Here is a 144179-nt window from a genome sequence, read left to right as displayed (position 1 = left end):
TCCCCACACACAGTATGATGTCCTCACAGTACATTCCCCCACACACAGTATGATGCCCGAACAATACATTCCCCCACACACAGTATGATGCCCTCACAGTACATTACCCCCACAGACAGTATGATGTCCTCACAGTACATTACCCCCACAGACAGCATGATGTCCTCACAGTACATTACTCCCATAGACAGTATGATGTCCTCACAGTACATTACCCCCACAGACAGTATGATGTCCTCACAGTACATTACCCCCACAGACAGTATGATGTCCTCACAGTACATTACCCCCACAGACAGTATGATGTCCTCACAGTACATTACTCCTATAGAAAGTATGATGTCCTCACAGTACATTACCCCCACACACAGTATGATGCCCCCACAGTACATTCCTCCACACACAGTATGATGCCCCCACAGTACATTCCCCACACACAGTATGATGCCCCCACAGCACATTCCCCACACACATTATGATGTCCCCACAGTACATGCCCCTACACACAATATGATGTCCCCACAGTACATTCCCCACACACAGTATGATGCCCCCACAGTACATTCCCACACACAGTATGATGTCCCCACAGTACATTCCCCACACACATTATGATATCCCCACAGTACATGCCCCTACACACAATATGATGTCCCCACAGTACATTCCCCACACAGTATGATGCCCCCACAGTACATTCCCCACACACACAGTATGATGTCCTCACAGTACATTCCCCACACACAGTATGATGCCCCCACAGTACATTCCCCACAGACAGTATGATGTCCTCACAGTACATTCCCCCACACACAGTATGATGCCCCCACAGTACATTCCCCACATACAGTTTGATGTCCTCACAGTACATTCCCCCACACACAGTATGATGCCCCCACAGTACATTCCCCCACACACAGTATGATGTCCTCACAGTACATTCCCCCACACACAGTATGATGTCCTCACAGTACATTCCCCACACACAGTATGATGTCCTTACAGTACATTACCCCCACAGACAGTATGATGTCCTCACAGTATATTCCCCACACACAGTATGATGTTCTCACAGTACATTCCCCCACACACAGTATGATGCCCCCACAGTACATTCCCCCACACACAGTATGATGCCCTCACAGTACATTACCCCCACAGACAGTATGATGTCCTCACAGTACATTACCCCCACAGACAGTATGATGTCCTCACAGTACATTACCCCCACAGACAGTATGATGTACTCACAGTACATTACCCCCACAGACAGTATGATGTCCTCACAGTACATTACCCCCACAGACAGTATGATGTCCTCACAGTACATTACTCCCACAGACAGTATGATGTCCTCACAGTACATTACCCCCACAGACAGTATGATGTCTTCACAGTACATTACTCCCATAGAAAGTATGATGTCCTCACAGTACATTACTCCCACAGACAGTGTGATGTCCTCACAGTACATTACCCCCACAGACAGTATGATGTCCCCACAGTACATTACCCCATGCAGTATGATGTCCCCACAGTACATTACCCCACAGACAGTATGATGTCCTCACAGTACATTACCCCCACAGACAGTATGATGCCCCCACAGTACATTACCCCATGCAGTATGATGTCCCCACAGTACATTACCCCCACACACAGTATGATGCCCTCACAGTACATTACCCCCACAGACAGTATGATGTCCTCACAGTACATTACCCCCACAGACAGTGTGATGTCCTCACAGTACATTACCCCCACAGACAGTATGATGTCCTCACAGTACATTACCCCCACAGACAGTATGATGTCCTCACAGTACATTACCCCCACAGACAGTATGATGTCCTCACAGTACATTACTCCCACAGACAGTATGATGTCCACACAGTACATTACCCCCACAGACAGTATGATGTCCTCACAGTACATTACCCCCACAGACAGTATGATGTCCTCACAGTACATTACCCCCACAGACAGTATGATGTCCTCACAGTACATTACTCCCATAGAAAGTATGATGTCCTCACAGTACATTACCCCCACACACAGTATGATGCCCCCACAGTACATTCCTCCACACACAGTATGATGCCCCCACAGTACATTCCCCACACACAGTATGATGCCCCCACAGCACATTCCCCACACACATTATGATGTCCCCACAGTACATGCCCCTACACACAATATGATGTCCCCACAGTACATTCCCCACACACAGTATGATGTCCCCACAGTACATTCCCCACACACATTATGATGTCCCCACAGTACATGCCCCTACACACAATATGATGTCCCCACAGTACATTCCCCACACACAGTATGATGCCCCCACAGTACATTCCCCACACACACTGTATGATGTCCTCACAGTACATTCCCCACAGACAGTATGATGTCCTCACAGTACATTCCCCCACACACAGTATGATGCCCCCACAGTACATTCCCCCACACACAGTATGATGTCCTCACAGTACATTCCCCCACACACAGTATGATGCCCCCACAGTACATTCCCCACAGACAGTATGATGTCCTCACAGTACATTCCCCCACAAACAGTATGATGCCCCCACAGTACATTCCCCCACACACAGTATGATGTCCTCACAGTACATTCCCCCACACACAGTATGATGTCCTCACAGTACATTCCCCCACACACAGTATGATGTCCTCACAGTACATTCCCCACACACAGTATGATGTCCTTACAGTACATTACCCCCACAGACAGTATGATGTCCTCACAGTATATTCCCCACACACAGTATGATGTTCTCACAGTACATTCCCCCACACACAGTATGATGCCCCCACAGTACATTCCCCCACACACAGTATGATGCCCTCACAGTACATTACCCCCACAGACAGTATGATGTCCTCACAGTACATTACCCCCACAGACAGTATGATGTCCTCACAGTACATTACCCCCACAGACAGTATGATGTCCTCACAGTACATTACCCCCACAGACAGTATGATGTCCTCACAGTACATTACTCCCACAGACAGTATGATGTCCTCACAGTACATTACCCCCACAGACAGTATGATGTCCTCACAGTACATTACTCCCATAGAAAGTATGATGTCCTCACAGTACATTACTCCCACAGACAGTGTGATGTCCTCACAGTACATTACCCCCACAGACAGTATGATGTCCCCACAGTACATTACCCCATGCAGTATGATGTCCCCACAGTACATTACCCCACAGACAGTATGATGTCCTCACAGTACATTACCCCCACAGACAGTATGATGCCCCCACAGTACATTACCCCATGCAGTATGATGTCCCCACAGTACATTACCCCCACACACAGTATGATGCCCTCACAGTACATTACCCCCACAGACAGTATGATGTCCTCACAGTACATTACCCCCACAGACAGTGTGATGTCCTCACAGTACATTACCCCCACAGACAGTATGATGTCCTCACAGTACATTACCCCCACAGACAGTATGATGTCCTCACAGTACATTACCCCCACAGACAGTATGATGTCCTCACAGTACATTACTCCCACAGACAGTATGATGTCCACACAGTACATTACCCCCACAGACAGTATGATGTCCTCACAGTACATTACCCCCACAGACAGTATGATGTCCTCACAGTACATTACCCCCACAGACAGTATGATGTCCTCACAGTACATTACTCCCATAGAAAGTATGATGCCCTCACAGTACATTACCCCCACACACAGTATGATGCCCCCACAGTACATTCCTCCACACACAGTATGATGCCCCCACAGCACATTAATCACACACAGTATGATGCCCCCACAGCACATTCCCCACACACATTATGATGTCCCCACAGTACATGCCCCTACACACAATATGATGTCCCCACAGTACATTCCCCACACACAGTATGATGTCCCCACAGTACATTCCCCACACACATTATGATGTCCCCACAGTACATGCCCCTACACACATTATGATGTCCCCACAGTACATGCCCCTACACACAATATGATGTCCCCACAGTACATTCCCCACACACAGTATGATGCCCCCACAGTACATTCCCCACACACACTGTATGATGTCCTCACAGTACATTCCCCACAGACAGTATGATGTCCTCACAGTACATTCCCCCACACACAGTATGATGCCCCCACAGTACATTCCCCCACACACAGTATGATGTCCTCACAGTACATTCCCCCACACACAGTATGATGCCCCCACAGTACATTCATAGAATCATAGAATCATAGAATCATAGAATGGTAGAGTTGGAAGGGACCTCCTGGGTCATCTGGTCCAACCCCCTGCTCAAAGCAGGATTCACTAGATCATCTCAGACAGATGTCTGTCCAGCCTCTGTTTGAAGACGTCCATTGAAGGGGAACTCACCACCTCTCGTGGCAGCCTGTTCCACTCATTAATCACCCTAACTGTCAAAAAGTTTTTTCTAATATCTAATCTGTGTCTCCTCCCATTTAGTTTCATCCCATTGCTTCTAGTCTTTCCTTGTGCAAATGAGAATAAAGATGATCCTTCTACAATGTGACAGCCCTTGACATATTTGTAGACAGCTATTAAGTCTCCTCTCAGTCTTCTTTTTTGCAAGCTAAACATTCCCAAATCCTGCAACCGTTCCTCATAGGACATGGTTTGCAGACCAGTCACCATTCTGGTCGCTCTTCTCTGAACTTGCTCCAGTTTGTCTATGTCTTTTTTAAAATGTGGTGCCCAAAACTGTACACAGTATTCCAGATGAGGTCTGACCAAAGAGGAGTAAAGACCGATAATGACTTCACGTGATCTAGACTGTATGCTTCTGTTAATACATCCCAGAATTGTATTTGCCTTTTTTGCTGCTGCATCACACTGTTGACTCATGTTCAGTCTATGATCTATTAGTATACCTAAGTCTTTTTCACATGTACTGTTGCTTAGCTCTATTCCTCCCATTCTGTATATGCTTTTTTCATTTTTATTGCCCAGATGTAGTACTTTGCATTTTTCCCTGTTAAAAACCATTCTGTTGGTTGCTGCCCACTGCTCCAGTTTATTTAGGTCTTTTTGAATCCTCTCTCTCTCTTCTCTAGTATTAGCTATCCCTCCTAGCTTTGTGTCATCAGCAAATTTAATCAGTTTACCCTCAATTCCTTCATCTAAATCATTGATAAAGATGTTGAACAATACAGGTCCCAGGACGGAGCCCTGTGGTACCCCACTTGAGACATTCATCCAGCTGGATGTGAAGCCATTTACAACCACCCTTTGAGTCCGATCACTAAGCCAGTTATGAATCCACCTAACAGTTGCCTGGTCCATTGCATACTTGGTCATTTTTTCAATAAGGATGATGTGAGATACTTTGTCAAATGCTTTGCTGAAGTCAAGATATACTATATCTACAGCATTTCCCTGATCCACCCAGTCAGTGATTCTGTCATAGAAGGAAATTAAGTTAGTCTGACATGACTTGTTAGTTACAAACCCATGCTGACTCTGGTTAATCACTTCATTCTTATCCATGTACTTACATACATGTTGTTTAATAATTTGTTCAAAGATCTTTCCTGGTATAGAAGTCAGACTCACCGGCCTATAGTTCCCTGGGTCCACCTTCTTCCCCTTTTTGAAGATAGGAACAACATTTGCTCTTCTCCAGTCTTCTGGGACTTCTCCTGTTCTCCAAGAATTTTCAAAGATTATGGAGAGTGGTTCTAAAATTTCTTCTACAATCTCCTTCAGTACTCTGGGGTGTAATTCATCTGGACCTGGAGACTTGAACTCATTTATGTTAGCTAAATATTCCCTCACAATCTTTCTGTTTACTGATAACTTGGATTCCTCTATTCCTTTAAAAGGACAGTGAAGATCAGTTGATGTTACATTTTCTTTCTGAGAGAAAACAGATGCAAAATAGGAATTAAAAAGTTCGGCCTTCTCAACATCCTCTCTTACCATTTCTCCATTTCCATCCTGTAAAAATCCTATAGCATCTTTGACTTTTCTTTTACTTTTGACATACCCCCAAAATCCTTTTTTATTGCTTTTGACATCTCTTGCAAGCCTTAATTCATTGTCAGCTTTAGCTAACCTGATACGTGCCCTGCAGGATCTGCAGACTGCATTATAATCTTCTTTAGATATGCCTCCCTCTTTCCATTTAATAAACATTTCTTTCTTTCTTTTTAGCATGTGTTTAAGTTCTGTGTTCATCCATCCTGGTTTCCTTAAATGCTTCCCATTCTTCCTACTTTTCGGGATTGTTAACGATTGTGCTTTGAGAATCTCATTTTTAAAAATTTCCCATCCTTCCTGGACATTTTTGTCCTTAAGGACATCCAGCCATTGGATCCCTCCTATTCTCTTTCTGAGTCTCTTAAAATCTGCCTTTCTAAAATCTAACCTTGAAGTTTGAGTCTTCACATGTCTTCCTCCTCTAGTTATCCAAAATTCTATAATAGCATGATCGCTGCCTCCTAGGGTCCCAGCCACCTTTACCTCCTCAACCATTTCCTCCCTGTTTATAAGAATTAGATCCAAAGTAGCAGATCCCCTTGTTTTCTCCCCTACCTTTTGGAAGATAAAGTTGTCAGCAAGAGAGGATAAGAATTTGCTTGACCTGTTAGTTTTACTTGAGAGAGATTCCCAACAAATGTCTGGATAGTTGAAATCTCCCATGACCACTACGTCATATTTTTTGGAGAACTTGGTCATTTGATACATAAAGAGTTCATCCATATCTTCAGCTTGCCCAGGTGGCCTGTAGTAAATGCCTACAATGGTGTCCTTTCCGTTGTTCTCTCCTTGTATTCTTACCCAAACAGTTTCCACAGAACTCCCAGTCTCTGAAGCTTCAATCTCTGTGCAGATATATGCTTTTCTAACATACAATGCAACACCTCCTCCTCGTTTATCAAGTCTGTTTCTTGCAAATAAGTTGTATCCTTTTAGCCTTTTATTCCAATCATGTGTATCGTCCCACCAAGTTTCAGTGATTCCAATGACATCATATTCCTTTTCCTGCATTAGTAGTTCCAATTCTCCTTGTTTGTTGCCCATGCTTTGTGCATTTGTATAAAAACATTTTAGTTTGTGATTGGTTTCTCTTCCTCCCATATTTTTATTATTTAGATTTTTTTGTCTTTGTTCTTCTTTTCCACTTCCAGTAGCAGAGATCTCAATAGTATTTGTCAGCTGTATGGCTTTTTCTGGCCTTTTGCTTCCCTTCCCACATTGTTCTAGTTTAAAGCTCTTCTGATGAGTGTAGCAAGGCGACTTCCAAATACATGTTTTCCAGTCTTCGTAAGGTGCACCCCATCTCTAGCAAGTAGTCCATCGTATAGGTAATTCATTCCGTGATCCAGAAATCCAAATCCTTGTTGACGGCACCATCGACGTAGCCAGTTGTTCACCTGTAGAATCTTATTCCACCTCATTGTTCCATGGCCATCCACTGGGAGGATGGATGAGAAGACCACCTGCGCTCCCAATTCTTTCACTTTCTTGCCTAAGTCTTCAAAGTCACTGCAGATGGTTTCCAGGTCCTTTCTTGCAGTGTCATTTGTCCCCACATGTATTAGCAGGAATGGGTAGTGATCTGTAGGTCTGAAGAGTCTTGATATCCTGTCAGACACATCTTTAATTTTTGCTCCTGGAAGACAGCACATTTCTCTTGAGGTTATGTCTGGTCTGCAGATAGCGGCCTCTGTTCCTCTTAACAGGGAATCCCCCATGACCACCACTCTCCGTTTTTTCTTCACAACATTCTTCTTTCTCCATCCAGGAGGATTCTGAGGGCTTACAAGGTTATTCATTGCTGGCAAAGTCTTATCTTGCTGTATTTCTTCATGGTTCTCCTGTGTGAGAGCCTGGTACTGGTTCCTGAGCAGTATGGGTGCTGACTGCCTCTCGATCCTCCTGCTTCTGTGGGTCACATGCTTCCATTCCTCTGTTTCGTCAGGTGCAGTTCGAATTTCTTCTCTTTCTGAATCATGAAGAGATAATTCTGCTCTGTCTAAGAACTCTTCACCTTCCTTAATGATTTTCAAGGTAGTTAACCTCTCTTCTAGATTTCGCAACTTTTCCTCCAACAGGGACACAAGCTTGCATTTCTGGCATGTGAAGTCTGGCTTTTCCACTGGCAAGTCTGTGAACATGTAGCAGGATATGCAGCTCACCAAATGGCTCCTGGACTCTTCCATGTTCTTATTGTTAATGTTCTGAAAACAGTGAAAAAAGCTTAAAAAAAAAAAGCTACAAAATGCGCGCGCCGGCAGGCGCGCGGTTTACCGATGTCCTCTTTTCAGCTCCAACAGCCAAAATCCAGTGTTCTTTGAGCACGCGGAGACTCTTCACTTACCCCAAAATGCAGTGGGAATATGCAAATTATCTCCTCAGGACTCCTCCCCTGGTTTACCGATGTCCTCTTTTCAGCTCCAACAGCCAAAATCCAGTGTTCTTTGAGCTCGCGGAGACTCTTCACTTACCCCAAAATGCAGTGGGAATATGCAAATTATCTCCTCAGGACTCCTCCCCTGGTTTACCGATGTCCTCTTTTCAGCTCCAACAGCCAAAATCCAGTGTTCTTTGAGCTCGCGGAGACTCTTCACTTACCCCAAAATGCAGAGGGAATATGCAAATTATCTCCTCAGGACTCCTCCCCATTCCCCACAGACAGTATGATGTCCTCACAGTACATTCCCCCACAAACAGTATGATGCCCCCACAGTACCTTCCCCCACACACAGTATGATGTCCTCACAGTACATTCCCCCACACACAGTATGATGTCCTCACAGTACATTCCCCCACACACAGTATGATGTCCTCACAGTACATTCCCCACACACAGTATGATGTCCTTACAGTACATTACCCCCACAGACAGTATGATGTCCTCACAGTATATTCCCCACACACAGTATGATGTTCTCACAGTACATTCCCCCACACACAGTATGATGCCCCCACAGTACATTCCCCCACACACAGTATGATGCCCTCACAGTACATTACCCCCACAGACAGTATGATGTCCTCACAGTACATTACCCCCACAGACAGTATGATGTCCTCACAGTACATTACCCCCACAGACAGTATGATGTCCTCACAGTACATTACCCCCACAGACAGTATGATGTCCTCACAGTACATTACCCCCACAGACAGTATGATGTCCTCACAGTACATTACTCCCACAGACAGTATGATGTCCTCACAGTACATTACCCCCACAGATAGTATGATGTCCTCACAGTACATTACTCCCATAGAAAGTATGATGTCCTCACAGTACATTACTCCCACAGACAGTGTGATGTCCTCACAGTACATTACCCCCACAGACAGTATGATGTCCCCACAGTACATTACCCCATGCAGTATGATGTCCCCACAGTACATTACCCCCACAGACAGTATGATGTCCTCACAGTACATTACCCCCACAGACAGTATGATGCCCCCACAGTACATTACCCCATGCAGTATGATGTCCCCACAGTACATTACCCCCACACACAGTATGATGCCCTCACAGTACATTACCCCCACAGACAGTATGATGTCCTCACAGTACATTACCCCCACAGACAGTGTGATGTCCTCACAGTACATTACCCCCACAGACAGTATGATGTCCTCACAGTACATTACCCCCACAGACAGTATGATGTCCTCACAGTACATTACCCCCACAGACAGTATGATGTCCTCACAGTACATTACTCCCACAGACAGTATGATGTCCACACAGTACATTACCCCCACAGACAGTATGATGTCCTCACAGTACATTACCCCCACAGACAGTATGATGTCCTCACAGTACATTACCCCCACAGACAGTATGATGTCCTCACAGTACATTACTCCCATAGAAAGTATGATGTCCTCACAGTACATTACCCCCACACACAGTATGATGCCCCCACAGTACATTTCTCCACACACAGTATGATGCCCCCACAGTACATTAACCACACACAGTATGATGCCCCCACAGCACATTCCCCACACACATTATGATGTCCCCACAGTACATGCCCCTACACACAATATGATGTCCCCACAGTACATTCCCCACACACAGTATGATGTCCCCACAGTACATTCCCCACACACATTATGATGTCCCCACAGTACATGCCCCTACACACAATATGATGTCCCCACAGTACATTCCCCACACACAGTATGATGCCCCCACAGTACATTCCCCACACACACTGTATGATGTCCTCACAGTACATTCCCCACAGACAGTATGATGTCCTCACAGTACATTCCCCCACACACAGTATGATGCCCCCACAGTACATTCCCCCACACACAGTATGATGTCCTCACAGTACATTCCCCCACACACAGTATGATGCCCCCACAGTACATTCCCCACAGACAGTATGATGTCCTCACAGTACATTCCCCCACAAACAGTATGATGCCCCCACAGTACCTTCCCCCACACACAGTATGATGTCCTCACAGTACATTCCCCACACACAGTATGATGTCCTCACAGTACATTACCCCCACAGACAGTATGATGTCCTCACAGTACATTCCCCACACACAGTATGATGTCCTCACAGCACATTCCCCACACACAGTATGATGTCCTCACAGTACATTACACCCACAGACAGTATGATGCCCCCACAGTACATTCCCCCACACACAGTATGATGTCCTCACAGTACATTCCCCCACACACAGTATGATGCCCCCACAGTACATTCCCCCACACACAGTATGATGCCCTCACAGTACATTACCCCCACAGACAGTATGATGTCCTCACAGTACATTACCCCCACAGACAGTATGATGTCCTCACAGTACATTACCCCCACAGACAGTATGATGTCCTCACAGTACATTACCCCCACCGACAGTATGATGTCCTCACAGTACATTACCCCCACAGACAGTATGATGTCCTCACAGTACATTACTCCCACAGACAGTATGATGTCCTCACAGTACATTACTCCCATAGAAAGTATGATGTCCTCACAGTACATTACTCCCACAGACAGTGTGATGTCCTCACAGTACATTACCCCCACAGACAGTATGATGTCCCCACAGTACATTACCCCCACAGACAGTATGATGTCCTCACAGTACATTACCCCCACAGACAGTATGATGCCCCCACAGTAAATTACCCCCACACACAGTATGATGCCCTCACAGTACATTACCCCCACAGACAGTATGATGTCCTCACAGTACATTACCCCCACAGACAGTATGATGTCCTCACAGTACATTACCCCCACAGACAGTATGATGTCCTCACAGTACATTACCCCCACAGACAGTATGATGTCCTCACAGTACATTACTCCCACACACAGTATGATGCCCTCACAGTACATTACTCCCACACACAGTATGATGCCCTCACAGTACATTACCCCCACAGACAGTATGATGTCCTCACAGTACATTACCCCCACAGACAGTATGATGTCGTCACAGTACATTACCCCCACAGACAGTATGATGTCCTCACAGTACATTACCCCCACAGACAGTATGATGTCCTCACAGTACATTACCCCCACAGACAGTATGATGTCCTCACAGTACATTACTCCCCCACACAGTATGATGCCCTCACAGTACATTCCCCCACACACAGTATGATGTCCTCCCAGTACATTCCCCACACACAGTATGATGTCCTCACAGTACATTACCCCCACAGACATTATGATGTCCTCACAGTACATTATCCACACACAGTATGATGCCCCCACAGTACATTCCCCACACACAGTATGATGTCCTCACAGTACATTATCCCCACAGACAGTATGATGTCCTCACAGTACATTCCCCACACACAGTATGATGTCCTCACAGCACATTCCCCACACACAGTATGATGTCCTCACAGTACATTACCCCCACAGACAGTATGATGCCCCCACAGTACATTCCCCCACACACAGTATGATGTCCTCACAGTACATTCCCCCACACACAGTATGATGCCCCCACAGTACATTCCCCACACACAGTATGATGTCCTCACAGTACATTACCCCCACAGACAGTATGATGTCCTCCCAGTACATTACCCCCACAGACAGTATGATGTCCTCACAGTACATTTCCCCCACAGACAGTATGATGTCCTCACAGTACATTACTCCCACAGACAGTATGATGTCCTCACAGTACATTACCCCCACAGACAGTATGATGTCCTCACAGTACATTACTCCCCCACACAGTATGATGCCCTCACAGTACATTCCCCCACACACAGTATGATGTCCTCACAGTACATTCCCCCACACACAGTATGATGTCCTCCCAGTACATTCCCCACACACAGTATGATGTCCTCACAGTACATTACCCCCACAGACATTATGATGTCCTCACAGTACATTCTCCACACACAGTATGATGCCCCCACAGTACATTCCCCACACACAGTATGATTTCCTCACAGTACATTACCCCCACAGACAGTATGATGTCCTCACAGTACATTCCCCACACACAGTATGATGTCCTCACAGCACATTCCCCACACACAGTATGATGTCCTCACAGTACATTACCCCCACAGACAGTATGATGCCCCCACAGTACATTCCCCCACACACAGTATGATGTCCTCACAGTACATTCCCCCACACACAGTATGATGCCCCCACAGTACATTCCCCACACACAGTATGATGTCCTCACAGTACATTACCCCCACAGACAGTATGATGTCCTCACAGTACATTACCCCCACAGACAGTATGATGTCCTCACAGTACATTTCCCCCACAGACAGTATGATGTCCTCACAGTACATTACTCCCACAGACAGTATGATGTCCTCACAGTACATTACCCCCACAGACAGTATGATGTCCTCACAGTACATTACTCCCATAGAAAGTATGATGTCCTCACAGTACATTACTCCCACCGACAGTGTGATGTCCTCACAGTACATTACCCCCACAGACAGTATGATGTCCCCACAGTACATTACCCCCACAGACAGTATGATGTGTTCACAGTACATTACCCCCACAGACAGTATGATGTCCTCACAGTACATTACCCCCACAGACATTATGATTTCCCCACAGTACATTACCCCCACAGACAGTATGATGTCCTCACAGTACATTACCCCCACAGACAGTATGATGTCCTCTCAGTACATTACTCCCACAGACAGTATGATGTCCTCACAGTACATTACCCCCACAGACAGTATGATGTCCTCACAGTACATTACTCCCACAGAAAGTATGATGTCCTCACAGTACATTACTCCCACAGACAGTGTGATGTCCTCACAGTACATTACCCCCACAGACAGTATGATGTCCTCACAGTACATTACTCCCACAGACAGTGTGATGTCCTCACAGTACATTACCCCCACAGACAGTATGATGTCCCCACAGTACATTACCCCCACAGACAGTATGATGTCCTCACAGTACATTACCCCCACAGACAGTATGATGTCCTCACAGTACATTACCCCCACAGACAGTATGATGTCCTCACAGTACATTACCCCCACAGACAGTATGATGTCCTCACAGTACATTACCCCCATAGACAGTATGATGTCCTCACAGTACATTACCCCCACAGACAGTATGATGTCCTCACAGTACATTACCCCCATAGACAGTATGATGCCCCCACAGTACATTACCCCCACACACAGTATGATGCCCTCACAGTACATTACCCCCACAGACAGTATGATGTCCTCACAGTACATTACCCCCACAGACAGTATGATGTCCTCACAGTACATTACCCCCACAGACAGTATGATGTCCTCACAGTACATTACTCCCACAGACAGTATGATGTCCCCACAGTACATTACCCCCACAGACAGTATGATGTCCTCACAGTACATTACCCCCACAGACAGTATGATGTCCTCACAGTACATTACCCCCACAGACAGTATGATGCCCTCACAGTACATTACTCCCACACACAGTATGATGCCCTCACAGTACATTACCCCCACAGACAGTATGATGTCCTCACAGTACATTACCCCCACAGACAGTATGATGTCCTCACAGTACATTACCCCCACAGACAGTATGATGTCCTCACAGTACATTACCCCCACAGACAGTATGATGTCCTCACAGTACATTACCCCCACAGACAGTATGATGTCCTCACAGTACATTACCCCCACAGACAGTATGATGTCCTCACAGTACATTACTCCCACAGACAGTATGATGTCCTCACAGTACATTACCCCCACAGACAGTATGATGTCCTCACAGTATATTACCCCCACAGACAGTATGATGTCCTCACAGTACATTACCCCCACAGACAGTATGATGTCCTCAGAGTACATTACCCCCACAGACAGTATGATGTCCTCACAGTACATTACCCCCATAGACAGTATGATGTCCTCACAGTACATTACCCCCACAGACAGTATGATGTCCTCACAGTACATTACCCCCACAGACAGTATGATGTCCTCACAGTACATTACCCCCATAGACAGTATGATGCCCCCACAGTACATTACCCCCACACACAGTATGATGCCCTCACAGTACATTACCCCCACAGACAGTATGATGTCCTCACAGTACATTACCCCCACAGACAGTATGATGTCCTCACAGTACATTACCCCCACAGACAGTATGATGTCCTCACAGTACATTACCCCCACAGACAGTATGATGCCCTCACAGCACATTACTCCCACACACAGTATGATGTCCTCACAGTACATTACCCCCACAGACAGTATGATGTCATCACAGTACATTACCCCCACAGACAGTATGATGTCCTCACAGTACATTACCCCCATAGACAGTATGATGCCCCCACAGTACATTACCCCCACACACAGTATGATGCCCTCACAGTACATTACCCCCAGAGACAGTATGATGTCCTCACAGTACATTACCCCCACAGACAGTATGATGTCCTCACAGCACATTACCCCCACAGACAGTATGATGTCCTCACAGTACATTACCCCCATAGACAGTATGATGCCCCCACAGTACATTAATCCCACACACAGTATGATGCCCTCACAGTACATTACCCCCACAGACAGTATGATGTCCTCACAGTACATTACCCCCACAGACAGTATGATGTCCTCACAGTACATTACCCCCACAGACAGTATGATGTCCTCACAGTACATTACCCCCACAGACAGTATGATGCCCTCACAGTACATTACTCCCACACACAGTATGATGTCCTCACAGTACATTACCCCCACAGACAGTATGATGTCATCACAGTACATTACCCCCACAGACAGTATGATGTCCTCACAGTACATTACCCCCATAGACAGTATGATGCCCCCACAGTACATTACCCCCACACACAGTATGATGCCCTCACAGTACATTACCCCCACAGACAGTATGATGTCCTCACAGTACATTACCCCCACAGACAGTATGATGTCCTAACAGTACATTACCCCCACAGACAGTATGATGTCCTCACAGTACATTACCCCCACAGACAGTATGATGCCCTCACAGTACATTACTCCCACACACAGTATGATGCCCTCACAGTACATTACCCCCACAGACAGTATGATGTCCTCACAGTACATTACCCCCACAGACAGTATGATGTCCTCACAGTACATTACCCCCACAGACAGTATGATGTCCTCACAGTACATTACCCCCATAGACAGTATGATGTCCTCACAGTACATTACCCCCACAGACAGTATGATGTCCTCACAGTACATTACCCCCATAGACAGTATGATGCCCCCACAGTACATTACCCCCACACACAGTATGATGCCCTCACAGTACATTACCCCCACAGACAGTATGATGTCCTCACAGTACATTACCCCCACAGACAGTATGATGTCCTCACAGTACATTACCCCCACAGACAGTATGATGTCCTCACAGTACATTACTCCCACAGACAGTATGATGTCCCCACAGTACATTACCCCCACAGACAGTATGATGTCCTCACAGTACATTACCCCCACAGACAGTATGATGTCCTCACAGTACATTACCCCCACAGACAGTATGATGCCCTCACAGTACATTACTCCCACACACAGTATGATGCCCTCACAGTACATTACCCCCACAGACAGTATGATGTCCTCACAGTACATTACCCCCACAGACAGTATGATGTCCTCACAGTACATTACCCCCACAGACAGTATGATGTCCTCACAGTACATTACCCCCACAGACAGTATGATGTCCTCACAGTACATTACCCCCACAGACAGTATGATGTCCTCACAGTACATTACCCCCACAGACAGTATGATGTCCTCACAGTACATTACTCCCACAGACAGTATGATGTCCTCACAGTACATTACCCCCACAGACAGTATGATGTCCTCACAGTATATTACCCCCACAGACAGTATGATGTCCTCACAGTACATTACCCCCACAGACAGTATGATGTCCTCAGAGTACATTACCCCCACAGACAGTATGATGTCCTCACAGTACATTACCCCCATAGACAGTATGATGTCCTCACAGTACATTACCCCCACAGACAGTATGATGTCCTCACAGTACATTACCCCCACAGACAGTATGATGTCCTCACAGTACATTACCCCCATAGACAGTATGATGCCCCCACAGTACATTACCCCCACACACAGTATGATGCCCTCACAGTACATTACCCCCACAGACAGTATGATGTCCTCACAGTACATTACCCCCACAGACAGTATGATGTCCTCACAGTACATTACCCCCACAGACAGTATGATGTCCTCACAGTACATTACCCCCACAGACAGTATGATGCCCTCACAGCACATTACTCCCACACACAGTATGATGTCCTCACAGTACATTACCCCCACAGACAGTATGATGTCCTCACAGTACATTTCCCCCACAGACAGTATGATGTCCTCACAGTACATTACCCCCACAGACAGTATGATGTCCTCACAGTACATTACCCCCACAGACAGTATGATGTCCTCACAGTACATTTCCCCCACATACAGTATGATGTCCTCACAGTACATTACTCCCACAGACAGTATGATGTCCTCACAGTACATTACCCCCACAGACAGTATGATGTCCTCACAGTACATTACTCCCATAGAAAGTATGATGTCCTCACAGTACATTACTCCCACCGACAGTGTGATGTCCTCACAGTACATTACCCCCACAGACAGTATGATGTCCCCACAGTACATTACCCCCACAGACAGTATGATGTGTTCACAGTACATTACCCCCACAGACAGTATGATGTCCTCACAGTACATTACCCCCACAGACATTATGATTTCCCCACAGTACATTACCCCCACAGACAGTATGATGTCCTCACAGTACATTACCCCCACAGACAGTATGATGTCCTCTCAGTACATTACTCCCACAGACAGTATGATGTCCTCACAGTACATTACCCCCACAGACAGTATGATGTCCTCACAGTACATTACTCCCACAGAAAGTATGATGTCCTCACAGTACATTACTCCCACAGACAGTGTGATGTCCTCACAGTACATTACCCCCACAGACAGTATGATGTCCTCACAGTACATTACTCCCACAGACAGTGTGATGTCCTCACAGTACATTACCCCCACAGACAGTATGATGTCCCCACAGTACATTACCCCCACAGACAGTATGATGTCCTCACAGTACATTACCCCCACAGACAGTATGATGTCCTCACAGTACATTACCCCCACAGACAGTATGATGTCCTCACAGTACATTACCCCCACAGACAGTATGATGTCCTCACAGTACATTACCCCCATAGACAGTATGATGTCCTCACAGTACATTACCCCCACAGACAGTATGATGTCCTCACAGTACATTACCCCCATAGACAGTATGATGCCCCCACAGTACATTACCCCCACACACAGTATGATGCCCTCACAGTACATTACCCCCACAGACAGTATGATGTCCTCACAGTACATTACCCCCACAGACAGTATGATGTCCTCACAGTACATTACCCCCACAGACAGTATGATGTCCTCACAGTACATTACTCCCACAGACAGTATGATGTCCCCACAGTACATTACCCCCACAGACAGTATGATGTCCTCACAGTACATTACCCCCACAGACAGTATGATGTCCTCACAGTACATTACCCCCACAGACAGTATGATGCCCTCACAGTACATTACTCCCACACACAGTATGATGCCCTCACAGTACATTACCCCCACAGACAGTATGATGTCCTCACAGTACATTACCCCCACAGACAGTATGATGTCCTCACAGTACATTACCCCCACAGACAGTATGATGTCCTCACAGTACATTACCCCCACAGACAGTATGATGTCCTCACAGTACATTACCCCCACAGACAGTATGATGTCCTCACAGTACATTACCCCCACAGACAGTATGATGTCCTCACAGTACATTACTCCCACAGACAGTATGATGTCCTCACAGTACATTACCCCCACAGACAGTATGATGTCCTCACAGTATATTACCCCCACAGACAGTATGATGTCCTCACAGTACATTACCCCCACAGACAGTATGATGTCCTCAGAGTACATTACCCCCACAGACAGTATGATGTCCTCACAGTACATTACCCCCATAGACAGTATGATGTCCTCACAGTACATTACCCCCACAGACAGTATGATGTCCTCACAGTACATTACCCCCACAGACAGTATGATGTCCTCACAGTACATTACCCCCATAGACAGTATGATGCCCCCACAGTACATTACCCCCACACACAGTATGATGCCCTCACAGTACATTACCCCCACAGACAGTATGATGTCCTCACAGTACATTACCCCCACAGACAGTATGATGTCCTCACAGTACATTACCCCCACAGACAGTATGATGTCCTCACAGTACATTACCCCCACAGACAGTATGATGCCCTCACAGCACATTACTCCCACACACAGTATGATGTCCTCACAGTACATTACCCCCACAGACAGTATGATGTCATCACAGTACATTACCCCCACAGACAGTATGATGTCCTCACAGTACATTACCCCCATAGACAGTATGATGCCCCCACAGTACATTACCCCCACACACAGTATGATGCCCTCACAGTACATTACCCCCAGAGACAGTATGATGTCCTCACAGTACATTACCCCCACAGACAGTATGATGTCCTCACAGCACATTACCCCCACAGACAGTATGATGTCCTCACAGTACATTACCCCCATAGACAGTATGATGCCCCCACAGTACATTACCCCCACACACAGTATGATGCCCTCACAGTACATTACCCCCACAGACAGTATGATGTCCTCACAGTACATTACCCCCACAGACAGTATGATGTCCTCACAGTACATTACCCCCACAGACAGTATGATGTCCTCACAGTACATTACTCCCACAGACAGTATGATGTCCCCACAGTACATTACCCCCACAGACAGTATGATGTCCTCACAGTACATTACCCCCACAGACAGTATGATGTCCTCACAGTACATTACCCCCACAGACAGTATGATGCCCTCACAGTACATTACTCCCACACACAGTATGATGCCCTCACAGTACATTACCCCCACAGACAGTATGATGTCCTCACAGTACATTACCCCCACAGACAGTATGATGTCCTCACAGTACATTACCCCCACAGACAGTATGATGTCCTCACAGTACATTACCCCCACAGACAGTATGATGTCCTCACAGTACATTACCCCCACAGACAGTATGATGTCCTCACAGTACATTACCCCCACAGACAGTATGATGTCCTCACAGTACATTACTCCCACAGACAGTATGATGTCCTCACAGTACATTACCCCCACAGACAGTATGATGTCCTCACAGTATATTACCCCCACAGACAGTATGATGTCCTCACAGTACATTACCCCCACAGACAGTATGATGTCCTCAGAGTACATTACCCCCACAGACAGTATGATGTCCTCACAGTACATTACCCCCATAGACAGTATGATGTCCTCACAGTACATTACCCCCACAGACAGTATGATGTCCTCACAGTACATTACCCCCACAGACAGTATGATGTCCTCACAGTACATTACCCCCATAGACAGTATGATGCCCCCACAGTACATTACCCCCACACACAGTATGATGCCCTCACAGTACATTACCCCCACAGACAGTATGATGTCCTCACAGTACATTACCCCCACAGACAGTATGATGTCCTCACAGTACATTACCCCCACAGACAGTATGATGTCCTCACAGTACATTACCCCCACAGACAGTATGATGCCCTCACAGCACATTACTCCCACACACAGTATGATGTCCTCACAGTACATTACCCCCACAGACAGTATGATGTCATCACAGTACATTACCCCCACAGACAGTATGATGTCCTCACAGTACATTACCCCCATAGACAGTATGATGCCCCCACAGTACATTACCCCCACACACAGTATGATGCCCTCACAGTACATTACCCCCACAGACAGTATGATGTCCTCACAGTACATTACCCCCACAGACAGTATGATGTCCTCACAGTACATTACCCCCACAGACAGTATGATGTCCTCACAGTACATTACCCCCACAGACAGTATGATGCCCTCACAGTACATTACTCCCACACACAGTATGATGCCCTCACAGTACATTACCCCCACAGACAGTATGATGTCCTCACAGTACATTACCCCCACAGACAGTATGATGTCCTCACAGTACATTACCCCCACAGACAGTATGATGTCCTCACAGTACATTACCCCCACAGACAGTATGATGTCCTCACAGTACATTACCCCCACAGACAGTATGATGTCCTCACAGTACATTACCCCCACAGACAGTATGATGTCCTCACAGTACATTACTCCCACAGACAGTATGATGTCCTCACAGTACATTACCCCCACAGACAGTATGATGTCCTCACAGTATATTACCCCCACAGACAGTATGATGTCCTCACAGTACATTACCCCCACAGACAGTATGATGTCCTCACAGTACATTACCCCCACAGACAGTATGATGTCCTCACAGTACATTACCCCCATAGACAGTATGATGTCCTCACAGTACATTACCCCCACAGACAGTATGATGTCCTCACAGTACATTACCCCCACAGACATTATGATGTCCTCACAGTACATTACCCCCATAGACAGTATGATGCCCCCACAGTACATTACCCCCACACACAGTATGATGCCCTCACAGTACATTACCCCCACAGACAGTATGATGTCCTCACAGTACATTACCCCCACAGACAGTATGATGTCCTCACAGTACATTACCCCCACAGACAGTATGATGTCCTCACAGTACATTACCCCCACAGACAGTATGATGCCCTCACAGTACATTACTCCCACACACAGTATGATGTCCTCACAGTACATTACCCCCACAGACAGTATGATGTCATCACAGTACATTACCCCCACAGACAGTATGATGTCCTCACAGTACATTACCCCCATAGACAGTATGATGCCCCCACAGTACATTACCCCCACACACAGTATGATGCCCTCACAGTACATTACCCCCACAGACAGTATGATGTCCTCACAGTACATTACCCCCACAGACAGTATGATGTCCTCACAGTACATTACCCCCACAGACAGTATGATGTCCTCACAGTACATTACCCCCACAGACAGTATGATGCCCTCACAGTACATTACTCCCACACACAGTATTATGCCCTCACAGTACATTACCCCCACAGACAGTATGATGTCCTCACAGTACATTACCCCCACAGACAGTATGATGTCCTCACAGTACATTACCCCCACAGACAGTATGATGTCCTCACAGTACATTACCCCCACAGACAGTATGATGTCCTCACAGTACATTACCCCCACAGACAGTATGATGTCCTCACAGTACATTACTCCCACAGACAGTATGATGTCCTCACAGTACATTACCCCCACAGACAGTATGATGTCCTCACAGTACATTACCCCCACAGACAGTATGATGTCCTCACAGTACATTACCCCCATAGACAGTATGATGTCCTCACAGTACATTACCCCCACAGACAGTATGATGTCCTCACAGTACATTACCCCCACAGACAGTATGATTTCCTCACAGTACATTACCCCCACAGACAGTATGATGTCCTCACAGTACATTACTCCCATAGAAAGTATGATGTCCTCACAGTACATTACCCCCACACACAGTATGATGTCCTCACAGTACATTACTCCCATAGAAAGTATGATGTCCTCACAGTACATTACCCCCACAGACAGTATGATGTCCTCACAGTACATTCCCCCACAGACAGTATGATGTCCTCACAGTACATTACCCCCACAGACAGTATGATGTCCTCACAGTACATTACCCCCACACACAGTATGATGTCCTCACAGTACATTCCCCCACACACAGTATGATGTCCTCACAGTACATTCCCCACACACACACAGTATGATGCCCTCACAGTACATTACCCCCACAGACAGTATGATGTCCTCACAGTACATTACCCCCACAGACAGTATGATGTCCTCACAGTACATTACTCCCACAGACAGTATGATGTCCCCACAGTACATTCCCCCACACACAGTATGATGTCCTCACAGTACATTACCCCCACAGACAGTATGATGTCCTCACAGTACATTACCCCCACAGACAGTATGATGTCCTCACAGTACATTACCCCCACAGACAGTATGATGTCCCCACAGTACATTCCCCCACACACAGTATGATGTCCTCACAGTACATTACCCCCACAGACAGTATGATGTCCTCACAGTACATTACCCCCACAGACAATATGATGTCCCCACAGTACATTACCCCATGCAGTATGATGCCCCCACAGTACATTCCCCACAGACAGTATGATGTCCTCACAGTACATTACCCCCACAGACAGTATGATGTCCCCACAGTACATTCCCCTCACACACAGTATGATGTCCCCACAGTACATTACCCCACACATAGTATGATGTCCTCACTATACATTCCCCCACACAATATGATGTCCCCACAGTACATTACCCCACACATAGTATGATGTCCTCACTATACATTCCCTCACACAGTATGATGTCCTCACAGTACATTACCCCCACAGACAGTATGATGTCATCACAGTACATTACCCCCACAGACAGTATGATGTCCTCACAGTACATTACCCCCATAGACAGTATGATGCCCCCACAGTACATTACACCCACACACAGTATGATGCCCTCACAGTACATTACCCCCACAGACAGTATGATGTCCTCATAGTACATTACCCCCACAGACAGTATGATGTCCTCACAGTACATTACCCCCACAGACAGTATGATGTCCTCACAGTACATTACCCCCACAGACAGTATGATGCCCTCACAGTACATTACTCCCACACACAGTATGATGCCCTCACAGTACATTACCCCCACAGACAGTATGATGTCCTCACAGTACATTACCCCCACAGACAGTATGATGTCCTCACAGTACATTACCCCCACAGACAGTATGATGTCCTCACAGTACATTACCCCCACAGACAGTATGATGTCCTCACAGTACATTACCCCCACAGACAGTATGATGTCCTCACAGTACATTACCCCCACAGACAGTATGATGTCCTCACAGTACATTACTCCCACAGACAGTATGATGTCCTCACAGTACATTACCCCCACAGACAGTATGATGTCCTCACAGTATATTACCCCCACAGACAGTATGATGTCCTCACAGTACATTACCCCCACAGACAGTATGATGTCCTCACAGTACATTACCCCCACAGACAGTATGATGTCCTCACAGTACATTACCCCCATAGACAGTATGATGTCCTCACAGTACATTACCCCCACAGACAGTATGATGTCCTCACAGTACATTACCCCCACAGACAGTATGATGTCCTCACAGTACATTACCCCCATAGACAGTATGATGCCCCCACAGTACATTACCCCCACACACAGTATGATGCCCTCACAGTACATTACCCCCACAGACAGTATGATGTCCTCACAGTACATTACCCCCACAGACAGTATGATGTCCTCACAGTACATTACCCCCACAGACAGTATGATGTCCTCACAGTACATTACCCCCACAGACAGTATGATGCCCTCACAGTACATTACTCCCACACACAGTATGATGTCCTCACAGTACATTACCCCCACAGACAGTATGATGTCATCACAGTACATTACCCCCACAGACAGTATGATGTCCTCACAGTACATTACCCCCATAGACAGTATGATGCCCCCACAGTACATTACCCCCACACACAGTATGATGCCCTCACAGTACATTACCCCCACAGACAGTATGATGTCCTCACAGTACATTACCCCCACAGACAGTATGATGTCCTCACAGTACATTACCCCCACAGACAGTATGATGTCCTCACAGTACATTACCCCCACAGACAGTATGATGCCCTCACAGTACATTACTCCCACACACAGTATGATGCCCTCACAGTACATTACCCCCACAGACAGTATGATGTCCTCACAGTACATTACCCCCACAGACAGTATGATGTCCTCACAGTACATTACCCCCACAGACAGTATGATGTCCTCCCAGTACATTACCCCCACAGACAGTATGATGTCCTCACAGTACATTACCCCCACAGACAGTATGATGTCCTCACAGTACATTACTCCCACAGACAGTATGATGTCCTCACAGTACATTACCCCCACAGACAGTATGATGTCCTCACAGTACATTACCCCCACAGACAGTATGATGTCCTCACAGTACATTACCCCCATAGACAGTATGATGTCCTCACAGTACATTACCCCCACAGACAGTATGATGTCCTCACAGTACATTACCCCCACAGACAGTATGATTTCCTCACAGTACATTACCCCCACAGACAGTATGATGTCCTCACAGTACATTACTCCCATAGAAAGTATGATGTCCTCACAGTACATTACCCCCACACACAGTATGATGTCCTCACAGTACATTACTCCCATAGAAAGTATGATGTCCTCACAGTACATTACCCCCACAGACAGTATGATGTCCTCACAGTACATTCCCCCACAGACAGTATGATGTCCTCACAGTACATTACCCGCACAGACAGTATGATGTCCTCACAGTACATTACCCCCACACACAGTATGATGTCCTCACAGTACATTCCCCCACACACAGTATGATGTCCTCACAGTACATTCCCCACACACACACAGTATGATGCCCTCACAGTACATTACCCCCACAGACAGTATGATGTCCTCACAGTACATTACCCCCACAGACAGTATGATGTCCTCACAGTACATTACTCCCACAGACAGTATGATGTCCCCACAGTACATTCCCCCACACACAGTATGATGTCCTCACAGTACCTTACCCCCACAGACAGTATGATGTCCTCACAGTACATTACCCCCACAGACAGTATGATGTCCTCACAGTACATTACCCCCACAGACAGTATGATGTCCCCACAGTACATTCCCCCACACACAGTATGATGTCCTCACAGTACATTACCCCCACAGACAGTATGATGTCCTCACAGTACATTACCCCCACAGACAGTATGATGTCCCCACAGTACATTACCGCATGCAGTATGATGCCCCCACAGTACATTCCCCACAGACAGTATGATGTCCTCACAGTACATTACCCCCACAGACAGTATGATGTCCCCACAGTACATTCCCCTCACACACAGTATGATGTCCCCACAGTACATTACCCCACACATAGTATGATGTCCTCACTATACATTCCCCCACACAATATGATGTCCCCACAGTACATTACCCCACACATAGTATGATGTCCTCACTATACATTCCCTCACACAGTATGATGTCCTCACAGTACATTACCCCCACAGACAGTATGATGTCCTCACAGTACATTACCCCCACAGACAGTATGATGCCCTCACAGTACATTACTCCCACACACAGTATGATGCCCTCACAGTACATTACCCCCACAGACAGTATGATGTCCTCACAGTACATTACCCCCACAGACAGTATGATGTCCTCACAGTACATTACCCCCACAGACAGTATGATGTCCTCACAGTACATTACCCCCACAGACAGTATGATGTCCTCACAGTACATTACCCCCACAGACAGTATGATGTCCTCACAGTACATTACCCCCACAGACAGTATGATGTCCTCACAGTACATTACTCCCACAGACAGTATGATGTCCTCACAGTACATTACCCCCACAGACAGTATGATGTCCTCACAGTACATTACCCCCACAGACAGTATGATGTCCTCACAGTACATTACCCCCACAGACAGTATGATGTCCTCACAGTACATGACCCCCACAGACAGTATGATGTCCTCACAGTACATTACCCCCACAGACAGTATGATGTCCTCACAGTACATTACCCCCACAGACAGTATGATGTCATCACAGTACATTACCCCCATAGACAGTATGATGCCCCCACAGTACATTACCCCCACACACAGTATGATGCCCTCACAGTACATTACCCCCACAGACAGTATGATGTCCTCACAGTACATTACCCCCACAGACAGTATGATGTCCTCACAGTACATTACCCCCACAGACAGTATGATGTCCTCACAGTACATTACCCCCACAGACAGTATGATGCCCTCACAGTACATTACCCCCACAGACAGTATGATGCCCTCACAGTACATTACTCCCACACACAGTATGATGTCCTCACAGTACATTACCCCCACAGACAGTATGATGTCCTCACAGTACATTACCCCCACAGACAGTATGATGTCCTCACAGTACATTACCCCCATAGACAGTATGATGCCCCCACAGTACATTACCCCCACAGACAGTATGATGTCCTCACAGTACATTACCCCCACAGACAGTATGATGTCCTCACAGTACATTACCCCCACAGACAGTATGATGTCCTCACAGTACATTACCCCCACAGACAGTATGATGTCCTCACAGTACATTACCCCCACAGACAGTATGATGTCCTCACAGTACATTACCCCCACAGACAGTATGATGTCCTCACAGTACATTACTCCCACACACAGTATGATGCCCTCACAGTACATTACCCCCACAGACAGTATGATGTCCTCACAGTACATTACCCCCACAGACAGTATGATGTCCTCACAGTACATTACCCCCACAGACAGTATGATGTCCTCACAGTACATTACCCCCACACACAGTATGATGTCCTCACAGTACATTCCCCCACACACAGTATGATGTCCTCACAGTACATTCCCCACACACACACAGTATGATGCCCTCACAGTACATTACCCCCACAGACAGTATGATGTCCTCACAGTACATTACCCCCACAGACAGTATGATGTCCTCACAGTACATTACTCCCACAGACAGTATGATGTCCTCACAGTACATTACCCCCACAGACAGTATGATGTCCTCACAGTACATTACTCCCACAGACAGTATGATGTCCTCACAGTACATTACCCCCACAGACAGTATGATGTCCTCACAGTACATTACCCCCACAGACAGTATGATGTCCTCACAGTACATTACCCCCATAGACAGTATGATGTCCTCACAGTACATTACCCCCACAGACAGTATGATGTCCTCACAGTACATTACCCCCACAGACAGTATGATGTCCTCACAGTACATTACCCCCACAGACAGTATGATGTCCTCACAGTACATTACTCCCATAGAAAGTATGATGTCCTCACAGTACATTACCCCCACACACAGTATGATGTCCTCACAGTACATTACTCCCATAGAAAGTATGATGTCCTCACAGTACATTACCCCCACAGACAGTATGATGTCCTCACAGTACATTCCCCCACAGACCGTATGATGTCCTCACAGTACATTACCCCCACAGACAGTATGATGTCCTCACAGTACATTACCCCCACACACAGTATGATGTCCTCACAGTACATTCCCCCACACACAGTATGATGTCCTCACAGTACATTCCCCACACACACACAGTATGATGCCCTCACAGTACATTACCCCCACAGACAGTATGATGTCCTCACAGTACATTACCCCCACAGACAGTATGATGTCCTCACAGTACATTACTCCCACAGACAGTATGATGTCCTCACAGTACATTACCCCCACAGACAGTATGATGTCCTCACAGTACATTACCCCCACAGACAGTATGATGTCCCCACAGTACATTACCCCATGCAGTATGATGCCCCCACAGTACATTCCCCACAGACAGTATGATGTCCTCACAGTACATTACCCCCACAGACAGTATGATGTCCCCACAGTACATTCCCCCACACAATATGATGTCCCCACAGTACAGTACCCCACACATAGTATGATGTCCTCTCTATACATTCCCTCACACAGTATGATGCACTCACAGTACATCCACACCTCCCTATGTAGAGTATGATGTCTTCACAGTACATCCCCCTACACACAGTATGTCCTCACAGTTCGGCCATAGGGTACAAGTCTACAGTCATGTTATGTGTCTGCAGACTTGTAAATCCACACAGCACTTCCACTCCACTCTGTGAGGATGCAATTTGCATACTTCCGGACACATTACGACAAGACGTATAGACTTGTATTGAACGAGAGTGCGCACGTCTAGTCGGTACGTGATCGCATGTATGCAAATCACATACTTGCTGTCACGGGCCCGCCACTCGCGGCGCCGGCATCCTCAGAGTGTAGTGTACATGCAGTGAGGATTCATATGTCTGCAGTCACATAGAGAGACTGCAGACTTTTACCCTCAGGCCGGACAACCCCTTTAAATTGTGTTAATTATGAAAAATAAAATTGGCATGGTCTTTAGTCAAGTATGAGGTCTGGTATCACCATGTTCTGATTGGTATATAGGTATATCTGTGAGGCACTGTTGTATGCATATCTTTTTGATATCTAAAGGTGCCCCCCTTCATTAGAGGAGAAGATATTGGTTTGCATGACGTGCGCAATCTGTTCTCTCCCCGGTACCTGGGCACGAGAGACTGTTCTTCATCATTGGTCTTTAGGAAAATATTACCTGTTGCTAGGCAACTTCTGGGATCCCTGGGTAGTGTCACAAGAAGAAGGTCTGTTCTGGTGGTTATATTCATAGAAAACTGCAGAAAAGCCACTGTTGATAGTTGAACACCTTTTAACCCCTTTATGGGATTTCGGCACTCCTTGAGTTCTGCCCGTTGCGAATAAATGTAAGTTGTGGGAAAAAAAGTCTCAATAAAAATAGATTTATTCCAGGAGACCTGGAGACAATGCCATAATCTTTCCAGGAATAAGATGGAGGGATTATCTGGGCAAAAAATGATTCCACTAGAAGTGACCCAGCCGAGAGCAGGATGGAAGATCATGAGCACAAAAATAAGCTATGTGGTGAAGGGTGAAAACATAAAACCCTAGGTCGCCATATTCATAGTCTGCGGGTGTTAATGAGGAGAACACTACTGCAGTCTATATAAAGAGTTAATGATGGCGCTAATACTCATAGTGAACTAAGTGTCTTAAAAAGAGACTAGCTATAATATTTTTTCAATGGTCCCATTTTGGATCAGTATCCCATGCCATGGTCTTTTACCGTCTTCTTTCCCATTTTTGCCTTTTTTTAGGACAAGTATAAGGACAACCTCAATACAAGCTCAACGTAGTGACTGACAACTGGATGTCACTTTTCATTGACAATAAACCATTTCATTGAGCAGAAAAAAACAAAACATATAGGAATAATATATAGTTATAAACCCAATATATGAACACCACACCAATGAAAAACCCCAAACTAATTGTCCGGTACAGACCAAGGGTCGACGGCTAAAGGTTTATACCAACTCTTGGGCGAAGAGTGGGTCTCTCATGGCTTCTGATTTTTCCTCCTATGCCTATAACTTTATTTTTTGCCAATACTGTGGTTTTTATTGATACCATTTTGGTTTCCATATAACTTTTTCATTTCTTTTTATTCCATTTTTTTGGTGAAGTGACAAAACAATCAGTAATTCCACAATTTTTAATTTTTTTTTTGGTTTTGGCATTCACTGTATGGGAATAATATTCACACATTTTTTTTAATATGGACAGCTATGCCCGCGACAATATCAACTATGGTAATTTGTTTATTTCTTAGATTTTCTTGATATTCTGAGAAGAAGGGGATAATTTAACATTTTATGTTTGGTTTTTTAAAATATATTTTTTATTGAACCTGCGATCACTTGTGCAATACACTTAGGTATGTTCACACGTTCAGTATTTGGTCAGTATTTTACATCAGTATTTGTAAGCCAAAATCAGGAGTGGAAAAATCAGAAGAAAAGTATAATAGAAACACATCACCACTTCTGTATTTATCACCCACTCCTGGTTTTGGCTTACAAATACTGATGTAAAATACTGACCAAATACTGAACATGGCCTAATACTGGATATTTCAGTGTGTTGTACAAATGCCATTCTGTTATGAAGCCCAGGCCATGGACTGGGCTTCATAGGTGTACAGAAGTGGCAGAGACATGGCACTTCCGTAGGCCACTTGTTTGCCCAGTGGATGCCATCGGCACATAGTTTCCAACTTCTTAAATGTTGCTGTCACAATGGACAGTGGCATCTAAGGGGTTTTAACTGCTGCAATCTGATTTGGCTCCGATCACAGTGTACAACACAGTCAACACCTGCGGCTTACAAATACTAACGTAAAGTACTGACCGTGTGAACGTGGTCTAAGAGATGGTTCAACAAAGGAGAGTTACAAAGAAACTAGAACAGTCTTCTTTGCATAGTATTATCCACACTACTGCTAGTACAGGGGTCCACTACTTTTCTTACCACGAGAGCCACATTCAGTTTCGAGAGATAGTTGGGAGGAACATTCTTTGCAAAGAAATCACAGTAGACCACTGTGTGTCCATTTCAAGGTTATATCTCTCCATGTGCCTCCTTATAAAGTAACAATAGTCCCAGTGTCCCCAAAATGGCCCATAAAGAAAAAATAATACCCAAAGTGCCCCTAAAAAGTAATGTTCCCAGTGTCCTTTGTGAAAAAATATTGTTCTGAATGCCCCTATTAAAGTAATAATGCTCACTGATTGACCCCTCTGGGCACCAATACAGAGAGTTGCGCTTGTTGAGGATACAGCCATGAGCCATATGTAAGGGGCCCACGAGCTACATGTGGCTTTCGAGCCATTGGTTGGGGACCCCTGTGCTAGTATATGATATGATAGCTCAATATATCAATCTGTACTAATGTACTAGATTGTATTAGAATTACAATCTAAGTGTATCTAATTCTATCAGATGCTTGGAATAATTTATTTGTGCCACTAGTGTATTATATGGCACATATATTGTTATTAGCAAGTAAATAGTAATAGTACATGTAAATAACATAGGATACTTAGTCAACACTATTTTGATTAAAAAAAATGTAAAAGCCATCCCACAGCAACAAAGTGTACCCAATCAAAACAGTCTATGAAATGGCCACAATGTGAACGGGCCTTTACACATTGCCGGTATACCAACTTATGCTCTGACTCATTTCTTTGGTTTTGCTGTAGCTTCTTGTTCTTTGTTCAAAGGTGACTGAACAGTCAGGACTGTGTCCTGTTCTGCCCTTATTCACATTGAGGATGGCTGACACAAGGTGAGTTGTTAATACTAGAGTGTCACGCAAGGTGAGGGAAAGACTAAGTGCAACACGAAAGGAAGAGGGGAAGGAAGCCCAAACACTAGGGAAAGGGGAAGTGGAGACCCCTGGGCAGATCTAATATCACCCTGCCTACCTTACCGTCCCTATATAGGTTCTGCACCTATCGTCAAGCAGGAACCTAAGCCCTGAATGTCCCTAGAGCTTGGCCCTAGATAGGGAGAGGACGGGGTGAGCACTAGTCAGGCCCCACTACACACTAAAGACAACAAGGTAGACAAACAAAGGGGATACACTTAGCTTGGGCAAACACCAGAGAGATAACGCCAACTGTCCTCCAAGGGCACCAGAGAAGAAACTAGCCAACTGCTAGTGCTCCAAGCCAACCCAGAGGTACATAGAACTATCACCGGCGCCTTTCTGTAGAAGCTGAGAGTTTTTAACTACAAAGCAAGGCTGTGTCAATCAGCAGCAGAAGATGGAGGTAGATGCTGGGTCATAAAGGAAGAAGGATACAACAATTCCAAAGAGATGAAAGGATCAAGGCGGCGTCTGCAATGCCAAGCGCAGTGACCTTCCGCAGCCGACTCCAGAGTGGCAGTCTGACACACCTGACACACCCGTGACAGAGACAGGATAGGACTGTCCCGATTGGGTACACCTTGTCGCGGTGGGATGGTACAAAATCAGTGGCAATGGAAACTGTGAACCATTTGTAAAGTGTAATAGAAAATAAGGAAGTCAAGTCCTGATGGTGGAGTCTATCAATAGTGAGCATGATGGCTTGCATTTCTATTGCCAGACTCCTGATGGTGGACAGTAGCTGAAAGGCACAGTATACACAACACAACCGAGCACTAGACACCAGATACTAAAGACATGAGAGAATCAAGACGGCGTCTGCAATGCCAAGCGCAGTGACCTTCTGCAGCCGTCTCCAGAGCGACAGTCTGTCACACCTGACACACCCATGACAGGGACAGGATAGGACTGTCCCGATTGGGTACACCTTGTCGCGGTGGGATGATACAAAATCAGGGGCAATGGAAGCTGTGCATCATTTGTAAAGTGTAATAGAAAATAAGGAAGTCAGATCCCTGATGGTGGACTATGATAATAGTGAGCATGGTTGCTTGCTTGCATTTCTATTGCCAGAGTCCACCATCAGGGCTCTGGCTTACTTTACATTGGTATTGTGATCTGGTGTTGGTGAGTTAGGCTGTCTTTTTTTCTGTGATATTTTTTGAATGTGACTCACCCCCTGGGCCGTGGGGCACTCGGATCCGGGCAATAGGGGAACGATGGGGGTAGTAGTGGCTACCCGGTTCCGTGGCTCAGGGTGGTCAGGCCAGTGGTAGTCCGTTATGTGCTGTTGATCATGTCCGACTACGCCACCCGTGGATTTGCGGTCATTAGGTACCGCCGCTGCAAGGCAGACCGCTGGGGCTGATGATGTGTGCAGCTGGGATGGTGTGACTCCCCACGGGAAGAGCGCGGCCCCAGGGCAGTGTAGTGGATGGTGGGAGTGATGGTGGTGAGAGTCCCAGTACCGGTAGCGCTGGAGGCGTGAAGGAGCACACAGACAATAGGTTGCAGTCCAGGGTCTTTACTGAAACAGGTAAACTGACCCAAAAACAGTCCCAGCTAGGAGGGGACCTGGATGTCTGAGAGCAACGGGGAAATTGGCCCTGGTCAGGGTGAGGGTGTAGGCCTACCGTGCTTTCTGCGCTCCTTCTGTCTATCTCCTCGTTATAGGGTAACAGCCCACGTTTCCGAGCTTTCCGTGTATTCTCGCCTGTATGGCCTGCGACGTGGGTTCCTTTCTGCTCCCAGCCTGGTACGGCTTTGCTGGTCCCTTCTGTTGTGGCAGGGCCTCCAGGCTTCTTAGGCCAAGGAATATACAGTCCCTTGCGGACTGGTTATCTGCTGGAGGATGTGGAATCCTCCCAGCCTCAGACACCAAAGTCTGGTAAAGTAAGTCTTTTATCTGCCAAGACAGGCTCTCTTCGCCTCTTGTCTCTGGCTTGTGGCTCTCCTCCTGCCACACTTCCTCTTAGGTGCAATACAACTTTCTGTCCCTGCTCCGGGACACCTCTCAGTGCTGAGACAGGTCGTCCAGTTCTCCCTAACCCTGCCCCCAGCACCAGCTTTTATAGGGGCAGCCTGCTCCCCCTACTGGCCTGAAACAGGAGGTACTGCATGCTAATGTTCCCCTGACTAGAGAACCTCCCCCTTGCTCTCAGACACAGCTTTATTATATTTTGTGGCATCCAGGCCAGGGTGACACAAATGTATGTCCTTTCTCTCAGAGAGTTGCTTTTGATTTTAGTGTAAGGACTCACAAGACAATGAGGATCCTTGACGTGAGATGCGAGCTTGCATATTTTGGACAAAATATTGACCAGTACCTCATGTACTTTATACATCTTTTTCATCCTTTTATTTCCTATTTTTAAATTTTTATGCATGATGCAGCTAGGTCCTTTAGTGTTGGTCGGGTGAATTGGAATGTCTGTCCTTGTGGGGTGCACTTATAAAGTGCTGGGCCTGATCTAATAGTATTGGCGTCACTAATAGGCTGTAAGCTGTGCACTACGCGTACCTGTGTGACTAGTGCTCTATACAAGCCTCATCTGTGTGCATTTATGAGGCAACCACCCCCTCCATGGATGGTGTGTGAGTTTGATAAGTGATACTGGATTCAGGCTTAGAATAACTTATAAAAGAGCTGTGGACAGGTGATTGTTGTCATCTGTATGGACCACAGCTTAGGGTTCCTCAATGGGATTTTTATCTAGTTTGGGGTTCTTTGAGTTGAAAAAGTTTGGAAACTTCTGCTCTATCTTATAAGTGAGTTGGTTAATTCACGATATTTCCCAAAATCTTACAAAACTACCTTCGTGGTCAGATAATTTTCCATTTCCCTACTTTTTTTTCTGCTTCGTTTATAACGTCTTTAGTGGCTTTTATTGTACTTTACTATGGACTTTATATGCCAAATGTAATTTTCCTGAAAGTACCGGACGTTTCTATAATGGAGAAATCACTTGGAGCTTTCTCACACTGAAGATTTCAGAAGACAAGGAAAATCTACAGAATAAATTGAAAAAGAAAAATAAACCTGCTGAAAATAAAAAAAATGAGTTTCTGGGTAGATGTTAACAGACAGGAAATTGCAGTATTTAATTGCGTTTCTTCTTAGGCCAAAAAAAATATATTGAGGTTTTGTAAAAATGAAATCTTCCGTAAAACGCCCATGTATGAGGCGTAATTTGAAATCTTGGCACTGCCGTATAGTCTGTAGCGATCGGAGAAGAAGTTGGGGGTCTCTAATCACTCCCTACATCTATGTAAATAATGTCTCTTCATCTCTAACCCAAATTATTGTTTGTATTAAAGGGATTTTCCGACCTCTTCTTGTACTTTTAAATTGTTTTCCCTTTTCCGTAGCAATCACTCTTATAAATGGGAAACGTGTTTAGTTTTCTTTGGGGGCGAGGCTAGAAACAGTAATCGGACTGACGGTGTTTTTCTTAGATTTTGTTTTTATTTATTTTTTTTCCATTCATTTTACAGATTGAGCCCTTATAAGTTTATACATGGGGGAATTTTCAACATTTAAATACATTTTTATTATGAATGATTTCTCCTACAACTGGGGTTAATATATTAGTGCAAATTCAGCCTCATGCTTGCACTGCTAAGCAGCTCTTGCTCCCTCCCCGCACCTGGCAATAACATGATCGCTAGGATGGAAGAAGGACGCAAAGTTTATGCTTGTCCAGCACAGTGTATACAGCGATCAGGTAGGCAGAGATGATAATAAACCATCTCTGCCTTCTTTAAAGGGACTTTTGCCGTCTCTGACACTCCCCACTCCTGCACTGAGCAATGTTATGCAGCTGCTGACTCTATAATGACGTTTCAGAACGTCATTGTAGAGTCGCATGTGGACTGGCCCCATGATTAAAGTGATTGTGGGCCTCAAGTAGTTAAAAAACACAACTCTGTACACAAGAAAACAAAACCTTATATGACCTTATATGACTTTGTGGATGGAAAAATAAAAATGTATGGCTCTTGCAAGGCAGGCATAAAAAAATGGAAAATGGCTCTTTTGGGATGAGTTAGTAAAGGAAAAGCACACTGCTGGGTGGCTCCTGCTTTCCAATCGTGGTTCTCTGATATGTTTGACAATGCATCCTTTTGAATACTACTGTGTTAATGAGTATCGACCATAAAAGTGTTATTGCACCTTTCTGAGCTGAGTATCCACATAATTAATAATTAAAACAAATCCAAAGCTATGAGAAATAGCAATTAGCTTGCAGTAGGCAGCAGATTTTTCTACACAGGACTTTGTATAAATTGTAGATGATCAAATCTGATGAAATTTGAATTCCCTGACTTTGTTGAATTGTTCTCAAAAATTTGAACATCAGATAATCAGTTTGTTGCCAAAGGCAAGTACTACAAAGCCTGTAATTGACCGGAAAAGATATATAACAGTTTGAGGTTTCCTATGGTTGTTTTGAACCTCTTTAGAGCAAACACAGCCTTAGAAATGCTCAACGTGAAAATGAATGGTAACCACAGGTGACCAACAGCCTGTTTACCAACACACAACATTAAAAGATTTTTAAGGCCTTCTAAATTGCAAAATGTTCCAAAAATTATCCTTGTTTGTGGTGTAGATATCTGCCTTGCTTGTGTTTATATACAGGCGGTGTAGACGGAAGAATCCATATCTTTTTGACAAGTGCTGGTCCAAAAATTATTCCTATTTGGAAAGTAGCAAAAGTATGTTTGACAGTGCACTCTCTTGCCAGCTTGTCATTTTTCATTAGAGCCAGTGAGGGAGCGCACTGTCACTGTGTATGTAAAAGGATATCGCACAGTAACAAGGGAGCTCGTACTGAGCATATGTCAGAATTTACAACCAACGTATGCTCAGTAGAGCAGGGACTAGTTCAGCCCCGGAAACGGATGTCACTGGCTCTTGGGGTGGGGACAGAGGCTCCAGCAGTGTCCCCTGATGACATCTCGTTTGAGTATCCCATAATTTACTGCAGATTCTCAAGTGAAGCATCATCAAAATGTAGTTAGGTAAAAAAAATAAATCATTTAGAGTAGAGAGGGAATGATAGGCACTTTTTTAATCAAGGTATATTAGAAAAGAGATTAGATTATTGCTGGTTAAGATGCAGGAATCAGGTGACCTGTTCCAGTTACCAAAAAAACAGGTGAAAAATGGACAGCATGCAAGACATCCTTGCTCTCTTTTAGTGTCAAATCACTCCCACAGGCTCGTATTAGAAATCCTTGAGACTTTTCACGAGGGTGTAGAATCTACATGTAGTGCAGGCTTTTCCTTGCACTACATGTGGTTTCAACCACACACTTACCCTACTTCCTTCTCTATCCTCCTTATATATCCTTTGGTTTTATCTGATGGTGACAATACTGGTCAATACTACAATGTCATTCAGTTCAACATTTCACATGCACACACATGTGCAGCCTGTGTCTGTGCAAAGCAAAAGTATTGCAAAATATAAATACATTTGTGTCAAAGTACAACATTTACTTGTAATCAAACTTGTAATAAACTTGTAATCAAATTAACTTGATAATCAAAATGATCCCAATGGTGCCAAATTTAAGTAATATATGTACAGTGCCTTGAAAAAGTATTCATACCCAGTGAGCTTTTCCACATTTTTCCTCCACTGCTGCAAGTCTTTTGGGGTCCGTCTCAGCTTTGGACATCTAGAGGCTGAAATTTTTGTCGATTTTTCTTTGCAAACTCCCTCTAGCTCAGTGAGATTGGATGGAGATGACTGTGAACAGCAATTTTCAAGTCTTGCCACAGATTCTAAAGGGAATTTCGGTCTGGACTGTGACTTGGCCATTGACACACATGAATATGCTTTTATCTAAACCATCCATTGTAGCTCTGGCAGGATGTTTAGGGACTTTGTCCTGCTGGATGGTGAAATAATGCCCCTGTCTCAAGTCTTTTGCAGCCTCTTTCAAGTTTTCCTCCAGAATTGTTCTGAATTTAGCTCCATCCATCTTCCCATCAACTCTAACCAGCTTCCCAGTCCCTGCTGAAGAAAAGCCTCCCCACAGCATGATGCTGCCACCACCATGTGTGACGGTGGGGATGGTGTTTTGAGGGTGATGTGCAGTGCTAGTTTTCCACCACACATAGCATTTGCATGTTGCCCAAAAAGTTCTACTTTGGTCTCAGGTGACCACAGCACCTTCTTCCACATGCTTGCAGTGTACCTTACATGGCTTTTTGTAAACTGCAAATGGGACTTCTTATGGTTTGCTTTCAAAAATGGCTTTCTTCTTCCTGATCATCCATAATGGCCAGATTAGTGCAGTATATGACTAATAGTTGTCCTGTGGACAAATTCTCCTACCTGACCTGTGGATCTCTACAGCTCTTCCAGAGTGACCATAGGTCTCTTGGGCTGCTTCTCTAATTAGTGTTCCCCTTGCTTGGGATGTCAGTTAAGGTGGATGGTGTAACGGGTCTGGGAGACGGAACCTCTGAGCTACTATACAAGGGGGCGGTCCTTGTAAGGGAGCGGGTGGCGACCAGGGTAGACGGGCAGGCAGTCACAGCAGGTGACCGGGACAGTCTCTGAATGAACGGACAGGAGGTCACGGCTAGTGACCGGGGCAGTCTCTGGATGAACGGGCAGGAGGTCACGGCAAGTGACCGGGGCAGTCTCTGGATGAACGGGCAGGAGGTCACGGCAAGTGACCGGGGCAGTCTCTGGGTAAAGGATTGGTACGACCTGTGGCGGCTGATGATAGACGTGAGCTCCCAGGTGAGCAGGCGAGAGTCTCTGGATAAACGGGTGGTCACAGCATGTGACGGCGGAGCCTCCAGGAAGACCAACAGACAGGTAGCAGATGAGCGCTCCCAGGTGAGCGGGCAGGAGTCTCTGGACAGGCGGGTGGTCACAGCACGTGACGGCAGAGCCTCCAGGTAGGCTAGCAGACAGGCAGCAGATGAGCGCTCCCAGGTGAGTGGGCAAGCTGGTCCTTAGACAGACTGACAGGAGTTGGAAGGCAGACCGTCGGACCTCAGGCAAGCAGGCAGGTAGAAGATGTGCGCTCCCAGGTGAGCGGGCAAGCTGGTCCTTAGACAGACTGACAGGAGTTGGAAGGCAGACCGTCGGACCTCAGGCTAGCAGGCAGGTAGCAGGATATCAGGCAGGAATAAGACAGCAGACTGGCAGGAATCTGGCAGGTATCTGGCAGGTAACTGGCAACGGGACCTGAGGGCTGAAGCAGAGCAGTGAACAGTGCTACAACATTGCTCGGGCACCTCCATTTTGGAGGAGGTGCCTTTTATATGGGAGGTCCTCCGGCAATTGGCCGGGGACTCCTTAGGACGGCGCGCGGTCCCTTTAAGAGCGGGGGAGCGCGCGCGCGCGCGCCCTAAGCACACTGCCGGGGAAGGAGCGCGTGCCGGAAGCAGCGGGGAGAGAAGCGCTGGAGGACGCCGCGCCAGGAGCGGGGAGGTGAGAGGGACGGCGTCTCTGCCTAGAACGGGGCAGAGACGCCGATGCTACAGTACCCCCCCCTTTAGGCCCCCTCTTTTTTTGGCCAGAAAGAAATTTCTCAAGGAGAAGTGGGGCGTTGATGTTCTCCCTGGGTTCCCAAGTTCTCTCCTCAGGACCAAACCCCTTCCAATCTACCAGAAAAAAGGTTTTTCCTCTTACCCTCTTGGAGGCCAGAATACTCTCTACCTCAAAGATGTCATCAGCGGAAACCGGAGCAGGAGGGGCACCTGGATTTTTGGAAAAAAAGTTAAAGACAACGGGTTTGAGGAGAGATACGTGGAAGGAGTTGGGGATCCGTAGGGTGGCCGGGAGTTTTAATTTGTAGGCCACAGGGTTAATTTGCCTGAGGACTTCGAAGGGACCGATGAATCGAGGGCCCAACTTGTAGGAGGGTACTTTGAGCCGCACATGTTTGGATGAGCGCCAAACCTTGTCTCCCGGACGGAATTGGGGCGGATCCAAACGTCTCTTATCAGCATATCTCTTCATCCGCTCAGAGGAGAGAAGAAGAGCGGACCTGGTGCTCTCCCAAATAGTAGAAAATTCGCTGACAAGAGACTCCGCAGCAGGGTTGTCCACAGAAACGGAGACAGGAAGTGGAATCCGGGGATGTTGGCCACCGACTATAAAGAACGGGGATTTGGAAGAGGATTCGCTCTCATGGTTGTTGTAAGAGAACTCGGCCCATGGTAGGAGATCCACCCAGTCCGAGTGGTGAGCATCAACGAAGTGCCGGAGGTAGCTGGTCAAGATCTGATTGATCCGCTCCACTTGACCATTGGACTGAGGGTGGTAAGCGGAGGAGAAATCCAGGGTAATGTCCAGCAGCTTACATGTGACTCTCCAGAAGCGTGAGGTGAACTGAACCCCACGATCCGACACGATGTGGAGGGGCAGACCATGGAGACGGAAGATGTGGCAGATAAAGTCTTTAGCCAGCTCGGGTGCAGACGGAAGACCAGGCAGGGGAATGAAGTGGGCCATCTTAGAAAAACGGTCAGCGACAACCCAAATGACAGTACAACCGGCAGAAACTGGAAGGTCGGTGATAAAGTCCATAGCGATGTGTTGCCAAGGAGCAGCAGGTACGGGAAGGGGCAGGAGATGGCCGGCAGGTAGATGTCGGGGAACTTTGTTACGGGCACAGGATGAACAGGCCGCGACGAAGTCTACCACGTCCTTACGCAGGGTAGGCCACCAGTAATGTCGGGTAATAAGTTGGAAGGTCTTCTTTTGGCCAGCATGGCCAGCTAGTTTAGAAGAATGTCCCCAGCGAAGAACCCTCTCCCGATCTGGCACAGCTACGAACGTCTTACCGGGTGGAAGACGAGTCAGATCCAAGGGGGCCACATTCATCACCTTGGAGGAGTCGATGATGTGCGTAGGTTCCTCCTCTTGATCGGAGGACAGGAAGGACCGGGACAAGGCATCAGCTTTGACGTTCTTGTCCGCCGGGCGGAAATGAAGAATGAAGTCGAAGCGGGCAAAAAACAACGACCACCGGGCCTGGCGAGGATTGAGTCTCTGGGCATTTTGGAGATATGCCAGGTTTTTGTGATCCGTGTAGATAATTACCGGGTAGAGAGCCCCTTCAAGCAGATAGCGCCACTCCCCCAGTGCCAATTTGATGGCTAGCAATTCACGGTCTCCTATGGAGTAGTTGCGCTCCGACGAGGAGAAGATTTTGGAGAAGAAGCCGCACGTTACCATTCTCCCGGTAGAAGACTTCTGGGTGAGCACCGCTCCGGCTCCGGAGGAGGAGGCATCAACCTCCAGGTAGAATTGTTTATTACAGTCCGGACGGTGCAGGACGGGAGCAGAGGCGAAGGCTTTCTTTAGGGAAAGGAAGGCCTCCTCGGCTTCAGGCGACCATGTCCTGGGGTTAGCCCCCTTACGGGTAAGTGCAGATATGGGAGCAGTCCGAGACGAGAAGTGTGGGATGAAAAGACGATAGTAATTAGCGAAGCCCAGGAATCGCTGTATCGCCTTCAAACCTTCAGGACGAGGCCATTTTAGAACGGAAGAGAGCTTCTCGGGATCCATTTGCAGACCTGTTTGGGAGATGACATAGCCCAAGAACGGAAGGAAGGTCTGATCGAAGAGGCACTTCTCGTATTTGGCATAAAGGTGGTTCTGCCGAAGCCTAAGCAGGACCTGACGAACATCCCTCCGGTGTGTGGGGAGATCCGGAGAGAAGACCAAGATATCGTCCAGGTATACCATTACGCAGGAGTACAGGAGGTCACGGAAGATGTCGTTGACTAGTTCCTGAAAGACCGCGGGAGCATTACAGAGACCGAAGGGCATCACAAGGTACTCGTAGTGACCGTCCCGGGTATTGAATGCCGTCTTCCACTCGTCTCCTTGACGGATACGGACCAGATTATACACTCCCCGTAGATCCAGCTTGGAGAAGATCCTGGCGCCCTTGAGACGGTCAAACAATTTGGAGATGAGTGGCAGGGGATATTTGTTTTTTACCGTGATGAGATTGAGTCCTCTGTAGTCAATACAGGGACGTAGCGAGCCGTCTTTCTTTTTGACAAAGAAGAATCCGGCTCCAGCCGGGGAGGTAGATTTTCGGATAAATCCCCTAGCCAGATTCTCTTCAATGTACTCAGACATGGCCCGGGTCTCGGCTGCAGACAACGGGTAGATACGCCCACGGGGAGGAGTGGTGCCAGGTACCAGGTCGATCGGGCAATCGTATGGCCTATGGGGTGGCAACGTCTCAGCTTCCTTCTTACCGAAGACGTCCGCATAGGGCCAGTAGGGAGCCGGGAGACCAGGTAAGTTAGCTGGAGTAGGCTGAGGGCGAAGTGGACGGACCGGGACCAGGCAGGTCCTATGGCAGTCAGGACCCCATCGGAGTACTTCACCGGACCGCCAGTTCAATACGGGTTCATGTGTCTGGAGCCATGGTAGACCTAGCAACAGGGAGTGAGAAAGTCCGGACAGCACATGGAATGAGATCTCCTCAGAGTGCAGCATTCCCACCTGCAGGGTTATGGGTTCAGTGACGAGCAGGATGGTTTCCGAGAGAAGTCTTCCATCCACGGAGGCGACTGACAATGGTTCAGCCAGGGACTTGGTGGGAATATGGTATCTCTCTACCAGAGACTGGGAGATGAGGTTTCCAGCAGCTCCAGAATCCAGATGGGCGAGTTCAAAGAGACGGTTCTCTCCCCAAGCAATAGAGACCGGTAAGGTCAGAGACGGAGAGGGCTTACTTTTGTCTAGGACGACCTCTCTGAGTGGTCCTAGACACTGGCGTTTCCCGGCTTTTCCGGGCAGGAACGGATGAAGTGCTTCATACTGCCACAATAGAAACAGCTTCCCTCGGCTTGGCGAGATTCTTGGCGAGAACCGACCATCTTGGTCTGGTCGACCTGCATAGGCTCAGGAGAGTGTACCTGAGGAGAGACGGAGGGAGTGACGGGTTTCTGAAAAGTAGGAGCTAGACGTGGAAACCTCCTCTCACGGGTGACCTCTTTGGCACGCTCCTGGAACCACAGGTCAATCCGGGTGGCAAGAGTAATTAGGTCATTGAGAGTGGTAGGAATGTCCCGACCGGCAAGTTCATCTTTAATACGGCCGGACAGACCCTCCCAGAAGACGGATACCAGAGCGTCATTATCCCAGGCCAGCTCCGAGGCAAGGGTACGGAACCGTATGGCATATTGGCCCACGGTGAGACTTCCCTGACGGAGGCGTAGCAGTGATGATGCGGATGAGGTCTTCCGTCCGGGTTCGTCGAAGACTTTCCGGAAAGCCGTGAGAAAGGCAGGCAAATCGGACACCAGGGGGTCTCCTCTCTCCCATAGAGGATTTAGCCAGGCCAGGGCCTCTCCGGTGAGATGGGACATGATGAAGGCAATTTTGGCCCGGTCGGAGTTAAACTGGTGAGACAGGAGTTCAAAGTGCAGGGTGCACTGATTTATGAAGCCCCGAGCCTGGGCGGAGTCGCCTCCGAAGCGAGGAGGTGCAGAAAGCCGGGGTAGGATACCATGTTATTAGTGGGCAGTGGAGCTGCCGGATTGCGAGTCATGGCACTGGGGTGGTTGCAGGCGAGAATTGACATTCCGCAGGTGACCCAGGATGGACTCCTGTTGAGACCTCTGACAGTTCATGACACAGGTCCGAGAGCGAGGGAGCTTGGGTGCCACCGGGTTCCATGGCCCGAGCAAACTGTAACGGGTCTGGGAGACGGAACCTCTGAGCTACTATACAAGGGGGCGGTCCTTGTAAGGGAGCGGGTGGCGACCAGGGTAGACGGGCAGGCAGTCACAGCAGGTGACCGGGACAGTCTCTGAATGAACGGACAGGAGGTCACGGCAAGTGACCGGGGCAGTCTCTGGATGAACGGGCAGGAGGTCACGGCAAGTGACCGGGGCAGTCTCTGGATGAACGGGCAGGAGGTCACGGCAAGTGACCGGGGCAGTCTCTGGGTAAAGGATTGGTACCACCTGTGGCGGCTGATGATAGACGTGAGCTCCCAGGTGAGCAGGCGAGAGTCTCTGGATAAACGGGTGGTCACAGCATGTGACGGCGGAGGCTCCAGGAAGACCATCAGACAGGTAGCAGATGAGCGCTCCCAGGTGAGCGGGCAGGAGTCTCTGGACAGGCGGGTGGTCACAGCACGTGACGGCAGAGCCTCCAGGTAGGCTAGCAGACAGGCAGCAGATGAGCGCTCCCAGGTGAGCGGGCAAGCTGGTCCTTAGACAGACTGACAGGAGTTGGAAGGCAGACCGTCGGACCTCAGGCAAGCAGGCAGGTAGAAGATGTGCGCTCCCAGGTGAGCGGGCAAGCTGGTCCTTAGACAGACTGACAGGAGTTGGAAGGCAGACCGTCGGACCTCAGGCTAGCAGGCAGGTAGCAGGATATCAGGCAGGAATAAGACAGCAGACTGGCAGGAATCTGGCAGGTATCTGGCAGGTAACTGGCAACGGGACCTGAGGGCTGAAGCAGAGCAGTGAACAGTGCTACAACATTGCTCGGGCACCTCCATTTTGGAGGAGGTGCCTTTTATATGGGAGGTCCTCCGGCAATTGGCCGGGGACTCCTTAGGACGGCGCGCGCGGTCCCTTTAAGAGCGGGGGAGCGCGCGCGCGCGCGCCCTAAGCACACTGCCGGGGAAGGAGCGCGTGCCGGAAGCAGCGGGGAGAGAAGCGCTGGAGGACGCCGCGCCAGGAGCGGGGAGGTGAGAGGGACGGCGTCTCTGCCTAGAACGGGGCAGAGACGCCGATGCTACAGATGGCCATGTCTTGGTAGGATTGCAGTTGTGCCATATGCCTTCTATTTTTCAGTGATGGATTGAACAGTGCTCAGTGAGATATAAAGAGCTTGGGCTATTTTTTTTATAACCTAACCCTGCTTTACTCTTCTCCACAACTTTATCCCTGACCTGTCTGGTGTGTTCCTTGGTTTTCATGATGCTGTTTGTTTGATCTCTAATGTTCTCAAACACAAAACATCTGTAGTTATACTGAGAATAAATTACACACAGGTGGACTCAATTTACTAATTATTGGACTTCTGGAGGTAATAGGTCACTCAGGATTTTATTTAGGTGTATCAGACTACAGGGGGCTGAGTAGAAATGCACATCATAATTTTCATATTTATATTTTTTAAATAATTAGAAAACCATATACTATTTCCTTTACACTTCACACATATTTGCTACTTTGTGTTAGTATAGCATATAAAATCTCAATAAAATACATTTTAAGTTTGTGGGTGTAGCGTGAAAAAATCTGGAAAAGTTTATGGGGTATGAATACTTTTCAAAGGCATTGTATACTGTATGTGTCTTGCAGGTCTGCACTTAGATCAAGCTCCATCCTGACCCCCAATAAAAGTTCTAAAACTTTTTAGAACATACGTAAATTAAATTATAATATTTCTGGTGCTAATATTTATTCTGCTGATTTTTATGGAATCATTAATTCCATGAGTGTGGGATTGAGAGTTGGCAGTTACTTTTTTTTCTCTGACATCGCCTCCATGCACGTGGGAAAGAGTTTTTCAAAGCTGGAATGAAGTGTAAAAAAATATAAACAAGTTGAGTTGTTTTGCGTTCATCATTTACATATCTTGTCTCTTCTTATAATTCACGCACTTCAACTTCCTGGTGTGTTACCATTTAAGACAAGTCATAACAGATGCAGCAAAAATGTTTTTAGAGGTAAAAGAGAATAAAATCATTAAAAGAAGAAAAATTAATTACTATGATTGGCCACCAAATGCTTAGTTCATCATTTTAGTTTTGGTAAATTTGTCATTAAAGGCTTTAAGTGTAAAAGTTGGAAAAAAAAACATTTAAAACAAAGAATTTAAAGTGAGGAAAGTTATGTTTGACTCGTTTTTGGAAAAAATGGACGGTGTAAGCTGGATCTGATTTTCATCCATTTTCGGACAGTGCCTCAATTTTTACCATCAGTGTGACAACAGTTTTTCTTTTATGTAATTAAAAATAATGAAACCTTCTTCTACCTATTAAACAGTAAAAATTAACAACATTGAGATGACACACGGAGTCACATAAATGGGCAGGTTTGATATGCACTTTGGATAGGTCTCCATTTTTTGGGAGACAAATAGTCTACAAAGAAAAACGGACATGTGAACATGGTTACCGACTATTATGATGGGAACATCTTCTATCCAGATAGAACACGTATATGAAGAACAAACGTGTAAAATCAGGCTTTACACAAATATTTACAAAAATATCAGAAAACAGCGGAAGTTCAGAAATGGCATGATTTTGAGGGTCCTCGCTCCATCTATAAAGGACATATGAGAACTTCACTCTTAACCCCTTCACGACCGATGACGTATAGCCATCAGCCATGTCCCTGCCATCGATCATGTTCCGGTTCCCCGCTGGAGCCCTCATCTTTCCTGCACAAGAGAGCTGATCTGATCAGCTGTTATGTGCCTCTACCAGCAGCGGGTGGATCCGTGATCCATCCGTGGCTGTTGACAAGGTAAATGCTATGGTCAATCTCTGACAGCGGCATTTAACAAGTGCTGGTTGGAAGCTCATCACAAGACCCACCCATCAGCGCCCCTGTCACATGATCGTGGGACACCGACAGGTTGTCATGATAACCAGTGGTGTGCAGAAGACCCCCTTGCCTGTCATTGTAAATCTTTATGAATGCCGGCCTATGGCCAGCATTCAAAGGAGATCATGATTTCTGCTACACATAGCAGGGCTGAAGCCAGGAAGTAAATGCAGGTTGTAGAAACCACAGGAGTTGGCAGAGATGATTGCAGTTGGATGGTGGCAAACACTAAAGCAGACAGTAACTGGACTGAAAATATACACACTACTGAGACACACATGAGTGTCTATGTCAGCCTTAAATGGTCTTAAGTGATGATGTTACTGAAGCTCCCAGAGCAACTTGTGAAACCCAACGTAGAACATAGCAAACAAGACAGGTGCGAAATACTGACATCAGGGATATATTTTTTTTATGATTTGTTTCAGTATTTTTATGAAAAAGGTGTTTTGACTACTAACAGAACAGGTGCATTCTTTATTGCCTAGGCATTTATATAGCCCATATGATACATTCTCCAATCACCCCCTGACGAAGATTAATGCGAAACGCAAGAAAATCATAGAAAACTATATATAGCCAAGCTTAGCAACCCCACCTTTCCGTCTGTCCCATCCATTGCTGCTTTCGAATAGGAATTTTGGAAGATCCACTTTAATTGCTGTGTGATCTTTGGTTTGATCATATCACATACAGATCACATTCAATGTCATACTACCTATTATCAACACCTTTTAGGTTGTAGGGAGGCTGACTATACAATTTGTACACCATGGTTAGTGCTCCTTTACAAGGTCCATCTGTTCCATTTAAAGGGCAAACTAAAGAATTCTTCACGATTCCAGGTAATGTGGTTCGAGTTGTTCCTTTATCTATGAAGGTTCATCTTCTGAGCAAAAAATCATCTACACAAAATGTTCTTTCCTACTAGTACGACCATAAAGGGTCCTTCCCTGCAAGCAGATCTCCGCGGAGTGGGTGTATTATTCCCCCCGTGTGCCGCATTAAGTGATTGAAGGCATGACATGTTTCATCATACTACAGTTATATTGTATAACGGGCTGAGATACACGTGTTGTGATAATTTCTTAGTGCCATGGAAACAACAAGAACGGAACAACGTAGAACAATATATATCTGCTCTGATTTCATTAGTTAGCGAGGTCACACGGAGAGATCTCTGACGGCGGCTATCACACGGTAACAGATGCCAATAATGACGGCCATGCCTGTTTGATCTCTTGTCTGGAAATCAATATACTTCATTACATAACGTCAAGGAGGGACAGTAAATGCTATAAAATTGGACATAAATGGAGGAATATTGGATAATGCGGTGCAGATAATGGTCACTGATAATATTTACAGATAACGATGACAGTGTATCCCGGGATTGTCTGAACTAAAGATGAATGAAAAGTCCATCTATATCAGAAAAACAACCCTTTATATCGAAGAACCCGAACCTCTTTGAAGTTGGAAGACATTAAAAGGAATTTTGGAATGCCCAAATAGCAACTATTAGTTTTCTCTATCATAAATCAATAGTACAGATAAAAATCAAATACTTCTTTATATACTTAAAAGACACTTCCCCTTTATAATCGCTCACTATGGATTTACTGATAAAATCTGTCCATGTACAGATTGTTGGAATATGCAAAAGCAACAGGCTTATGCTGGGAGGAATTCTATTGAGCAGGCAGCAGATGGCACTGTGTTAACTGTGAATGGGAATCTGTCAGCAAGATTTTGTGTCAGTTACTGGACTGTGTTTTGCTGTTTCAATAAAATCAGTGTTTTATCAGCAGGAGATTATCACAAGAGGACTAGGTGTCTCATTGTCACGCAAGGTGTAGGAAATACTAAGTGCAACATGAAGGGAAGAGGTGAAGGGAGCCCAGACACTAGGAAAAGGGGGAGTTGAGACCTCCTAGGCTGATCTGATATCACCCTGTCTCCCTTAACGTCCCTATATTGGTTCCTCACCAATTGCTGCACAGGAACCTAAACCCTGTATTTCCCTAGAGCTTGGCCCTGGATAGAGAAGGGAGGATGAGCACTAGTCAGTCCCCACTAACAACTAAAGACAACAAGGGAGACAACCATGGGGGAAAGTAACTTAGCTTGAGCCAACTTCAGGGAGATTACACCAAACGTCCTCCTAGCACCAGAGAGAAAGAAAGCAGACTGAAATAGCTCCAAGCATTCACAAGGGAACAAGTGAATGAAACCGGCACCTCCCTGTAGCAAACAGAAAGTATTTAAACACTCAGGCCTGGGTGTCAATTAGCAGGAGGGAGGTGGCCACTGGGTCCTAGAGTGAGACACATCTAAGAAAGTGTCTATAATGCCAAACGAAGAGATCTTCTGCAACCAACTGCAGGGTGACTGTCTATCACGTCTGACACACCCTGTACACTCGTGACTCCTGGTCCAACCACACCTCCAGAACTGATTAGTAGCTTTTTGTCACTATACAGTGTACCCAGAAAGCGGCCAATCAATGGTGTGGTAGGGGTTATACAGAGCTCAGTATTCAGAGCTCTGCTAGATCTGCAGCAGAGAAAACTGTGATTCCATCAAAACTGATGCACCCAGTAAACTAAGTGATACATCACTGGAATCAGGGTTACTGTCACTACACCATGTTGCTGTCAGATTACCTGGTGACAGATTCTCTTTAAAGTTTGTTAATCTGTACTTTGTGACTTCTTTGGTTTGTATAGGATGAAGATAATGATTGCTGTATGTCCAGAGAAAACAGTTCATTCTCTTATAAAGTCTGATTGCTGATGATTTTGTTGAAATCTGCAATACAGATTACATCTGCTTACAATAGAAGTTTATGGAGACGCAGAGAGACAGTGCTGCTGCAGCTTATAGTTATAAAGGGATAGGGGAACATGATCTCCCCTTCTGTCTGTGCAGTATATAGCAGGGGGAAAACATATCATTGGTGCAACCTGTGCAGGTACACAGTGCCCCAAAAGATAAGGGGGCCCATCAGTGTCAGACTGGGGTGCCAAGGGCCCACCAGTAACCAACTCCAGGACCCCACTTTTCAGCTACATGCAAATGTGACATTTTCCTCAATCACAAATTTTTATAAGAATGAACTGGGTAGATTGTTAAATGAATAAGATCTTTGTCTGTACATAGTGATTCAAGTATATTGTGCCAAGTCTTGCTCATATAAGAGGGTGGTGGCCCACCGGAGGATTCTCCTGTTCTCCTGTCAGGTAGTCCAAGCCTGGAGGTCACCTCCAAAGGCGGAATTGTGCATAATAATGAGCTATCAGATGGCAAAGGGTCCGTATATTCTTCTTGTAAAGGGTCCTCTTCTGTCTGTGTCCGCCACTAATATATAGGATACATCCTAAAAGCTATCTCTCAACCCACTAGCTCAGAGACAAGTCCTATAATGGAATGTCTTAACGCGGCATCAGAGGAATTGATGGTCCAATAACTTTTATTGAAAACGTAGATCTGGGTTAACAGTTAAACGGGGCTAACAAAGACCAATATGAAACAAAATCCAGTGTCTGTGTAACACTAAGGCAACTCTAAAAAGTAGAGTTTTCGAGACATATGTATTAAAGTACCTCATAGTGCAAAAATGAAGCAGGAATCAGTTCATGGGAAAAGCTCAGTTTATGTGAACAAAGAGATAGAGGAAAGAAGAAAGAAGAGGAAAGGGGAAAAGTCAAGAAAGATGCAGGTGGATTATGAACGGGGTCACCAATCTTGTCCTCCAGGATGAGGTGGTCAGTAAAGATCTAAACCCCGACCAGGGATAACATGTGTCCAATAAGTCTTTTGTTCTATTATCGTCATCTACTTTCATCTCTTCCATGCACATTATTACATTTAATGCCTCAACCCCCGAGGGAATTATGCTTGTACTGCCTTTTTAAAGAAATTACAGTAATTTTTTTTTATGTTTTAATCATCTGATGCTGGATGTGGCTTTTTCTAATAAAATATTACCGTGTTGCTTGGAATCCTGGAAGTGTGATCCGCACACCGGAGTTGTGAATGCCTACAAGAAGAGTTTGTAACAGGTAGTGCCGCATTGGATTGGGGTGTGTTGCATTGCAAAAATCTTTTTTTCCCTTTACTTTTACAAGAAATGGTGTTAGTCCTCATGAGAGAAGGGAAGTGACCCAGAAGGCACAAAATGCAACCTGAGCTGTTCTCATGTAGAGAATTATTTTGACGTATAGGAGAATGCAGTGAAAATATTTTTCTAATATGCCAGTGATACATATGGGAAAATCTGTGATCTTGGACCAATACTGACTTCCCTATAAGAGTGTGTCCGGGACAAACATGCTCTTCTTCCCTCACTACTAAAGCAGGTGCACTTTTTGTGTATTTCGAGTGCATAGAGTATCACGAGCACTAATGTGTGCTGTTTATGTGTTATAATGTGTCAGAATTCCAGTTGTTCTCATACAGTTTGACCACAAGTGGCTGCTATTGTTCACCTTAATTGTGCTGAAATCCCACTCCTTACCACTGGAGGCTGCTGTTGTGTTCTGCAATTGCCCTTTAGTAAGATGGCAGATTCTGAACCTGTGGGATGCCTCTTGTTTCCTGTTTGGGCCTACTTAAAGCTGCATGGATCTCTCACACATTGATTGAGTATTGTGTCTAGTTGTTAGCCTAGTTTCCAGTCTCCAAGCTCCTGAACATTCTTACCTAGATTGTTCTCAGCTATCTACAGATTGTTTCCTACAACTCCTTTTGCTAACTATAGAACTTCTACTACAGCTTGCTGTTCCTGCTCCTGCTCCTTCGGCCACTGGTTTCTAGCAGTACTACACACCAGTATCGTAACATAATGTGAATGACATAGTATGTATACTTTTATAGGTATTTAATATGTAAATGACTCAAATGTATTTTGATAACGATATAATGTGTTATTGTATAGAGTATAGGGACAGTATAGGTATATGATATAGTGATAGATATACAGTTGTGCTCAAAAGTTTACATACCCCAGCAGAATTTTTGCTTTCTTGGCCTTGTTTCAGAGAATATGAATGATAACAAAAAACTTTTTCTCCACTCAGGGTTATTGGTTGGGCCAAGAAAGCAAAAATTCTGGGGTATGTAAACTTTTGAGCACAACTGTAGATAGGAATGGGAAGTGCAGTGGAGGGCACTCTACAACTAGGAAATAGATAGGTATGGCACAGGAACAGTTCAAGTATTTAGAAATAGCCCCAGTATGGGAGAAGAAGGGGTAGTTAAAATAGTGGGGACTTCCTGATTGCAGTGAGGTAGAGAAAGGGTAAGAGATTAGATGGAAAGGAAGATTAAGACAGTGGGCTGAGAAGGACGGAAAAAGTACAATCTGTTGGGGGGCAGCATGTGGACGGCTGCCACTAACTTCAGCGGTTCTTCTCGGGAAGTTTGGGGCCTACGGCCCAAATTAGGTACAGAAGAGAGTGCCTTATTCACGTAACAGAAGGGAAATCCGGACAGGAAATCGTGTCAGAAAAGTTTGTTGGAAACCATGGGAGCTGCAGAGCCGGAGAGCGCTTCCCAGGGGCCGGGGGTGCCATTAAGTGAAGAGATAGCTTAAGCTAAAATGGAAGCGAATGTAACAATATAATGTGCTGTGAATAAGAAGGAGTTTGGACTGTTAAGTAAAGTTTATTTGTTGGAAAAGAAATAATCATGTCCTGTGCAATGTGTGGCTGATCCTAGAACCGTAATGGAGGCGAAGGCTACCAGCCAAACTGTGTTATCACATACACACACATCTCTAGGGAGACGGGATATTTTCTATTTGTAGGGTGCCTGGGTATGGGAACACAGCCACCCTTCGCCCATGACTACCGCCCTGTGTACCTTACATCCCTATAAAGTCAGTTAAAGGGGTTGTCCAGACTTGGGGTTCCAGTCTGCAGTCACTCTGTGTGACTACAGACTTGTGAACCCTCACATCGTGCACACTATAGGCTGTAAGGATTCTCCGGCGCTGGGCGCATTACCTCAGATATGTTATTTGCATATATGTGGTCACGTGCTGACTAGACGTTTCAGAGAAAAATATACCTGGCTGCAATAGATGCTGCCCGCAGTTTGGGTAGCATAAATCGCCTGACAGGTGCCCTTTAATGAGCGGCACTTTAGATCACCTCAGTGCTTCTAATGTCATCATGCCTCTGCATTTTCTCCCATAAAGGATGCACAATTTGATGCACATCTATTGCAATTCTGACACTGCACCCACACATAAGTAGCAACAATAAAGGTTAACCCCTTAGTGGCCAGGTCAAATTTTAAACTGACGTGACTGAGAGTGCCTGATAATATGCACAACAAGTCTCATAGGTGGTGAATAGATATAGCAGTGACTGTCAGTAGAAAAAAATCAGATGCTATTGTACCGGGAACAGGACCTCCTGATCAGTAGTGGCGTCCACCCCGACGCCCAGGCTTCGACCTTCGTCAGGTTAAATACCACTACCTTCGTCAGGCACTACGAAGGTAATAGCTGTAACGTGCGTCGGGGTGGGCATCACTACTGATCAGGAGGTCCTGTTCCCGCTACGATACCATCTGATTTTTTCTAACGACGGTCACTGCTATATCTATTCACCACCTATGAGACATGTTGTGCATATTATCGGGCACTCTAAGCCATGATCCTTTATATCTGATATGATATTTGTTTGCTTATACCCTAGCATGCTGCTATATGATTATTCTTCATATATCTACCCAACAGGTTTCCTCCACAAACAGGTGCTTCTCACTAAATTAGAATATCATCAAAAAGTTAATTTATTTCAGTTCTTCAATACAAAAAGTGAAACTCATATATTCTATAGAGTCAATACAGAGTGATCTATTTCAAGTGTTTATTTCTGTTAATGTTGATGATTATGGCTTACAGCCATTGAAAATACAAAAGTCATTATCTCAGTAGAAGTGAAGCCGAGGGGACAGTAAGGGACCGGACGGTACAACTCCCTTAACTGAAACTATCTTAAAGCTAAGGTTACGTGCAGATGGTGTCTTTTTCAAGCTGCAAAAAAACTGCTACAAAACCGCAGCCGGAAATGAACATTAGCGCACAGCAGTGTTAAAATTACCTTGCTGTGCACACGTTCCATCTCATGTCAATTCCATTAAATACTTTGGAAACCGTTAAAAAAAAAAATAACATGTTTATTTTTCAGGTGACTTGGGTTCGCTAGTTAGACTTTTAAACGCAAAAAAAAAATCTGCCACAAAAATTACGGCAAAACCATATCAGGAAAATGATTTCCGGGTTTTTCTTGTGGGGTTTTCGCCTTGAAAAAACTGTAAAAGACGTTGTGTGCACATGCCCTAAAGAAGGTTTTAGGGTTAGTGATAGAAAATGTAGCCCTAGCCATAGACACAGAATGTTGCATTTTCTCAACATGTTCAAAAAATCCAATCAATTTAAAAGCGACATCAATTAAAAAAAATATAGCAAAGCGGCACATGTGGAAGCACTCTACCCAAAGGAAATAATCAGAAGAGATATTATACGCGTGCTCTCTACTGAATGGAGTAATCCTGTACAAGATCAAGAGGTGTCCGGCTCAGACAAATCCCCTGTTATAGCATCGACCTGCACAGATTGATTTTACCTGCTGTTTAATTCATCAAGGGAAATATCTTCCAGGTGCTCCTCCATGTCAGGGTCAAGGGGCTCAACGTCTCCAAACCTTCTTGTCGACAGGATCTTGTTGCTTTTACAAACATGAGGCTAATTCTGGAGGAAAGGCATAAAAGAGAAAGGACAAGTTGTAATTTTTAGGTAAGTTCACTTTAATTAAAGGGGTTTTAAACTGCTTAAAATTATGGGTGGGGAATTTAAAAAACAGCCAGTGCAGAGGAGCCGCGCCAGGGTGGGCAGCGAGGACAGGTTGTTTTTTTTTTTTAAATCCCGTACCCTGGGCCCGTACACATAGGACCTGATTTATTATTGCATTTTCATTTATTATTTTTAGTTTTTGAGTTTTGCGATTTTTACTTGTTTTTCATCGATGCCTTTTTAAAGTTTATATTCTAGGTGTGTTTTTTATAATAATAATAATTATTATTATATTTGCCATTGTGTGTGGGGTTTTGGGCTTCCATCAATTGCGACTTTTAAAGTTTTATGTATTTTTTTAAGCAATTTTTGCAACATATCTGTGCTAAAAAGTTGCAAAACTGCTTGAAAAAAAAAAATAAAGGGCGTTTTTGATTTTGCAAAAAGTTCATGAATTGCGTGTGCCATTTTGGATGGATTTGGCTAAAAAAAACAAAAAACAAAAGGTCAGTCGATCACACAAGACAAAAAAAAATCACAAAAAATTAACTGCATAAGTTTTACAGTAATGTCATCTAATTCATGTAGTGGAGCTCTCTCTTCATTCATATCAAAGCATGGCTTGAGCAACGCACTCCATACTACCAGAGAGCTGTAACCTTAAAGGGAACCTGTTGGCACGTTTTTACATATGGAAGTGGAGAGATGGCTTTATAGGCGCTTGTATGTCAATAAAAATTATACTGTTTTTGTAGAGATCCAATGTGCCAGTCATGAGAAATCTAGCTTAACAGCCGTATGCAAATTAGGCTAGAAGTGCGTTGTGGGCGTGTAATGTACAGTACTTGGACTGCCTCTTCCCTATTTATTACTCTGGCCTTCCTTACATCATCTCTATTTGCCATTATTGCCTGGGCCGGCGCAGTACATTCTCATCTGTCAATCAATTACAGGAGGATGGCGCCGGGTGGGAAGAAACAGTCTGTATGTACTGACACGCCCCCAGTGCACTTCCATTTTAATTTGCATATAGCTTGTATGTTATATTTCTCATGACTGCCACATCGGTTCTATGCAGAAAAGGTATTATTATTTTTGGGGAAGAAGCCCCATTAAAGTCATACCACTACTTCCATATGTAAAAATGTGCTAAAGTAACCCAAAAGACAAGTGTATTATTATTTGTATATTTTCTTTCTAACCTATAGCTATACTAAAATATCTGGTATGTTTCGTTAGTATAAATTAGAAGGTTAACCCCTTTACGACCTATGACGTATCTATATGCCATAGGTCGCCTCACTCTCTTTGACGCTGGCTCCGGCAAGCAGCTTGGATTGTGGCCTCTCCACTCTTCCTCCAGACTCTGGGACCCTGTGGAGTGTGTCAATGACTGCCTTCTGGACACCTGTCAAGTCAGCTGTCTTCCCCATGATTGTGGAACCTACTGAGACAGACTAAGGGACCTTTTTAAACGCTTAGGAAGCCTTTGCAGGTGTTTTTTGTTAATGATTCTAATTTACTGAGATAATGAGTTTTGTGTTTTCATTGGCTGTAACCCATAATCATCAACATTAACAGAAATAAACACTTGAAGTAGATCACTCTGTGTGTAATGACTCTATATGATATATGAGTTTCACTTTTTGTATTGAAGAACTGAAATAAATCAACTTTTTGATGATATTCTAATTTTGTGAGATGCACCTGTAGTAGGGCTGAAGCACTGCTGTGTGTAGCACAAGCAATCAGAAGATCGCAGCTTCTAGTCTCCTATGGAGACAATTAAAGCATGCAAAAAGTAAAATCCCCTCCTTTTGCCCCATTCAAAATAAAACAATAAAAAAAATAAAAAATACACACATTTGGTATCACCGTGTTCAGTATCGCCCGATCTATCAATATGGAAAAGAATTAATTTGATCGGTAAACGGCGTAAAGAGAAAAAAAATCTAAATTCCAGAATTAAGTTTTTTTGGTTGCTGCAACATTGTAATAACGGGCGATCAAAACATCGTATCTATTCCAAAATGGTATCAATAAAAACATCACCTCAGCGCGCAAAAAATAAGCCCTCACCCTGCCCCAAATTCGGAAAAATAGAGATGCTACAGGTCTCGGAAAATGTCGTTATTTATTTATTTATTTTTTACAAACTTTGGATTTTTTTTTCACCACTTAAATAAAAAAGAACCTATACATGTTTGGTATCGGGGAACTCATAATGACCTGGAGAATCACAATGGCGGGTTCAAGTTTAGCATTTAGTGAACATGGTAAAAAAAAAATCAAAAAAACTATTGTGGAATTGAACTTTTTTTTGCAATTTCACAGCACTTGGATTTTTTTTCCCATTTTCAGTACACGATATGGTAAAACCAATGGAGTACAACTCGTCCTGCAAAAAACAAGCCCTCGCATGGCCATATTGACGGAAAAATAAAAAAGTTATGGCTCTGGGAAGAAGGGGAGCAAAAAATGGAAAAAAAACGGAAACACCCAAGTTGATGAAGGGATTAATTTCCCCCCACGCTGTGACGTCTGCATGCTCTGATAGGACACATCAACAGGGGGACGTTGTTCGGAGACCACTCATTTATAAGATATAAGCAAATGACAGTAAGCGCATCCTACGAGAAGCCGTCATTAAAGTATTTCAGGAGCTGTCACTATTATATTATAGGCTTTTTGCATGGCAATAGGTTATGCAGCGAGTAAAGTTCGGTGAAACCATGGGAACCGATTTGTTATTGCATTTGAACCTTTTTTGTCCAGTTTTTGTTGTTTTTAGCTTGTTTTTCATTTGTATAACTCCACCTACACTGCTGATTTGCAGCTCTCTGTGTACATTGTATATTGACAGAAAGCTGATGGGGGTGGGATTGGACCAGGAGGCACGAGATACCTAGTCCTGTAATGATAATCTCCTGATGATAAAACACTGATTTTATTGAAACAAAAACACATGCCAGTAAGTGGCACATCGCTGAAATCAGGCTCTCTGCCCCTAGATCGTGCTGTTATCAGATTACATAGCAAAAAAAAAATCCTGACGGATTTCCTTTAAGAGGCTACGCCATATAAAAAAAATCTTTAAAGTTACACTTTTAAGTGACAGCATATCACATTACATTATAAAGTAGTCATAAGCTGTTGCACATCCATTGAGATTAATGGGGTCTGTGTTATACATAATTTTTCCTGTAGGAGCACTGCAGGGAAATCAGTACAGACATCGCTGAAATCAGGCTCTCTGCCCCTAGATCGTGCTGTTATCAGATTACATAGCAAAAAAAAAATCCTGACGGATTTCCTTTAAGAGGCTACGCCATATAAAAAAAATCTTTAAAGTTACACTTTTAAGTGACAGCATATCACATTACATTATAAAGTAGTCATAAGCTGTTGCACATCCATTGAGATTAATGGGGTCTGTGTTATACATAATTTTTCCTGTAGGAGCACTGCAGGGAAATCAGTACAGACAGCTCCACCAGCTGTAGCAGCTGGTCCTCAGAGCATTTGTAATATGTATGATAACATTTCACTATTTTTTTTTCTAATTTCTTTACTGGAGATGATATACAGTGACATGTAAAAGTTTAGGCACCCCTGGTCCAAATTCCTGTTATTGTGAACAGTTAAGCAAGTTGAAGATGAAATGATCTCTAAAAGGCCTAAAGTTAAAGATGACACATTTCCTTTGCATTTTAGCCAAAACTATATATATTTAAATTTTTTATATTTTAAAAATTTTAAAAAGGAAAAGGCCAATGCAAATCTTTGGGCACCCTGCATGGTTAGCTCCTAGTAGCACCCCTCCCCTTTTGAAAGCATCACAGCTTTGTAAACTCTTTTTGTAGCCAGACAAGAGTCTTTCAATTCTTGGTTGAGAGATTTTCATCCATTTATCCTTCAAGAATTCTTCCAGATTCCTGGGTCATCTTGCATGCATTGCTATTTTGAGGTCTAGCCACAGATTTTCAATGATGTTCAGATCAGAGAACCGTGAGGACCATTGTAAAACCTTCAGCTTGCGCCTTTTGTGGTAGTCTATTGTGGATTTTGACGTGTGTTAGGATCATTATCCATTTGTAGACGTAGTCCTCTTTTCAAATTCAGCTTTTTTACAGATAGTGTTATGTTTACATCAAGAATTTGTTGAAATTTCATTGAATCCATTCTTCTCTCTACGTGTGAATGTTCTCCGTACCATTGGCTGCAACACAACCCCAAATCATGATTGATCAACCCCCAAGCTAAATGGGTGGCGAGATGTTCTCTACCTGAAATTCTGTGCCCTTTTGTCACGGGTGTGTCAGGCTTGATAGACAGTCGTACAGGGTCCGGCTGTAGAAGGTCGCTGTGTTTAGCCTTGCAAACATCTCCTGATCCTTTCATGATCCCTCTCTCTCTAGGACCCAGCGGTGATCCTCACCTTGCTTGGGGGGGGGGTTATACCTTTAGGACCCAGCGGTGATCCTCACCTTCTGCTACTAATTACCACACCCTTGCTGTATCCTTAAATACACTCAATTTCTCCAGAGAGATGCTGGTGATAGTGTTCTTCTTCTACTCAGGCCTGGAATTCTATTAGTCGGCTACAATTTCCTTGGAGTTCCTTTGTGAATTGTTGTCGTGTTCGCTCCGGTGTCATCTTAAAGCTAAGTGTATTCCCCTGTTTGTTTCCCTTGTGTGTACTTTAGTTTGTAGTGGGGCTGACTAGTGCTCACCCCTCACCCTCCCTACCTAGGGCCTAGTTTTAGGGTCAGCTAGTGCCAGGTTTCCTGCTCGGTAATGGGTGCAGAACCTATATAGGGTCCATTGGGGAGTGAGGGTTTGCCATTTGAGCTGTTTAGTGGTCTCCACTCCCCCCTTCCTTACCTGTACGGCACCCTTCCCTTTTCCTGTCGTTATACGCTGGGTTCTCGCCATACCCAACGTGACACCTTTTTTCTCCACACATACCTTTGATAATTGTGGCCAAAGAGTTCTATTTTAACCTCATCGGTCCACAGGACTTGCTTCAAAAATGTTCCAGACTTGTTTAGATGTTCTTTTGCATAATTCTGATGCTGAATTTTATGGTGAGGACGCAGGAGAGGTTTTCTTTTGATGTCTCTTCCGTGGAGGCCATATTTGTCCAGGTGTCTCTGAACAGTAGAACAATGTACCACAACTCCAGACTCTGCTAAATCTTTCTGAAGGTCTTTTGCAGTCAAGCGGGGGTTCTGATTTGCCTCTTTAGCAATCCTACGAGCAGCTCTCACTGAAATATTGCTTGGTCTTCCAGAACTTATCTTGATCTCCACTGTTTCTGGTAACTGCCTTTTCTTAATTACATTTCAAATTGAGGAAAGGGCAACTTGACAATGCTTTGCTATCTTCTTATAGCCTTCCCCTGCTTTGTGGGCCTCAACCAATTTCATTTTCAGAGTGCTAGGCAGCTGCTTGGAAGAACCTATGGCTGCTGTTTTTTTGGCACAAGGTTAGAGGAGGCTGGGTTTTTATAAAGCTGGGACATCGGCATCACCTGGCCACAACCCTAACAGGCTAATTAAGGTCTGAAACCTTGGTCAAAGTTATTTGAGCACACACATCTCTAATGGTGCCCAAACGTTTGCATCGGCCCATTTTCCTTTTTGTAATTTTTCAAATGACACTATAATATATATATATATATAATGTATATATGTTTTCTTTTCCCCTAAAATACAAAGGAAATGTGTCATCTTTAACTTTAGGCCTTTTAGCGATCATTTCATTTTTAACTTGCTTAACTGTTCACAATAACAGTAATTTTTGACCAGGGGTGCCCCAACTTTTACATGCCATTGTAAGGCACATTTTTGGTGTATTAGCAATTAATGTAATTGCTCCTTTTCTTTATTTTTAGACTCGCTCACTGGCGACACAATTTCCTCCATTCTTTGGATGACATCCAAAAACCAAGTTAACACAACATCTGTGATAGTTACTTTGTGCGTGACTGGCGTTGACTCATGATGGCTCCTATACATTCACATCTTGTTTTTCACTCGGGTAAAATGAACATTGTGGGTTTCTCTGTTTCCACTAATCTAATAATAGTACAATGAATGAATGAAGAAAAGCTCTTCAGTTAATTATTTGTTCTTGTAGGACATTGCATTCATTTACTGATTTATTTTCTAAGCTTCGAAATAGACCTTTTTGGTCAAATCTGACATAAATCACAAGTGTACCCTGGGCTGGAATAAAGGGGGGGGGGGGTTCATGTCATGGGGACCTGGGATGTCTCCACCACCCAAGAGGTTGTCTTTTTGTTCAAGGAGGCTTATAGGCCATGCAGTTCTGTGGGAAATTAAATATGCTACTTGCAATAGATGGAACTAGAGTTCCTGTCTGAAGAGGATATTTGCATCTTTAATTTCCCATAGGAGCATTGCATGGCCTATAAGTCTCCTTACACTGTTATGTCAGGCATGTCACTCTCCACATGGAAACAATTAAGGTAACCCATTTAGACTCCTTTTAAGAGACACATCAGTTTTTGCTTATATGGATTAAAGGAACTCTGTCAGACCAAACTGGCAGTATAAACTAAGCACATAGCCTTTTAGGGTATACAGCATCTATAGAAAAAAAAAATTGCACCTTAAGGCTGTTACGGGTCCGGGTGGTGGAACCTCTGTGCCGCGGTGCAAGGAGGGACCCAGAGGGGCGTGACTAAGTATCAACCCGAACCGACCCTGGTCAGACGGCGGCTAACGACTCCGTGACCAGGGAGGATCCGGGCAGAGGGACCAGGTGCTACTCTGGGGACGACCTTGTAAGAGAGCAGGTGGCTCCCAAGGGTCAGATGGCTGAGACTGACCGGTATGACGGAAGGACACAGCAAGCAGGCAGCAGTCACTGGTTAGCTGACAGGTGGTCACGGTACGTGACAGCAGAGCAAGTAGTAGTCTCTAGGTTTACCAGGCAGGTGGTCACAGCGAGTGACGGCGGAGCCTCCAGGTAGGCAAGCAGGTAACAGACGGGTGCTCCCAGGTGAGCGGGCTGACGGACACTGCAGGTAACAGGCGGGTGTTCCCAGGTGAGCGGGCTGACAGGCCAGGCAGGTAACAGGCAGGTAACAGGTGAGCGCTCCCAGGTAAGCGGACTGATGGACACCGCAGGTAACAGGCGGATGCTACCAGGTGAGAGGGCTGTCAGACAAGGCAGGTAACAGGCAGGTGACAGGTGAGCGCTCCAGGTGAGCGGGCTGGCAGGCTTGGCAGGTAATGGGCAGATAACAGGCTGGCAGGCAGGATGAGGAGTCAGGCTAGCAGCGGAACCTGAGGGCTGAAGCAGAGATTAGTAACTGTGCAACAACTTTGCTCGGGCACCTCCATTTTGGAGGAGGTGCCTTATATATGGGAGATCCTCTGGCTATTGGCCTGGGACTCCTTAGAACGGCGCGCGCGGTCCCTTTAAGAGAGGGGGAGTGCGCGCGCGCCCTAAGCACAGTGCCGGGGAAGGAGCGCGCGCCGGCAGCAGCGGGGAGAGGAGCGCTGGAGGACGCCGCGCCAGGAGCGGGAAGGTGAGAGGGACGGCGTCTCTGCCTGCCTAGCAGGGGGCAGAGACGCCGATGCTACAGTACCCCCCCCCCCTTTAGGCCCCCTCTTTTTTAGGCCTGAAAGAAATTTTTCAAGGAGAAGCGGGGCGTTGATGTTCTCCCTGGGTTCCCAAGTTCTCTCCTCAGGACCAAACCCCCTCCAATCGACCAGGAAAAAGGTCTTTCCTCTTACCCTCTTGGTGGCCAGAATACTCTCTACCTCAAAGACGTCCTCAGCGGAAACCGGAGCAGGGGGAGTACCTGGATTGTTGGAAAAAGAGCTAAAGACAACGGGTTTGAGGAGAGATACGTGGAAGGAGTTGGGAATCCGTAAGGTGGCCGGGAGTTTCAACTTGTAGGCCACTGGATTAATTTGCTTGAGGATTTCGAAAGGGCTGATGAAACGAGGACCCAACTTGTAGGAGGGTATCTTGAGCCGCACATGTTTGGAGGAGAGCTAAACCTTGTCTCCCGGACGGAATTGAGGCGGATCCAGACGCCTCTTATCAGCATATCTCTTCATCCGCTCGGAGGACTGAAGAAGTGCGGACTTAGTACTCTCCCAAATGGTGGAAAATTCGCTGACAAGAGACTCTGCGGCAGGGCTGTCCACAGAAGCGGAGACGGGAAACGGAATCCGGGGATGTTGGCCATAGACTATGAAGAACGGGGACTTGGAAGAGGATTTGCTCTCGTGGTTATTATACGAGAATTCCGCCCATGGTAGGAGGTCCACCCAGTCAGAATGGTAGGCATTAACGATGTGCCGGAGGTAACTGGTAAGGATCTGATTGATTCGCTCCACTTGACCATTGGACTGAGGATGGTAAGCAGAGGAGAAATCCAGGGTGACATCCAGCAGTTTACATGCGGCTCTCCAGAAGCGTGAGGTAAACTGAACCCCACGATCCGACACGATGTGGAGGGGTAGGCCATGGAGACGGAAGATATGGCGGATAAAGTCTTTAGCCAGCTCAGATGCAGACGGGAGACCAGGCTGGGGAATGAAGTGGGCCATTTTAGAAAAGCAGTCCGCGACCACCCAAATGACTGTACACCCGGCAGAAACAGGGAGGTCGGTAATGAAGTCCATAGCGATGTGTTGCCACGGGGCAACAGGTACGGGAAGCGGCAGGAGATGACCGGCTGGTAAGTGTCTGGGAACTTTGTTGCGGGCACAAGATGAACAGGCAGAGACGAAGTCTACCACATCCTTACGCAGGGTAGGCCACCAGTAATGCCGGGTAATGAGCAGGAAGGTCTTCTTTAGGCGAGCATGGCCAGCTAGTTTAGAAGAATGACCCCAGGGAAGAACCTTCTCACGGTCTGGAACCGCTACAAACGTCTTGCCGGGTGGAAGACGAGTCAAATCCAAGGGGGCCACATTCATCACCTTGGAGGGGTCGACGATGTGCATAGGCTCCTCCTCTTGATCGGAGGACAGGAAGGATCGGGATAAGGCATCAGCTTTGACATTCTTGTCCGTCGGGCGGAAATGCAGGATGAAGTCGAAGCGGGCAAAAAACAAAGACCACCGGGCCTGTCGCGGATTAAGTCTCTGGGCATTTTGGAGATATGCCAGATTTTTGTGATCTGTGTAAATGATCACCGGGTATAGAGCCCCTTCAAGCAGGTACCGCCACTCCTCCAGCGCCAATTTGACGGCTAGCAATTCTCGGTCTCCTATGGAGTAGTTGCGCTCAGAAGAGGAGAAGATTTTGGAGAAGAAGCCGCAGGTTACCATTCTGCCGGAAGAAATTTTTGGGTAAGTACTGCTCCTGCTCCGGAAGAGGAGGCATCAACCTCCAGGTAGAATTGCTTATTGCAGTCAGGACGGTGCAGAACTGGGGCAGAAGAGAAGGCTTGCTTTAAGGAAAGGAAGGCCTCCTCGGCTTCGAGCGACCATACCTTGGGATTTGCCCCCTTGCGGGTGAGCGCAGATATGGGAGCAGTCCGTGACGAGAAGTGTGGAATGAATAGACGATAGTAATTGGCGAAGCCCAGGAATTGCTGTATCGCCTTCAACCCCTCCGGACGGGGCCACTTAAGGACAGCAGAGAGCTTCTCGGGATCCATTCGCAAGCCTGTCTGGGAGATAACATAGCCCAGGAATGGATGAGAGGTCTGCTCGAAAAGGCACTTCTCGTATTTAGCATATAGGTGGTTCTGCCTGAGCCTAAGCAGGACCTGACGAACATCCCTCCGGTGTGTGGGGAGATCCGGAGAGAAGACCAAGATATCGTCCAGGTATACCACCACGCAGGAGTAATGAAGATCCCGGAAGATGTCGTTGACCAGTTCTTGGAAGACGGCGGGAGCATTGCAGAGACCGAAGGGCATCACACGGTACTCATAGTGACCGTCCCGGGTATTGAATGCCGTTTTCCACTCGTCTCCTTGCCAGATACGAACAAAGTTATATGCTCCACGAAGATCTAGCTTGGAAAAGATCCTGGCGCCTTTAAGGCGGTCAAACAATTCGGAGATGAGTGGCAGGGGGTATTTATTCTTTACCGTGATCTGATTAAGTCCTCTATAGTCAATACAGGGGCGTAGCGAGCCATCCTTTTTTTTTGACAAAGAAGAATCCGGCTCCAGCCGGGGAGGTAGACTTCCGGATGAATCCCCTAGCCAGATTCTCTTCAATGTACTCAGACATGGCCCGGGTTTCGGCCGCAGATAATGGGTAAATACGGCCACGAGGTGGAGTGGCGCCAGGTACCAGGTCGATCGGGCAATCATATGGCCTATGAGGTGGCAAAGTCTCTGCTTCCTTTTTACCGACGACGTCAGCATAGGGCCAATATGGGGCCGGAAGACCGGGTAAATTAGTTGGGGTAGGTGGTGGACGGACCGGACAAACCGGAACCAGGCAGGTCTTGTGGCAGTCCGGCCCCCACTGGAGTACTTCACCGGATTGCCAGTTCAACACGGGTTCATGTGTCTGGAGCCAAGGTAGGCCTAGCAATAGGGAGTGAGAGAGTCCGAGTAGCACATGGAAGAAGATTTTCTCAGAGTGCAGCATTCCCACCTGCAGGGTTATGGGTTCTGTGACGAGCAGGATGGTCACCAGAAGGAGTCTTCCATCCACGGAGGCGACTGACAATGGTTCAGCCAGAGACTGGGTGGGAATATGGTATTTCTCAACCAGGGACTGGGAAATGAGGTTTCCAGCAGCTCCAGAATCCAGGTGGGCGAGTTCAAAATGACGGTTCTCTCCCCAGGAGATAGAGACAGACAAAGTCAGGGATGGAGAGAGCTTACTTTTGTCTAGGGCGACCTCTCCGAGCGGTCCTAGACACTGTAGTTTCCTGGCCTCTCCGGACAGGAACGGATCAGGTGCTCCTTACTGCCACAATAGAAACAGCTCCCCTCGGCTCGGCGTGACTCTTTGCGAGATTTGACCATCTTGGTCTGGTCGATCTGCATGGGCTCAGGTGAGTGCGCCCGGGGAGTGACAGATGAGGAGACAGGTCTCTGGAAAGTAGGAGCAAGGCGGGGAAACCTTCTCTCACGGGTGGTCTCCTTGGTGCGCTCTTGAAACCGGATGTCAATCCGGGTAGCCAGCGACACCAGGTCATCCAGGGTGGTAGGAATGTCCCGACCGGCGAGCTCGTCTTTAATCCGACCGGAAAGGCCCTCCCAGAAGACGGACACCAGGGCCTCGTTATCCCAGGCAAGCTCAGAAGCGAGGGTGCGGAACCGTATGGCATATTGGCCCACGGTGAGACTCTCTTGGCGGAGACGAAGCAGAGAGGAGGCAGAAGAGGTTTTCCGTCCAGGTTCATCGAAGACTTTCCGGAAAGCAGCGAGGAAAGACGACAGGTCGGAAAACAGGGGGTCCCCTCTCTCCCACAGGGGGTCCCCTCTCTCCCACAGGGGATTTAGCCATGCCAGTGCCTCCCCAGTGAGATGGGACATGATGAAGGCCACCTTGGCCCGGTCGGAGATGAACTGGTATGCAAAGAGCTCAAAGTGCAGGGTGCACTGGTTTATGAAACCCCGAGCTAAGGTGGGGTTGCCGGCAAAGCGTGGAGGTGCCAGGAGCCGAGGTCCATAGCCGGGTGCCATAATGGGACTGGATTGCGGTGCCGCAGGAATAGGCACGGCTGGGCCAGAGGTAGACACAGACGAGTCACACAATGCGCCTAGATGAGAGTTAACGGACCGTAGATAGGACAGCACCACTTCCTGCTGAGTTCTCTGACGTAAGACTTCCTGGTGCAGATCGGAGATCTGGGGGCCACCTGGTTCCATGGCCCGAGCAAACTGTTAAGGGTCCGGGTGGTGGAACCTCTGTGCCGCGGTGCAAGGAGGGACCCAGAGGGGCGTGACTAAGTATCAACCCGAACCGACCCTGGTCAGACGGCGGCTAACGACTCCGTGACCAGGGAGGATCCGGGCAGAGGGACCAGGTGCTACTCTGGGGACGACCTTGTAAGAGAGCAGGTGGCTCCCACGGGTCAGATGGCTGAGACTGACTGGTATGATGGAAGGACACAGCAAGCAGGCAGCAGTCACTGGTTAGCTGACAGGTGGTCACGGTACGTGACAGCAGAGCAAGTAGTGGTCTCTAGGTTTACCAGGCAGGTGGTCACAGCGAGTGACGGCGGAGCCTCCTGGTAGGCAAGCAGGTAACAGACGGGTGCTCCCAGGTGAGCGGGCTGACGGACACTGCAGGTAACAGGCGGGTGTTCCCAGGTGAGCGGGCTGACAGGCCAGGCAGGTAACAGGTGAGCGCTCCCAGGTGAGCGGACTGACGGGCACCGCAGGTAACAGGCGGATGCTCCCAGGTGAGAGGGCTGTCAGACAAGGCAGGTAACAGGCAGGTGACAGGTGAGTGCTCCAGGTGAGCGGGCTGGCAGGCTAAGCAGGTAACAGGCAGATAACAGGCTGGCAGGCAGGACGAGGAGTCAGGCTAGCAGCGGAACCTGAGGACTGAAGCAGAGATTAGTAACTGTGCAACAACTTTGCTCAGGCATCTCCATTTTGGAGGAGGTGCCTTACATATGGGAGATCCTCCAGCTATTGGCCGGGGACTCCTTAGGACGGCGCGCGCGGTCCCTAAGCACAGTGCCAGGGAAGGAGCGCGCGCCGGCAGCAGCGGGGAGAGGAGCGCTGGAGGACGCCGCGCTAGGAGCGGGAAGGTGAGAGGGACAGCGTCTCTACCTAGCAGGGGGCAGAGACGCCGATGCTACAAAGGCTATGTTCACACGTTGCATTTTGCATGCGTTTTTTCTGCTGCTTGTGAGGAGCTGCCCACTTACTAAATATTATGATACTTTTCCAGCAACGGACCACCATTTTTGTCAATATTATTATTGTGTATTATTAGTGATTTACTTGTTATGTTTTATATAGTTCTGCTTACTTGTCAGTATGTAAGATTCACTTGTAAAATGTCCAGCATTCCACTAATCTTATCTTTATCTCAGGAGTCCATTGTTTCAACAGCCAATGGTCTCATTAGGTGAGTGTGGATTGAGACACAGTGGAGCCGTCACCACAGGGGGTCTTGCATGCAGTCTCAGATGAAGGCTTCTAGAAAATTCTTCATTGCTTTTTGGCTTACAGTGAATGCTTGAGGGGGAGGGTCATCACTTCTGACCTGGGAGGGGACTGATCCCAGGGAAAGAAAGGAGAGTCATTTTTCAGTGAGAGTTGTGTGGAAGAATTGAAGGATGAGGATGGAGACCGTGGACTTGGAAGGATGGATTGATAAACATGTTAACATTATGGATTATGTCGTTTGGATTTACACTTTCTTAAAAGGACTGCTGCTGCTGGATACCTGTGCTTTCATCATTTTATCTGCCATCTAGAGGATCATGGACTGTGGCTACAGACTATACTGGCTGGAGATACGAAATCTGTGGGCCAACCAAAAGTTGGGAGACAGTGAGTATGGCCTTATACAAAGCCAGTGGAACTACTGAACCCAGATTGGGAATTTGAGGACTGAGAGAACTGTATTTTGCCCATTTACCTGGAATTGCTTATTACCATGGCTATGATCAATAAAATATTGTTGCATTGTTAATCTGCCTAGGTGATTACTTACAACCCACAACCTCAGATCTTTACACTGCTTTTTAATGCAAATTTATGTAAATTAAAAGCTGCTTTTACAGTACCATCAAAAGCTATGAAATTTCAGAAATCTCGTGCACACACATTGGTTTTTTTTTATTCTGACTGATTTGGAAAACTGCTGCAATTTTGCAAACTGCAGCAAGTCACTTCTTTCAGCATTTTTGCAGTGTTTTTTCACCCTTAGAAGGCAATGAGTAAGTGCAGAAACACAGAAAAAACAGATATCAGGTTTTGCTGCGTTTTTAGTGAAAAAAGAAGGTACAGCAGTATACAAAACACATTTATTTTTGTAATTTTCCCAAGCTTAATTCATAATGCCTTGGTATGGTCACCTGAGATGGCAGTTAGGATTATTATTATTTATTATTATAGCGCTATTTATTTCATGGCGCTTTACATGTGAAAAGGGGGTATACATAGCAAAAACAATTACAATAATCTTGAACAATACAAGCCAGCAACTGGTACAGAAAGAGAGAGAACCCTGCCCGCGAGGGCACACACTCTACAAGGGAAGGGTGAGGATACAGTAGGTGAGGGTAGAGCTGGTCGTGCAGCGATATGGTGGAGCGGTGATTACTGCAGGCTGTAGGCTTGTTGGAAGAGGTGGGTCTTGAGGTTCCTTTTGTAGGTTTCCACGGTAGGCGAGAGTCTGATATGTTGGGGTAGAGAGTTCCAGAGTAGGGGGAATGATCGGGAGAAATCCTGTATCCGATTGTGGGAAGAGGAGATAAGAGGGGAGTAGAGAAGGACATCTTGTGAAGATCGGAGGTTGTGTGTAGGTAAATATAGGGAGACTAAGTCACAGATGTATGGTGGAGACAGGTTGTGGATGGCTTTGTATGCCAGGGTTAGAGTCTTGAACTTGAGCCTCTGGGCAGTGGGGAGCAAGTGAAGGGATTGACAGAGAGGAGAGGCCGGGGAATAGCGGGGGGATAGGTGAATTAGTCAGGCAGCAGAGTTTAGGATACATTGGAGGGGCGCGAGAATGTTAGAAGGGAGGCCACAGAGCAAGAGGTTGCAGTAGTCGCGGCGGGAGATGATGAGGGCGTGCACTAGGGTTTTTGCAGAGTCTTTGCTGAGGAATGAGCGGGAGATATTTTTGAGTTGGAGTTGGCAGGAAGTGGAGAGGGTTTGGATATGAGGTTTGAAGGGGAGATCAGAGTCAAGGGTTACCCCGAGGCAGCGAGCTTGTCTGACTGGGGAGAGTGGGCAGCCATTAACTTTGATGAATAGGTCAGATGGGGGGGTTGAGGGAGGTGGGGGAAAGATGATGAATTAGTAATATTTTTTTATTTATATAGCGCCAACATATTCCGCAGCACTTTACAATTAAGCGGGGACATGTACGGACAATAAATTCAATACAAGGTAAGACAGTTTAAATAGTTACATTAGGAGTGAGGTCCCTGCTTGCAAGCTTACAATCTACAAAATTCAGTTTTATCCATGTTACGTTTTAGAAATCTAGCAGAGAAGAAGGATAAAATAGCGGACAGACATTGAGGGATTCTGGTTAGTAAGGAGTTGATATTGGGTCCAGAGAGGTAGATCTGTGTGTCATCAGCATAGAGGTGATACTGAAAGCCGTGAGACTCTATGAGCTGTCTCAGGCCAAAGGTGTAGATGGAGAAGAGCAGGTGCCCTAGAACTGAGCCTTGGTGGACACTGACAGATAGGGGGCGAGATGAGGAGGTGGTGTGTGAGTGGGAAACGCTGAATGTCTGGTCTGTTAGGTATGAAGAGATCCAAGATAGGGTCAAGTCTGTGATGCCGAGACATGAGCGAGTCTGTAGTAAGAGGGAATGGTCCACTGTGTCAAAGGCAGATGACAGGCCCAGGAGTAGGAGGACGGAGTAGTGTCGCTTGGATTTGGTGGTAAGTAGGTCGTTGGTGACTTTAGTAAGGGCAGTTTCAGTGGAGTGATGCGGTCGGAAGCCAGATTGTAAGCAGTCAAAGAGGGAGCATGAGGAGAGGTGGGAGGACAGTTCAAGGTGGACGTGTTGTTCCAGTAGTTTTGAGGCATAGGTGAGAAGTAATATGTGGCAATAGCTAGTCAGAGAGGATGGGTTGAGGAAGGGCTTTTTGAGGATGGGTGTGATTGAGGCATGTTTGAAACATGAGGAGAAGACACCGGTTGTTAGTGATGGTTTAAAGAAGTGGGTTAGCGTTGGAATGAAAACTGTGGTAAGGTTAGGGATGAGGTGGGACAGGATTGGGTCAAGTTCACAGGTGGTGAGGTGTGAACTTCTATAATGGTGGAGAAGTTGGGTTTGGAGGAATAGGGTTGAGTAGATATGAGGAGGGGCTGAGGGGCCTTTAGACAAAAGCTTTGTCTGATGTTGTCGATCTTCTGCTTGAAGAATGAGGCAAACTCTTCAGCTGAGATGAGAGGAGAGGGAGGAGGCGCTGGGGGACAGAGGAGAGAATTGGAAAGTGTTAAATAGCTGTTTGGGGTTGTGGGACAGGAAGGATATGAGAAATGAGAAGTAGGTTTGTTTTGCTGCAGTGAGTGCGGACTTGAAAATAGTAAGGGATTGTTTGAATGCAATGAAGTGCTCATTGGAGTGGGACCTTTTCCATCTCCGCTCAGCAACCCTGGAGGCCCATTTCAGTTCTTTAGTCAGGTTTGTGTGCCAGGGTTGCCTATTGAATGTGCAAGCTTTGGTATGTGTGAGAGGGGCAACCAAATCGAGATCTGCAGCTGTTGTGGCGTTATATAAAGCAGCAACATATGCGTTGTGTAAGGAATTTATGTCTGTAAGAGGGAGGAGGGATTTAGAGAGTGAGTGTAGGTCAAGGTGTTTGAGAATTCTGCGAGGGTGTGCAAATTTGTGGAGTGGTGATTGTGGACCTGGAGAGAAGAGGGCAGGGAATGTAAGTAGGTTGTGGTCAGAAAGAGGGAGAGGAGAGTTAGAGAGGTTAGATAGAGAACAGAGGCGGGTGAAGATGAGGTCTAGTGTGCGGCCATCTTTGTGAGTGGCTGCAGCAGACCATTGAGCAAGGCCGAAGGAGAAAGTGAGGGATAGGAGATTAGAGACAGATGAGCGGGAAGTGTCAATGGGGATGTTGAAGTCACCCATGATGATAGTGAGGATGTCAGTGGAAAAGAAGTGAAGAAGCCAGGTGGTGAAGTGGTCAAAGAAAAAGGTGGTTGGCCCTGGGGGGCGGTAGATGACAGCCATTTGATGGTTGGTGGGGAGCATATGCGCACACAGTGCACCTCAAAAGAAGGGAGAGTAACAGAGGGCAGTAATGGGATTTGGGTGAAGGCGCAGGTATAGTAGAATCCGCCATACGAAAGTGCGGCTGGAGAGGGGGTGAGCCAAGTTTCGGTGATGGCGAGGAAGGAAAGTTTGTTAGTAATGAAAAGATCATGAATGTAGGAAAGTTTGATGCAGACGGAGCAAGCATTCCATAGAGCTCCTGTTAGGGCAACTGGGGAAGCGGGGACTGGGTGGATGGCAATGAGGTTAGAAAGATTGCGAGAGTTTGTGGTAGATCATGGATAGGAGGTCAAAGTGACTGTTGGGATGTGGTGAGGAGGACCAGGACTTGGAGAGATGTTGCTGGCAGTGAGGAGGAGCAGAGAAAGTATTAGTAGGTGGGAGTAGGAGAGGGCATGAGGTAGCTGTCTGTGTTTGGAGATACAGGATTGAATGTTGAGGAATAGTTCTGAGGAGGAGGTGAGATGGATGGGGAAGATGGAGGGAGAGATGAGTTCATTACTAGGTGTAGGAATTAAGGGGGTTAGTAGAAAGTGGAGATGACACGCCCAGGGGGGATATGGGGGGGAACTCGGTACCCGGGCCTTTACCTTCTTGGGAGGTCACGGCGGTCGGCTCCCGGGCCCTTACCCTGGGGTCACTCTTTAAAAAGGGGTTTGTTACTTGAAGGGATGAATAAAAGTTTTGTCTCGTGACGCCACCTGTGGTTCCCGGTAATGGGTACCGGTGCTGCTGCAGACCTCTGGAGCAGATGTTAGGGCAGCTGGGTTGGTGCGGCTCTCCACAGGCAGAGCGCAGCTCCAGGGCAGTGTAGGCGCAGATGGTGATGCTGGGCGTTGTTGTGCAGGAGCGATAACGTGGTAGAAATAACTGACAGAAACAGTGGGGTGCAGTTATCCGAGTTTACTCACAGTTATTTAGGTTCTTCAGGTGGCACCATACAGGTGACTGTTTCCCATTTCGCGCTGCGTTTACCAGGCAGGGGTTCAGCACTCCCTAAAGTATCTCAAGAGCACTTAATGGGACCCCTCTCTGTATGTTCCTTTCTTAGCCGACTTCCCGCGCTGGGTCTCTCCCTCCTGCCCTGCGCCCCGCCACACAAAGTCCTGATCGGGTACCTTGAGATCCCTCTGGGCAACTTGAAGTTCCCGGAACTTGCTTGGTGTCCTTTTCAGCGGCTAAGGTGCGGTTTGTGGCAACTGCACTTTGAAAGTGCAGGCGCCTCCAGTTTTCTAGCTGAGACTTGAAGTAACTTGGCTAGTCCAGGGACAGGTTCCCTTCTTGCGGCCTGATCCCTCTGACGCCTGGCAGATTCGGGCATACGGGTGCCGTCCTGCACTCACCGTACCCCCTGGGATCCCTTCAATTCCTGGAGCCTTCCTCCCTTGCTCCCACTCCTCTCTCAGCCTTGGGCATGACAGGCAGAGCCTGCCTCCCGAGCAGAGCTCCTGCAGAGCCCCTGCTCCTTTCACTTCTCCTCCTCTGTCCCTCTGACTGACCAACTGACTGTTTCTAAGATGGTTCCCCCTTTTATATCTTCCTCTTCAAGTGCTCCCCTGTTCTCCGTCCTCCACCCACACCCACTACATGGTTCCCCCTCACTCTGGTCCCCCCCCACTCCAGCCAGGGACCGGGCAGCAAAAGAAGTGCATAATGCCCTTCCAGCCGGCCTGGAGTAGTGTAGTGTTGAGTGCAGGTGTTGGGGTCCCGGGCAGTACTCCATCCTTACCTGAGAGAAGGAGATGCCACACCTCTGGGTGAGGTGCAGTACCTCTGTGGCGACTGAACCCTCAGGGGCGCCACAGATGACTATAGGGGAAAGAGTGGAAACTAACAAAAACACAGCTAAAACAGTAGTTAAAACAGAGTAAGCATTCAAAGTGTGTGTTACCTGACTCCTGCCTCTGAAATAACTGCCTCTGAAATAACTGCCTCTTATCACCAAAGACACTTTGCGCAAGAAGACGCGTGCAACTACCCCACACCCCTTAGGCAGCTTCTGATTTTATAGGGCAGACTATAGCATTAGGTGAGGGGCATTGTGGGAGCACGCTTGTGGCTAAATTAGTGAGACCCCCTCCCTGAGTGATGGGGTTACTCGGTGCCGGGCCAATGTAGGGTGGTGGTGTGGGATGTCTTCGTGGCCGTGACCCGGACCGTGCCCAGGGCTGTCACATAAAAAAATGGGCTTTTGGATGAGTGGTTGTTCAACTACGCCACCTGTGGTTTCTGGTGAAGGCCACCAGCGCTGCAACAGTCCTCCGAGGCCGATGTTCTGGCAGCTTGGCTGGTACTACTCCCCACAGGCGTAGTAAGCCTCAGGGCAGTGTTAGATCTGGAGAGTAGTGGTGGGTGCAGTGCCACGCAGGAATGAACAAACGGAGGCAGTAAGTGAAGTCATCCAAGTTTTACTCACTTTGGTGAAGTAGCAGCTGCAAAGCTTCTCTCTGCTTCTCGTGGCGCGCTGCGGCCACCGGGAAGGGGGTTCAGAACTTCCCAGGTAGATCAGGAGCACCCGTCAAGACCCCGATGGTGTGATTCTCTCCTTCTCCTTCTCCTCCCCGCTTGTGTTCCTCCCTGGGATCCACTAAGCCGCCGGGCTTTTCCAACAGTGATGTGAAGTACACAGTCAGATATCGGGGGCCGCTCACCCCTCTTGCGGCAGGAATCCCTCTGGCTAGGCCAGAGTGAAGAATACAGGTGGCGACTCCGCTCCGTCCGTATCTCCCTGGGATCCTTTCACCTGTGGAGCCTATCTCCTCTGCTCCCCTCCAAGGCCTTCTTAGAACGGGACCCTGACCGGGCAGAGACACTGGTTAACTCTGACCCGCTCCTCGCCTCTAGGCCAGAGAGCGAGGACCATGAATCTTCAGCCAGCTACAGACTCTTGCTGGACCCTGACAGAAGACCACAATCAAAGGACCTTGAACTTAAGATGGCCATATATTATATATGATTCTATGAGTGCTCTGTTAAGTGTTTCCTCCACCCTCACCCACTACTAGGTTCCCCCTATCTTTGGTCCCCCCCATCTCCTCTATCCTGGAACGGGGCAGCACCCTGGTGCATTTAGGCCCCTCTGCAGGACAGGAGTGGTGTAGTGTTGAGTGTGAAGTGGGGTCCTGGGTGATGCTCCATCCTTACCTGGAGGAGGAGATACCACACCTCTATCAGAGGTGCAGTACCCCTGTGGCGACTGAACCCTCAGGGGCGCCACATTCCCCCCTGGTGAAACACAGCACGTCCGCGGGCTGCAATAGAGTAAAGTATTGGTACAGACATTCAAAATTTTTAAATGCTTTTGTAAACAAGAAACAATCTTCCCTTATGGGAGGCTCGGACACTTTAACGTTGCAGGAAATATAGTATAAATATACAAAATATTAAAGAAACATTATGCATGTAGAAGATTCACTGTAGTAAAATACTGTAGAAAGTGCTAGTTCAGCAGCATGTGGGACCTGCCCAAAACCCTCAACGTAGGCCCTGGGGTGGCTGCAGGGCATGGAGATCCGGAGTTGGACCTCTAGTAGAGCCACAACCAGACAGGTTTTGCTTCTGAGGTCAGAGGTAGAGGTGGTTTTGCATAAAACCAATAGGGAGCACCTAAATAAGTGCAAACTATTTACAACGTTAGTCTGTCTCATGCTCAGCGTCCGCAGGGACAAATGTTTGTAGATAACCGGGTGCAAAAAGGAAACATGAAAACAAATAAAAGTTCAAACAAAGGGAGGTGCATCCTCCGGGGCTGCTTAACAGTGGTATCCCCACCGGGGAAAAGGCTCATTCTTCCCAACGGAGCCTGACCGGTCCTCTGTAGCTAGGTGTGTGGGGGCATCTTCCTTGAATACCCTGTGTACATCCAGGGCATACCACCCACGTTCGCCGTGGTGGCGGGTGTAAGACACGAGATCACCCGGGTAGAGGTTCTGGCCAGGGTGGCCCTGCTTCAGCCGCGGCTCGACGTCCCGCCGGTTGACAAAGACGTCCCGGCTGAACTGTGGGCTGCGGATGAAGCCCCATCCTGCCTCCTGGTGGAAGCGCACGATGAGGCCTTCTTCCCGGGGGCTTGGACGGGTGGCCTCCGCCTGACGGGCCTGTCCTTTAGCAGCCTTAGTGCGCACCTCCAGGCGCTCGCAGCGGATCCTCCTCCCTCGACGCTCCTTGTCGAGCTGGAGGAGCTCCTTTCTGCAGAACTCCTCCCGCCTCCACGCTTCGGGCTGGGTCTCCCGGGGGAAGCCCATCAGGTCGCCCCCCTGGTTGTCCCAGGCAAACTCTTCTGCCGCCGGGCAGACGACTGGAGGCGCGGGTAGCGGCAATAGCGGAGGTTATTGCGGGCCCTCTATTGGCACAGACCAGTCGGGGTTGGGGCAAGTGTACACCCAGGTGAGTGCAGGGTTCTCCGCCTCTGGAGTCGGGAGGCTTAGCAGGCCTCCGGGAGTGGCGGTGGCTTGGGCCTCGGCCTCCGGAGCCAAGAGTTGCTCCCAAACGACGGCGCCCGGGGAGAGGGGTGACGGCAGGAGATCTGGGAGGGCCTCGGTGCGTCCCGCGCCCGGGATAGGGGTTTCGTCCCTACCCGCTCTTGGGCTGCACAGGGCCTCCTGGGCTTCTGAGGCCTCTATATTCAGGCTCAACGAGCTCTGGCGGCGGGCCTTAATCTTCCGCAGCACCTCTTCCCTCCATCCAGCGGTGGCCAGTCGTTGGGCCTCTTCGACCCTCCGGGTCAGATCCTGCGTTTCACCGCGGAGGAACTCGGCCTCCTCGGCGGTCAGGTGGATTCCCTCCATAGTGAGGGAGGTAGCAGCTGGTGGACCAGTGACGGAGAGCTTCTCCTTGGCTGCGTCCATCTCTGCTGCAAGGTGCGGTCTTCCTGGACTTGTTGCGGCAGCACCCTGTCTCAGTCTTCTGCTCCTTCTCCTTTTGGGGCGGCTCCAGGGCGGCTGGCTGACGGGCACTCCTTGGGACGTCCCATCCGTCTTGACGGACACTACTATGCGGACAGTCTCTGCTGGAGGGGGCGGTTGGCACTTTTGACGCCATTAGGGAGCCAGGCCCACGATGGGAGGTCTTAGGTTGCTGTTGATTTTGCACATAATGGCGTCCGTTCTTCTTGGGCGGGCGCCACATTGAGTGTGAAACGACAGTCTTTTGTGAAAGGCGCGCAGTACTTGGCGGCAATGGGGATTATCTTCTTCCGTTGCTGCGGGCACGCAATCCTGCCGACTATGCCAAGTTGAGACGCCCTTTCTGAGCGATGGGGTTACTCGGTGCCGGGCCAATGTAGGGTGGTGGTGTGGGATGTCGTCGTGGCCATGACCCGGACCGTGCCCAGGGATGTCACATAAAAAATGGGCTTTTGGATGAGTGGTTGTTCGACTACGCCACCTGTGGTTTCTGGTGAAGGCCACCAGCACTGCAACAGTCCTCCGAGGCCGGTGTTCTGGCAGCTTGGTTGGTACTACTCCCCACAGGCGGAGTAGGCCTCAGGGCAGTGTTAGATCTGGAGAGTAGTGGTGGGTGCAGTGCCGCGCAGGAATGAACAAACGGAGGCAGTAAGTGAAGTCATCCAAGCTTTACTCACTTTGGTGAAGTAGCAGCTGCAAAGCTTCTCTCTGCTTCTCGTGGCGCGCTGCGGCCACCAGGAAGGGGGTTAAGTGACGCGCCCCCTGGGCCTATGCTGTGCAGGGGGATACCCGGAGCCGGATCGCTGGGGGTTGTAGTCCTCCGTGGCGGTGACCCGGTCCGTGCCCAGGGCGGTCAAACCAGTGGCAGTCTATTGGTGTTATACTAAGTGTCCGACTACGCCACCCGTGGATTGCGGTCAGTGGGGACCGCCGCTGCGCTGCAGACCGCTGAGGCTGATGTTGTTTGCTCAGCCGAGTATGGGATAACTCCCCACGGGAGAAGTATTGCCTCAGGGCAGCTAGTGTGGATGATGGGAGTGATGGTGTGAGCGTCCCAGTAGTAATGGTGCTGGTGCGGCGAAGCAAACTGATGGTATGAAGCAAACCCTCCCGGGAGTACTGGTTAGCAGTAGGGGCCTGGTCAGTCTGTGAGCAAGCAGGATCTCCCCTGGCCAGGTGGAGTTGTAGGCCTCCCCGACTATCTGCACTCTTTCCTGGCTACCTTGCTCTATGCGGGTAGAAGTAGCCCACGTCCCTGAGTATACCGTGTGGTGCTCACCCGTATGGCCGGTGACTTGGGGCCTTCCGTTAGCCTCCGCTTCACGATGGCGGTGCTGGTCCCTTGCTTGTGACCGTGCCTTCGGGTTTCTAAGGCCAGAGGACATGGAATCCCCTGCCGGTTGGATTCTGCTGCTGGACCTGGATGTCCCCACAGCCTCGGACTCCGTGTCCGGGTTTAGTGTCTTCAGCCAAGGCGAGCTATCTAGCTTCCAGCCTCTGGCACTCACTCCTGCTCCTACAGAGCTCCTGTTGTCACTTTCCCTGTGTCTGCTGTCCTCCAGACCTGACTGCATCTCTGTCTGGGACTTCACTCCCTAATCCCGCCCCAGACCCAGTTTATAAGGGCAGATTCCTCCCCTCCCAGGTCTGGGTGGGCCGTGTTGCATGCTTAGGGCTCCTGACCAGAGAAACCTCCCACTTGCTCTCAGACATAATATCTCTATTACTGTGGTAACCAGACCCCTGGGGTGCCACATTCCCCCCTAGTAAATTTTAGTACTCCGGGACTAAACACATTTTATTTTTTTTTTTTAAAGAAATATAAATGCAGGGTATAACAATAACACAATAACATATTTACAAGTAGCTTTAGTTCTTTAAAGGTCACGGCGTGTCCGCAACCGGGTGTCCATATCACCCAAGGTGAAGTTTTAAGCGAAGTAGGGGACCTGTCCAAAGCAAACCCCTTGCGTTGGCCTTGGGCGTGGCTGCAAGGCTGGAGCTAGCTACTTTGGGCCGCAAGTAGGCCACGCCAGACAGGTTTTATCTTCCGCGGCCGTCTTCGCAAGAGGCACCAAGGTGCAACTATCTACAAGAATTGTTCCGGTTATCCAGCGTCCATAACCTGTTAGTCCAAATAAATCTGCAGGGTAACTGAGAAACATAATTAATAACAGGCAACAAACATAAACCATAAACATTTTCAAGAAACAGGTAAATTCACAGTGCATTAGTTTAGATTCTCCAGCGAGCGGGCATTTGACCTCTAGTGACTCTAGTGGACCTACGGAGCTCACTAACTGGTCCTGCACTACAGGGTGTAGGAGGTTTTATGTTCAAGCTGGGCAGCTGTCTGCGCACTCTTTGGCTCACTAGGGGCACGGCAGGCTCACTACTAGCAGAGGGTTGATTCTCCTGTGCTGCTGGTGTGGACTCTTCTGCCTCCTGGGCCGGCTGCTCTTCCAGCTCTACCTGGTCTTCTGTAGGCACTTGAGGGGCTGGCTGGAGAAAGGTGAGGATGGGCACCATGATAGCGTTGTTTACTTGTGTCCAGGACCGGGGAAAGTCTCCGAGTATGGTGCTGATCATTTCCTCCTTTTCCTCTACGGGTTGAGGGTCTTCCTGATCTTCATCCGTGCTTTGCAACTTCTCGGGGCACTTTTTCAGGTGGTCTCTGGAGACAGTGGCTGTGGTCTCTCCTCCATCCTTGCTGATGACGTACACCTTTGGATTATTGTGACTTGAGGGCAGTACGGTGTACGGGTCCTTTTCCCACTGGTCGTCCAACTTATGGAGCCGCCTTTTTCTTTTCAAGACCTGCTCTCCAGGTACCAGGGGAACTGCGGGAGCATGTTGGTTATAAGTCCTCTCCTGCCTTTCTCTTGATTGACAGAGACTTCGCTCGACGCTCTCTTGTACTTTCCGGTACTGCTGCTGCCGTTCTGTATCCCAGTCTGTCTCTGGTGAGGTGTCCTCGGGTATCAGGACTCCCATATCCAGGTCAACAGGCAGCTTACCAGGTCTTGCTCGCATTAGGTAAGCCGGGGTACAGTTGGTGGAACCTACCGGGATGTGGTTATACAGGTCCACCAGATCGGGCAGTTTCTCAGGCCACAGACTGCGTTCTTCCAGGGGCAATGTTTTTAGCAGATCTATCACCACCTGGTTCATCTTCTCACAGAGTCCATTGGTTTGGGGGTGATAGGGCGTTGTTCTTATCTTCTTGCAACCATACAGGTTGCAGAACTCCTGGAAGACCTCCGCTTCGAAGGCTGGTCCTTGGTCCGTCAGCACTTGGTCCGGGTACCCGTGTGGGCGGCAGAAGTGCAGCTGGAAGGCTCTAGCTGCTGTTTGTGCTGTTAAGTCTTTGACAGGGACCACCACCAGGAACCGGGAGTAGTGATCCACGATGGTTAGGGCGTAGACATACCCGCTTCTGCTTGGAGACAGTTTAACATGGTCCAGAGCGACCAGTTCCAGCGGCTGCCTGGTGATGATGGGCTACAGGGGAGTTCTCTGGCTGGCACAGTCCCTTCTTCTTAGATTGCACGAGCCGCAGTCTCTACACCACCTCTCAATGGCTCCTCTCATGCCTATCCAGTAGAACCGTTCACTCAGCAGGAACTCCAGCTTCTTCCATCCGAAGTGCCCTGCCCCATTGTGGTAGGCGTCCAGCACCATAGCTGCGTCCCGTCTCGGTACCACCACCTGCCAGATCAGCTCATGTGTCCGGGAATTGACCATTCTGTGGCACAACTTCTCCTTGTAGAGGAACAGTCTGCTCTTCTCCGTCCACAGTTGCTTGGTCTCTTCCGGAGCGTCTGGGTCCAGGCGGGCGTCAGCCTGGGTCAGCATCTCCTTCACCAGATGGACTGCGGGGTCACTGTCTTGCGTCTCCGCCCAGTTGTAGTGGGGTAAGGGGTTGAACATAGCGGATCGCTGGCCCCTCACACGGTGGGAATACTGGGTAATCCCATGAAGGTGAAACGCAGGGAGTTCGATCTCTTCCAATTCTTCAGGATCCTCCCCTTCGTCCGGTATGTTTGGCATCCTGGACAGGGCATCCGCATTGGTATTAGAGCGTCCTGCCCGGTATTTGATTGTGAACTCAAAATTGGACAGGTGGGCCATCCATTTCTGCTCCAGGGCACCCAGTCTTGCAGTGTCCAGGTGTGTCAACGGGTTGTTGTCCGTGTACACGGTGAACCTGGAAGAGGCAAGGTAATGCTTGAAACGTTCGGTTACTGCCGACACCACTGCCAGGAACTCTAGCTTGAACGAGCTGTAATTCTCAGGGTTTCTTTCCGTTGGTCGCAGTTTTCGGCTGGCGTAAGCAATTACCCGTTCTCTCCCCTGCTGGATCTGGGACAGTACGGCTCCTAGCCCGATGTTGCTTGCGTCCGTGTGGAGGATAAAGGGCTGGCTGTAATCAGGGTACGCCAGGATTTCATCCCCCATGAGGGCCATCTTCAGCTGGCAGAAGGACTCCTCTTCCAGCTTTTCCCATTTGAAGGGTGGCTTCTGGTTTTTGGCCTTCCTGGACTGGCCTATCAGGAGGTCCTGCATAGGAGCTGCCTTCTTGGTAAAACCGGGAATGAATCTTCGGTAGTAGCCTACCAACCCGAGGAACTGCCGCACTTCCTTTATGCTGGATGGTCTTGGCCAGTCCTTAATCATGGTGATCTTGTCAGGGTCGGGGGCCACTCCGTCAGCACTCACCACGTGTCCCAGGTACTGTACCTTAGGCTTCAATAGATGACACTTTGAGGGTTTTACCTTTAGGCCATAGTTTGCCAGGGCTTCAAACACTTCTGCCAGGTGTTCCAGATGGTCCTCATAGGTCTTGGAATAGACGATGACATCGTCCAGGTATAATAGGACCGTCTCGAAGTTCCGGTGTCCCAGACAGCATTCCATCAACCGTTGGAAGGTTCCTGGTGCGTTGCAGAGCCCGAACGGCATACAGTTAAATTCACTGAGTCCCATCGGGGTGGTGAATGCGGTCTTCTCCCGGTCCGCCTCTGCTACAGGAACCTGCCAATACCCGCTAGTGAGATCCAAAGTAGAGAAGAAGTTAGCAGATCTTAATGCAGCTAAGGACTCTTCTATCCTTGGTAACGGGTACGCATCTTTGTGTGTGATACGGTTGACCTTCCTGTAGTCTACACACATTCTCATGGTGTTGTCTTTCTTTTTCACTAAGACTAGTGGAGCTGCCCAGGGGCTACAGCTGTCCCTAATTACCCCAGCCTCCTTCATGTCTTTTAGCATCCCCTTTGCGTGTTGATAGTGTGCAGGGGGTACGGGTCGGTATCTCTCCTTTATGGGAGGATGGTCTCCCGTTGGGATGTGATGTTCTACCCCCTTTACTCGCCCAAAGTCTAGCGGGTGTTTGCTAAACACTCTCTCGTACTCCTGAACCACCCGATAGACTCCCTGTTTTTGGTGTGAGGGAGTGGAGTCAGTACCCAAATGCAGTTGCTGACACCAGTCCTCCATTGGTTTCTTAGAGCCGTTACCTTCCTCTGGTTGAGATGGAGGCAAGGGTTCTACGGCCTGTACAGAGTTCTGGCTGATGGTGAACAATTTGGCTAGCGTGGCATACCGGGGCAGGTATACTTCTCTCTCCCCGATATTGATGATGCGGACGGGCACCCTCCCATGGCATACATCGACCACCCCCCGTGCTGTCAAAATGGTGGGCCTACTGTCTGAGTAGACGGGTTCTACCATTGCTTGGTAGTCTCTACCTCTTAGACCAATAGCTGCCCGGCACCAAATCATCATCTCACTTTTTGGGGGCATGGCAATAGGGAACGGGTCACACATTCTCACGCTACCTATCTCACCACCAGATAGTTCCACCTGTTGCCGTTTCATCAGTGCCCGGATCTCTTTTTGGAGGACACGCTGCTGGCTGGAACTGGCGTTCTTGGCAACCTGTTGCAAAATAAGAATCACCTCTGCAAGACAGTTTTCGATTACATTAGTACCTAGGGTTATTTTTGGGTGACTCTCGCGACGGTCAATGTCCACAATGATAAGTCCTTGTGCCGGCAGTTCAACTTTACCGACCTTGATGGTCACCTCCTTAAATCCTATCTGTGGCACGGGCTGACCATTGCTGGCGATAATGCTCAGGTCGTCATCTGGGTAGCGGGTTATGTCCGAGTCATTCCAGTACCGCTTGAAGAGCACGTACGGGATGGTGGTGACCTGTGACCCGGTGTCTAGTAGGGCACTCATAGGAATGCCATCCAGTACCACAGGCAAGACCGGACGTCCCCCTACGTATTTGTCACGCCAGTTTGATGGGCCTGATGATCTTATGCCTGGGGGTTGGCCCTCTACCCCAGGTTGTGCCCGTTTAAATGACAGTACCTTGCCATATGTCCGGGTTGATTGCAGCGGCGGCAGATGGGTCGTCCGTCCTCGTTGTATCTGTCGCTGGGTCTTCCTCTGGCCGGTGGGGTCCTCCTCAGTCGGCGCCATGGGACGTCCTACGGTCCGGATGCCAGCTGGATCTTTCCTGGAGAAGAGACCTGTAAAGACTGCACAGTTCTGGTTAGCGCGGCAACACTCTTAGTCAGCTCTTGGACCTGATGGTGCAGGTCTGTAGCCGGGTCATTGTTCAAAGCCTGCGCATCAGCTCCCACAGGCCCTGCAGACAAGGGCGCCGTGTCCTGGTGATAAGTGATAGCAGGGCGCCTGTGGGTCACAGCTCCACCTGGTGCTGGTTCTCGGAGCACCCGGATGGCTCTGTCCTTGAACTGTGCAAAGTCCAGGTCAGGGTCCTGTAAGGCCATTGCCCGCAACTGGGTTCGGTGGGCATTGCACAGTAGACCCTCAATAAATTGTTCGGTCAACAGCTTGTCTTCATTTCCCACGCTGTCAGGGTCTGCCTGCTTAATGGCTCTCAGGGCCTCTTGTAGGTTTAGGGCATAGTCTCTTATACTTTCATGTGCCCGTTGTTTGCACCCGTAAAATCTGAGCTTTATTTCGGCTGAGGTTCGGGTATCAAATGTGTCTTTCAGCCGGGCTAGTATTTCTCTGACAGTCCTCTTCTTCCCAGGTGACCAGGACTTTACCTCCCTTTGGGCTGCCCCGATTAGCTGGGCCACCAGGATGCTCACTTTTTGCTCTTCCGTGAGGAGGTATACCTGGAAGAGGCTATCAAGTCTTTCCCTAAAGTCACTCAGGGTATGTGACTCCCTTGAGTACTGGGGTAGCCAGGTTGCCCCCGGGATATAGGGCATGGTGAAGGGCATGACTGCAGCAGCGGTTGCGCTGGCGGCCGGTGTGGCGGTGGAGCTCCCCTCGGTGTCCGACATCCTCCTTCCCCCCTAGTGGACCGTGGCCTACCTTGCGATGCTCTTCTTCCGTAGGCCGCGGCTCCGCAGTCAATCGTCGGGGTAGAGGACCTGGCGTCGCGCTCCGATGACGTCAGCGTCGCTCTTCCTCCCTTCCAGGACCTTGCGCAGCGTCAGTGCGTGGGGCGGAGCTTCGGATCTCGCGTGCTTTCGGCGTACACGCCCCTCTTCTTCCTGCGCGGCGTCCCGAAGATGGCGTCTGAAGGCGGGAAGCAGCTGCGGATGGCGGGAAGAAGGCAGAAGACGGCGGGAAACGGTCCAAGATGGCGTCCGATGGCGAGAAACGCCTCCGGACGGCGGGAAACTTCGCCACAGGTAAGTTCAAAAGTCTTTTTCAGGCACGCATTACCTGGTGGTGGCAGACACGAAATCCTGCCGACTACGCCAAAGTTGACGCGCCCCCTGGGCCTGTACTGTGCAGGGGATACCCGGAGCCGGGCCTTCTGTAAGATGCTGGGGGTTGTAGTCTCCATGTGGCGGCGACCCGGTCCGTGCCCAGGGTGGTCAAACCAGTGGCAGTCTATTGGTGTTATACTAAGTGTCCGACTACGCCACCCGTGGATTGCGGTCAGTGGGGACCGCCGCTGCACTGCAGACCGCTGAGGCTGATGTTGTTTGCGCAGCCGAGTATGGGATAACTCCCCACGGGAGAAGTATTGCCTCAGGGCAGCTAGTGTGGATGATGGGAGTGATGGTGTGAGCGTCCCAGTAGTAATGGTGCTGGTGCGGCGATGAAACACAGAGACGTGTGGTGCAGTTCAGGGTCTTTACTGATGGTATGAAGCAGACCCTCCCGGGAGTACTGGTTAGCAGTAGGGGCCTGGTCAGTCTGTGAGCAAGCAGGATCTCCCCTGGCCAGGTGGAGTTGTAGGCCTCCCCGACTATCTGCACTCTTTCCTGGCTACCTTGCTCTATGCGGGTAGAAGTAGCCCACGTCCCTGAGTATACCGTGTGGTGCTCACCCGTATGGCCGGTGACTTGGGGCCTTCCGTTAGCCTCCGCTTCACGATGGCGGTGCTGGTCCCTTGCTTGTGACCGTGCCTTCGGGTTTCTAAGGCCAGAGGACATGGAATCCCCTGCCGGTTGGATTCTGCTGCTGGACCTGGATGTCCCCACAGCCTCGGACTCCGTGTCGGGGTTTAGTGTCTTCAGCCAAGGCGAGCTATCTAGCTTCCAGCCTCTGGCACTCACTCCTGCTCCTACAGAGCTCCTGTTGTCACTTTCCCTGTGTCTGCTGTCCTCCAGACCTGACTGCGTCTCTGTCTGGGACTTCACTCCCTAATCCCGCCCCAGACCCAGTTTATAAGGACAGATTCCTCCCCTCCCAGGTCTGGGTGGGCCGTGTTGCATGCTTAGAGTTCCTGACCAGAGAAACCTCCCACTTGCTCTCAGACATAATATCTCTATTACTGTGGTAACCAGACCCCTGGGGTGCCACATAAGCACTTCCCAGGTAGATCAGGAGCACCCGTCAAGACCCCGATGGTGTGTTCCTCTCCTTCTCCTTCTCCTCTCCACTTGTGTTCCTCCCTGGGATCCACTAAGCCGCCGGGCTTTTCCAACAGTGATGTGAAGTACACAGTCAGATATCGGGGGCCGCTCACCCCTCTTGCGGCAGGAATCCCTCTGGCTAGGCCAGAGTGAAGAATACAGGTGGCGACTCCGCTCCGTCTGTATCTCCCTGGGATCCTTTCGCCTGTGGAGCCTATCTCCTCTGCTCCCCTCCAAGGCCTTCTTAGAACGGGACCCTGACCGGTCAGAGACACTGGTTAACTCTGACCCGCTCCTCGTCTCTAGGCCAGAGAGCGAGGACCGTGAATCTTCAGCCAGCTACAGACTCTTGCTGGACCCTGACAGAAGACCACAATCAAAGGACCTTGAACTTAAGATGGCCATATATTATATATGATTCTATGAGTGCTCTGTTAAGTGTTTCCTCCACCCTCACCCACTACTAGGTTCCCCCTATCTTTGGCCCCCCCCCATCTCCTCTATCCTGGAACGGTGCAGCACCCTGGTGCATTTAGGCCCCTCTGCAGGACAGGAGTGGTGTAGTGTTGAGTGTGAAGTGGGGTCCTGGGTGATGCTTCATCCTTACCTGGAGGAGGAGATACCACACCTCTATCAGAGGTGCAGTACCCCTGTGGCGACTGAACCCTCAGGGGTGCCACATTAGCAGCTGATCAGCACACCAGTAGATGGCTCAATGATCAAAGACAGAGCAAAGACCATGTAGACCACACAGATTAACACCTTCTACCATCAGTTAATGTCTGCAGTGAAGGAGGGACAGACATGTATAAGTGAGTATTGAATGGAATGTAACAGATGGCAAGAGAGCAGATTTTGACTGCAGAAAAAAACACAACATGTGATCATAGCCTTAGGCTATGTGCCCACGATGCAGAAATGCTCCAGAATTTTCCTGAGCGTTTCTGCATCTCCCCTGGCAGAAAAAACGCATGCGGATTGTACATGCGGATTGTACATGCGGATTGTACATGCGTTTTTCCTGCCAGGGACATGCGGATGTGAAGCGTTCTTCACATGCATTTCCGCATGCGGGTTGTCAAGCGCTTTCCAAGAGATTTTAGCATCACTTGGAAAGTGCTTGTCAACTTGGTCACATTATATAAATCCATGCAGCCGGCATGGATTTATATAGTGTGACCCTAAAGAGTGGTTAAAAATAAAAAAATAAATCTATACTTACCTTCCGATGGCCCCCGCAGTCTTGCTTTGCTCCGTCCTGGCTGCCGGCAGATCGCGGTACACTGAAGGACCTGCCGACGTCAGCATCGCGTGACCCGTCACATGACTATGACGTCAGCACAGGTCCTTCAGTCCACTGTGATCTGCCGGCATGGGAGGACGAGTGCACCGGGGGCCATCAGAAGGTAAATATAACATTTATTTTTTATTTTATTCTTTTTTTCACAGGTTCCATGGTACCCGGGTCCGGAGGAGAGTCTCCTGTCCTCCACACCTGGGTGCCATCCGCACATTGAAACGCATGGAATGCGCATCTACATATACAGTGATGCGTAATCCATGCGTTCCAATGCAAGTCAATGGCGGCGAAAACGCAGCACTTCCGCAAAATAATTGATAGTGCTGCGTTTTTTTCCGCAATGATAAAATGCAGCGGAAATTTCCGTAGCATCTGCACAGCACATGCGGATTATCATTGGGGAACATGGCAGGCCTTCTACCATGCATTTTTTAAGCGTTTCTGCAGCGTTTTTGCCGCTGCAGAAACGCTGAGAAAATGCATCGTGGGTACACAGCCTTAGTGTTCTAATAGCTGCCTCCGATCTGCATAAACTGAAGTCTAATCACACATTAGGGTGCTCAGTTGTGGCCAGAGGCTCAGTGCACGGTTCCACCCACGGGTTTGCATGCCCTGCTTCTTGCACTGGTGCTTGACAGCACTAACTTGTCTGGAGTGAGCACTGTGTGCAGAGAAAGCTATATTTCCTACAAATCTACTGTATGCGCTTAGTTCATACTATCAGTTTGTGCTAACAGATTCTGTATAAAGAAGCACACCCATTATATTTTCCGTTAGATCTATGACATTACATGATTAAAAATGGGCTAGCTGCAAAAGTCCCTGGCAGAGGGGAGGAGGGAGCAGCTGGGTCAGGAGTTGAAGAGGAGAATGATAAATGCAGGGACAAGAGACTTCCTCTTTCTGCCGAGAAAAGAGAAGAATTAGCTGGTTAGAAAGGCAAAATGAGCAATTGTAAGTACACAGTGCTGTATAATATGATGACTACTGCATATTAGCCCCTTTCTGGCCCAGGGCGTATTAATACATATCTGTGCCCTGGGCCTTATGGGCCTGATACTTATTAATACGCCCTGGTGATTTCACCCGCACACGGCGAGATCGCCACCGGTTGTCAGCTGATTGTTACAGCTGACACCCGGTGCTATGTGCAGGGAGAGGTCCCGCACCGCTCCCGGCACGTTAACCTCCAAAATGCTGCGATCGAAATCAATCGCAGCATTCCGGTGGCAAAAGGAGGTAAGCGCGATACTTACCTTCTCTGCCGGCGTCCCGCGGCGTCTGAGTCCAGTCACGGATGTTGCCATGGTGACCCAATGTCATCATGACAACATCTGGGTCACCAGGAGTCAGGAAGTTGCTTTGGTCATGCGCAGTGCACGACCAAAGCAACTTCTCCCTGTGCAGCGCTGACAGGCTGCATAGCACAGGGATGGTGCTGCATCCCTGTGCTATACAGCCGATCAGGCTGCAAAAAAAGTCCTATAGTGGGACAAAGTGTAAAAGTAATAAAAATGTCAGAAAGTGAAAAAAAATTAAAAAAAAATTGTAAAAGAATAAAAAGAGTAAAATAAATAATATATATATATATATATATATATATATATATATATATATATATATTGTACCCATAAATAAATAATCTTATGGAAAATAAAACAACAATAAAAGTACACATATTTGGTATTGCCGCGTCCGGAACGACCTGACCTATAAAACTGTCCTGCTAGTTAACCCCTTTAGTGAACACGGCAAAAAAACAAAACAAAAACATAAAACGATGTTTTATCATCATACCGCCAAACAAATAATGGAATAAAACGCGATCAAAAAGATGAATGTAGATAAAAATGGTAAGGTTGAAAATGTCATCTTGTCCCACAAAAAACAAGCCTCCATACAGCTCCAACGGCCGAAAAATAAAAAAGTTATAGCTCTCAGAATAAAGCGATGCAAAAACAATTCTTTTTTCTATAAAATAGTTTTTATTGTGTAAAAGCGCCAAAATATAAAAAAAATATATAAATGTGGTACCGCTGTAAACGTACTGACCCAAAGAATAAAACTGCCTTATCAATTTAACCACACGCAAAACGGCATAAAAAAGCAAAAAAAACAATTCCTGAATTGTTGTTTTTTGTTTATTCTGCCTTCTAAAAATCAGAGTAGAAAGCGATCAATAAATGTCACGTGCCCGAAAATGGTACCAATAAAAATTGTCAACTTGTCCTGCAAAAAACAAGCCCTTACATGACTCTGTTGGCCAAAATATGGAAAAATTATATCTCTCAAAATATGGCGACGCAAAATGCAAAATGCGTCTTTTAGTGTGTGACAGCTGTCAATCATAAAAACCCAATATGAATCTGGCATCGCTGTAATTGCATCAACCCGAAGAATAAATACGTCTAATCACTTATACCGCACAAGGAACGGCGTAAAAAATAAACTTTAGGGTTAGGGTTGTGCTAGGGTTAAGGTTGGGCTAGGGTTAGGGTTGGGCTAGGGTTAGGGTTGGGCTAAGGTTAGGGTTGGGGTTGGGATTTTTTCAGAAGTAAAGAAAAAAAAAAGTTCACTATACTACTTGATAAAATCCTGGAGGGGTGTAGTTTCCAAAATGGAATCACTGGGGGAAGTGTGTGTGTGGGGGGGGGTTCCACTATTTAGGCACATCAGGGACTCCCCAAACGCAACATGGTGTCCGCTAATTGTTCAAGCAAATTTTACATTCAAAAAGTCAAATGGCGCTCCTTCCCTTCGGAACCCTGCCGTGCGCCCAAACAGTGGTTTTCCCCCACATATGGGGTATCTGCTTACTCAGGAGAAATTGCACAACAAATTGCATGGTGCAATTTCTCCTGTTACCCTTGTGAAAATTCAAAATTGGGGGCTGAAAACATTTTTGTTGGAAAAATGTGAAAATTTTATTTTTACGGTTCAATATTATAAACTTCTGTGAAGCACCTGGGGGTTTAGGGTGCTCACCACACACCTAGATAAGTTCCCTAAGGGGTCTAATTTCCAAAATGGGGTCACTTGTGGGGTTTTTTCATTGTTTAGGCACATCAGGGGCTCCCCAAACGCAACATGGTGTCTGCTAATTATTCAAGCAAATTTTACATTCAAAAAGTCAAATGGCGCTCCTTCCCTTCCGAACCCTGTCGTGCTCCCAAACAGTGTTTTTTCCTCACATATGGGGTACTGCGTGCTCAGGGGAAATTGCACAACAAATTTTGGGGTCCATTTTTCCTGTTACCCCTGCGAAAATAAAAAAAATTGGGTCTAAAGTAACATGTTTGTGAAAAAAGTTAAATGTTCATTTTTTTCTTCCACATTCCAAAAATTCCTGTGAAGCACCTGAAGGGTTAATAAACTTCTTGAATGTGGTTTTGAGCACCTTGAGTGGTGCAGTTTTTAGAATGGTGTCACTTTTGGGTATTTTCTGTCATAAAGGCCCCTCAAAGTCACGTCAAATGTGATGTGGTCCCTAAAAAAATGGTTTTGTAAATTTTGTTGTAAAAATGAGAAATCGCTGGTCAACTTTTAACCCTTATCGCTCTCTACTAAAAAAAAAATTTGGTTCAAAAATTGTGCTGATGTAAAGTAGACATGTGGGAAATGTTATTTATTAACTATTTTGTGTGACATATCTCTCTGATTTAAGGGAATAAAAATTAAAATTTTTGAAAATTGTGAAATTTTCAAAATTGTCACCAAATTTCCATTTTTTTCACAAATAAACGCAAGTGATATCGAAGAAATTTTTACCACAATCATGAAGTACAATATGTCACGAAAAAACAATCTCAGAATCAGGGGGATCCGTTGAAGCGTTCCAGAGTAACTACCTCATAAAGTGACAGTGGTCAGAATTGTAAAAATCGGCCCGGTCATTAACGTGCAAACCACCCTCGGGGCTAAAAGGGGTTAAGAGGATAAAAATTTTGATGGGAGGAGGAGTGTTTCTTTAAAGAATAATTGTGTTCAATGGTAGACAACTACTTTAACCCCTTTCTGGCCTGGGGCGTACTAATACGCCCTGTTCAATGAGAGCTCCGGTGGTGAGCCCACACTGAACCGGGCACATGGCAGCTGATTCTTACAGCTGACATGTGCCCGCAACAGCCGCGGGTGGATTCGCGATCCACCCGTGGCTGTTAACATGTTAAATGCCGCTGTCAATCTCTGACAGCGGCATTTAACAGCGCCGCGCCGGAAGCGTGTCACGTGATCGCGATCGCGGGTCACTGATGGGTGGGCATGACAACCCTGGGTCTGCAGCAGACCCCAGTGGTTGTCATGTAAAGATCGCTATGAGCGCCACCTAGTGGTCGGCGCTCATAGCACAGGAGCATTTCTACTACATAGAGGTGATCTGCTGATCACCTCTATGTAGCAGAGGCGATCGGACAGTTGCTGCTTCTAGTCTCCTATGGAGACTATAGAAGCAAGCAAAAAGTGTAAAAAAAAAAATGTTTTTAAAAATATTAAAAGAATAAAAAAATATATAAAAGTTTAAATCACCCCCCTTTTGCCCCATTCAAAATAAAATAATAAAAAATAAACCCCACATACACATATTTGGTATCGCCGAGTTCAGAATCGCCTGATCTATCAATATAAAAAAGAATTAATCCAATCGGTAAACGGCGTAACGAGAAAAAAATTCCAAACGACAGAATTACATTTTTTTTGTCGCTGCTACATTGCTATAAAATGCAATAACGGGCGATCAAAACATCGGATCTACCCCAAAATGGTATCAATAAAAACGTCAGCCCGGTGCACAAAAAATAAGCCCTCACCGGCTTAGATCCCGAAAAATGGAGACGCAACAGGTCTCGGAAAATGACGCCTTTTTTTTTTTTTTTAAGCAAACTTTGGATTTTTTTTTCACCACTTAAATAAAAAAGAACCTATACATGTTTGGTGTCTACGAACTCGTAATGACCTGGAGAATCATAATGGCAGGTCATTTTTAACATCCAGTGAACGTGTAAAGAAAAAAAACACAAAAAACAATTGTGGAATTGCATTTTTTTTTGCAATTTCACCACACTTGGAATTTTTTTCCCGTTTTCCAGTACACGATATGGTAAAACCAGTGATGGTGTTTAAAAGTACAACTCGTCCCACAAAAAATAAGCCCTCACATGGCCATATTGACCAAAAAATAAAAACGTTATGGCTCTGGGAACAGGGGGAGCAAAAAACGAAAATGCAAAAACGGAAAATCCCAGGGTCGTAAAGGAGTTTGTTTTATAAATTATAAACTTTTTTTTATTGTGTTTTGTGTCCAAATCCGAAATAGCAAAAAAAAAATTTAGCCCCAGTTATGATATAATTAGCATTAAAACCATTCTTGGTGTAAAAAAAATATCCATTTAGTTTTTCTCTGCTCCATGTCTTGCATAATAGAGTGATATTACTAATGCTGCACATATGACTAGGAGATTTTTTTTTATATATAATTTGTCTTATTTTATTAGCTATTTAAAAATAAACCCAGACACAATAATTGAAGCTTCTCTATTTGCATCTCTGCATAAAAATAGGAAACCATCTGCACGATCAATATTCAGCTTTTTTTTTTTACTTAAAATCTAAACCAGTCATTTTTCAATGTTTAATTTCTATGGAAGGCAAATCTGAAATAAAAGTCTACAGACGAGTTTTCTTCTTCTTTTTTCACACATCCAGTCACAGAGAAAAGTGAATTTCTTAGATTTATGAGCTGCTAGAATTGCATTTGTTAGATTTCAAATGTCACAATTCTCCGGCTATAAGAAAACAATTAACATTTAGAATTGCAAAGAAAATTGTTTTTGGACTACTGCAATTTGCTGTATCCCTATGGAGCCAGGATCTCAATAGGATGATTACCATTAAGATTCTCGATGAGCGATTTAGAAGAAAATAAAATATTTACTGGAAGGAAATTACAAATTTATCTGTTTTCTTCTATGTTTATTTACTTTATTGTTATTGAAATTTATATTTTATAGACATGAAAAAAGGTAAAAGCTATTTTTCTTTACCCAATACTACTCTTTATACAAAAAAAGACATATTCCTACAAGGCATTTCTGATTTAATAAAGGGGTTGTCAAGAACTGGAAAACATCTCTTTTCTTCCAAGACATAGTACCACTCTTCTATGGATTGTTTCTGGTATTGCAGCTTGTCTCCATTGGAGTGACTTGGACTGGACCTGTGAACAGATGTGGCACTTATTTTTAAGACCGCAGCCATGATTTTCTTTCAATGGACAACCCCTTTAAGACTTCCTTTTCCCACAATTTTGAAGCATTTTTAAACTCTTTAAAAATCAGTATTTTCAAGTACTTTTCATGATTTTTTTAAATTGTTTCTTTTGAAAGCTTTTTATTTCTGCTGTTTCTCAACCCTATAAAGAAGCCGATGGGAAAAGTGCTAGAATAAAACACCATTCCCCCGATACACAGAAACTTCAAAAATTCCACAAAAAAATCTTTTGTATGTAGACTTTTCGGGTATTTGCAATATAATTTTAAAGTAACATTCGTCTATAGTATTTTTGACCAGCAAAGTAAAGGTGAATTTACACTGCAAGATGCTGGTCAGCGTTATTTTAACCCCTTTAACTCCGGGCCATTTTCTGGTTTTGCTCTTTCATTTTTTGCTCCCCTTCTTCCCAGAGCCATAACATTTTTTTTATTTTTTGGTCAGTATGACCATGTGAGGGCTTATTGTTTGTGGGACAAGTTGTACTTTTGAACGACATCATTGGTTTTACCATATCGTTTATTGGAAAACGGGAAAAAAATTCCAAGTGCTGTGAAATTGCAAAACAAGTGCAATTCCACAGGTGTTGGGTCTTTTTTTTTTTTACCATTTTCACTAAATGATAAAACTGACCTGCCATTCTTATTCTCCAGGTCATTACGAGTTTGTAGATAACAAACATGTATAGGTTCTTTTTCATTTAAGTGGTGAAAAAAAAATCCAAAATTTGTTTAAAAAAAACCGCCATTTTCCAAGATCCGTAGCGTCTCCATTTTTCGTGATCTGGGGCCGGATAAGGGCTTATTTTTTGCGAGCCGAGCTGACGTTTTTATTGATACCATGTTGTGGTAGATACGATGCTTTGTTCACCAGTTATTGCATTCTATTGCAATGTTGGGCGACCAAAAAACATACCGTAATTCTGCCGTTCTGATTTTTTTTTTAGCATTACTCCGTTTACCGATCAGATTAATTCTCTTTTTATATATTGATAGATCGGGCAATTCTGAATGCGGCGATACCAAATATGTGTATATATTTTTTTTATTGTTTTATTTTGAATGGAGCGAAAGGAGGGTGATTTAAACTTTTACATTTTTCTTAATTTTTTTTTATATTTAAAAAATATATATATTTTTCTTTACATGCTTCAATAGTCTCCATGGGAGACTAGAAGCTGCGATCATCAGATCGCCTGTGTGTAGCAGAAATTCTCACTTGCTATGAGCACTTACCGCTGGGCGGTCGCTCATAGCCTCCTGGCAATGAAAACCGCAGGGGTCTCCTGCAGACCCCGGGTTGTCATGCCAACTCATCGGTGACCCGCGGTCATGCGACACATGAAACTAGTGACGTTCTTATGCCGTGGCCATATTAAATGCCGCTGTCAGACATTGACAGCGGCATTTAACATGTTAACAGCAACGGATGGATCACAATTCCACCCGTGGCTGTTAGGGGCACATTACAGCTGATCAGATCAGCAGTCATGTCCCCAGAAAGGTGTGGGCTCCTCCCTGGAGCGCCCACCAAAAGGGGTTAATATCCTATTTACACCTGCTGACCCTGCATCAAATGCGTTCTGAGCAATCTGTGCGCAACTGTATCCATCATATTTGTGTCATCCATCAAGTGCTCCTGTAACATCGGCTTTTGTCACCATTCCGTCAGCAGCACTGATGGAGGAGACATAAAGACCAGAAGCTCTGGAAAGTATGGGTGTACAGTATATACAGGCCAACAGGAGCAATCAGGTCAGTGCTGTAGCCAATGGTATAGCACCACACCATACTTAAACTCCCAGCAGACTGCTAGGAGCTGCCAGTTATAGTTTATACTTGCTCTGGTTCTCTCCTGGTATTCAGCTTGTGTTCTTCCTGTTTGATTCCTGATTCTGACCTTGGCCTGTGATTAAATTGTCCTTCTGCTTAACAATTCTGTTACTGTCCCTGACCTTTTGGTATTCACACAACTTTCTGACCACACACTGCTAGACTGCTCTACCGGCCAGCAGCAGCTACTCTATGGACTCAATCCAGCGGATTCTAATTAAGTCCAAACCCCTGTAGAGGACAACCCCTGGGGTCTCGTAGGCAGGTTAACTAGGGCTAAGTCTATCCAGAGAATCCCTATTTAGATTGCCAGTCTACCATGCACTCTGCCCCAATTACAGTGTGTAATTTCCATTCTTCAAGGGAATGCATTGACGGCTTGAACATCAAATTACATACTAACATTATCACCCTAAACCCAAAGAAATATTGGTCCGCTATAGAGATACTAGGTATTATCTGCTAAGCCACTCTGGACCTTCAGGGATCTGGGGAAGGAAGAGGGGGGAGGGGAATTTTCCCATCTCCATTGTTGGCAGCAATATAATTGAAGCATTTGCCCCGTTATGCCCACTAACCCAACATCCTGTTATCCCAGTTTGTAATTTTTAATTAGCCAATTACGTACATCAAGTGTCGTTTAGTGCAATTGAGGTCTAAGCTACTGACACAGTCAACACAAGCTCAAGGGACACAAAGCAATATCAGTAGCCAGAGGCTTAAAAGGAAGAATAAAACTTTTAGTGGACGAGATGACAAGCATCATTATAATGGATTCGGGGGATTTTTATTCCTGGAAACACACAAGAGATAAGGAACGTTGCTCTGTTTTCTCTGTGTCGATAAACTCAAATATTCCATCTTGTTCAGCACATGTCTAGGGAATTTGCAAAAGATCGAGAAACTGGCAAAGCTTGAAAGTATCCTATCTTACCAGGCAGCTGCTAATCTCCATATATTGTAAATTCTTAAACATTTTTGTAACTAAGCTTCATAGTAAAGTGTTTTTTTCAATTAAAATAACATTCCCCTCAATGCCTCCTTCACAGATAGTTTTTTTTTCAGCCATGAGCTTTAAATATTTCTTATAATGTTTCTTCAAGCTTTTTTTGGCGGCGTTTCAAGTCCTGTAGAGAAGCCAATGTTAAATGTATCAGAAAAAATTCTGTACCGAGAAAGAAAAAAAATGCCTCTGACCCCAAAATTCATCTCAACAATGACACTTACCAAAATGCATTGTATGTAGAGCATTTAACCCCTTCCAGATATATCACATACTTTGACGTCATATGACAGGTCCCCAGACTTTGAGCGTCTATTCTGGCAGATGATGGCTGAGTTACACACCCGGCACCTGCCTCTAACTGCAGCGAGTGGATCTGAGCTCTACTCGCTGCTATTTAACCCCTTAAATGTCATTGTCAATCTCTGCCGAAGGTCACCATGCCTGCCATGATTGTGCTCCTGTAGGGAGGTGGCAGAGAGAAATGAATTGCACAGTAAAGCCGAACCTGTTAACTCGGACCCAAAGTCTCCTGTCTTCTTTGAAGCCAGATCCGGTCCCAAGGACAGGGCGTTAATGAGGACTCCTGAAGTAGAAGTGAGTGCAGAACGAATTCCACCACACAGTCCACTCCACTCAAATTCCTGTTTTAGAAGAGGGGATTCAGGGCAAAGAGAACTCAGCTCTGGTTAACAGCATACCGGCCCTGTGCCCCCTTTAACTCCTGTGAAGGTCATAGGAGACCGTGACAATATTGGTATTGCAGTATATAGTATAAGCAATCAGATGTTCGCAGGTTTAAGTCCCCTAAGGGGGCTAAAAAATTAACAAAGTTTTTTTTAAGAATATAAAGAAAAAATCGATTCACTCCCTACCATCACTAAAAAGAAAGCAATTTAAAAAAATGAAAAAATAAACATATTTGTTGTTGTAGCATTCATTAAGTTTATGAAAATATAAAATAAATGAACCTAATTAGTAAAAACCATAAAGAGAAAACATTTTTAAAATTTGGGTTTTTTGGTCACAAAACAAAGCAATAAGGAGTGATCAAAACATCCTACCTAGCCCTAAAGTGATATCAGTAAAAATATTAAACACAGCTTCATCGATAGAAAAATTAAAATATTACAGGTCTTGAAAAATGGCGACACAAAGTTTTTTTTTTCCGAATTTCAGATTTTTTTTTACCATTTAAAAAAAAAAGCTAAATTATACAAGTTTCCATAACTGTAGAATCATGATGATGACAAGTATTTTTTTGCTGTACAATGAATACTGTAAAGAAATAAAATAATTAAAAAAAATCCCAAGAAATCAACTGCAGATTTTTTTTTTGCAATTTCAACACAACTATTTAAATGCCATTGTCAATCTCCAACAACAGACTTTAAATTGTGCAGTTGCCGCTGCTTTCGCGCACTGACTCCCATCGGCCCCCTGCACTGCAATCAGGGCACCAATGAGTTATCATGGTACACTTCTAAATGATCACCGGTTCAAGCCCCCTAAGGGGACTAAAAAAATGAAGTAAAAAAATATATATATACTGTATATATAAAAACTCCCCCCAAAAAGAGAACTAATCTAGTTTATCGGTAGAATCTGACCTGGAGAACCATGTTGTCAGGTCATTTTTACCATGCAATAATAACCGTAAGAATGAAATCCATAAAAAATAATGAAATTGCATTTTTTTTCACCTAATTTTTATTCCACTTTGAATTTTTTTTCTCATTTTTTAGTAGATTATATGCTAAAATCGATGGTCTCTACAACTATTGATGGTCTTTTACAAGTCAAGCTCTTAAATGTGCGTGAGCTGAAAACTGGCTGTGAAGGCAAGGGGTTAAATCAGGTTTTTATGTGAAATGTTTTTTTATTCCTTTTAAAGTACCGTATATTTCGACACCAATATGGACAAAAAAAATATATTTAAAATCTTGTGATTTCCACACTGACCATTGGGGATTTCCAAGTCTCTTAGTTCCTGTTGTTTCAGGAAATCCACATGTTAATTAGAAGAAATAGACTTACTCAGACCCCATCTTATATATTGAAGCATCTAATGAGCGTGATCTAATTGAGAAGAGAGGCGGAGCAGGGGAGCTGTGACATCACCTATTCTGATTGGTGGATCCTGTGTTATCAGCTGTGTATATATGTAATCCTACATGTCTCTGTGATACACAAAGCAGCACTGTTGAATGGGCAAAAAAAAATCGCAACACTTTCAGCACATCGCAACTCTCAGTTGACTCATGAAATATAAAAAAATTCCCAGGTACATGAAGAGACCTCTCGGAAATTGAATGTAAGAGTTTACTTTAGTAACCCTATGTTAGTGATCACGACTATTAAGCATAGTTTGCCACTTAGTCGCATTGCTCATTCTGAGGCTTGATCATTAAGTGGCTTGGAAACAAGTGGTTAAAAAAAACAGGAGTTGCTGCTGCTTAATGTGACTATGTAGACTGCTAGGTACTTCCTTTAGCTGATTTTTGTTTTGTGTAGGCTGTGTTCTAAGTACTGTTTTAACTACCGTTTGAAGTACTGACATAAATGAAGACCCCTTTTCCCGTAGGCTGTGTGCCTAATTAGGAGGGAAAGGAGTTAAATAAGCACTTCTCCCATCAAAGTTTTTATCCTCTTAATATATTGCAATCATCTTATTATATAGCGCTGTGTACTTACAATTGCTCATTTTTCCTTTCTACCCAGATAATTCTTCTCTTTTCCATTAGGTCTATGACATTACATGATTGAAAACTGACCAACTGAATCCTTCTAAGCTCTATGTAGAAACAGGACGTCAATTTTCTCTGCACAAGGCATGAGTCACTGGAAAAGTTCCTGGCAGGGGGGAGGATGGAGAAACTGTGTCAGGAGTTGAAAAGGGGAATGATTTTTGCAGGGACAAGAGACTTCCTGTTTCTTCATAAAAAAAAAAAAGTGAACTGGGTAGAAAGGCAAAATGAGCAATTGTAAGTACAGAATGCTATATAATAGGATGACGGCAATATATTAAGAGGATAAAAACTTTTTGGGGAGTGCTTCTTTAATTGTTCTCAGGTGTTTAAACTAGACCTGAGGACTTAAGGCTCATGGAGACGTCGGACCACTGATCTCGAACCCATTGGCATGAATGAGCCCTTAATCTGAGCATTGCTCATTTTGAGGCTGGTTAAGAGTGGTTTGTGAAAAGTGGAGTTAAAAAACAGGAGTTGTGGCTGTCATGAGTAAATCTGTGGACCTGTATAGGGTATTAACTGTGGATATAGTGTTTTTAGACACTCTCCCACAAAAACTCCTAATAGATAAATTAAGGTCCATAGGGTTAGAATGTAAGGTTTATAGTTGTATCAAAAACTGGCGTAAAGACTGCACCCAGATAGCTGAGAATGACTGGTATGCTGTATGGTCTCTTATTAATTGCTAGATGGTGGCCCGATTCTAATGCATCGGGTATTCTAGAATATGTATGCGGCCGACCGGGCGCAATCAGCAAAACGGTGTTTAAATTTGGCGCAATATTGATGATTGGTCGCGGCCGCCACCCGTGACCAATCAGCGATATTGCCGCCAAATTTAAACACTGTGTTAGTGAGGACCGGAGAGCTTGTTTAAATTTGGCGATAAAATCGACCAATCAGCAGAGCGTTGTTTAAATTTGGCGGCAATCTCGCTGATTGGTCTCGGCCGGCCGGCGGCCGGGACCAATGAGCAGAGCGGTGTTTAAATTTGGCGCCAAAATCGCTGATTGGTAGCGGTCGCTGAGCTCCGTCCCGCAGATGAGCCGCTAACGGCCGCCATCTTTTTTCAGAAATCCCGCGGCGCTGATTGGCCGCTGCCGGACCAATGAGCGACGAAGGATTTCCTGGACAGACAGACAGACAGACAGACAGACGGGATAAGACAATTATATATATAGATTTAGAAGACTTGATTAATAGTGTTGTTTCTATTTTTGAAGATGACACCAAGCTATTTAGTATAGCGCAGTCTATGGAAGATGTTCATAAGTTACAAACTGAGTGTTTGAACCTCTTCTGCCACGTGGATGCCTAATCGGGATTAATGTAAAGTTATGCACCTGACGCGCCCCCTGGGCCGTGGGGTACCCGGTGCCGGGCTGGTAGATGCTGGGGGTGATATCACGGTGGCTGGCCTGGTCCGTGGCCCAGGGCGGTCAACAAAAAGGGCATATTTATGGGGGATTTTTAGTAAGTTCGTGATGCCACCTGTGGAATGCGGCTAACGGGAGCCGTCGCTGCTGATCAGTCCTCTGGAGCTGGTGTTACGGCAGCAGGGATGGTGTGGCTCTCCACAGGTAGAGCTACTGTACCTCCAGGTCAGTGTAGGGGTAGATGGTGGATGCTGGGGAGAGATGGCAGGACGGTCCCGGAGGAAAGACGGACACTCACACGGGGGTAAGCTTCAGTACCTTTACTGGTGATGCTGCAGGCACGGTCCAGGGTACTCCGGGCGAAGGGCGCACTTTTGGACTCTCCCCAGTGAGCGGGTATAGGGCCTCCTGATCCGTGGCTTTTCTCATTAAGCTTCTGGCCTGCCTGGAACTAGGCCTAGTTTGGTTACTGTCTCTCTCTCCCTTGCGCCTGCTGACCTGGTGGTAGGGCCTTCTTTTGGAGATCACTCTCCCTGGACGTTGGGGCCTCCGTGACTCCTTGCCCTGGTACTGTAGTCAGCGTTTGGCAAACCTGGGACCTGTAGTCCTCCAGGGGTTCCGGTAGTCCCTACTGGGTGTAAAGAGTCCTTGTAGGCGCGGACCCGGTGTCTGGTATATATCTCGGGGTGAGCCTGGTATGCTCCTCTGCCCCCCTTGCTACTTCTTCCTTCTCCTCTCGCCTTCGGCCCACTCAAGACCCTCACTAGGCCTTCACACGTGCTGTAGGAATTGGCTCGCCTAAGCACAGCAGCCAGCGTGCTGCTCTCTGAGCGTCAGCACGCTCTCTCTCTGACTCTAAACACTAGACTGAGCTGCCTGGCTCCACCCTCCATATATATATCCCTAACGGGCTCCCTATGCTGGTCTGAGGTGGTAGGGTTTAGGTGTGTGAATGTGTGAGGGCCTCTTGTGGAGAAGTCCATCTGTGCACCCTTCTGGGTTCTGTGGCACCAATGCACAGCAGGGCGCCACAATCCCCCCCTAGTAAAACTCAGTACTCCTGGACTGAAGCATTTTTCTCAAAACAGGTCAAACAATAACATTTCTTCCCTTTATGGGAGGCACTTTTCTTTAACGTTACAGGTAACATTATAATACAATAATAACAATTATAAATAACATTAATTAAGTCACAGTAAGTCCCGTAACCTGGTATCCATTTCACCGATGAAGGAACATGAGGGACCCGCCTGAAAACCCTCAACGTAGGCCCTGGGCGTGGCTACAGGGCATAGGTGATCCAGGTGCTGGACCACGTCTTCGGCCACGCCAAACGGGTTTTTGTTCCGTGGTCACTTAAGGGGCACTCCAGGGAGTGCAACTATGTACATGACAGTTTTTGGGCTGCTCACAGTCCTCAGCCACCGAGTCCTTTATATATACCCTTACGGGTTGCTAAATAAACACATATCTTTCAGTTTATACAATAAACATTATGCAATAACCGACTGGGTAACTATTTATGCTCAGGTATTTTTTAACTTACTCCTTATGCCTGACAGGGGTCTGGCCTTTGGTGCTATGCGATGACCTATGTAGTACGGGGATGCGTGTAGTGTGGATGCCTGCGCTATTTTCCGCTCTATGTGTTGGTGGACTGCAAGACTGCCTTAACCTCTCTACGGGACTGGCAAGTACACTGGTCACTGGGCCTACTGGCTCTGCTTCTACTGGGGATCCTTCTTGAGCAGGCTCTTCTGGGGCACTTACAGGTCTTACTTGCAGTTTAGGGTCTTCTGGCTGTTGGTAGAAGTGTATCACAGGTATTATTACAGCTCCACCTAGTTGAGGCCAATCTGCCGGGAAATCTCCTAAGTCAGTATGGAGTACTTCTTCTTTAGACTCCTCCGGTACGGTGAGAGGCACTTCCTCCTGGGGCTTCAACAGACTTGGGCACAACTTCAGATGGTCTCTCGATACCGTTGCAGTTGTTCTTCCTCCGTCTTTGCTAATTAGACAGGTTTTCCTATTGTCGAATCTGGAATTCAACACAGTGTAAGGTTCTCTTTCCCATTGGTCGTCAAGTTTGTGGTTTCTCCTTTTTCGTTTTAGCACAACTTCTCCAGGTGTTAAGGGTTCTGCTGGTGCACTCTTGTTGTACTGTGCTTCCTGCTTATCTCTCACCCTATTTAGACTGTCTTCGACACAGGCCTGTACTCTCTTGCACTGCTCCTGTCGAGTCGTATCCCAGTCTTCAGTGGACATATCTGCTTCTGGCTCTACCACTGCAAGCTCCAGGTCCATGGGCAACTTTCCGAGTCTTGCTCTCATGAGGTACGCTGGAGTACAATTGGTGGAACTCACAAGTATGTGATTGTACAGATCTACCAGGTCAGGTAGTTTGTCTGGCCACTGATTTCTCTCCTCTAGCGGTAAGGTCTTCAACAGGTCGATGACTATTTTATTCATCTTTTCACATAACCCATTGGTTTGGGGGTGGTACGGTGTAGTCTGGATCTTCTTACACCCGTACAGATGGCAGAACTCCTTGAATAATTCGGCTTCAAAGGCAGGGCCTTGATCCGTCATCACCTGCTCTGGGTATCCATGGGGCCTGCAGAAGTACGCTTGAAACGTCTTTGCCGCAGTCTCTGCCATCAGATCCTTGACGGGGGCGACCACCAGGAACCGGGAGTAGTGATCCACCATGGTGAAGGCATAGGAGTATCCTGACCTGCTGGGTGACAGCTTGACATGATCCAATGCAACAATCTCCAAAGATTGAGTTGTCTTGATGGGCTGCAGGGGTGCCTCCTGGCTGCTGTAGTCTTTTCTTCTGAGGCTACAGGGTCCACAATCCCGGCACCATCTCTCTATGGAACTGTGCATTCCAACCCAATAAAACCAACCCTTCAGCAGGGTTTCTAGCTTCTTCCAGCCAAAGTGCCCCGCTTGATCGTGGTAGGCCTCCAACACCATCTGGATGTCTGTCCTGGGCACTACTATCTGCCAAACCATCTCATGGGTCCTAGGGCTGACATACCTCCGGCACAGCTTCTCTCTATAGATGAACAGCCGGCTTCTCTCATTCCACAGTTGCTTGGCTTGTGGAGGAGCGTCCTTCTCCAGGGAGGAACCTTCCTGGGTTATCAGTTCTTTGATATGGCTGACAACCGGGTCACTGTCCTGGGTCTCCTTCCAACTGTGATGAGGTAAAGGGTTTAGTGTCTTACCTCCTGGAGGTGTTCTACTCGTGGACCATCCCATTTCGGTGGAAGGCAGGTAGCTCAATCTCCTCTAGGTCATCCACTTCTTCTTCAGTGTCCGACTGGTGAGGCATTCTGGGTAGGGCATCGGCGTTGGCGTTCTTGTGGCCTGCCCGGTACTTGATGGTGAACTGGTAGCTTGATAGTCGGGCCATCCAACGCTGTTCCATGGCTCCCAACTTGGCTGTCTCTAGATGCGTCAAGGGGTTGTTGTCAGTATAGGTCGTGAACTTACTGGAGGCCAGGTAGTGCTTGAATCGTTCAGTGATGGCCTAGACCAAGGCCAGGAACTCCAACTTGAAGGAGCTATAGTTTTCTGAATTCCTCTCGGTAGGACGAAGCTTCCTGCTGGCATAGGCAATCACCTTTTCTTTGCCATTCTGCTTCTGGCACAACACAGCTCCTAGTCCCTCGTTGCTGGCATCAGTGTACAGCAGGAAAGGTTGGCTGTAGTCAGGGTAGGCCATGATTTCTTCGCCAGTCAGGATCTCTTTCATCACTGCAAAGGACTCAGCCTGTTCTTTACCCCACTGGAAGGGGTTTTTTTTGCCTCTGTTGGACTGTCCTACCAGGAGATCTTGCAAAGGCGCTGCCTTCTTGGTGTAGTCCTTTACAAATCTCCGGTAATACCCGACCAGTCCCAGGAACTGACGTACCTCCTTGAGATTCTTCGGTTCTGGCCATTTCTGGATGGCGGTGACCTTCTCCGGGTCTGGTGCTACTCCTTCTCGACTGACGATGTGCCCTAGGTACTGAACCTTCTGTTTGAGCAGGTGGCACTTGGAAGGCTTCAATTTCATCCCATACCGGGACAACGACTCAAATACCTCCGCCAGGTGCTTCAAATGGTCCTCATACGTCTTGGAGTACACTATCACGTCATCCAGGTATAGCAGCACGGTCTTGAAGTTACGGTGTCCCAAACAGTACTCCATCAATCTCTGGAACGTTCCAGGGGCGTTGCAGAGTCCGAACGGCATACTGTTGAACTCGCAGATTCCCATTGGGGTAGTGAAGGCTGTCTTCTCCCGGTCCTCCTCAGCAACTGCTACTTGCCAGTACCCACTAGTGAGGTCAAGGGTAGAGAAGTAATTTGCAGACTTTAGTGCAGCCAGAGATTCCTCTATAAGGGGCAAAGGGTATGCATCTTTATGTTTTATGCGATTAATCTATCTGTAATCTACACACATCCTCATGCTTCCATCCTTTTTCCTGACTAGGACCAGGGGAGCTGCCCAGGGGCTACAGCTATCTCTTATTACCCCTGCCTTCCTCATGTCATGCAACATTTCCTTCGCTTTCTGGTAGTGTGCTGGTGGTATGGGCCTGTAACGTTCTTTGATGGGTGGATGGTCACCTGTGGGTATATGGTGTTGTACCCCTTTAATCCTCCCAAAATCAAGTGGGTGTTTGCTGAATACCTGTTCGCATTCCTGAACCACCCTGTATACACCCTGTTTCTGATGGACAGGAGTGGCGTCAGTCCCAACATGGAGCTGTTGACACCAATCCCCCACCTGGGTTTCCGAGTCGTTATCCTCCACTCTATCTGGTGAGGTTAAGGACTCCACTGTGTGGATAGCGTTGTTATTTACAGTGTACAATCTGGCAACAGTGGCATATCGTGGTAATTTGACTTCATCCTCTCCATAGTTTAGGAGGCGTATGGGCACCCTCCCATTGCATACATCCACTACCCCTCTGACAGTTAAGAGTGTAGGTCTGTGCTCTGAGCTAATGGGCTCCACTATCGCCTGGTAGTTCTGTCCCCTGAGACCTATTGCTGCCCTACACCAAATCAGCATTTCACTCATTGGGGGAATCACAATGGGTATTGGGTCTGTCACTCGTACATTACCAATTTCACCACCTGATAGCTTTACCTGTTGCTGGTACAGGAGGGCTCGAATCTCTCTCTGGAGCACCTTCCTCTGCCCTAGTTTGGCAGTGTCAGCAATCTGTTGGAGCAAAAACAACACTTCTTCCAAACAGTTACTAACAATATTTGTACCAAGTATCATATATAAGTCTGTATCACCAGGATTGGACTCCACTACAATCAGTCCTTGGTCCTTTAGTTCTGCTCTCCCCACCTTTACTGTCACGTCCTTAACCCCTACTAGGTTAAGTAGAAGGCCGTTAGAGGCATACATGGAGATGTTCGGGGCTGGTGGCTGGAGCTCATCTACGGACCAGTACCTTTCGTAGAGGACATCGGGTATGATGGTTACCTGTGAGCTGGTGTCCAGTAATGCAGGTGTTGCTATCCCGTCCAGCATGATGGACAGGAAAGGCCTTCCTCCTACGAACTGGTGATACCAGCTTGATGGGCCTGGTTGGTTTACTCCTGGGTGTCGGCCCTCGGCCCCAGGGTTTGCTTGTTTAAAGGACAGTTCCACGCTGTGTGGTCTGCTTTGTGGCAGCGGTAGCAGATGAATTCCCCTGGAGGGCGACGTTGGTCGTTGGTCCTCCCACGGGGTGGCGTTGTCCTCCTCTGGGGTGGCGTTGTCCTCCTCCGAGGTTGCGTTGTCCTCCTATGGGATGGCGTTGTCCTCCTTTTTCTCCTCATCCAGGGGACATCCTCAGGGCTGTCGGCGAGTAGGATCCTTCCTTCCGGCTCGGGCTCCGCCTGTAGCTGCAGGGTGCTCAGGACAGTGGCCAGGGTTTTACTTAACTGGCGCACTTCAGAGCGCAGGCTGTCCAGCTCGCTAGGAGGCACTGTTTGCATTTTTGTGTCAGCCGTTAATGAAGGAGCAGTGGGTGCTGCGGGCACTGGGGTGGCCCCACCCTGGTAACGCTGGATAGCAGAATCTGATGGTTCCAGGGACTGCAGACCCTTAATAGCCATGTCCTTCAGGGTGTCAAAGGTGGCATCTGGATGATCTAAGGCCCACCACCATACAGTTCTGCTTTCCTCCTGAGACCTCAACCCCCGGATGAACTGTTCCGTCAGCATTTTATTTTCATTTTGTATGCTGGCTGGACTAACCTGTTTCAGGGCCCGCAGGGCTTCCTGTAAGCGCCAGGCGTAGTCCCGGACACTGTCCTCAGGTTTCTGGACACAGTGGTAGAACCTCATCCGGAGATCTGTCTCAGTGCGGTTTTCAAACACAGTTTGCAGTCTCTTAAAGATGATGGATACTGATTCCTGGTCTGTGGCTGGCCAGGTTTCAACTTCCCGCTCTGCGGCACCAGTCAATTGTCCTAGTACAACAGCGGCTCTCTGTTTGCCAGTCATAGAGTACATATCCAGCACACCGCATATTTTTCTCTTGAATCCGGACAGGGTGTCTGGTTTGCCGTTATACTGGGGGAGCCATTTCGCTCCAGGGATATACCGCAGGGCCATGGGTATCAACGGGGTCACAACCCCTGCTGGTGAAGCGGGCGCTCCGGCCTGTGCAGCGCCAGGCGCAAATTGGGCATCGGGAGCATTGACCAGTGCTCCGGCGGCTTGCTGGTCGTCGGCCATGGTTGCGCCCACCTAGTGAACCGGAGCCTACCTTCTTCACTTCTCATCAGGTAGGCCGCAGCTCCGCGGGTGACGGTCTTCTTCCAGGACCTTGCGTCTGACGTCAGAGCGTCCACTGGGCTCCTTCCAGGACCTGACGCTTCCTGGTTCGACGTCAGGGGCGGGGTGTGTCTTAGGCTTCGTGCGCTTCCAGCAGTTACGCCTCCCAGGTTCCCGCAGTTACGCCCTTCTTCTTCCCACGCTGCAGCGCGATAATGGCGGTGATGTTCACCGCAGTTTAACACACAGTTCAGTTCAATAAAGGCGCACAGTACCTGGTGGCAGCGGACACGCAATCCTGTTCGTTGCAACGAGCACGAAATCCTGTTCGTGACTCCAAAGTTTGACACGCCCCCTGGGCCGTGGGGTACCCGGTGCCGGGCTGGTAGATGCTGGGGGTGATATCACGGTGGCTGGCCCAGTCCGTGGCCCAGGGCAGTCAACAAAAAGGGGATATTTATAGGGGATTTTTAGTAAGTTCGTGTCGCCACCTGTGGAATGCGGCTAATGGGAGCCGTCGCTGCGGAGCAGTCCTCTGGAGCTGGTGTTACGGCAGCAGGGATGGTGTGCCTCTCCACAGGTAGAGCTAGCTCCAGGGCAGTGTAGGGGTAGATGGTGGATGCTGGGGAGAGACGGCAGGACGGTCCCGGAGGAAAGACGGACACTCACACGGGGGTAAGCTTAAGTACCTTTACTGGTGATGCTGCAGGCACGGTCCAGGGTACTCCGGGCGAAGGGTGCACTTTTGGACTCTCCCCAGTGAGCGGGTATAGGGCCTCCTGATCCGTGGCTTTTCTCGTTAAGCTTCTGGCTGTTAGAACCTTGCTCTTAGGTTTTTTTTCCTTTGCTGGTCACATGACCTTGTTGGCCTATTTAATCCTGCTCCGCCCTTCTGGCTTTGCTGGACTTCATTGTATATCTACTTTCTAGCTAGCCTGTGCTCTGTATCTAACTCTGTTAGTTTGCTTGGTCTACGGACCTCTATGTTCTATATATGTTGTTTGTTCGTCTGTCTGCTACTATTTCTGTTAGGAGGTGTCCATTTTCCTCCCAGTCCTTAGTACTTGTAGGGATTCCTTCCCCACATCTATAGGTCTCCGTACAGACTAGCTTAGGACTTTAGCAGGTCTGATCGCAGGATCAGGTCCCCTGTTACATCGTAGGGATTCAGCTGAGTTCTATCGTAGGGACAGATCTCCTCTCTTTCCTTAGCTCTGGTAGCAGAACATAACAGTAAGTCCAGCCCGCAAATTCTCTAAGGAAAGATTTTTCTGTTCCATCATGGTGTCGGTTCAGTATTTGGCTCATCGCCTGCAGGGACTCTCTCTGGAGGTGGCCGAGCTCCGTCAGCACGTGAGTAGCTGTCCTGGAGCACATTTCTTGGAGCCTAAGGTATGTTTGCCGGATTTATTTTTTGGTGAACACCGAGAATTTTTTTCATTTAAAAATGCTTGCTTATTGTATTTTCGTTTGAGACCTAAGTCCTCTGGGGATGAATCCCAGCGCGTAGGGTTCATAATGTCACTTTTGCGCAAAGAGCCTCAGGAGTGGGCCTTTTCTTTGCAACCTAGTGATACATGCTTCAGATCAGTGGATAGTTTTTTTTCTGCTTTGGGACTATTATATGATGATCCTGACCGTGTCGCATCAGCTGAGACTGAGTTGAGACGTTTAAAACAGGGATCAGGTAATGTGGAAAAATATTGTACTCATTTCCGTCGCTGGTCTACTCAAACAGGGTGGAACGATTCTGCTCTGAAAAGTCTATTTCTTGCTGGGCTCAGTGAAAGGGTTAAAGACCTGCTAATTGCTTATCCTACACCTGAAGATTTGCAACAGGCTATGCAATTAGCTATACGGGTGGATAGAAGACTGCGTGCAAGGGTTAATGAGAGCAAATCCTCTGCTATGTCAGTTTCTGGTTATGAGAATGTGTGTACTAACAGTGGTGAACCGATGGAGATTGGATCGGTGGCACCTCGCTCTCAAGAAAAAGACCGTCGATTTTTTGAAGGCTTGTGTTTCTATTGCGGAAAATCTGGTCATTTGATTAAAGGCTGTGAGCTTCGTATGAAGAAAGAAAAAAAAATGGTCAGTCATGCCCGTATTGCCTGTTTAAATTCCAAGGGTGTATTTTTAGCTGCTTCCACGATTGCTCAGGAAAAATTAATGGAATTTTGGGTGTTTGTCGATTGTGGGTCTACTCTGAATGTAATTGATGGGGGATTCGTGGAAAGACTCAATTTAAAACCTGAACCTTTATCATCCCCCATTGCTGTGGTTTCTGTGGATGGTTCCCCTTTGAAGAATATTACTCTCAAGGTCTGTGAATTTCCTCTCACTATTAATGGTGTTCACCATGAGAAATTGGATTTGGTAGTGTTGAATAACTTGCCTTCTCCAGTAATATTGGGATTGCCCTGGTTAAAATTTCACAATCCTGTACTGGATTGGTCTACCAGTGAAATTAAATCCTGGAGCCATAAATGTTATGACAAGTGTTGTAACGGGCGTATTGCAGCTTTGGATAGGGGAGAATTGCCTGTTCCTATTCAGGATTTTTGGAGAGTTTTTTCTGAGAAGGAATCGCAGGTTTTGCCTCCCCATAGAGACTATGATTGTTCTATTGAATTTGTCCCTGGAGCGACTCTTCCTAAAAGTCGTTTATTTAACCTTACTATTCCTGAGAGGAAGGCTTTGGAGGAATACATACAGACAAGTTTGGCCGCCGGTCACATTAGGCCCTCTAAGTCTCCTGTGGCGGTTGGATTTTTTTTTGTAAAAAAAAAGGACGGCGGTTTACGTCCTTGTCTGGATTTTCGTGAGATTAACAAAATTACTGTACGCAATCCTTACCCACTGCCATTGATTCCTGATCTGTTTAACCAGTTAATGGGGGCCAAGTGGTTCTCTAAAATTGACCTTAAGGGGGCATACAATCTGTTGCGCATGAAGGAGGGTGACGAATGGAAGACTGCTTTTAACACTCCTGTGGGTCATTTTGAGAATCTGGTTATGCCTTTTGGTCTTACTAATGCTCCTGCATTTTTTCAGAATCTGATTAATGACATCCTTAGACCTTTGATCGGTAAAAATGTGGTTGTGTATTTGGATGACATTTTGAATTATTCGCCGGATCTGGAGTCTCATTGGCGGAGCGTGCGTGAGGTATTACAGTTATTAATGGACAATTCGCTTTTTGCTAAGCTGGAGAAATGTGAGTTCGCTGTACAGAGAATTAGTTTTTTGGGCTACATTATCTCCAGCAAAGGTTTTGAGATGGATCCGGTTAAGGTTCAGGCTGTGCAGGAATGGCCTAGGCCTATTGGTTTGAAATCGATACAGAGGTTTTTGGGTTTCGCCAATTACTATAGAAAATTCATAAAAAATGTTTCTAGTATTGTCAAACCTCTGACTGATCTCACCAGGAAAGGTGCTGATGCGGTTCAGTGGTCTTCTGAGGCCATTGAAGCTTTTGTGTATCTCAAGGAGAGGTTCACCTCTGCTCCCATCCTTATGCAGCCTGATGTTACTAGGCCGTTTTTGGTTGAGGTTGATGCTTCCTCTGTGGGGGTTGGCGCAGTATTGTCTCAGGATAACGGGGATGGATTACATCCCTGTGCCTTTTTTTCAAAAAAATTTTCGGAGACTGAACTGAATTACGATATTGGTAATCGGGAATTATTGGCTATTAAACTCGCATTTGAACACTGGCGCCACTTCTTGGAAGGTGCGGAATTTCCCGTTCAGGTTCTTACGGATCATAAAAATCTGATATATCTTGATGCTGCCAAGCGCCTGAATGCCCGTCAGGCTAGGTGGGCACTGTTTTTCTCGCGGTTTAATTTCTCCGTTACTTACATCCCTGGCACTAAGAATGTTAAGGCGGATGCCTTGTCTCGCAGTTTTTCTCCCATAGTCGGTGCTGAGAAAGAGGAGAACATTTTACAAGAAGGTGTTGTGATAGCTGCTTTGGACTCCGTTTTGGAAAATGAGATTCTTAAAGCACAGGAGAATGCCCCTTCTAACACTCCTCATGGGAGGTTGTTTGTGCCTGGGACCTTTAGGAGAGATTTGTTTGTTGAGTGTCACGAATCTTGGTTGGCAGGTCATCCCGGAATCTCTGAGACCAAGAGACTGGTGGGTCGCAGTTTTTGGTGGCCTGGATGGCAGAAGGAAGTCATTAAGTGGGTGCGTCAATGTACTATATGTGCTAGATCTAAGTCCTCACATACTCCTGCTGCGGGGTTGCTTTGTCCTTTGGAGGTTCCCAGTGCTCCTTGGACACATTTGGCTATGGACTTTATAACTGACCTTCCCCCCTCTGAGGGTTTTACTGTCATCTGGGTGGTCGTGGACCGTTTTAGCAAGATGTGTCACTTGGTTCCTTTCGTCAAACTGCCCTGCGCTAAAACTCTTGCTAAGGCCTTTGTCAAGGAAATTGTCAGACTTCATGGCGTTCCTACTGACATTGTTTCTGATAGGGGTCCTCAGTTCGTGGCTCGTTTTTGGCGTGCCTTTTGTGATAGGTTGGGAGTTCATTTGTCGTTCTCGTCCGGATATCATCCTGAATCTAATGGCCAGACAGAAAGGAAAAACCAGGATGTTGAGCAGTTCTTGCGTTGTTTTGTGGCAGACAATCAAGAGGGGTGGTCTGAGTTTCTGCCACTTGCTGAATTTGCTCTGAACAATCATACATCTTCTTCTGCTGGTTGTTCGCCTTTTTTTTGTTGTTCTGGGAGACATCCGTCGTTTGGGTCGTTCTCCAAGTTGGGATCTGCCGTGCCCGAGGAGGAGAATTTTTCCGGTGATTTGGAGAGAGTTTGGACGGATGTGCGTGGTAATCTTCAGGAGGCCAACAGAAAATCTAAAGACTACTTTGATAGGAAATGACAGGAGGTTTTGTTCGCTGTTGGTGACATGGTTTGGTTGTCCTCTAGGAATCTGCGGTTGAGGATTCCTTCAAAGAAATTGGGTCCCAAGTTTGTAGGGCCCTTTAAGGTGCTTCAGGTTGTCAACCAATCTGCTGTTAGGTTGGAGGTTCCTACCTCCTGGAGAATTAATCCGGTATTTCATGTCTCTCTGTTGAAAAAAGCTGTTGTATCGGTTTGTGACGCCTCTGCCTCTGTTCCTCCGGTGGTGGAGGACGGGGAATATGAAATTTCTCGCATCCTTAACTCTAGACGGTATAGAGGTAGTTTGCAGTATCTTGTGGCCTGGAAAGGTTTCGGTCCCGAGGATAACTCTTGGGTGAGGTCGGATGATGTTTCCGCGTCCAGACTTATCAGAGCGTTTCACAGGAGATTTCCTGATAAGCCTGGTCCTAGGGGATCCGGAGGATCCTCTTAGAAGGGGGGGTACTGTTAGAACCTTGCTCTTAGGTTTTTTTTCCTTTGCTGGTCACATGACCTTGTTGGCCTATTTAATCCTGCTCCGCCCTTCTGGCTTTGCTGGACTTCATTGTATATCTACTTTCTAGCTAGCCTGTGCTCTGTATCTAACTCTGTTAGTTTGCTTGGTCTACGGACCTCTATGTTCTATATATGTTGTTTGTTCGTCTGTCTGCTACTATTTCTGTTAGGAGGTGTCCATTTTCCTCCCAGTCCTTAGTACTTGTAGGGATTCCTTCCCCACATCTATAGGTCTCCGTACAGACTAGCTTAGGACTTTAGCAGGTCTGATCGCAGGATCAGGTCCCCTGTTACATCATAGGGATTCAGCTGAGTTCTATCGTAGGGACAGATTTCCTCTCTTTCCTTAGCTCTGGTAGCAGAACATAACACTGGCCTGCCTGGAACTAGGCCTAGCTTGGTTACTGTCTCTCTCTCCCTTGCGCCTGCTGACCTGGTGGTAGGGCCTTCTTTTGGAGATCACTCTCCCTGGACATTGGGGCCTCCGTGACTCCTAGCCCTGGTACTGTAGTCAGTGTTTTGCAAACCTGGGACCTGTAGTCCTCCAGGGGTTCCGGTAGTCCCTACTGGGTGTAAAGAGTCCCTGTTGGCGCGGACCCAGTGTCCGGTATATATCTCGGGGTGAGCCTGGTATGCTCCTCTGCCCCCCTTGCTACTTCTTCCTTCTCCTCTCGCCTTCGGCCCACTCAAGGCCCTCACTAGGCCTTCACACGTGCTGTAGGCCTTGGCTCGCCTAAGCACAGCAGCCAGCGTGCTGCCTCTTTGCTGCTCTCTGAGCGTCAGCACGCTCTCTCTCTGACTCTAAACACTAAACTGAGCTGCCTGGCTCCACCCTCCATATATATATCCCTAACGTGCTCCCTCTGCTGGTCTGAGGTGGTAGGGTGGAGGTGTGTGAATGTGTGAGGGCCTCTTGTGGAGAAGTCCATCCATGCACCCTTCTGGGTTCTGTGGCACCAATTTGCAGCAGGGCGCCACACACCCAAGCACTAATAACATGTAGGCATCATATGTTCCAGGGCAGTGGTGGTGAACCTATGGCACGCAGGCCAGAGAGGTCACGCAGAGCCACCCAGGTGGGCATGTGTGCCATCTCCTCAGCACTAGCGCTACCTAAACTCTCCTCTGCACAAGCGCCATCCCAGCAGATCAAGCGCGTGCTGAGGAGGGTGAAGGTGGCAGAACTAGTTATGAGGAGATGACGCGCGGGCTGAGGAGGGTCGAGACAGAGCTAGTGCTGAGGAGATGGCGCGCGTGCCCACAGGTAGGACTGTAAAATATGAAGAGACCAGAGCAATGGGGAAATGGGCAGAGGTGAGTAGTTTTTTTTTTTTTTTTTAATGTGGGGCTATTATACTGCATGTAGCACTATGTGGGGCCCATTATACTGTATAGAGCACTATGTGGGCACATTATACTGTACGCAGCACTATGTGGACACATTATGGTGTATGCAGCACTATGTGGGCACATTGTACTGTATGGAGCATTATGTGAAGCCAATATTCTGTATGGAGTACTATTTGGGGCCATTTTACTGTATGGAGCGCTATGTGGGGCTATTATACAGTATGTAACGCCATGTGGGGCCATTATACAGTATGGAGCGCTATGTGGGGCCATTATACAGTATGGAGCACCATGTGGGGCCCATTATACTGTATTGAGCATCATTTGGGGCCCAATATACAGTATGGAGCGCCATGTAGGGCCCATTACACTGTATGGAGGACCATGTGTTGCCCATTACGCTGTATGGAGGACCATGTGGGGCCCATTTCACTGTATGGAGGACTATTTGGGGCCCATTATTCTGTATGGAGGACTATGTTGGGCCATTATACTGTATGGAGCACTATGTAATGCCCATTACACTGTATGGAGGACTATATTGGGCCCATTACACTGTATGGAAGACTATATGGAGCCCATTACACTGTATGAAGGACTATATGGGGCCCTTTACATTGTATGGATGTCACCGGTGTGTCAGGTGTAATACAGTCGCTCTGGATCTAGCTGTAGAAGGTCACTGTGCTTGGCATTGCAGACACCTTCTTAATCCTTCTTTCTTTAAGACCCAGTGGCAACCTCCCTCCTGCTGTTGATTGACACACCTTTGCATGGGAGTTAAAAACACTCAGTTTGCTCCAGGCAATCGCCGGTGATCCTTCTGCGTACAGGCTTGGAGCACTAGCAGCTGAATAGCGTCTTCTCTGGTGCCCCTGGAAGACTGTTGGCATTACTTCACTGGTGTCTCCTCAAGCTAAGTTAATCCCCTTTGTTTGTCTACCGTGTTGTCTTTAGTGCTCACCCCTCCACCTCCCTATCTAGGGCCAAGTTCTAGCGTCATCCAGGTTTTAGGATCCTGCTCAGCGATAGGTGTGGAACTTATATAGGGATGGTAGGGTAGGCAGGGTGATATTAGATCTGCCTAGGGGTCTCCATTCCCCCTTTCTCTAGTGTATGGCCTTCCTCTCCCTCTTAGTGTTGCACTTAGTCTTTTCCACACCTTGCGTGACAATGGAGGACTATGTGAGGCCATTATACTGTATGGAGGACTATGTGAGGCCATTATACTGTATGGATGACTTTTTGAGCACATTATACTGTCTGGAAGACTATGTGGGGATTACCGTTGAAGAATCATACTGTGATGGGGGTCACCATTATTTGAGGGGGGTACAGTAGGGTCATCATACTGTGCGTGTCGAGGAATTCACTGTGGGGTATCATACTGTGTTTGGGGGCTCTTTTGTTGGCATCATACTTTATTTGTTTTATTCATGTTTTTTTATCCATTGCTATTACATACTTAAATTAGACCATTGAGTCATATGCTTTTTTCTGCGCCATTTGCTTGTTGGCACTGCAGAATACAGCAAGGTTCTTTCCATATTACAGCGCTAAAAATCCAGCTATTTAAAACTGTGGTTTGTCCGTCACAGGGATCACATATAATTGAGCTGAAAATACTGCCATTTTTTGCCTCCATTCAAATTTTTTTTCAGTGTGTCAGCAAAGTTTTTGACACCAGTTTGCTGTTCAAAATAGTTACCTACAGGCCAGGTATTTAAAACTGTGGTTTCTCCGTCACACGGATCACATTCACATATAGTTGCACTGAAAATACTGCCATTTTTGGCCTCCATTCAAATTTTTTTTCAGTGTGTCAGCAAAGTTTTAGGCACCAGTTTGCTGTTCAAAATAGTTACCCACAGGCCAGGTATTAAAAAATGTGGTTTCTCCATCACACGGATTACATATAACTTTGCTCCAAATTCAGCCCTTTTTAGTGAGCGTGGAAGATACTGTCCTCCATTTAAAATGGGCAAGGCACGTGGCAAGGGACGCGGAACTGGACGTGATGGTGATGGTGCATGCAGAGGCCGAGGTTGTGGGCAAGCTGAAATTGTGCCACAACAAACACCCACATCTTCTCGCCCGACTTTCCTGTCCCAATTCCTAGGGGACCGCAGCACACCATTATTGAACCCAGAGCAGTGTCAAAAGGTTGTTGGTTGGATAGCGGATAATGCTTCCAGTCACTTATCCACCACCACCCTGTCTTACACACGGTGAAGTCTCAGTAGCCATGAATCTGGACTGCATATTCCTCACCCTGATCCTCCTTCCTCCCACCATGCCAAGTGCCCGGAGACAACTGATCACACACTTGGACACTCTGAAGAGCTGTTCATTTTTCCATTTATAGATTCGGGCCTCTCGCCCGATCCACTTGAAGCGGGGCAAGAGGAGATGGCATGTAGCGATGCCCAAATATTTGAGAAGCCATGTTACGCAGTTACCGGGAAAGTCCACGTAACCATGGACAGGTGGACAAGTGCTTGTGGGCAGGGACGGTACATCTTGCTGACGGCACACTGGGTTAACATACTGGAAGCCGGGACCCAGTCGGACCTTGGGATGGAACACGTCCTCCCGACGCCAAGGATTGCGGGCCCTAGGTCAATCAGGGTTGCCCCCACAGTCTACAGCTACTGCACCTCATCCTCCTCAGCCTCCTCCTCCTCTTCAGCCTCCATCTCTGAAATGACCACATCAGTCACAAGCTGGAAGTACTGCAGCACTGCCTCGGCCAAGCGGCAATAGTCTGTGCTGATGCTATTATGCTTAGGTGACAAACCCCATAATGTTGAAGAGTTGTGGACAGCTCTGAAAGAGCAGGCAGATCTGTGGCTCACACTGCTGAACCTACAGCCAGGCATGGTCATGTGTGACAATGGCCAGAACCTGGTGGCGGCTCTGATGCAAGCTCACACACGTACCATGCCTGGTCCATGTGTTCAGTGGTTTCTCAAATCCTACCCGGATCTGCCGGATCTGCTTGTTAAAGTACGCCGCCTGTGTGCCATTTTTAGAAAGTCACCTACAGCTTCCGCCGCCTTGCCATGTTTCAGCAGCGTTTGCAGCTTCCTGCTCACAGACTGGTGTGTGATGTCGCCACACTTTGGAACTCTACACTGCAGATGTTGGGAAGGATTTGTGAGCAGAAGAGGGCAGTTGTTGAGTACCAGCATCAACAAGGCCGTCAGTATTCAGTTCAGACTCCACACATAAGAACTCAGGATTGGACATGGATGTCAGACATACTGTATGTACCATCCTCCAAAACTTTGAGGACTTTGAGGACTCCACCAAGATGTTGAGCGGCGATGATGCCATAATTAGCATCACCGTCCCGCTTCTCTGTCTTCTGAAATGCTCTCTGCTCACAATCAAAGAGGATGCATTGCAGGAGGCGCACGATGAGATGGAGCAAGGAACAATACTGGGTGATTACACGCAGCCCAGCCTCATCTCATCCCAACGTGGATTGGGTGACAATGAGGAAGAGGAGGAGGAAGAACAGGAGCTAGTTTCATGCGCTAGCTATCATACCGTCTGTTCAGCGTGGATGGCCAGAGCACAGAGAGGAGGAGTAGGAGAGCATGGTCAGTCATCCTCTTGGTGAGGACACGGAAGTCTTGCCTGTTAGCAGTCTGGCACGCAAGGCTGAGTTTATGTTATGCTGCCTTTCCCATGACCCTCACCTTCTCAAAATTTTGGGTGACAGTCATTACTGGTTGGTGACACTTCTAGACCCACGCTACAAGGAGAACTTTATATCTCTTATTCCTGAGGTGCACGGGTCTACAAAATGGGGCTGTACCAGAAGGCCCTTGTTGCGGGACTATTAAAAAAATTCCCATATGAAAACAAAGGCGGTAGAGGTCACAGTTTGTTGGACAACCAAGAAGTACAGGCAAGAGAGACACAACTTCAATCCAGCAGAGGCAGGGGAACATTGTCAAAGTTCTGGGAGAATTTTCTCAGCCCCTCCCATCGCACAAACCCTGAGGCGTGGGGTGCTCTCACAAGGAGTGCAAAGTTTGGGAAGATGCTGAGGGAGTACCTTGCCGACCGTACCAATGTCCTCCGCGATTCCTCTGTGCCTTATAATTATTGGGTATCCAAGCTGGAAATGTGGAATGAACTGGCTCTCTATCCCTTGGAGGTCCTGGCCTGCCCTGCCACCAGCGTTTTATCAGAACGAGTTTTTAGTGCCGCTGGTGGAATTATAACTGATAAGCGCATCCGCCTGTCAACTGAAAATGCTGACAGGCTGACTCTTATAAAAATGAACAAGGGCTGGATTGGGCCAGACTTCTCAACACCTCCGAATGATAGCAGCGTAACATAAACTCAAATCCAGTGTCTTTTTTTGGGAGGTGTATTCCCATGCACCTCTTCAAACCCACACATGGGTATACGCTTCCTGATTTTGGCTATTTGCTCTTGTCCTCTTCCTTCTCCTCATCCTCATCCTCCACCACCATATCACCAGGGTCACCGTGGTCCGTGATGCAACACCCACATAATTTTTTAAAGGGTATTTATGATACCTGTAAAAAAAAAAATTTATACAGTATGTTCATGTATACCCCCCAGGGGTAAATGTTTGTCAGCCCATACACTTAGTGCATGAGCATTACAAGTATAGCAGACCCGCTCCTTTCTAATGGGAATATTTTTAATGAGGCCCTCCTCCACGTCTCTTCCAAGGGGCATTGGAGTGCCTCCAAATTTTGGGCAATCCTTGCATTCACTGCATAGACAAACACAATGGGAGACCTACTTCCTAATAATGGTAACATTGTTTTCAGGAGGCCCTCCTCTAAGTCTCTTCAAAGTGGTATTGGGGTGCGGCCAAATTTTGGGCAGCCCTGCCACTCATTGCATACTCAATAACAGTATAGGTGACCTACTCTTTAGTAATGGGAACAATAAAACATAGCCGGCTGATGGCTCTCTAAGAATAGCGAGGGCCGACTGTTGGCCTTTTAAAAATAGTAGAGGCCGCCTGATGGCCCTATAAAAATAAGCTTTGTGACTTTCAGAGTCCCTCCTTCATAAATGAAACAGGATGTGTCTGATGATATCTCACACATCACATGGCCAGATGAGGTTGTAAAAAGTTAAAATGACATTTCCTGGTGAATGCATTTGTGACGGTTGAAAGCAATGCAAAAGTGCAAAAACGCATCCAAAACGGTACGTGTGAACATAGACCAAGTGGTGGAGGAGTATTTTTGTTTTTGGTTATTTATTTTGCCTTATATACAAGTCATTACCCTGGAAAGGATGTTCCTTAACATATTTCCCAGGAAAATCCATTTTGGTTTCGTTTTTGTATGTTTTATTGTGAATCCGTAAAAGTGGCGTAATACTCTGACCACATTGTTGACAGCAGTGATGTGGGAGTCAGAAATGCTTCCAGGGGTCTTACCCATGCTGTTCCCATGTCATTTGAGCACTGTTCCCATCGATTTGGGCAAATTTTAGGCCCTCTGCAGACCGCCGGGGGGAGCCGCCAGAAAAATGCTCAAGTTTCCCATAGACTTACACTAAACATATTATATTATTCAGTTATAATTCCAAAAATTAATCGTTTTATTTGATAAGGATAAACTTCCTCAATTGTAGACGTTTTTTTTTTAATAAATATCAAGGTTGGCCAGTGACTTTATTCAAGCTTTTAATGTTGGCCCTCTGTGTATTTCAGCTTGACATTCCTGGCTTTAAGGGTTATTCTCATCATGATAAAGGGTTATAATTGCAAAGAGGTTGTAAAAACAAACATCTTTGCAATTTTACCTTTGATTAAAAATCCTCTCCATTCTCAAGAACTGATCTCCTCTGCAATCGGTGGCTCATATCTTAGGCTTGGAGTGCAGTGCTTACAAGCTCTTTGCTGTAGACTCTATAGCGCGCTGAGTTATTTTTTTAAACTAAAACCTCAGTATTCAGGTTAAATTTCCATGTCGGCACTATGCGATAAATAAGTGGGTTTTGGATTGCAGTTTGGGATCTCAGTTTCTAAAAGGTACGCCATCACTGTTCTAGAGTAAGTAAAACTAGGAGAGTCCCTTATAAGAGAAGGATCTGGATGTACTTGTGGATCACAGACTAAATGACATCAATTAAAATAGGCATGGACTCACGGGACAGGGACAAAATTTACCACTTTACAAAGCATTATGGCAACCCTATGTGGAATATGCCGTTCAATTCTGGGCACCAGTTCATAGAAGGTATGCCTTGGAGTTAGAAAAGGTACAAAAAGTCACAAAACTGATAATGGGCAAGGTGGATCTTGGGCTGTGAGTGAAGAATGATTAAAATAATTACAATTCTTTAGTCTTGAGAAGAGAAGTCTAAGGGGGTGGGGGTGATCGTCTTGTACAAGTACATAAATGGCCTATATAAAAAGTATGGTTAAAAGCTGTTTCATGTAAACCCCCATGAAAAGACAAACGAGTGCTTCCTCTTCCTTAAATTGTTCAATCTCCAGAGGAGACAAGGCTTCTTTTCCATCAGAACTATTAATCTGTGGAATAGTCTACCTCCAAGGCTGGTTACAGCCGGAACCATTGATGATTTCAAAAAGGCTTACATTCTTTTTTTTAAGAAAATGTGAATGTTTGGTCCCATGGTTTCACGATTGTGATTAGGAGGGAAAATATATATTCTTGTACCATGTTAGCCAGTAGATAGAAAAATATTTAGATTTGAGAGTCCTCAGTGGTTGATGGCTAACTGAAAAGATGGTAACAAATTGCAAGCTTTTGAGTCTACTCAGGTCTCTTCATCAGGCTAGTATACCACAAAATCTGAAGAGTCACATATTTATACACAATAAGACACAAAAATAATGCAATAGATAAGACAGGTGATGAAAAGCAGAGTTATTATGGAAGAGATAAACAGTTCTGGCTATAAATATTTTAGCAGTTAATAGATAAGGAGTGTGAAGGTTTTATTGTCCTGTGACTAGGTCCAGTGTTATGATGGCCTCACAAGTCTGAGGGGCACATTCCTTAGTTGATGTAGAATGACATAAATCCATGCGACACATTCATTCCTGCTCTGAAAGTGTTAAAGGTCACCATCAGTTTATATTCTGAGATTCTTCTTTCTCTTTGAGATTTGAAGTTACCTTTTAATACCAGTAATTTCATGTCTTTTATGCTGTGATCAGGGGAACAAAAATGCTTGGCTACAGGTAGATCTATTCTTTTTTCTTTAATTGTGTGGCGATGATGATTCATCCTTGTCCTAAGTTTTTGCCCTGTCTCCCCCACATAGAGACCCCCAGCTGGACATTTGGTACATATAATTAAGTACACTACATTAGATGTGATACAGCTGAACGTACCTGGGATCTTATAGTCCTGATGTGAATGGGGGATCTTTATCTTGTATGTGGTTGTTATAAACAGACAGGTTTTACATTTTTTTCTGGTTGCAAGGAAAGGTACCTGTAGCTGGAGGAGATGACAGGGAGCTTCTGACAATGATGATGCTTAGATTTGGGGGCTGCCTGAAACACAGAAGTGGGGGGTCTGGAAATATGGATTAGGAGGGAAAGACTTGTTCTTCTATGTCAGACTAGGTCATGCATTGTGGTTGTATATGTGCCCCTTCCCTTTGTCTTTTCCCATCCCTCGGTTGAATTTGATGGACATTTTGTCTTTTTCTTTTCAACCATATTAACTATGTAACTAGTGTGATCTGTAACTATCAAGTCTTTGTACTTATATTGCAAAAGAAACGTAAAGTCATCTGTTCAACCATTACCTAAACCAACCTCTTGTACACAATATAAAAACTGTATTAGAAAACCATGGGATTTATTGCTGGGTGCCAAATATTGTATTTGAAGTGGAAAAATGTATTCGATGCATGGCATCCAACAAAGTGGTGAGATGTATTCTCAAAATGATTGGTCCAGATGAGCAGTTGATGAGCAGCACGGACAGATGATGTTGTTGCAGGACAGGCTGGTGCAATTGAAGCTGTAAAGTATGAATGGCAACTGGAAGAGTAGAGTAGTAGATCATAAGATAGCAAGAGAGTCAATAAAGGGGGAATGATGAAGTCGTAATAACAGCACAGCAGAGAAGACTCGTTGATGTAGCACAGCCTGTCGAAGCAGCAGAGCTGGGTAGATCCAGCAACTCTCAGTTGCAATGTAGCAGAGCCCAGTGATGTAGCAGATTTAAGTATATCAGGGGACTCACTGTTACTGTAGCGGAACTTGGTGATGCAGTAGAGATGAGTATGTCTGAGTACCTTGGTACAGCAGAGTAGAATAGAGAAGCTGAGTTGGCTTTATCAGGAGGCACCTTGGTACAGTAGAATGACATGAAGCAGCGGAACTGGATATGTTAAGTGGTATCCCGAGTGGGATAGAGCAGCATACCTGGGAATATCATGTGGCTCCTCTGTATTGCAGAGAAAGAGGAATTAGTAGAGGTGTGGATGCCAAGTGCTTGAATACTCAGGTGGCACACCACTGCCTTAGTTGGACCATAAAGCATTAGAATTAGAGCATGATCCCAGAGTTGCAAACCAGGTTTCCAGAGTTATCCTGACGTGTTTAAAGAGCAGCTAGAGATAGCTGGCCCGAGCAGAGTAAGGATGAAAAGCCCAGCACTGGAGCCAGGACAGGTGAGTAATGCTGACATTACAACCACGGGGCTTGTTGACTAAATACTGACAGCCCAGGGCTTACAGTGCTGCTCACTATTACTGACACCCTTTCATTTTTTTCATAGACTGTACAATATCTTCAGAAATAACCAAAGTTATATCCTCAGGATTTTTTAATTGGTGGTTCAAAGTAATACAACAATAAAACATTGTTTATCAACTTCCATGTTGCAATTTCAAAGAAGAAACAGAATAACCAGCATGAGCAGCATGAGCAGCAATAAAGGCACCCCTAATTAATACTTGGTTGTACACCCTTTGGCATTGCTGACAGCCTCCAAATGTTTCTTGTAGCCATCTATAAGCTTCTTGCACTTCTCAGCTGGAATTTTCTCCCACTCTTCCTTTGCAGTTTGTTCAAGCTCTTGAATGTTTGCAGGTTTTTTTTCCCAATGGCAGATTTCAGCTCACCCCAAATATCTTCAATGGGATTGAGATCAGGAGTAATTTCTGGCCATTTTAAAACAGTCCATTTTTTTCTTTCAACCATTCCTGTGTATTGTAGGATGTGTGCTTTGGGTCTTGCTGGAGGACTCATGATCTTCAACTCAAACCAAGTTTTCTTACACTGGGTAGGACATTTCTCTCTAAAATCTCTTGATAATTCTCTGATTTCATGATTCTTGTAATATGGTCAAGGCTTCCAGTGCCAGACACAGCAAAGCAACCCCACAGCATTATGGATCCTCCACCATGCTTAACTGTTGGTAAGGTGTTCTTTCCTTATAAACTTCATTGTGCCGTCTGTAAACAAATTGTTGCTTTGCCAAAAAGCTTTATTTTTGTTCCATCTGTCCACAGAACATTTTCCCAGAAGGATTGTGGATTGTCAATGTACTCTTTGGTAATGTATTTTCTTCAGCAATGGCTTCTTCCTTGGCCTTCGCCCATAAAGCTCTGCTTGGTTTAGTGTGTGGCGTATGGTACTTGTTGAAACCATAACCACAGACTGTCAAGGTTGGCCTTCAGGTCTTCAGATGTTTGACGTGGTGTTTTTTCCACTATTTGCACCAACCTTCAAAGACATCTCTTGTCAATTTTCCTCATTCTCCCATGTCCAGGCAGGTTCTTGAGGGTTCCATGCTTGTCAAACTTCTTAATAACATTGCGCACTGTTGCAACTGGGATACCAAGGTCTTTGGAGATGGCCTTATGCCCTGTGGAAGTCTTGTGTTTGCTAATAATAGCAGTTGTGATGTCCTCAGACAACTCCTTTGTCTTCACCATTGTGACAAAGGAACAGGGCCTACCATGTGGCTTTTTAATACACTGAAGTCATCATTCATAGGCTAATTCATGTCACATAGGCACCGACAATTAATCACAGGTGAATCTCTTTTGTGATTTACCACAGGTGAGTCAAAATGTGTTTCCATACTAAATTAATTTAAAGGGTAACAATATTAGTGTCACAGCAAGCTTTAGGTTTTTCTATTTTTCCCTCCCATTGTTTTTTGCTTTAAATTATTGTTTATCATTGGCTCTTTTGTTTTTAACACGAGTTTCTATACAAGAAAACTGTTTCATTTGATTCATTTTTTTTCAGGAGATATTCCACATTATATACTTATACTTCATGGGTGCCAATAACGATGGGCAGGACTGCAAGTCTGTCTCGTATTTGCATTTTACATGCAAACACCGTAACATTCAGTCATTTAGACATATAACAGTACATTATGGTTAAAAATATGTTTAAGTTCTGTGAATGGAACTAAAAAAACTGCTAAAAAAATTTTTCATTACAAATTGTAATTCGCAACACAAAAATAGAATAAACTTTTTTTTTACCTATTTTTTATTTTATTCATTCTTAATAATAGTCTATGAACCTTCTAGTAAAGCACAGCGATAAATCTGTGCTACTTGTCGACATAAAATGGCACCAAATCAAAGCTCTTTGTTCTCCGAGGAGTATGTTGAGCTAAACGCTGTACAAGAATAGGATCTGACGGGTAATGAAGAGATGGTAGATTTTATCTCCTATTCAGAGCTTTTAATTTTGTTGATATTCTAATATCAGCTGCATTTCTGAACTACTCTCAAAGCACAAGACAATCAGGAAATTAATTCTGAAAACTGAAGGTTCTCGCAGGCTGAGAATTTACAAATGTCCTAACAAACAGGAAATACTCATATTGTCCAATTTAATTTTAAATATGTTATTCCAGCGTGTACCCTGTGTGGTGTGCGCCTCTCATTTAACCGATGCCATGCACCTACGCCCACACACAGCAATCCTCCGGAGCTACAATCGCACTTCTCTCTCGTCTTTACAGGGATAAGGACATTTACTTTGAGTCGCAGCCTATCTATAGCACAGTCTGTTTTCCCCAAATCAGTGCACAGGTTCAAAGGTACTTTTGAAATTTGGGGATTTAATCTGCACTGTTTGCTTCACCCTCCGACATCTCTTTCTTCTGAAAACAAGATACCAAGCTCTTGCTCATTACCGCCAGGTACCAGGCTGGAACATCTATACCTGATCTCGGGAAAATAATTCTAATTGCCTAAAATGTATTGCATATCCAAGAAAATGAAAAAATAAAATGACTCTCATAGTGTAAAGCAAATCTTTAGGATAGAGGTAATGTGCCAGGGTCTAAATATTATAAATCTAGGGGTAAGTAAATCTTTCTCCAAGAGTAAAAGGAGCCATGCTCACCTCACCGATCTTCCACCATTCCAGCTGGACTCTACCCAGTCCTTCACTGCTCTACATTCTGCTGCTGCAGTGACCTCTTGATGTAAGGACATATGACCGCTGCAGCCAGTCACTGGTTGCAATGGTTACATGACCTTAGCAGGATGTCACTGATGGGGCAGGAGATAAAGAATGGCATTATGGCTTGGGCAGCATCGGGAATAGTGGGGGATCAATTGGGTATGTATTGCTTCTTTTACACCTACTCTGAGTATATACTTACTCTCCAGACAACTTTTTATTAACTTGGCTTTTTTTTGGGCACCCATCACAGTGATAACTGCCATCTGTGACTATTGTGACTAGTGATGCGCGAGCACTAAAATGCTCGGGTACTCGTTGTTTGAGTCGAGCAAATTGGAATACTCGAGTGCTCAGTCCGAGTAACGAGCCCAATGTAAGTCTATGGGAAACTCGAGCATTTTTCTGGTGGCTCCCCCTGGCCGTCTGCAGAGGGCCTAAAATTTGCCCAAATCGATGGGAACAGTACTCAAATGACATGGGAACAGCATGGGGAAGACCCCTGGAAGCATTTCTGACTCCCAGGTCACTGCTGTCAACAATGTTGTCAAAGGTATTATGACACTTTTACAGACACACAATAAAACATACAAAAACAAAACCAAAATGGATTTTCCTGGGAAATATGTTAAAGAACATCCTTTCCAGGGTAATGACTTGTATATAAGGCAAAATAAATATACAAAAACAAAAATGCTCCTCCACACCTTGGGCTATGTTCACACGTAACGTTTTTGATGCGTTTTTGCACTTTTGCATTGCTTTCAACCAAGACAAATGCATTCACCAGGTAATGTCATTTTAACATTTTACAACCTTATCTGGCCATGTGGTGTGTGACACATCATCAGACACATCCTGTTTCATTTATGAAGTAGTGATTGTGAAAGTCACAAAGCCTATTTTTATAGGGCCATCAGGCGGCCCTTACTATTCTTAGAGGGCCAGCAGTCGGCTCTCACTATTGCTAGAGAGCCATCAGCCCCACTAACAATTTAAAGACACATACAGCTGGGCCACAGTAACGAGTATAACATGTTCCCATTAGAAAGGAGAGGGTCTGCTATTCAGTTATAGGGTATGCAGTGAGTGCAACGGCTGCCAAAATTTAGGAAAAGCCCTGCTAATAATTTATAGACACCTAGAGCTGGACCACAGTAATGGAATGTTCCAATTAGAAAGGAGAGGTTATGCTATACAGTTATAGGGTATGCAGTGAGTCCAACGGCTGCCAAAATTTAGGAAAAACCCCACTAACAATTTAAAGACGCATAGAGCTGGGCCACAGTAACAATTACGATATGTTCCCATTAGAAAGGAGAGGGTCTGCTATACAGTTATAGGATGTGCAGTGAGTCCAACGGCTGCCAAAATTTAGGAAAAACCCCACTAACAATTTAAAGACGCATAGAGCTGGGCCACAGTAACAATTATGACATGTTCCCATTAGAAAGGAGCTGGTCTGCTATTCAGTTATAGGATGTGCAGTGAGTCCAACGGCTGCCAAAATTTAGGAAAAACCCCACTAACAATTTAAAGACACATAGAGGTGGGCCTCAGTAACGACATATTCCCATTAGAAAAGAGAGGGTCTCCCATACTGTTAGTCTATGCAGTGACTGCAATGGCTGTCAAAAATTTGGAGGCAATCCAATGCCTCTTGCAAGAGACGTAGAGGTCGGAGGGCCTTCTGAAAACAATGTTCCCATTATTAAGACGTGGGTCTCCCATATTGTTTGCCTATGCAGTGAAGCAACGGCTGCCAACAATTTGGAGGAACTCCAATGCCCCTTGCAAGAGACGTAGAGGTTAGAGGGCCTCCTGAAAACAATGTTCCCATTATTAGGAAGTGTGTCTCCCATACTGTTTGCCTATGCAGTGAAGCAACGGCTGCCAAAAATTTGGAGGAACTGTAATGTCCCTTGCAAGAGACGTAGATATGTTGATATGCTACATATTGTGGTGATATGGTGGTGGAGGATGAGGATGCGGAGAAGGAGGAGACAGGAGCAAATAGACAAAATCAGGAAGCATATACCCATGTCTGGGTGTGAAGACAGAAGTGCATGGGAATAGAGTTAGACCTCCCAAAAAAAGACACCGTATTTGAGTTTGTTACGCTGCTATCATTCGGTGGTGTTGAGAAGTCTGGCCCAATCCAGCCCTTGTTCATTTTTATAAGAGTTAGCCTGTCAGCATTTTCATTTGACAGGCGGATGTGCTTATCAGTTATAATTCCACCAGCGGCACTAAAAACTCGCTCTGATAAAACACTAGCGGCAGGGCAGTCCAGGACCTCCAAGGCATAGAGAGCCAGTTCATTCCACGTATCCAGCTTGGATACCCAATAATTATAAGGCACAGAGGAATCACAGAGAATGTTGGTAGAGTCGGCAAGGTACTCCCTCACCATCTTCCAAAACTTTTCCCTCCTTGGGAAAGTACCCCGCGCCTCAGGGCCTATGCGATGGGAGTGTCTGAGAAAACTGTCCCAGAACTTTGACAATGTTCCCCTGCCTCTGCTGGATTGGAGTTGTGTCTCTCTCGCCTGTACTCTTGGTTGTCCAACGAACTGTGATGGGAATTTTTTTAATAATTCCGCATCAAGGGCATTCTGGTGCTGCCTCATTTTATTAGGCCTGTCCAGCGTGGGAATAAGAGACAGAAAGTTTTCCTTGTAGCGTGGGTCTAGAAGTGTCACCAACCAGTAATGACTGTCACCCAAAATTTGGACAACCCGAGGGGCACGGGAAAGGCAGCGTAACATAAACTCAGCCATGTGTGCCAGACTGAAAAGAGGCAAGACTTCCGTGTCCTCACCAAGAGGATGACTGACCATGCTCTCCTCCTCATCCTCCTCCTCTCTGGCTTAGGCCATCCACGCTGAACAAACGATATGACAGTTGTGCAGGTAGTACCGTCTATAGTGCAGAAAACTAGCTCCTGTTCCTCCTCCTCCTCCTCTTCCTCATTGTCACCCAATCCAAGTTGGGATGAGATGAGGCTGGGCTGTGTGGAATCACCCTGTATGGTTCCTTGCTCCATCTCATCGTGCTCTGCCTGCAATGCAGAAGACAGAGAAGCGGGATGGTGATGCTAATTATGGCGTCATCGCTGTTCACCATCTTGGTGGAGTCCTCAAAGTTTTGGAGGATGGTACATATGTCAGACATCTATGTCCACTCCTGAGGTCTTATGTGTGGAGTCTGAACTGAATACCAACGGCCTTATTGATGCTGGTAGTCAACAACTGCCCTCTTCTGCTCACAAATCCTTCCCAACATCTGCAGTGTAGAGTTCCAATGCGTGGGGACATCGCAGATTAGTCGGTGAGCTGGAAGCTGCAAACGCTGCTGAAGCACGGCAAGGGCGGCGGAAGCTGTAGCTTACTCTCTAAAATGGGCACACAGGCGACGTACTTTGACAACCAAATCTGGCAGATCCGGGTAGGTTTTGAGAAACCACTGAACCTCGAGGTTAAGCACATGGGCCAGGCATGGTACATGTGTGAGCTCGTCTCGCCTCAGAGCCGCCACCAGGTTCCGGCCATTGTCACACATGACCATGCTTGGCTGTAGGCTCAGCAGTGCCAGCCACAGATCTGCCTGCTCTTTCAGAGCTGTCCACAACTCTTCAGCGTTGTGTGGTTTGTCACCTAAGCATATTAGCTTCAGCACAGTCTGTTGCCGCTTGGCCGAGGCAGTGCTGCAGTGATTCCAGCTTGCGACTGATGTGGTCATTTTGGAGAAGGAGGCTGAAGAGGAGGAAGAGGAGGTGCAGGAGCTGTAGAATGTGGGGGCAACCCTGATTGACCCAGGGCCCGCAATCCTCGGCGATGGGAGGACATGTTCCATCTCGAGGGCCAACTGGGTCCCGGCTTCCACTATATTAACCCAGTGTGCTGTCAGTGAGATGTACCGTCCCTGCCCACAAGCACTTTTCCATGTGTTCGTGGTTAGGTGGACTTTCCCAGTAACTGCGTTGTTGAGGGCACGTCTAATGTTGTGGGACACGTGCTCGTGTAATGTGGGGACTGCACACTGGGAGAAATAGTGGTGGCTGGGGACCAAGTACCGAGGGATGGTCGCCATCATCAGGTTGCTCAAAGCTTCCATCTCCACGAGCCTAAAAGGCAACATTTCGAGCGCAAGCAGTCGTGAAATGTGTGAATTTAGTAGTGTGGCCTGTGGGGCTTTGGCTGTGTATTTGCGCTTGCGTTCCAAGGACTGGGGTAGGGACAACTGAACGCTGCACTGGGACAAGGATGTGGACGTGCTTGCTGATGGTGCTAGTTGAGAGTATGCAACGACAGGTGCAGGGCGGGAGGCATCTTGGCATGCGCCATGGACAGGGGATTGGTGTGCACGCACAACAGCGGAACAAGCAGTGGTGTCACCCTCAGACACAGTTGCTGGACCCTGGGGTTTGGCCCACTAATTCGGGTGCTTTGCTGCCATGTGCCTGATCATGCCAGTGGTGGTCAGGCTGCTAGTTTTGCTACTCCTGCTGATGATGGCCTGGCAGGTGGTGCAAATGCTCTTTTTGGGGTTATCTGCAGAATCTTTAAAAAATAACCAGACTCGGGAAGACCTAACAGTTGTACTGGCAACTTCCGTTGTGTTGGCGTTTCGAGGAACTCTTTCACGCCTTGTCTGCGGCCACCACACTGCTTCTTCCTGCCTGTTGTGGTGCTACGTCTCCCTTCCCCTGTGTGCTGCTGTCCTCGCTCTGTATGTCCCCCTGCCAGGTTGGGTCAGTTACTAGATCATCCACCACCTCGTCTTCCACTTCCTCTCCCTGGTCCTCCTCCTGACTTTCTGGCAATTGTGTCTCACCATCATCATCATCCACCTCTTGCGACAGTAATTGCACTTTCCCACAGTCGCCTTCGTGTGACCAAGGCTGCTCTAATATTTGGGCATCGCTACACGTGTTCTCCTCTTGACTCTCTTGAAGCTGGCCCGAATCCACAAATGGAAAAGTGAATAGCTCTTCTGAGTGCCCACTTGTGGGATCAGTTGTCTCCGGGCACTCGGCATGGTGAGAGGAAGGAGGTTCAGGGTCAGGAATATGTGGTCCAGACTCACGGCTACTGAGACTTGACCATGTGGAAAACAGGGTGGTGGTGGTGGCAAAGTATTATTATTATTATTTTATATAGCGCCATTGATTCCATGGCGCTGTACATAAGGAGAGGTTATATACCAAATACAGATATCACTTACAGTAAACAAGCTAACAATGACAGAACGGTACGGAGGGAAGAGGACCCTGCCCTTGCGGGCTTACATTCTACAGGAATGGGGCGGAGACAGTAGGTTGAGTGGTTGCAGTAGTTCCTGTGTTGTTGGTTGAGGTGGCTGCAAGCAAGGTCATGGCAGGCTGTAAGCTTGTTTGAAGAGATGGGTTTTCAGGTTCCGTCTGAAGAATCCAGGTGTGTTGGATAATTGGACAAGTTGAGGCACTGAATTCCATAGGACGGGGGATATTCGGGAGAAATCTTGGAGGCGATTGCATGAAGAACGAATAAGTGTGGAGAAGAGAAGGAGGTCTTGGGTGGACCGGAGGTTACGTGAGGGAATACATCGGGAGATTAGTTCAGAGATGTACGGATGAGAGAGGTTATGGATGGCTTTGTAGGTCAGTGTTAGTAGTTTGAACTGGATACACTGGGGGAATGGGAGCCAATGAAGGGATTTGCAAAGGGGGGTAGCAGAGGAGTAGCGAGGCGAGAGATGAACAAGTCGTGCAGCAGAGTTGAGGATGGACTGGAGGGGTGCCAGAGTGTTAGCAGGTAGGCCACAGAGGAGGATGTTGCAATAGTTGAGGCGGGAGATGATGAGGGAATGCACAAGCAGTTTAGTAGATTGAGGGTTGAGGAAAGGACGAATTCTGGAAATATTTTTGAGCTTGAGGCGACAGGAGGTGGCAAGAGCTTGGATGTGGGGTTTGAAGGACAGGGCAGAGTCAAGGGTTACTCCGAGGCAGCGGATTGTCGGTACAGGGGAAAGAGTAATGTCATTTATTTTGATAGAAAGATCAGGTGGGAAAGATATGCGAGATGGGGGAAAGATAATGAGTTCAGTTTTGTCCACATTGAGCTTGAGGTAGCGGGAGGAGAAGAAGGAGGATATGGCTGATAGACATGCTGGGATTCTGGACAGCAGAGAGGTGACATCTGGGCCAGAGAGGTAGATCTGGGTGTCATCAGCGTACATATAGAACTGGAAGCCATGGGATTTTATGAGATGTCCCAGGCCAAGGGTATATATTGAGAAGAGTAGGAGTCCTAGGACAGAGCCTTGAGGGACTCCAACAGAGAGGGGCGGGGTGAGGAGGTAGTGTGGGAGTAGGAGACGCTAAATGTGCGGTTAGAAAGGTATGAGGAGATCCAGGATAGGGCAAGGTCTTTGATGCCAAAGGAAGAGAGGATCTGTAGTAGGAGGCCATGGTCAACTGCATTGAAAGCAGAGGACAGGTCAAGAAGAAGCAGTACAGAGAATTGTCTGTTAGCTTTGGCTGTAAGTAAGTCATTGGTGATTTTGGTAAGGGCAGTTTTGGTGGAATGTGGAGGCGGAAGCTGGATTGTCGGTTGTCGAAGAGAGAGTTAGATGAAAAGTGGGAGGAAAGTTCAGCGTGAACGTGTTGCTCAAGGAGTTTGGAGGCAAATGGGAGCAGCGATATGGGGCGATAGCTGGACAAGGCGGTTGGGTCGAGGGATGGCTTTTTGAGGATGGGCGTGATTGTGGCATGTTTGAAGGCAGCGGGGAAAGTACCAGAAGATAGTGATAGGTTGAAGAGATGGGTTAGGGATGGGATGAATGTGGGGGTGAAGTTGGGGAAGAGGTGGGATGGGATGGGGTCGAGTGCACATGTGATGAGGTGTGATTTGGAGAGGTGACGAGTAAGGTCTCTTTCCGTGATGTTGGGAAGGGAGGTTATGGGGGTAGGGAAATGCTGTGGAAAACAAAGGGGTTGTGGTGGTCGGACAGTAAAGACTTGCCGTGTTTGGTCAATCTTGTTTTTGAAGTGTGTGGCAAACTCCTCAGCCGAGATGACGGAGGTCGGAGGGGGCAGTGGAGGGCGAAGGAGAGAGTTAAAAGTGTTGAATACGTAGTTGTTTGGGGTTGTAGGATAGGGAGGATATGAGGGTTGTGAAGTAGGCCTGTTTAGCAGAGGTGAGTGCTGATCTGAAAGCAAGTGTTGCTTGTTTGAATGCAGTGAAGTCATCTTGAGTATGTGTTTTCTTCCAACGTCGCTCTGCAACCCTGGACGCTTGTCGAAGCTGTTTAGTGATGTTGTTGTGCCAGGGTTGCCTGTTGACTCGTCGTGCTCTGCCATGCACAAGAGGTGTGACCGAGTCAATAGCTGATGCGAGAGTGGCATTGTAGAAAGTGGTGGCGCTGTCTGTGTCATGGAGTGAGGATATGGATGTCAGTGGTAGAACAGAGTCAGAGAGTGTGTGAGTGTCTAGATGTGCAAGGTTTCTGCGGGGGTGTGCTAGTTGCCGGACATGGGTGACAGGTGAGGAGGACAGGGATGAGAATGTGAGTAGATGGTGGTCAGATAGGGATAGGGGGGAGGTTGTGATGTTAGATAGGGAGCAAAGTCAGGTGAAGATCAGGTCTAGTGTGTGTCCGTCTATGTGGGTGGCTGAGGAGGACCACTGAGTAAGTCCAAAGGATGAAGTAAGCGACAAGAGTTTGGATGCTGCTGACTGGCGAGTGTCAGTGGGGATGTTGAAATCGCCCATGATGATTGTGGGAATGTCAGCAGAGAGAAAGTAAAGAAGCCACGTGGAGAATTGGTCAATAAAGGCAGTGATCGGGCCAGGGGTCGGTATATGACAGCCACTTGGAGGTTGGATGGAGAGTAAATGCGGACGGAGTGGACTTCAAAAGAAGGGAGAATAAGGGAGGAAAGAGGAGGAGTAGGACTAAAGGTTCAGTTGTTAGAGAGGAGAAGACCCACTCCTTCACCATGTCTGTTTCCTGGGCGAGGAGTGTGGGTGAAGTGGAGGCCGCCGTAACACAGTGCAGCAGGGGAGGCAGTGTCAGAGGGTGTTAGCCATGTCTCTGTGATGCCCAGGAAGGAGAGATGACAAGAGGTAAAGAGGCTGTGGACAAAATGGAGCTTGTTGCACACAGAGCGTGCATTCCACAGTGCTCCAAAGAGAGGGATCAGCGAGGTGGGAGTCAGGGGGACCGGTTTTGCATAAGAGAGGTTGTGGTAGCTTGAAGTTGGTTTGATGCGATAGGTGGGGGAATTGGTGGAGGGTGCAAGCTGTGGGGGTCCAGGATTGGGAGATATGTCTCCAGCAGTGAGGAGAAGCAGAGAGAGGGAGAGCAGGTGGGAGAAGGAGAGTGTCCGGCTTGTTTTATGTTTTGGGAGGATCGATCTGAGGTTGAGGAGCAGGTCTGTAGATGAGGTTAGGTGGGGAGGTAGGAGGGAAGGAGAGATGATGATTTGGTTAGAGGGTGCTCGGGTTTGGGGATAGCGAAGGAGAGTGAGGATTAGTGGGGTAAAAACAGTAAGGGCATATGTAAGCATGATGAAAGTGTAAGGGAGAATGAGAAAAAGAATCTAAGTACAAATAGTAGATAGTTATCCGTACCTTCTGGCCTATTTCTGGCCTATTTCATTTTCAGCCCCTTAAAAAGCAACCCTTTAAAAGCCAGACCCGTCTGTGCCAGACTTGGCTCCCTTGATTTATGGAGCTCTGGCCAGCACATTAGGTGGGTCAGGTGTGCAGGAGGGGAGGAGTCGCAGGGACACTGCTCACAAAAGCATGGGTGGAGGTGGGGGAGTAATTAGGACACAGAGGCTAAATGAATTTGACTCGCCCAGGGGAATATGGGGGACTTGGTACCCGGGCCTTTACCTTCTTGGGATGTCACGGCGGTCGGCTCCCGGGCCCGTACCCTGGGGTCACTCTTAAAAGGGGTTGTTGCTTGAGGGGATGATAAACGGTTTTGTCTCGTGATGCCACCTGTGGTTCCTGGTAATGGGTACCAGCGCTGCTGCAGACCTCCGGGGGTGATGGGATGGCAGCTGAGATGTCTCTGCTCCCACAGGTGGAGCAGGCCCCGGGGCAGGGTTGATGGAAGGGATGCAGGTGAGAGGTGGCCCGGCCGGGTCAGGGGAGAATAACAGGCCCGCACACAGGGGATTCGCTTCAGTACCTTTACTGGTGTAAATGGCAAGTATGGTCCAGGGTACTTGATAGGAAGGGTGCACTTCTGGACTCTCCCCAGTGAGCGGGTAGTAGGCCTCCTGATCTGTTTCTTCCTCTCTCTCTCTGAAGCTCCTGACCAGCCTGGAACTAGGCCTAGCTTCTGTACTGTTTCACTCTTTCACCTGTCTGCTTGGTAGTAAGAACTTTTCTCTTGTTACCACTATCCCTGGATGCTGGGGCCTTCGTGGTTCCTAGTTCTGTAGATGATTGTAGCTTCAGGTTGACCAGGGGTCTGGAATCCTCCTGGTATACCGGTTATTCCTACTGGGCATAGAGGACCCTGTAGGCGCGGACCCGGTGTCCGGCTTGTGTTCTGGGTTGAGCTTAAGATGCTCCTCTGCCCCCTTGACTCCTCTCTCCTCTCCTTGCCTCCGGCCACGCTCTAGGCCCAAAGGCTTCAGCACGTGCTTTAGGCCTTGGCTTGCCCTCAGGACAGGGGCTGCCTCTTCACTGATCTCAAGTGCCAGCACACTCTTCCTACCTAACTCCACCCTCCTGTATATATATATCCCTAACAGGGCTCCCTCTGGTGGTATGAGGTGGAAAGGTGGAGGTGTCTGTGTGTAGTAAGGGCCTCTTGTGGAGAAGTCCGTCCATGCACCCTTTTGGGTCCTGTGGTACCTGTGTGTAGCAGGGTGCCACAAATTCAGGAAACAGACAGTTAGGGACCAGTGTGTATTGGGATCAAAGGATTGAGGTGATGAACATGCAGATTGGACCGAACATACCAAGGACAGATAGAATGAAATTAGCAGGGATCAGTGGATACACAACAGATAATGGATACAGTGAACGTACCGGGAGACAGATAGAAACCGTCTGGAAAGACAGTCAGATATGCAGCATGGGGTTTGCTGGTAGGGTCAGATGATGTACCTGTGGGTGAAGCAGAACAGATTGTCAGATGAAGAATGGTGATGAGGGGTTATATTTCTGGCATATTTCATTTTCAGCCCCTTAAAAAGCAACCCTTTAAAACCAGGCAAAGTGACTGGAATCATTATCTGCTATCCACCCAACAACCTTTTGACACTGCTCTCTGTTCAATAGTGGTGTCCTGTGGTCCCGTAGTAATTGGGACAGGAAGGTTGAGCGACAAGATGTGGGTGTTTGTTTGTTTGTTTGTGGCACAATTTCAGCTTGCCCATGGCCTCGGTCTCTGCATGCACCATCACCATCACGTGCACTGCCCTGTCCTTTGCCACGCACCTTGCCCATTTTTAATGGAGGACAAGATTTTCCTCGTTCACAAGAAATGGCTGATTTTGAAACGCAGTTATATGTGATACGTTTGACAGAGAACCATGGTTTTAAATAGCAGGCCTGTAATTTACTAATACTATTCTTTACAGGCACCTAGTGTGAATAGCTTGACCGACACACTGCAACAAAATGGAAAAGGAGATCAATATTTTCCACATTCAATTCAAATTTCTGGATTTTTATTGCTGAAATATGGAACAGATCTGGCTTTATTCTGCAGTGAGAACAAGCAAATGGAGCAGAAAAATGGTGTACTCTGGATTGCTTTTTAAGCAAATAACCAGGATTAAGATAAAAAAAATTGCCCTGGCCCTTGATATCTGGGACTATGTCTACAAATATCTGTATTTGTTACAGCAGCAGACAGGACGTTCAATGGAGCCTCTTGTGCTGTATCATGCACTGCAGTCTGCCACATACACTGCTTGCCTGCCTAGCACTGAATATATGCAGCTGGATTAGTCCTCAGAAGGACTGTTAGTTCAGTTGGATATATATATGTTGTGGAATACCTATACTAAATATAAACTAGCAAATCTCTCCCTGATGCAGCAGCACCTCTCCCTACTCTGCCTGATTCTGGGGTAGACTGTGACAAGCATAGCGGCGCCAGGTCTTTTATAGACCTGATGATTCTGTGCAGCCACCCAATCACTGTAATGCCCACAACCAACATGGCTACGGCATTACAGTGCATGGCAGGCAATCCCTGCATGTTCATTGGCTCGCTAAAGAGCACCAAACATGCAGGGAGGGGACCCGAGTTCCCGCACGAGCAACCCGTAAATACTCACCGAGCGCCGAGCTTGTCGAGCACAGTGATGCTAGGGCGAGTACCAAGCAGTGGCGAGCATGTTCGCTCATCACTAATAGTGACAACAGATTGACTTGACCCTAGACTTCCCATTTCTATCACTGCACATAGCTGAAACAGTCATCTGAAACAGTGGGACCAAAGATGCTGCTGACCTAGCTGCAAAATTCTATAGTGGGGCAAAATTTTTCCATTAGGGCTAGGATTAAGGATAGGGCTGGAGTTATGGTTAGGGCTATGGCTAGAGTCAGTACTAGTATTAAGGCTAGGGATAAGATTAAAGCTGGGGTTAGGGCTAGGATTAGGGTTAGGGATAGGGTTGGAGTTAAGGTTAGGGCTATGGCTAGAATCAATACTAGTATTAAGGCTAGGGCTAAGATTAGAGCTAGGGTTAGGCCTAAGGTGATAAAATGATTACATAAAAATAACATATAAAAAAATTAAAACAATTCAGAACTTTTTATTTTTAAAATAAAATAGATTTCAGCAAAAAAAGCAAGGGCCAAATGTCAAACTATAATTACATCACTATTTTATTAAAATATAATAAATGTGCTTAAAGCAAAGAGGTTTAATACTGGACTAGAGGAAGTGAGTTAGGGAGTGCTAATGGTTCATGGATTAGGGGCTACAAAATATTTGCCTTGCCCATTTTTCTGCTAACCTGCGCTATTCCACTGGTCTGAAACAAAACCTTTAGATCAGAAGTGTACTTTAAGACTCTTAAGCCACAACGCAAACACTTACCAAGTGCCATGTATAATTTTGGTGTTTTTAATTTGTAGCATTGGAGCCTTTGCGCTCCCTTAGGCATCAGGGCCAAAGTGCAACTACTACTTTTGCACCCCTTGTATCTACACCAATTCTATTGAGGCTTAAAGGGGTTGTCCACTGTGGCCCTTTCTAATATATGTATTACACTTTTTCCTCCTATACTTGTTAGCGCAGCTTTCCTGCTGATGGAGTGTTAGGCTCACCTGATGAATTGGATCCTCCAAGCCCAAGGTCCAGGTGTGCTCATGGGACACCAGCATTAATGCAGCAGGCGGTTGAGGCACGTGGGAGACAGAAGAGGTATTGGAGACCACAGGTGGACAGGAGACTGAGGGACTGGAAGCTGCAGGCAGCCAGGAGACGTCCTGTAGGTCGTAGACAGGTTGCAGGGATACTGAATGCCGCAGGCAGACAGGAGACTGAGGACAGGGCTGCCACCAGGAATTTCAAAGCCCCATACTGGCAACATTTTCGGGCTCCCTTGAGACTCCGCCCAGGCTCCACCCCAGCTCTGCCTCCATCCCTCAAACCTTCTACAGTCCCACCGCCCACTCTTGGAAAATCTCCACTTTTGCACCACGTCCTCACCAATCACACATTAACAGTCCCCATCGAACACCAGATCACATACATAGCCAGCAGCTTTTGTTTTCATCAAAAGATTTTTTAAGCCGCCACCAGGACAAGGTAGACTCCTCTGGCAGGGCCTTATTCTAACCAATTAAATATTTCTTAACATATCCAATACTCTTTTTAGGTATATTTTTATTTATTTTTCTTTAAAGGAATGTGTCACATACATATTTTAAAATGACCAATAATACCACATACAAGGGACAAATACTGCTACACCACGACAAAATCACGTATTACCACCGCATAGTGACCGAATAATACCACATACAAGGAACAAATACTGTCACACCATGACCAGACCACATATTACCACCACATAGTGACCGAATAATACCGCATACAAGGAACAAAAACCGCCACATCATGACCAGACCACATATTACCACCACATTGTCACTGAATAATACCACATACAAGGGACAAGTACCGCCACACCATGACTGGACCACATATTACCACCACATAGTGACCGAATACTACAATACTGATCATTAATAAAAAAAAAAACACAATACTAATATTACCATAAGTTCCATTATACATGGGAGCTCTGTATGTGGTATACAGTGTATAGTGTAAGTGTAAAGGTAATACAGTGATCACCAGTGACATTATATGCAGGAGCTCTGTATATAGTGTCAGTGTAAAGGTAATACAGTGATCACCAGTGACATTATACACAGGAGCTCTGTATATAGTGTACAGGTTATACACAGGAGCTCAGTATATAGTATATAGTGTATAGTCTCAGTGTACAGATAACATACTGACTCACTGGTGAGGTCTGTAGGTGAAGTCCTTCATCTTCGCTTTTCTCCTTCATCCAGCACAGACCACCATCACTTCTTCCAGCCAGGACTCATTTCTGCATAAAATAATTCACAGTTATCTAGAGCACATTCCCCAACTTCTACACTACACAGCTGAATACAGACGTGAACCCACCATTAATATATAGTTATTATGCAGCCTACCATTCCAAATATAAATTGTAATCCACCACTGTGCCCCCACTAACTGTAAATAACCACTTCCCCACCTAATAAATTTATAAATTAATTAATACTTGTACTCTTTCCCCCAATTCATTACCAGTTACACTCCTGCATCCGCAATGCCCCCTACTCTGTACCTCCTGTTCCCCCGATTCATTATATTTACATGTCCCCTCCACCCCAATTCATTATGTCGTGTCCGTGCTCTCCCCACCCCCACCCTCTATTCATCATCATTTACTCTCCCCCACTCCCAATTCATCATATGCTCTCCCCACCCCACTCCCAATTCTCCATGTGCTCTCCCCACTCCCAAATCTCCATGTGCTCTTCGAACCCTCCACTGCCAACTCTCCATGTGCTCTCCCCACTCCCAATTCTCCATCAGCTCTTCCCACCCTCCACTCCCAATTCTCCATCAGCTCTTTCCACCCTCCACTGCCAATTCTCCATGTTCTCTTCCCACTCTCCACTCCCAATTCTCCATCAGCTCTTCCCACCCTCCACTCCCAATTCTCCATGTGCTCTTCCCACCCCCCACTCCCAATTCTCCATGCGCTCTTCCCACCTCCCCACTCCCAATTCACCATGTACTCATCCCCACCCCCAATTCTCCATGTGCTATTCCCACCCCCCACTCCCAATTCTCCATGTGCTCTTCCCACCCCCCCACTCCCAATTCACCATATGCTCATCCCCACCCTCCACTACCAATTCTCCATGTGCTCATTACCACCCTCCACTACCAGTTCTCCATGTGCTCATTTCCACCCTCCACTCCCAATTCTCCATGTGCTCATTCCCACCCTCCGCTCCCAATTCTCCATGTGCTCATCCCCACTCTCCACTCCCAGTTCTCCATGCACTCATTCCAACTCACCACTACCAGTTCTCCATGTGCTCATCCCCACCCTCCATTCCCAATTCTCTATGTGCTCATCCCCACCCTCCACTCCCAATTCTCCATGTGCTCACCCCCACCCTACACTCCCAATTCTCCATGTGCTCATCCCCATCCCCAATTCTCCATGTGGTCTTCCCATCCCCCCACTCCCAATTCCCCATGTGGTCTTCCCACCCCCCCACTCCCAATTCTCCATGTGCTCTTTCCACTCCCCCACTCTCAATTCTCCATGTGCTCTTAACACACACACACACACTTGCCTGACCTCCCGCCAGACTGAAGATAAGGGTGCATGATGCACCTGGCGGATTAAAGGTACAGCACTCATTTTTGTCAGGCGGGTGCATCATGCGCCGATCTGCTGTCCCTAAGGGGTAAGCATAAGCAAAGAGAGGGGGGACCCGGGCCGTGGGCATGGGGCCCCTGCTGGCAGGGCCCCCCCTTTTTGCTTCTGGTCACTGGGCCCCATACAGCAGTAGGGGCAGTAATTCCCTGATGGCGGCACTGACTGAGGAACTGGAAGCCACATACAGCCAGGAAATGTGAGACATCTTGGAGACTGAAGAGAGGTTGCAGAGATACTCAAGGATGCAGGCAGACTGGAAATTGAGGGACTGGAAGTCGCAGGCAGGCAGAACACATCTTGCAGAGATACTGAAAGCAGCAGGCAGACAGGACTCAAGAACACTAAAATTAGGTGTGTGTCTTGGTGAGCCTTATATAGACCTAGGCAGATGATCACATGGGATCACATCGGGTCATCTGCAAAGCCCGACGTGGAGCACAACAGAGTTTAGTGGACTGGGTGAGGGAAGCAAAACTTCATCTGGGACAAGTGTGTAACATGGAGAAGCATGAGACCAGAGCTGTCTATCAGTACCCTCCGATTGAAAAATAGTCGAGGAGGAATATGTGTTTAATTTGAACGAAGCTGAAGGACTGGTCTGCTCACATGCTCCTCCATTGAAAACAGAAGACAGAGGACAACCTGTAATACTTGTATATTAGTAAGCTCCACAACATTAAATAAAGATAAAGTAGACAATATCTTTAATTAGGTTGCCTGCTATGAACAATACCTTTGTATTATGAGTCACAATGGGCAGTTGGAGATATCAATTACACGAGTCTGCCTTCTCAACCCATAATGTGGCAGCATGAAGAACACAAACGATGGGTCAGGAAGACCCAGAGCACTTATTTTTCTGCTTTTGTTCGAGCTGTCTTTTTATGTGCCATTTAATGGCTTATTAATATGGCATTGTGTTATGCTTTAGAGCATAATGAGTAACTGGAAAACAGTGGATCTCCAGTGCGGGATAAACTGGAAATAATCTTTTACACTTTAATGATATAAAAGTATTGTATTCTACTATTCATCTCTAAAAGCCGTGTAATAAAGAAGATCCTTGTTATCTGCAGGGTGGCTCAAAGATCTTTTTTCAAATGAGCAGACTTCAAATAATTTAACAATGCAGCAAAATGTCAGGAGGATTAAGGAGTTTAGAAGGAAATTTTCCATGTTTGTGTCAAAGCTTTTTTGTTACTGTGGATAAAATGTAAGGTTATCAAGAATTATCATACATTTCTGGCACCTAAAATGCCTAAAACATTAAAGTACAGTCAACTGGCATATATATTTTTTTATTATAGCTAGTGTAAATGGCGCTTTTTGCCTGAATCTGCGCCTCTCTGTTCTTAAGATATGTCCCCTCTTCCCTGTGTATAAATTTTGTCTTTTTTTCGCCAACTGAGTGTTGTCCCCATGAAAACGCCCACATGAAGAGTTGAGGACCACTCCCACCTAGTTTAAAAGACTAAATTTACATACAAGAAAGCAGGAACAAAAGAAAAAAAAGTTAGATTAAGGAGAACATCGGCAAGCGACAGGTCCTCTTTAACCCATTTTCAGTTAAAGAGGACTGAATCAAACTATTTGAGATCTAATGAGTTAACTTTAGTTAAATCCAAGTGGGTGTTATCAGATAGTATTCACTGGAGGTGTGTACTTTTTCTCCCTGTATGAGTTGCCCAATCATAAGCAGTCAGCAACACAATAGAAAATAACACGTCCCCACCATAGCTTATAGCTCTGACTCCTGGTCTTACCTCCTGTGTGATTAGAAAATGCAGCCGAGTTTAGCTGTGTCAAATGCAAAACCTTCTATCAGCTCTCCTCTTCTTCTACCAGGAATAGCGCTAATAATGTCAATGGATTAGTGGTGCTACGGGAGGTGAGTATCCACTATTTTATATTAAATAGAGACGTTAAGAGAATAAACTGGGGTTGTCCAGTAGCAAAAAAAAAAAAATTGCATCGATACAACTGTTCTGACCCATAGAACAATATTACCAGGGCAATATATTTTATATTAAGTGCCGTAAAAAAAACAAAAACCCTGTAAGGACATGGACATACTGCCCAAGTTCCCTCTTGAAGACACAAGTACTGTTACGATGTATAATGTGTATTGTGGTATGCGTTATTAGCGTTGGTGCTGTGTTCTGCCCTACAGTAGGGAGACTTAGAGTTAATAATTCAGACTAGCCCAGAGTGGAAGGGCCTAAGGTGAAGGGACAGAGACAGTTTCCTTCAGGAAGTTATGGGCCCAGTGTACAGTAAAAGCGGACCTATGGTCTGACTAGTGAGTAGAGCTGCATGATGTTGGTGTCTCTCATGTGAGTAGAGACCAAGGCAGTGGATAGCGTGATCCTGAGTAGAGAAAGAGCGGGAAAGAGAGAAGTGACCGAAGTACAGAGTGATGCATTGGACACGGGTCCTGGAACAGGATGCCTAGCAGTACGGCCCAGAGTTTATAACTCGGAGAGGTAACAGGTCAGGATGGAACAGAGTACGTGAGATGAAGAGAGTGCCCCGGACGGGAGATCCAAGATGTCAGCAAGCTGAGAAGCTAAGTACTGGACATATTGGCATACTAGTTCCCTTAAGAGGGAAGAGGAAGTGGAGCCGACGGTTGAGAATAGGACTCTCACTAACTGGACTGTAGTAGATGCTGGGTGGTGGTGAAGACAGAGGAACTTAAGGCAGGAACAAGTAAACTTAAAGAGGTAGTGAGGCTGGGTGTGAAGATGCTCCGTGTTGTAAAAAGAAAAGTTCGTGAAGCTACGCACCCTCTATCTATTGTACAGAGTCCCCACCAAGTTAATGTTGAGAAAAAGACTGTTTATTTTTGAGTGGTGGTCTTCCTCATTGAACTGTTCTTCATCCAGTCCCGGCCAGCCGAAATTACCTGCATCATGAGGCCTGCAAGGGCGTAGCGCCCCCACAGACAAAGTCCACAAACCCAGTCAAGACCCCTACCTTCATGTAACATTCCGGGACATAAGAGACGAGTACCTCACCCACAGCTAACACCCCGCGCCATGTTACAACCCAAAAAACAATGGTGGAATTGCTGGGTTTTTTTTTTGTTGTTTTCCAATTCCGCTCCACTTGGAAATTTTTTTCCCCATTTTTCAGTTCATTATATGATAAGATGAAGGTTGTTATTCAGAACAACTAATCAGACCTGTAAAATAACAAGCCCTACTACTGCTGCATCAATTAATAAAAATACAAACTGTATGGCTCTTGAAAGCGAGGACGTAAATATAAAAGAAAAATGTCCACATCTCCAAGGGGTTTAAGAGGTCTTTTTTCCCTACAGTAAATGTTATAAAATTAGATCATGAAAACCAGTAATTAATAATGACACCATTATAATGTACATACTGGGTTTACTGAGCTGTCTCTTTACACTTCTGAGAAAACCTCATGCAAATAAAATTTGCATGTATGAAACTATGGGGTGGATTCAGAGTCGAGTAGAACATGACAGTAATATATTGGTTTTCACACTGCTAGGAATATTATGGAAGAATAAAGACTACACAGGACGTGCGGATACGTGTGCAGCCATTCAAGAAGCTATTTTTGTAAGCACTGGATTGAGGATTATGCAGTTACTTGTGCCCTGAAAAATCCTTTAATGGGTTACAAATCACCTGCAAGTGCAGCTTTTACTTCTTAATTTCTGGAATATCTTGCAAATGAAATATTTATTTAAATATTATTTACATAAAGGCTTATAGGTACAGTACACACAGGTCATGCATATTATAGTGTTATCTGTAAGTAAATCAATATATAGGAGTTTATATTGTAGTAATAACTTTGGCGACAGTAGGAAAAATTACAAAAATATATAAAGCAGCTGATAGGAAGTGAGTCAGTGTGTGGCTGAAGCCGCATGGCAAATAGAGTCTCTCTTTTACAGAGGAGAGAAAAGTCCTAACAAAGGGGGAAGCTTCAGAGGAGTCTGCAAAGAAGCTACAGCTGACTCTGGGACATGTCCCTTTAATGCTGACACAAGACGCAAAAGTGTCACGTGCTGTTTCACTGATGTCGGAGCCATGTTTCCCAGGGCTTGCATGACACTGGCTGCAGTGCTCCCGTGACATAATAATCAGCAGCAGTTAATAGGCTGCAGTTCTCGCACTCCGAGATTTGTCCAAAGGAAGTTTGAAGGATGTAGCCCATTGGTGGTCGCTGATTGGATGCAGTGCTCACATGGCATAACAATATGACACGAGCCCTGGGAGACATGGTGCTGACATGACTGGAACAGCGAAGGTGCGGGAGGTGAGTATCTGGTATTTTTTTAACAGTATTGAAAAGGGGGTTGTACAATCCCTTTAATGTTGGGTAGTATATGCATTATATTCTTACCCTCCGCTACCAATTGTTTTGTTATCACTACTGTGGGGGAGGGAAATAGTTTGCAAAAGAAATAGAGAAAAGCATTGAGAATAATAGGGATGGCGCAAATAAAACTGTGAAGACGGCATGAATGACAACGCACCATACAGAGCGTAACACAAAATGCTTTAAGGAATCCATTGTCATCTCGATATCTTATGTCGTCTGAATTCAAACAAAAAGTCTTTCATCTGCAGCCGATAAAAATGGAATATAGCGCTCACACAAGGTCCAAGCAAAATGCTTAGACAGAGAACGTAAAAAAATGTAGTTCTAGCAAAAAAAAAAAAGATTTATCATAATATGGGTATCTCTATTGTGAAATACTTTTACTGTCTTGTACTTTAATTAGTTTTTATTATAATCAGT

Source organism: Phyllobates terribilis, unplaced genomic scaffold (genome assembly GCF_046119375.1).
Source record: "Phyllobates terribilis strain yellow unplaced genomic scaffold, ASM4611937v1 Scaffold_9__5_contigs__length_417890890, whole genome shotgun sequence".
Lineage (NCBI taxonomy): Eukaryota > Metazoa > Chordata > Amphibia > Anura > Dendrobatidae > Phyllobates > Phyllobates terribilis.
This window is presented reverse-complemented; position numbering follows the sequence as displayed.